This window comes from Nuphar pumila, chromosome 13 (genome assembly GCF_984573655.1).
Source record: "Nuphar pumila chromosome 13, dmNupPumi1.hap1.1, whole genome shotgun sequence".
NCBI lineage: Eukaryota > Viridiplantae > Streptophyta > Magnoliopsida > Nymphaeales > Nymphaeaceae > Nuphar > Nuphar pumila.
The window spans coordinates 95,579,461-95,723,639 of record NC_143261.1 but is presented as its reverse complement, the minus strand read 5'-3'; the positions used below and the strand labels follow the sequence as shown (position 1 = coordinate 95,723,639).

At 40.6% G+C, this 144,179-nt stretch overlaps 5 protein-coding genes across 10 annotated transcripts; 1 reads left to right on the top strand and 4 right to left on the bottom strand.

Annotated features, from left to right (window-relative positions):
• Positions 1-1,230: 1,230 nt before the first annotated feature.
• On the bottom strand, positions 1,231-3,024 carry LOC149819305 (9-cis-epoxycarotenoid dioxygenase NCED4, chloroplastic-like). The gene has a single exon (XM_089986376.1). The coding sequence runs from the start codon at positions 3,022-3,024 to the stop codon at positions 1,231-1,233; it is 1,794 nt and encodes a 597-aa protein (XP_089842502.1).
• Positions 3,025-37,217: 34,193 nt separating this feature from the next.
• Positions 37,218-39,320, bottom strand: LOC149819304 (auxin-responsive protein IAA13-like). Its single transcript, XM_089983956.1, has 4 exons — positions 38,473-39,320; positions 37,839-37,980; positions 37,595-37,656; positions 37,218-37,344 (listed from the first exon to the last, which is right to left on the bottom strand). The coding sequence occupies exons 1-4, from the start codon at positions 38,708-38,710 to the stop codon at positions 37,313-37,315; spliced, it is 474 nt and encodes a 157-aa protein (XP_089840082.1). The 5' UTR covers positions 38,711-39,320; the 3' UTR covers positions 37,218-37,312.
• Positions 39,321-43,934: 4,614 nt separating this feature from the next.
• On the bottom strand, positions 43,935-49,442 carry LOC149819303 (uncharacterized). Its single transcript, XM_089983955.1, has 2 exons — positions 48,980-49,442; positions 43,935-44,032 (listed from the first exon to the last, which is right to left on the bottom strand). Exons 1-2 carry the CDS (start codon positions 49,414-49,416, stop codon positions 44,029-44,031), a joined length of 441 nt encoding a protein of 146 aa, XP_089840081.1. The 5' UTR covers positions 49,417-49,442; the 3' UTR covers positions 43,935-44,028.
• A 26,466-nt stretch (positions 49,443-75,908) lies between these two features.
• LOC149819302 (3-ketoacyl-CoA thiolase 2, peroxisomal-like) lies at positions 75,909-83,536 on the bottom strand. The gene is made up of 14 exons (XM_089985843.1): positions 83,356-83,536; positions 82,122-82,198; positions 81,536-81,620; positions 81,186-81,312; positions 80,998-81,096; positions 80,853-80,920; positions 80,578-80,685; positions 80,414-80,491; positions 80,191-80,323; positions 80,001-80,097; positions 79,372-79,495; positions 79,191-79,299; positions 76,285-76,368; positions 75,909-76,193 (listed from the first exon to the last, which is right to left on the bottom strand). The coding sequence occupies exons 1-14, from the start codon at positions 83,437-83,439 to the stop codon at positions 76,084-76,086; spliced, it is 1,383 nt and encodes a 460-aa protein (XP_089841969.1). The 5' UTR covers positions 83,440-83,536; the 3' UTR covers positions 75,909-76,083.
• Positions 83,537-87,241: 3,705 nt separating this feature from the next.
• On the top strand, positions 87,242-143,855 carry LOC149819301 (actin-related protein 2/3 complex subunit 1A-like). 6 transcript variants are annotated; one of them, XM_089985842.1, is made up of 16 exons: positions 87,242-87,298; positions 87,605-87,676; positions 88,516-88,601; positions 97,969-98,045; positions 98,159-98,253; positions 105,167-105,236; positions 122,805-122,874; positions 133,551-133,624; positions 133,741-133,783; positions 138,841-138,922; positions 139,864-139,952; positions 140,076-140,161; positions 140,313-140,376; positions 142,208-142,338; positions 142,452-142,510; positions 142,918-143,855. In XM_089985842.1, the coding sequence occupies exons 2-16, from the start codon at positions 87,607-87,609 to the stop codon at positions 142,971-142,973; spliced, it is 1,152 nt and encodes a 383-aa protein (XP_089841968.1). In that variant the 5' UTR covers positions 87,242-87,298; positions 87,605-87,606; the 3' UTR covers positions 142,974-143,855. The 6 variants fall into 6 exon arrangements, 4 of the variants coding, with proteins under 4 accessions (XP_089841968.1, XP_089841965.1, XP_089841966.1 ...); XR_016427414.1 differs by lacking the exon at positions 87,242-87,298 and having other exon boundaries at positions 87,439-87,676; positions 139,864-139,956; positions 142,232-142,338; XM_089985839.1 differs by lacking the exon at positions 87,242-87,298 and having other exon boundaries at positions 87,452-87,676.
• The last annotated feature ends 324 nt before the right edge of the window (positions 143,856-144,179 follow it).

The window sequence follows — 144,179 nt, the reverse complement described above, 5'->3', positions numbered from 1 at the left end:
TTCAATATAATCATTGTTAAGTGGAATGTAACTCACCCAAGGTTTTGAACCCTATTTTGAAATGCTTTCGCTGTCGAATTCAAATGATAAAAAAAAAATTTAATTTTTATGTAATTTTAAAAATGATTAAAATTTTGAGGCATTACAACTTAGGTCTGGTTCATGTAGTTCTTCTTGGATCCATGTATGATTTTTCTTATTATGAATCCAATTAAACCCGAGTTCAAACTCGATACCATACCCGAAAATCGAGGCCAAGTCTGGTTTCACCTAGGTCCCAAACTGATTTTTCTTATAATGAATCAAATTAAACTTGAGTTTGAACCCGATACCATACCCGAAAATCAGGACCAAGTCGGGTTTCACTAGGTCCCAAACCCAACCCATTGACACCCCTACTTATATGCCAATGTTTCTCGTATAAATAATGTTTAGATCTTTGAAAGTGATGTTGATTTGATTAATTCACCCAAACAAATCCTTATTTGAGTCTTACTCTAAAGAAAGTATGGATCTAGGTCCAAGTTGTCCAATCAAACCGATACATCCCACCCCCTTGTTTTTTCATCCTTGGTAACAAACTTATTAGCCATTTGCTAAAACTGACAAGCTCCGGTTGTTACATTCAAAAGCTTGTTTTTTTACCTGTCTGATATAAATTACCTTCTTTGTGAGTATCAAGCACAGTTTGTGAGTAGTCATTTGAGTGGTTTGAAGACCAAGCTTGCCATTGAAACGATTGGGGAAAGATGCAGCCAACTGTAATAAAGAAAAATTTTAGGAGGTTTCTGCAAGTATCTCCCAACTTAGCGAGCTTTTGCAAAAGACTAAGATTCGCCCCCATATGTTGTTTAATTGTTTTTTTAAGCCAAAAAAAAAAAGAAATTTTGAAGCCCCCCATATGTTTAATTCAATTGTATGATATTGGAAGAATTTATGTAAATAGAACTATTCATACAATAATAGCGTTAAGCTCTTCTAATGTATGCCTCACCATAAGTGAACTGAAGAATTTAGGTTACCAATTTATCCCATTTTTTCTACATAAGTGAGTGCAACAAACACCATAGTAATGGAAATTTTCCAAATATTGAGATACCGAATCGGAAATCGTCGACTCGGCAAAGTCTTGTTCATTCTAACATCTGATACGATACATCATGTACCGAGTCTGAAATCTTCTTGCCATCATCATTCATCTCTTATTATCTACCCTAATATGTAAATATCTCATCTGAATTTTTGTCCGTGAAGCCTCTCGTAATTTATAAAGGTGCCATGAAATCCATACGGCACCCGAGACGGCAGCGTCACGGCCGCTTCCTTCTGCAGACTCGCGGCGTTCATGATGAGCAACTCGGACCGCCCGGTCCCTTCGTCGTGCACGTACGTCAATAGGTGGCCATCGTCCTCCCGATCTGACTCGACCGAGTCTGTTACGAAACACGGTTCTCCACCGAACCGCTGTCTCCCGTACATGAACTTCTCGAGACGTCCCGTCTCGAGGTCGACCTTGGCGATTCCGGAACATCTCGGCCACGGTTCGACGATCGCCAGGTAGGCGTACCTCGTCTTCCTTCCGAGACGCCTCCGGTTCACCTGGCCCGCTTCGAGATTGAGTCCAGGTACGATACACCTCCTTTTCGACACTCCCGTCTCAGCATTGAGCCGAATCTCCGTCAACTCGGTCCTCAGCGTCTCGCTGCACCCGGAGAAAACCGCGTCAGGTGGCGACATGCACGAGCCGATCACGACCACCTCGCCCGAGCCCACCTCTTCCCACGCGTTCAATATGTGGAAGCAGAAGCAGCCCGGTACGTCCACCCACCGGAGACGTTTCGTATCGGATTCGTACCTCCGCATGAGCCCAAACCTCGCCACCTTCCGTTTATCGAACACGACGGGCGATCCGCCCCGGAGCATCTCTCCGAGTCGGAACACCATCTGTTGATCCGGGACGACAACCAACCTCTCAGTGATGGCGAAATCGTGAATCATCGTCGGCTGTGCGAGACGTATCGGAACGTTCAAGACTTCCCGACCCACCGAGTCGAAGACGAAGTAACGGAGGTACGGCCTCCTGACGACGTCGTAGCCGAGGGCAAAGAGCTCGCCGGTGGCCGGGTCGACCTTCGGGTGGGCGATCATGGGGTTGCGGAGCTGGCCGGAGAAGTCGAACCGGCCGGCCGTCTCGAGCTCTCCGTCTCGGCCGATACGAACGTGGTAGGGGAGGTCGTCCTCCGAGAGCGCGAGCAGCCGGCCGTCGAAGAAGACGAGCCCTGCATTCGAGAGGCCGACGCCGCACCCGGCGTCGACGACGCCGGTTGCCGCCCTGGCATAGTAGAGGAGTAGCCGGGCGACGCCGGAGTGGCCGTGGAGATCGCCGATGGCCTTCGGGAAGAGCGGCCGCCCCGCCGCCCGCTCCTGCACGAACCGGCTCGTCCTGGTGAACCGGCAGCAGTAGCTCGCCTCACCGCCGGGTTGCATCGTCACAGCGTGGATCATTCCGTCCCCATCGAAGAGGTGGTGGCCTCCCCTAGGCTCGAACGCCGGGTTGGAGCCGTTCCGGACATAAATTCCGGCGAGATACGCCGGTATACGGCCGTCAACCGCCAACCCGTGTTGCACCGGACACTCGACCACCGGAGCGAAGTTCCCGGCGAGCTGGACCACTGGGTCGACGCTCTCCGGGAGCGCAGCCCGGCGCTCGAGCGGCTCGATAATTCCCGACTCGACCGCGTCCAACGCCGACGAGGCCAACCTCTGCAACGGGTTCAGTCTCAACGACGAAGGTCGCGTGGCGGGGATGGCGGTGGGTTTGGTTTCTACGGGAACAGAAGTTGACGCAAAGACCGAGTATCTCACCGAATTCCGGCAGCTCGACACCGGAAAAAGGGTTTCTGATTGCTGGAATATGCATGCAGACGGCAAATGGTGATCGTTGAGCCGAGCTATAGAGTAATAAGAAGAAGAAGAAGCAACAGCCATGAGGACGAGGGAAGGTGGTAAGGCGAGTTTAATCATGAACACGCCTCTCACTTATATACACTAGCAACGGTGAGCTCGCACGTGATAAGGGCGGGGGGATACGTTACGTTCTCACGTGTGATACGAAAAGCGTGGTGACACGAGGGAAGGAGCGAGACACGTGGGTGCGCGCGTGGGGTCGGCGTGGTCCGGAGGGCGAAGCGGTTTGACCAGAGACGGCGTGTCCACGTGACAGGCACCGACTCGGTCTCGTAGAACACGATACGTGGCTCTTCATTTTGCTTGTCTCTTTTCACAGGTGTCCACGAGATACGTGCCAAAGAGACTCGAAACCGAGACGTGTCAACCTTGGTGCCGGTGATCCATGGTTCCCCGATTTTTTATGACCTTTGTGTCCTTAGGTAGTCCGAATCCACGCATCCCCAAAGTCGTCCTTGTCTTCTTACTCCTATTTGGAATTTCATTGATATATAAGTTCCGATCAAATCGGCCTCCATAGATGTTATCTACATTCTCCATTTAGTGAAGATCAACGGCTGAATCTCTGTGAATTGAATATGTTTGCCTGATTTTTTTGGCTATTCAAAAATCAACGGCTGAGAAAAATTTTGTAATTTAAAAAATCATATTTTTTGGTAAAAAAAAACTACAATTCCACGGCCGATTGCTATGTATTAACTCAACCTGCATCGATAGGATTCAAAGGGGTACGAAGATGGGGGATGACATAGAGGTGGTAAGGTGAGTTTAATCACTGATGATTTTCTGCGTGGTGTGTAGTGAATTGGAAGTGCAATAGAGTTGGTATCTCACGATGCAAATTACTTTGACTCGGCTTAAATCTGGTAGATATATTTTAGTCGGAATCAATCTTTGGATCTCACTTCATGTTTCATGAACGATACAATATAGAGAAATTATAGTCCTTTAAGAACTTTAGTCATCATCTTTACCAAAATTTCATTTTTTCTTTCTCTTCATCATCCTTCTTCTTCTTCTTCTTCACCTTTAGTTCTTCGTCATGCTTCCTTTGCTCTTCAGCCTCAATATCTGATGAATAATTCTTTGCATAATACAATTCTAACGCTTTGTCCCTTTCTTTATCATTCTCAATCTTCATTATATTTTGGTACCCTTCATAACGCTCATATAGATGAGAATGACGGATCATTTCATTAAGTCTCATGAAATCGAACATCAGAGAATTTCTTGTCTGACGAGCTTTAGACATTGCTAACCTGCATAACACATAAATTTAATTAGCCGCATCATTATATGTTACAACCGCCTCCCCAAGTATATAATATTATAAATTATCTCATTCATTAAATAATCACCAACATTACAAATCATCGCAATATTTAGCTTCATAAGTAAACATCATCGTAATATTTAGCAAACTTAAGTACAAATAGAGGTAACTTCATAAATACAATGCTTTAAATGTATAAATCGTTGTTGCTTCAAACTTACAAATCGTTGTACAAATCACAACCTTCATAAGTAAGTACATATCATTGTAATGTTTGGGCCTCATAAGTAAACAATGTTGTACGATTTATCAAACTTAAGAACAAATCGTGATAATTTCATTAAATCGTTAGTGCTTCAAACATATAAATTGTTGTTGCTTTATAAGAACAAATCGTGCTAACTGTTTTTCGATGCCCAGAAGGTGGATAGGTACAAATCAATTTATTTCAGTATGAAAATAGGTGTTATTAAGAATGAATAATAAAACCAGTTGTAAGATTTAGCATTCAGATTTACAAATCGATTTGTTTGTATAACGAAACCTTTCAAAACTCAGTGAAACGATACGAGTTTTGGTAATCCAACAGTAGAGGAGAAACACCCAGAAGGTAGACGCAGTCGATGGTGGCAACGATGCTGCCACTACGAAATCGGTCTCAAGGATGCTCCGGCGACAGCAGACGATGACAAAGGGTGCTCTGGCGGCAGTAAAGGTTGCTCCGAATGTATCAGACAACGGCAAAAGGTGCTCCGACGACAGTAGACGATGGCAAGGGTGATCCGGTGGAAGCAGACGATGACAAAGAAGGGTTCAATGACAGTAGACGATGGCAAAGGGTGCGTCATCAAAGAGAGATCCTGTTACAACAGATGGTGCAAAAGTTTACTACTTTGAACGAAAATGGAACATTTGGACTTTGAAGAGTTAACATCATTCTCGAACCGATATTTCACTTTTCTAGATAGAGGATCTTGAACCGTCGTTTCACTTTTCTAGATGGAGGACATTTTTGTCCTTTTCTCAAACCATCATTTTTTGGCAAAAATGGCAGAAAATAGTACTTAAGTCTTTGCAACTTTACCGGACTCTGATGCTAAGTGATGCCGACATACATCAGGATACGAGCCCCATGAGCATATATATGTGACGTTCATTCGGACCCCGAACACGCACTATAGCAAATTGTGCATCTTTGGGGGGGGGGGGGACATATAACCTGCTTCGCTGCCTATATGATGCAAGGCTTTTATGGCCTTACCAACTTTCAAGTATGACTTAAATGTCACTATCATTGGGTGGTTTCATCTAGTGACCATGATTAATGTATGTAGGGGTGTCAATAGGTCGGGTTTGGCCAAGACCCAACCCTTATCAAACCCTATAGGTAGGCGGTGATAAACAAGAATGTCTGATTAGAATCTGGGTTAAACCTTAAGGGTTTGATTAATATATGGAGTCGGGCATGGTTTATGAAATTTCATACCAGACCGAGGACCGAACCTAGTTTTGACTAAGATCTGCAATTTTTTAATGTAAAAAGGATAAAAAAATATTACTTTACCGGGTCTGGTTCATGTAATTCTTATAGGATCTGAGTATGGTTTTTCTTGTGGTGGGTCCAATTGAACCCGAGTTTTGACCTGGTACCAACATCTCAAATCAGGTATGGTTTGGTTTTTACCTAGGTTCGAAATAAACCCGACCCATTGATACCCCGAAATGTATGGTTAATCAGCTTCACAAAGTCAGGTTATGTGGAGGTGGTGTAATATGCAGCTTGCAGACCATTTATCTCTCATATCATTCCAGACCTCTTTAAAAAAACACATGTAAGCCTTTTGCTTAGTTCATTCTTATAGATGCATTAATTATCATTGCTTATTTACTAAAACTATGCTTCAGATCGAATCAATTTAACAAGAATTCTTTATTTTTTTTTAGTTAATCAAGTTTTTCATACAATAACATCCAAACATCGAAAAATCTTAAACTAATACATGTTTTCTACCGAATAAAGTATAGGGATCAAAATGTATATATTTAGATTAAACAAAAAACACAAGCAAGTATGCTTTTTAAAGTGATCCAGAAGATAAATAGTATGGAAGGTACACATCACTCTGTGAGTAAAAAGAGGAAAATAGAGGGAAAGGGATGATTTGGAAAAGAAAAAGGACCAATAGTTGAATAGTGGTAGGGAGTGAATTCCCATGTTTGGAATTGAGAATCAAGGACAGGGGGGGGGGGGGGGGGGGGGGGGGGAATGCTATTGTGGTTTAAAAGGAAAAATACATGGCTAAGTCAAACATTACGCATCAGAACAGACATATAGGAGATTTCTTTTACTATGAACCGATGAATCAGCACCTGACCTTCTTTGCATGACCACCATTACAGCAGCATAAAAGCTCACGATCTTGGTATTCTTTGAAGGGTATGCATTAAATATTATATAAACAATGAAACTTGTGTCCACTGAACTTTTCAAGGTGACTCTAGACTCATTGGTGGCACCTTTTTGAGATTTCATAACTCTCCAAGATTGTCAGAGTCCATGTTAAGACTTGAGATTGGTGAGAGATCCAATTGTCCAAAAAAGAGATGTGATGCATGAAATCCTGGAGTTCTTCCTGCAGGATAATTAATTGCAATCTTTGTGCTTTCCTGGAAATAAGCAGTTTCCGGAAATAGCTAGAGGATCCCTAGGGCAAGCAAACCAACAAAACTAGAAGTTTTATCAAAAAACAACAAAACAAACAAGAACTTTGGTGGTTCGTTATCTTTGGATGTCAAAGTTGTGGCGCTAAACTAGGGGTGGGGCCGGCCCATTTAGAGCTCGACCCATCGTGTTTTAATTGTGGCTCGCCCCAAAGATAGCCCGACCCATTTATTAATGGACCAGGTTTTGGCCCAGTTCTTAGTGGGCTCAGGTTTGAAGAGCAGCCCATGACCCATTGTTCAATCTGGCCCAAACCCATTTGTTGGTTATTTTTTAATGAAGTTCATAAATTAATTCTTATAATATCAAAAGTAATAAATTAAATAAAAAAGTAAGGAACTCATTTAATTGTCATTTTATTTCTCATATAATTAACACAACTAATTAAGTAAATAGAAATAGTTATCAAGTTACTATGCAACCGGCTACTAGCTCAGGGTCATTGGGCTGGCCCGGGCTGTGGGCTGACACAAGCCTGGCCCATGTATATAATGGGCTAGGCTCCATCCCTGTAGCTGACGAGTCAGGGCCTAAAACCTTAACTCAAATCCAACCCATGGTGGGCCAGGTCGCGTGGCTTGGCCTACCAGGCTGCCCGGCCCATTGCCCACAGAAACTAAACGAGCAGCAGGTCAGCACCATCCAAATTTAATATGAGAGTGCAATAGTCTCTCTCTCTCTCTCTCTCTCTCTCTCTCTATATATATATATATATATATATATATATATATATATGAAAGTGCAATAGTAAGATTTTATTAAAAAATTATACAGATGATGTAATGTGCACAATTGTGTGTGTATATATATATATATATGAAAGTGCAATAGTAAGATTTTATTAAAAAATTATACAGATGATGTAATGTGCACAATTGTGTGTGTATATATATATATATATATATGAAAGTGCAATAGTAAAATTTTATTAAAAAATTATACAGATGATGTAATGTGCACAATTGTGTGATCCCAAACGAGGGAGAACAGCAAAAAAAAGTAGGAGAAAAAGATGTCACCATTCCGTTTTCAAATAGGAATTCATTTGGCAATAAAAGAATAGGCAAAAATCTCAAGAGATCCACGGGGACACACGGACCAAAGCATGGTGTGGGCTCCATACCTTGATTTGAGGCTCTTTTCTTTTTGTTAATGAGGAGGAATCTTTGCAGAGAATCGAGACACTTTAATGGGTCCGCCCACATAAACCTCAGGGTGTGGTCATCGACACCCAAGCCCTTACAAAGCTCACCAATTAAAAGCACTGGCACACCCAGTAGGAGTCGAACCTGGGAACGGTTATACAACATACCAGTGGGTTTTGAACTTGCAATGTCCCAAACACAAGATGACTTGCACTAACATTGTTTTCACAGGTTGCAAATGCTACCACATTCTCAGGATTTTGGCCAATCTTTTTATGCACTTTTTGTATAATATCAACAAGATTAAGGTGAAATACCAAAGGGGGCTCCGGTCGTCTGGTAGGATCAGTGAGTGCACGTCATCTTGTATTGGGACCAATGTTGTCAGTATCAGCAGAAAATCTATAAGCTTCACTCCTGAAACAATTATTTTTAATAAATTTAAAAAATACTTAACATTATTTTTAAATATTATTTTAATGGCTTTAACACGTATCACATTCTGATTGACATGTAATATTTTTTATTATTTTTTGCCTATTCATAACTATTCACTTGAGTATCGGCATCTGTCAATTCACACGATACAGGGCCATACCGATACTGACAACATTGATTGGGACGTTGCAAGTTCAAATTTCAATGGTATGGTTGTATATCTAGTAGGGATCTGCCTAACCCCAGCTTGACTATCTAAAAAAAAGATTAACTTGAATTGGTTGTAAGATATCCTCACTAGAGTCACATCATCAATCCAAGGGACTTCCTTGATAAGAAAAGGCATTATATAGAAAATAATCTGCTATCATTGTATTGATAATAGGCTTCCTACTTAATATATGAGTTTTTTTTTTATTTATAACCAGAAGAAACCGCACCCAACAGGAAGACCTGATCGCGCTGGCTCAGCCTGTCATACCTACGGTCATCATGCCAATAGGGTAAAACTCCGAGGCTAGGACCCCTGCACCTGTGGCTTATGTTAGGCGTTGACTTGCTTAGAGTGGTGAGGCCCATGAGAGTAAAACCCCGTTTAGCAGCTAAGGCCCCCACCCCACTGTGCCAACCCCCCTTGGGACTGAGTTAAGATATGAGTTGAAAAAGCTTTGTAGTGTTATTGGCTAACTCTTGTCATCTTAAAAAAGAATGCTGGAGTAAACATTTGTTTCTTTCTTGTTCAGTGGCAGAGAATGTATTGAGGTATACTATACAAACCTTGAGAACCACAAAACTCTAAGGAACTTCAACACTCGTGAACTTGGTGCTTTAGTGCCAAACATTGATAGAGTTGGCTATAGAAAATGTTAGAACCTGGCTTACCATATCATGATTATGGAACTATGGATCATTAGCGAAGCCGGTTTTCGGGAAATTCGCTTTGGAAGCTTCATACTGTTTACTTCTTAAACTTGATGAAAATCTCGATTCTCCCATGCTTTTTACATGCTTCATCTATTTTTATATGTTTTCTCACTCTACTTTTCATGTTTTTATGTGTTTCCTCACACGCTTCTCACTCGCTTTCATGTGATTTCTCTAAATTGGCATTCATCATTTTTAGATTTTGTTAAAAAATTAATTTTTACAATAAAAAATTATAAAATTTAAGAATAGTCATTTTTTATTTTAGTTTTTATTTGTGTTTCATTTTGATTCTCATTCAATTCTTATATTTTTTTTTTCTCGCTCTCGGCTTCCTATACATTTTAAAATGCATTGCTTCTCGCTTATGCTTCCAGTATTGTTTTTCGCTTTCGCTTCCTAGTTTGGCAACCTTGGTCATAAGGAATAAATTGTATCAAAAAAGTTGCTGCTTTTGAATAAAGAGAATCAAGCATGACTATAGGCTTCATGTTAAGAAATTTTCTTGTATTTCTTTCATGAAAAACTCTGTTGCGATGAGCAGACTTTTCTGGCTAGAAAATGGAGTCTGACCAGAAGATTGGATGCCACTAAATGATATTCGTTTGGATATCCAATTGGTGTTTAACAATGGGGTTGGTCTTGTTGTTTAAATTGTAGTTGGACCTTAGAGCTGGTAAACAAGCCGAACTTGAAGTGTTCAAGCTTGGCTCACTCAGCTCATTCTTGTCACGAGAGCGGAGCTGTGTTCGAGCTCATAATGATCCTGAGCTAAACAAGTTTAACTTGAGCTAACCAGTTTACATAAAGAAGACATTGTTTCAGAGTTGGAAGCAATAGGATTGCCAAAAAAATATGTTGTTTCAGAGATAGAATTAATAATATTTTAACTCTAAACCTATTGCTTGCAAAGAAAACAATTGAATCATTTGTGATATACTATATTACATAATGTATAAATATACCTAAAGTATATTTATTATTACTTAACAAGCTCATATGAGCCAAGCTGAGTTGAGCACATATTTTTCATGTTTGCCAAGTTGAGCGTATTTTTCAAGTTTTTTTTTTTTGAAAGGCAAGCTCGGACCCCAACCAAAACAACAGCCACCCCATGCGACAGAGGGATTCGATCATGCACCTTCAGCTTGACACAGGATCCCACTTACCACATGAGATACCACCTCGGTGGTTTATTTTTCAAGTTTGAACTATAGATGAGCCTAACATGAGCCAAGCCACTAGTGGCTCAGCTTGTTCATGCATTTAGAAGCCATTTGGTGAAGCTCTTGTAGCTACAGTTAGCATACCTTTAGGTGTGGTTGTGATCTGGCAGTCAAAGAGTGATTGTGAATTTGGAAAAGCGGAAGCCGTGGATTCCTGGAATTGATAGTTACCATCTATAGTAAGTGAGAGTTATCAAGTCCTATTTCGATGCAAATACAAGCTGGATGGTTAAGTTGCACTTTCATAATCAGGAGGTCTCGAGTTCAAATCTCATAGAGTTTATCACCCAACTTGCTTAACAAAAAAAAAGAAAAAATCCAAAACAAGGCATTATTTACCAGGTTGCTTACAAAAAAAACAAAAGTAAAATCACCCCTGATTTTGTGCAACTGGCAAAATGTCTTTAAAATATCATTTCTTCATTCATCTCGGATCCGTCCTAAATGCCTTTGATTTTCTCCTACGTATGTTATATGCAATCCCCTCTTGTTCCTTCTAGTGTTGTCACATACAACTCATTCAATATATTTCTTTTCTTTTTTTTGTAGGCAAGCTAGGGTTAGGCTGACCCCACCAGTTATACATCATACCATTGTAATCCTATATATTCTAATTGAACTTATAAAGCAATATACAAGAAATTTTTTCTTTTCATCTACGCTCTCTTAAAGTTCACATGGTATCAGAACCTGAAGAGCTCTGATCTTTTGGTCAAAGTGTGTGTGAGTTAGGACCGAGATTGAGTTTGATCACTGCTTCAACTTCATATTTCTTGCCGAGTTGTTGTTCATGTTTGTTGCCCACCTCTGACCTGATCACAGCAAGATCTCTGCATCAAAGCCTCCTTATCATCGGCATCCACAGTCGTGAATCGTTGTTGGTGTCTAAATCTGTTGTTCAACAGCAACCAAACCTACAGCTCATCAGCAGCCTTCGGATCCTTCGGATCCTTCGGATATTCAGAGACATCATATTAAGCTCACAGATAAGTGGCTATTTGCCTTGTCTTTTGTTGAGAATCGATTGGTCACATGGCTGAAGTAGCATCTAACACACCTGACGAATCTGCAAGCCCACACTTCTTGCATCATTCGGACAGTCTAGGGATTGTCCTCGTGTCTCAGCTTTTTGATGCGGATAACTATGCTACATGGAGCAGAGCCATGAATATGGCTCTAACTGCCAAAAATAAGATTTGCTTTATATATAGATCTATTGTAAAACCAGAGAATGAATCCTCAGATTATCTTAAATAGGTCTGATGTAACAGCATGATTCTATCGTGACTGTTAAACTCGATTTCTTGATATTTGGTCAACAGTATCATTTATGCCACCACAACTCACAAAGTCTAGGCAAATTTACATGAGTGATTCCCACAACGTATTGCACCCAAGATTTATCAAATCTAATGTGTAATAGTTCACCTTCAGCAAACTCTATGTCGATAGCCACATACTTCTCTATACTCAAAGGATTTTGGGACGAATTGTCTTCGTACAATCCATTACCCACGTGTATATGTGGTGTTGTCAAACAATTGAAAGAACAACAGAAATGTGAAAGAGATTTTTAGTTTCTTATGGGTCTTAATGACTTTTACGATACAGTTAGGGGACAAATTCTCCTTAAGGACTCATTGTCGTCAATTGCCAAAATATATGCTTTAGTGATTCAAGATGAACGAAATAGGTAAGCTCGAGTTAATCTTACAACTGCAATGAATAAATTGGCCTTCTACTTGAGTTCTTCTCATGATGACCATTAGGAGCCATCAGTTAATGTCATCTAATTTAGCTCAAACGATTGAACCAAGGATGCAAGATATGGTCGGCTTACTTGTTCACATTGTGGTGTTGCTAGACATGTTAAGAAAAAATGCTTTAAACTGCATGGATATCCTCTCATACATAGATTTCAAAAACCAAGCTTGAGCAAATCAGCCCCTGCATCGTCAGTTAATGCATTGGTACCACATGAAAGTGAGGCGAAAGGAAGTACATATGAGATTGTTGTGCTCACCCTGAGTGAGTACAACCAGCTCATGACCTTCATCAAAAGCAAGTCATCTATAGCCAATTTCATAGGTTTGTCATTTCATTCTTCTTCAAATACATCTTGGATCATTAACTCAGGAACCAATGATCATATTGTCTCTTCTTTTGAGCTTTTTTGATAAATATGAAAAATCAATTATTCATGTCAAACATCCAAATGGGTCATCCATAGGTTCATCATATTAAAGTTTGGTGAAAAATTCAAATTTAATCTCCTTGCATAATACCCTATGTATTCCTTCGTTTAAATTCAATCATCACTCAACTTTTTCTAGTCAGGATCAAGGTTGTTAAATGCAATGAGGTGAAGCGAGGCATAAGCCTCGAAGCGTTGAAGCGTAAGCTTCATTATCAAAATAATAAAATATATAATATTAATAAAATAATGAAAATTTTAAATAAGAACTACTAATAAATGACAGTATAAAATAAATACTACTTTCCTATAATTAACTCGTATTATACATTTTTTTATATGCATGCACATATAAACCACAATTAAGTTAGACTCATAGTGCAAGATAAAAAAAAAGTTATATCTACAATCATGAAATTATATTGAATACATGTGGGGCCATCTCCAAATCGACCTATTCTAGAAATACCTTCTATGCGCAAAAAATTTTTTGTAATAATAGAGTTCAAATGCACAATTAATATAAAATAAGTTAATTCCTTCACTATTGTACAAAACTAACATTCACAGAATCAAAAATGAACAATACAAGACTATTCTTAAGTTTTTTAAAATTTCATAAGAGTATTCTTAAAACATACTCTTATAAGGCAGTGGATTTCATTCAAACATTCGATGCACTAGTACTTGTCTGCCATCAATAGAGAGGCGGAATAGAGAATCAGGCAAAGGCACCGCCCCTGCTTGTCGGCCAGAAAAGAGAGGCGGCAGGGGCGTGCCCCTGCCAGTAGAAATCAGAGAGGCGACAGGGGCGTGCCCCTTGCCTGCAGAAATCAGAGAGGCGGCAGGGTCATCTCTTGCCTGATCAGAAACAAAAGGGTGGCAGGAGCATCACCCCTGCCTGTCGGAAACAAAGAGGCGACAGGGGGTGAGTCCCTGCCTACCATCAATAGAGAGGCAGCAGGGGCGTCCCCTGCCTGCCCAGAAACCAAAAAGGTGGCAGGGGCATCGCCCCTGCCTGTCAGAAGCAGAGAGGCGGCAGGGGGCAAGTCCTTGCCTGCCATCAATAGAGAGGCGGCAATGGCGACCCCTGCCTGCCCAGAAATAAAAGGGTGGCAGGGGCATCACCTCTGCCTGTCGAAAACAAAGAGGCGGCAGGGGGTGAGTCCCTGCCTGCCATCAATAGAGAGGCGGCAGGGGGCGAGTCCCTGTCTGCCATCAATAGAGAGGTGGTAGGGGTGTCCCCTGTCTACCCAGAAATAAAAGGGTGGTAGGAGCATTGCCCCTACCTATCGGAAACAGTACATACCAGTAGACGCCATGGATGAAAGGATGTGCTAATTAGAAGCTTTATTATAGATCTTGGTATAGTAGACTCTATTGAGAGGTCATTAAATATCTTATGTAATAATGAAGTTGTTGTGTCCTTCATGAATAACAATAAGAGCTCAACATTGTGTCAACACATGAAGTTAAAGTATTTTGTTGTTAAAGAAATGACTGAGAATCATTTAGTATGTATTGATACAATCGATATGAATGAAATGAATGCAGTTTCTCTTACTAAAGGGCTAGCATCGGGATTATATTCTCAACGTGTAAAAGAAATTGTCTATTTGATTTCTTCTTATATATGACAATACATTATGATTATATGAAAATAAAATATTAATAGGATACTAATCATAATAATTGAACATACAACAATAAATAAATTATATGTTTTTCAAAACTTATTGATAAAAAAAAAGTCAACCAATGTGAAAGCATGGCATGAATGCACAAAAGCTTATACATATTCACATCCAAGAAGCAACAGTCAAAAGAAATGGTGAACTTTTCATCAGAAAACTAGATTATTGTTTAACATCAATAAAGAGCAACAGTTTTAGGGATGGCAGTGTGTGTGTGTGTGTGTGTGTGGGGGGGGGGGGGGGGGGGGGGGGGGCGGAACTGGGGCCCACCTTGCCTCTCCAGGGATGGAGGAACAAGGATGGAGGCGGGGATAGAGGTTAAAATCAAAGCCCGTGCAGGAATGGAGGCGGGGATGGACTTACGATTTCACATTCTGGTTCTGTTTTAAGGAACGCCAACAAGATTACCTTACACCAACTTTCAAGGACCATTTTCCCTCAGACTTCATGAAGTTACCATCAACCATATAGAAATGTAGCTCCTTACCTGTTTCCTATGGCATATTGAACCAGGTAAACTAAAATCTACTTTCTCCATGACTAAAGTCAAAAATGTTTTGGTGCCCAAGTTCCAAATCACAAACACGGAAGCAACAAAATAAACCTGAAAATAAACCATGATGTCTTTCTTGCTTAAAGCTACACAAAAAAAATAACAAAATATATTCAATTAAAGCAAAAAAAATAACAAAAAAAAAAAACACAAACTGGGTCAAGTGGATTTAGTGAAAAAGTCCACAAACTACGTTCGTCCGCGATTGTGCTTGTGTGTGTTACATGCCTATAAAATGCAAATATATGACATGGGTCAGCTTAAGGCTTTCAAAGAATGTCGTGAGTTTTTCACCCAAGGTGTGCATCCCTTGCCTCAAAGCTGGAACAACAGGCTCTGTAGGCAAAGGGAGTGGCCAAGTGATTTTAACCACTTACAGTGGGTCATAAGTAGGGATGGCAGTGGACTGGAAGAAAATGAAGCCCCGCCCCGCCCCGCCTTGCTCCGTTTGGAATGGGGGATGGAGGACATGAAACGGGGATGGAGGCGGAGATGGAGACGAGGATGGAGGTTAAAATCAAAACCCGGGTGGGGATAGACTTACGTTTTTACCTGCCCCGCCCCATCCCCGATCCTTCTTTAAGGATGGCAGTGGACCGAGGGGAAACGGGCCGGGGTCTCGCCCCGCCTCACCCCGTTTGGACCGGGGATAGAGAACATGAAACAGAGATGGAGGCAGCGATGGAAGTTAAAATCAAGACCTGTGTTGGGATAGAGGTGGGGATGGAGGGCAGAATTTTGAGGTTGCCCCCCGCCCCGGTCTACTGCCATCCCTAGTCATAAAGTAAAGCATCTGTGTCTCTTAGACCCACCTGAACCAGGGTTTTCTTTTGATAATATCCAAAAATATATATATATAGGGTTATTTCCTTATACAAACCCATCTTTTGCCTGAAATTTCATATCAGCGCGCTGGTACCACCATTTCCGAAACTCCTTACACATACCAAGAATTTTCTAACAATGGTCAATTAAAAACCTCGTGTTGTGTTAACCTCTGTGTAGGGGCGGCCATTGGGCCTGTCCAATCAGGGCTGACCCACATTTTGGCCCGAGCCCGGCCTGAGTCAGTTATAATCAGGCTTGGGCCAGGCCCTTTAATTAGCCCTGACCTTGTTAACGGACCAGGCATGTCGGGCACCATGTATTTTATACATGGGCCAGGCCGAATTGGAACCGATTATTTAATCGGTCTGGGCCTGGGCAGCATTTCACAGCCAGATCCCGACCTGTTTCAGGTAAGGATGCAGATGGGTCGAAACCAGGATAAAAGTTTTGCAATTTTTGACTGTTGGGAATCTGATTCTGATATGAATCTCTATGTATTTAGCTGTTCTGGATCCAAACCGTTTGCATCCCTAGTTAGGGATCAGGTACCTACTGCCACCCCTACCTCTGTGAGCAGAAAGCCTTATTAAAGTTTTCTGAAGTCTCTATTTTACCCTTATTCACTTAAAATACGTGATTGGCCCTCTAAAACAAATAGAAGTACCCACCTCATATATTTTGCGAATTTACAGTTACCGGCCCACAATTATTTTTATATTTACACAGAGAAACCTCCCCCAGGAGAAAACCTAGACGTCTTGGCTCTGCATGCCGTATGTGACAGCGTAAAACTCCATGGGGCTTCAGCTTGTGCAAAAGGTGACACCCATGGGATTTGATCCTACATTGCCCGGCCTAGGCCCCCATACAACTACGTCAAACCCTTTGGGGCTACCCGCCCACCATTTGATGTCAAGAAATTATGAGCTGCAGATGATTGAAACGTCTGATATAGCTGAAATGAATCAATGTTCTGACCGGAATTAAAAAAGATTTTACCCATATTTTTAGTTTTGAGTAACATATATCCAAGTTTGGCTCAGATCCAAGATAAATATATCTAGGTTTATTCGGGTTTCATTGGAATCAAATCAGCAGTATAGTTGGTTTGGTTCAGGATAAGCTGAAGGCCCAGGATCAAATCCCTCCAGCGCATGGAGGCTGTCGTTTTTCACTATGGTAATGCACATATAGAGTTATGGTAACAGCTCGTTTGAAGATTTGGACATCATCCAACACACAGGAATTTACTAATAAAACACGGGTGTAACTGTGCATGGACGATAGGCAGTGGTTAAAGAAGATGATACGTGGTTCGGCAATGCCTAGATCCATGGGGAAAAGAGAGACGACTTCTTCATTCATAGTTCTTGATCTTGTTACAGATGAGAGAAGAGATATATAAAAGGGAACGATAAGGATTAAAAATGATAGGGAGTTACCGAGAGAATGGATAACTCCGATCTTATACAGATGATGGGAGTTACCGTGAGATTAGGTAACTCCGATCCTATCCAACCTGTGAGATCCCGTGAAGGCCGTGGATAGGAGATAACACGCAACACCCCCCCCCCCCCCCCCCCTCAAGTTGGTGCGCTTGTTGATAATGTACTGAAGTTTGTCTCTGCATAAGGCCTTTGTGAAGATGTCCGCGAGCTATTCATTAGTGCTGCCATGGGGAGTATGTATGACCTTAGATATGACCTTTTGCTTGATGAAATGGGAGTCGACCTCTATGTGTTTTGTCTTCTTGTGAAATATGGGGTTGGCTCCAATGTATATGGCAGCTTGGTTGTTGCACTTTAGCTTCATGGGTCCATTATGGCCGAATCTCATGTCATTGAGGACCGTGTTTATCCAGACCAATTCGCAGGTGGTGGATGCCATTGCGTGGTATTCTGCTTCTGTGGTGGAGCATGCAACAACCGTTTGCTTTTTGCTTCTCCATGTAACGAGATAGACTCCTACGAAATTAAGTACAGTAGTCAGATGTGGATCTTCTGTCATTGGGGTCCTCTACCCAATCAGCGTCGGTGTAGCCGAGTACATGACAATTATCATTGCATCTTAGGACCATCTCCTTTCCAGGTTTACCATTTAAATATCGTAGTATCTGATGGGCTAGGTCCTGATGTGGTTGTCTTGGATTATGCGTGAACTGAGGAGGTTGATCGCATATGTAATGTCGGCCAAGTGATGGTTAGATATATTATCCGTTCGATGAGTCGTTGAAAACTCACCACTTCTCATGTTTCTTTCATCATTTTTGTGTTCATTTCGATGGGGGTGTCAGTAGATTTGGCCCCTAACATCCCATTATCAAAAACATATTTTCTTTGACATACCAAAATACTTTGGTCTGAGTGGACGACTTCCATGTCTTTGAATAAGGTCTTTGATTTTGAATTTTTGACGAAGAAACTTTTTCAAATCTTGAATGAGTTCAGTGTTGTATCCCACCATGATGATGTCATCAAAATATACAAGGACGATAACTGTGCCTAGGTTGCTTCCTGAAAGCCGAAGGACATTAGAGTCTCAGTCAATTTGGCAAACCATGCTCTTGAAGATTGCTTTAGGTTGTAGCAGGGGCGTAGCTAGGATTCATGTGAGGGGGGAGCAAACAGGGGTGTAGCAAAAAAATTTGTATTTGTGTGATAGTCCGGGGTTCGGGGGCAGCGCCCCCGATTTTTTTTTTTTGAGATAAAATAAAAATGGCTACAATTATTAATAAAAATCTATTTCATATGGACAAATCAAACTATTTGCTGCAGTCAGGGCTGGGCTAAAAAATGGATAAAAATCTATTTCATATGGAATCAGGGCTGTCACGGGCCTATTTCCTTCAATGGGCCAGCGCGGCGCGACGGTCCTTCCTTACCGCCGCAAGCCTACTCGTCAGCTCGCTTGCCGGTCGCGGAAGCTTATGATCAGAGTGCAAGAGAGCAAGAGAGAATAGAGGGAGAGAAGTTGCAATCACAAGAAGCAATCACAACGAGGGTGAACAAAAGAAAGCTCAACGCATTTAATTCATTCACAATTTTGCCCGCAGGCTATTACAGTTCAAGTATACGGGCTGCCCCTTCGGGGTATTAATTCACCTGAACCGGGCAGCTTACATCAGACTCAACAAAAGCAAAACAGACTCTAGCGCAACTGTACACTGTAAGTCACAAGGGAACATGCTCCCCCCTTCAAATCATGCGCCGTCCTCGGCTCCATCTGTTTCGTGGTAAGCCCTGACTTCAGCCGGGTAGCGGCTGTTCATTCGAAATGCAGGCTCCCACGTTGGTTCCGCTGTTTCCTCCCACTGCACCAAGTATTTCTTCGCTTGTCCCAAGTAGTTGACCTTGTGGCGAAGGATCTGACTGAGGTGCTTCTCGACCCGTTGTGCTGCCGGGGCCCTCTGCATGATGGGAGCGCGTTGCGGCACATTGCGTTCCGGTTCTCCATCATCTGGATGGAACTGCTTGAGGTTGCACACGTGGAACACCGGGTGCACCTTGAAGTCTGGGGGCAACTCCAGCTTATATGCCAGCTTGCCCACCTTCTTTGTGATGGTGAAGGGTCCCTCATACTTTCTGAGTAGTCCGCGGTGCCGCCCGCGGAAGATGCCTGTGCGACCAGGATATAACTTCACCAACACTTGGTCCCCAACTTGGAACCCTGCGGGCCGACGGTGTTTGTCCGCCCACTTCTTCATTCTCTTCGCCGCTTTGTGTAAGAATGCCTTCGCCAACTCATTCTGCTCGTGCCAGTCGCGAACAAACTGATAGGCGAAGGATGGCCTTCCTTTTTCTTGTGCGGCAAGAGTGTGCGGGGTCAGTGGCTGCTGCCCCGTGGCTATCTCAAACGGGCTGTGGCCTGAAGATTCGCTCTTCTGCAGATTATAACAAAACTGTGCCACATCAAGGAGCTTCACCCAATTTTTCTGATTGGCACTAACAAAGTGCCTAAGGTACTGCTCCAGTATCCCGTTGATGCGCTCTGTCTGCCCATCTGTCTGCGGATGGAAGCTTATTGAAAATAGCAAATCAGAGCCAAGTAACCGAAATACTTCACGCCAGAACTTGCCCGTGAAGCGAGCATCGCGATCGCTCACAATGCTCTTTGGTATGCCCCAGTGCTTCACCACATGCTTTACGAACAACTCTGCAGTCTTCTCTGCAGGGCACTCCTTGGAAGCTGAGATGAAGGTGGCATACTTTGAGAAATGATCCACCACGACTAAAATAGAACTGAGGCCCTCTACCTTTGGCAGACTAACGATGAAGTCCATAGAGATGCTTTCCCAAGGACGTTCTGGAATTGGTAGAGGCTCAAGGAGACTGGCAGCCTTCTGGTTTGTCCCCTTATCTTGCTGGCAGATGAGGCATGTCCACACATACCCCTCAACATTGTCTCTCATCTGCGGCCAATAGTAGCCGCGCTCAAGGAGTGCTAAGGTCCGCTCCTGACCAGGATGGCCGGCCCATAGTGTATCATGGCACTCCTTGAGTAGCTCTCGGCGAAGGCTTCCCCACCGTGGTACAAAGATGCGTCCCCCTTTTGTTACCAGGATGCCATCCTGTAGCCAAAATCATCGAGTCTTCCCTGCCTGCGCCAGAGAAACAAGGTGTTGTGCGGTCGGATCCTGCTGTGTACCCTCGCGGATGCGAATCAGCAATGCACCCTCCAAATGCACTTCAGAAGGCTCTGCGCGCGCAGCAGCTAATTCAGCCCTACGACTCAAAGCATCCGCCACAACATTGGTTTTTCCAACCTTGTACTCTAAGGCAAAGTCGAACTCAGCCAAAAACATCTGCCATCGAGCTTGCTTGGGCGTCAACTTCTTTTGCGTCTGAAAATAGCTCGTGGCCACATTGTCCGTCTTGACGACGAACTCGGCACCCAAAAGGTAGTGCCGCCAGGTCCTGAGGCAATACACAATGGCGGTCATCTCATGTTCGTGCACTGTGTACCGCCTCTCTGCATCCTTCAGCTTACGACTCTTATATGCGATCGGATGCCCGTCTTGCATAATAACCCCGCCAATGGCAAAGTCTGAGGCATCAGTGTGGACTTCGAAGGGTCTCGAATGATCAGGCAGTCGCAGCACTGGCTCTCTCACTAAGGCTTTCTTCAAGCCCTCGAAGGCATCTTGGCACGCTCCTGTCCAGAGCCATACCCGATTCTTCTTCAACAAATCTGTGAGGGGCGCAGCAATGAGGGAATAACCTTCGATGAAACGCCGATAATAATTTGCCAAGCCGAGGAATGACCGCAATTCTGGCACTTTGCTTGGCGGAACCCATTCCTGGATGGCCCTTATCTTCTGCCCATCCATACGCAGCACACCACGCCCCACAACGTGGCCAAGGAAGCTGATCTCCTCCTGCCCGAAGAGACACTTCTCTCGTTTAACACAGAGGTCATTCTCCTTCAGCACCTGAAACACTGTTCGCAAGTGCCCGACATGTTCCTCCATGTTACTGCTGTAGATCACGATATCATCCAGATAGACTACCACAAACTTGTCTAAGTAAGGGTAGAAAATCTGGTTCATTAAAGTCGTGAACGTGGCTGGAGCATTTGTCAACCCGAATGGCATTACTAGAAATTCGTAAGCACCATAGCGGGTGACACAAGTTGTTTTCGGCTCATCACCTTCGGCAATCCTCACCTGCCAGTAACCCGATCGCAGATCTAGCTTGGAAAAGATACGGGCACTGCCTAGCTGATCGAACAAGTCTGCTATCAATGGCAATGGGTACTTGTTCTTCACAGTGACCTTGTTCAAGGCCCGGTAATCCACACATAACCGTTTAGAGCCATCATGTTTCATCTGAAAAAGGACCGGGGCACCAAATGGGGCTTTTGATGGACGAATAATGCCTGCGTCCAACATCTCGTCTAGCTGCCTGCGCAGCTCCTTCAACTCTGCTGGCTCCATACGGTATGAAACCATTGCGGGAGGCTTTGCTCCCGGGGTCAACTCAATCTTGTGGTCGACCTCGCGTCTTGGCGGAAGACGCTTTGGCAATTCCGGAGGCATCACCCCCCGAAACTCCTCCAATAGAGGGGCTAGGGTCGGCGGCACTGCTGCTTCTACCTTCCCTTCATCTGCACGCACTGCAACTAAGAATGTCTGCTCCCCATGCTTGACACCCTTCTTCAGTTGCATTGCTGATAACACTGAAGACTTGCCTTTCTGTGTAAGGCACTGCACTGTGTGGGACAGGTTCGATCCCATGATCGTCAACGTGTTAAACTTTGGCAGCATCATCACATTCTGGCTTCGCAGAAACTCCATACCCAGAATCACCTTGAAATCGTCCAGGGGCACCACAGAGAAGTTGGCTTTGCCGACCCAACTCCCCACTTGAGTAGCCACATCTCTTGCTTCACCAAGAATGGGCTTGGCCTCAGAGTTTACTGTTTTGATAGTCCTCTGCTTTGGCCCTGTTTTCAAGCCCAACCGCTCTGCCTCTTCCCGCGAGACAAAGTTGTGTGTGGCCCCGGAGTCTACCATTGCCGAAGTAGACTTTCCATTCATAATGACTTCTACGTACATAAGTTCCTTACTGACCTGCATGTTCTTAGCTGCGCAACTTCTAGCTGCGTTAATCGATCGCATGGCGCCCATCCTCGGTTGCATGGTCTCAGTGTCACTGCCTTCAGTATCGCTGCATTCTTCCTGTGCAGCATTGGCTTGCCCGTCGTCCTTTACAAGGCACTTTGGGCATTGCCGGGCGATATGTCTATCACCACAGAACCAACATGTCACAACCGCACCCTTGTTGCTGTTGTTATGCTTTGTGTAGTTCTGTTTCTTTTCGGATTGATGGCGTGTCGACGCCTCACCTTTATCGTTGCGCTGCTCATCCTTCTTGCCTCCGTGGTCAGGCTTCTTCCCAACTTTGGTTGATGGGGTGAAAGGTTTGCGCTGAGTATCAACTAAGCGCTCAGCCGCCACGTATGCATCTTCCAAAATACGGGGGTTGCTCCTTTCCACTTCGGACTGTGCCCATGGTTGAAGTCCCACAATGAACCAGTTGAGCATGTCGTCTTCTGGCATGTTAGGTATCTCCAGCATAAGCTTCTGGAACGTTCGGACATAGTCCTGCAACGAACCAGTATGTTTGAGTTCACGAACCATTCGGTAAGCCTGTCTCTGCGCATTTCTTGGCATGAAGTAGTTGCGCAACTCTACTTTGAAGTCGTCGAAGGTGTCTATCACACATTGACCCCTCTCCATGTCATTGCGCTTCCGCCTCCACCAAGCGATAGCATCACCATCAAGTAAGGCCGCTGCAGCCTTGATCCTCAGATCTTCAAGGGTCACATTTTGGATATCCAAGTAGTCTTCTACTTGGAACAAGAAGTTCTCAATGGCCTTGCTGTCGCGAGAACCATTGAATTTTGCGGGTCTAGGTACATCAATCCTTGATGGTCTCTCACCATTTCCGCCATTCAGGGTCACCGTCCGCTGCAACGTATGGTTCCTCAACTCAAGATCGGTCACTGTAGTCGTCAACAAAGTGACCTGCCCCATTAGTAAGTTCACCTGCTCTTGCAGGCTCGCCACCACATCATTCAATCCATTGAATGATTCACATGCGCGTGAAATCGCTTCATCATGCGAAGTCACATCTTCCACCAACTTGTTAACAGTTGCAGCCAACTCTTCTTGGCCCCGAGGTGAACCCATCTCCTCAGCTTCGGCAACTGCCTTGCCTCTGGTGTTGCGCAAGTGTTGATAAGGCGCCACGATGTCTTGCTCACAAATCGCAGCCTGTCGGCGTGTCTGTCGACACCGACTCCGGAGTCCCTTCCCCAGCACGAGAACGGGCTCTGGTACCACTTGTCACGGGCCTATTTCCTTCAATGGGCCAGCGCGGCGCGACGGTCCTTCCTTACAACCGCAAGCCTACTCGTCAGCTCGCTTGCCGGTCGCGGAAGCTTATGATCAGAGTGCAAGAGAGCAAGAGAGAATAGAGGGAGAGAAGTTGCAATCACAAGAAGCAATCACAACGAGGGTGAACAAAAGAAAGCTCAACGCATTTAATTCATTCACAATTTTGCCCGCAGGCTATTACAGTTCAAGTATACGGGCTGCCCCTTCGGGGTATTAATTCACCTGAACCGGGCAGCTTACATCAGACTCAACAAAAGAAAAACAGACTCTAGCGCAACTGTACACTGTAAGTCGCAAGGGAACAAGGGCAGGGCTTTTAAAAAAAAAAAATTAACTGTTTGGGGAGGCAGGACTGGGCTACAGCCCAGTCCTGCCCCCCCCTAGCTACGCCCCTGGGTTGTAGATGGCTTTCTTGAGTTTGCACACCGTATTTTTGCCTAGGTTGTTGTTCTGCCTTGGTGGGAGGTGCATGTAATAACTCCTCTTTCAAATTGCCGTAGAGGAATGCTTTTTTTACGTCGAGTTGGAAGGTAGGCCATCTTCTGTTGGCGGCAATGGATAGCAAGATGCGGATTGAGTTCATCATTGCCACAGGGCAAAGGACTTGTGTTAGTCAATCCCTTCAACTTGGTTGTATCCCTTGGTTACGAGTCTGGCATTGTATCTTTCGATACTGTCATCGCTACAATATTTGATTTTTATGTCCACCTGCAACTAACGGGTTTCTTCCTTAAGAGAAGTATGACCACCTCTCAAGTTCAATTCTTTTGTAGGGCGCATAATTCTTCTGCCATGGCTTTTCTCCATTCGGATTGCGAATTGTTTTCCTTAAATAAGGTTGGTTCGGATGTGGAGTACACATTGCATAGGTAAGAGGAATAGGCCTGGGAGAAGTTGTTGAACGAGATCTCTTTTTCAATTAGATATGTCGTAGATCCGGTAGCCATGTAAGAGTAGAAATCGTTGAAGCTAGCAGGTGGTCTACTGGTTCTGGTGGACCTTCGAAGACCTTCCACCATGGGTCTTGATGTTGGTTCCCTACTTGAATGGCTTACAGGGACTTTTGAAGTCGATACACAGACCGTCGGTGTGTTTGTTATTTCCTTAGGGCCAACTGAGTCCAAGATGTCTAAGGTCGGCAACACTGGCTCCAAACGCCACTCATCATATTCAACATGAGGCGAGTCAAAAATTAGGGAATCTTGTTGAGCAAAATATGGTTCATTTTGGAAGAATTTTACATCTCGAGTGGACAATTTTTCACTTTCTAAATCGTGACATTTGTAACCCTTTTTGGTGGATGAGTACCCCAAAAAAATGCAATTGACTGCCCTTTTTTCTAACTTATCACGGTGTTTTTTTTTTGTATATGATTAAAGCATTAGGATTCGAAAACCCGAAGATGATTGAGGGATGTTCCTCTTTTCCTAATCAATTCCATGGGGATTTGATTACTGATGGCTTGGCTAGGTATGCGGTTTATTACATGACATGTTGCCACCACGGCATGGGACCAGCAGGTCTTGGGGACTTTCATCTAAAACATGAAGGCTCTAACAACATTTAGAAGGTGCCGGATATTTTGCAGGTGGTTTGTGGGATAATGCCCTGGCTAGCAGGTAACTTTTAAGGTCATTGCTTGTGTATTCTCCTCCATTGTCAGACAGATGAGTTTTAATTTTTTACTCCAAATTGGTTTTGTATCATACAGTGAAATTCTTTGAAGGTCTCAAGTACATCGCTTTTGCGTTCCAAGAAATAAACCCAGGTAACATGAGAATAATCATCAATGATAGTAACGTAATATTTATACCCAGAGTATGAATCCACAGGCGTCGGGCCCCAAACATCAGAGTGAATCAAATTGAAAGCATCTACACTTTTACCATCAAAGTTTTTAAAAGTTAATCTAGATTATTTTTCATATTGACATGCATCACACGATTCAGAACAATTATCAAGTTCGGGAAAGAGAGATTTCAGAATATTATCAGATGGGTGACTGAGCTTGTGATGCCAATGTTGATATAGATCGATGTTTCCTTGAGTCAGAAAGGTGCAGTTCTTGATTTCCAAGAAATATAGGCTAGCAAATTCATGTTCGCTACCAATTGTTTTCTTTGTTTTCATATCCTGAAAGATCACATGGTCAGGAAAAAAAGTGACAACAATTTGACGCCTTAGTTACCTTGCTGATGGATAACAAATTCATAGGGAAGTAAGAAATATAGAGAGCTCATGTGGTGTTGTTTCTACTTGAAAGGGAGACGTCACTTATTCCTTGAATGGGGACTACAGAACTATCGGCAATGAGCATAGGTTTTTTGTTGACTTCTCTCTTATTTTTCAGCAACTCACGATATCATGTCATGTGGTCGGTAGCCCCAGTGCAACAAAGGATAAGTGATTGCCTGTGGTGTCTGCACTAGTGTATTCAGATCAATTTATGATGGCGAGGTTTGACCTGCTCAAAAGTTGGAAGAGATTTGCAAGATGTTCAATGGTGGTGATTTGTTTGCCTCCTTTGTCAAACCTTTGATTTTTGTCTCTATTGGGTCTACTATGAATCTCCCACATTTTTCTATCACATAACCCAATTTTTTGCAATGGGTAGACCTAGGTCTTGGTCGATACTTGTTATGATACAGTTCAGCTTCCTCTTTGGATTCGGCCATCATTGATGTTCTTGGTTCACCTCCAGCGTCTTTTGAAGGACGTCGCTTTTTCATGGGATCGATGTTGGGTTTTGTCATTACCGGTTTGGGATTCGGGTTCATCACTTTGCGGCAAGTTTTCTCGCATTGGATGGCAGCACAAACGACATTGAAAGAGGGCAGTGGAGTCATTAGCAGTTGGTCTCTTAAAGTGTCGTAATCTTGTCACAACCAAGAGCTTGAACACCTTGTCTTTATCAAGGCGTCTCTTGATAGTTGCCACGTCAATGGTGATCGACCGATACTGGGAGAGTTCATCCCATGTAGGGTGCTGAGATATTGGTTGAAGGATCGATCATCCTTCTTGAGTTGAGCAACTTTCTGCTGCAGTTGGTATACCTAGACCAGATTGTTTTTCTCGCCATAGACCTCTTTGAAGGTGTCCAAGATCTCCTTTGGTGTCTCCAAGAACATGAAACCTTCAGCAACATTTAGTTTCATGGAGTTCAAGAGCCATGACATGACTAGGTGGTTGCCTGATTCTCATTTTTTATATTTGGGAGCATTCTCTGTTGGTGGAACATTTTTTCTACTCACAAATCCAAGGTTTGACTTGTCGCTGAGGAATAACGTCACAGCTTTTGACCACGATAGATAGTTGGATCCGTCCATAAGAATGGTCATGATCTTGAGCATGGGATTAGACTCGTGTACCCACCATCTTGGTGGTGTAGTTGGTCCTTCATGATCTGCCATTGCCGTAGGGATAGATGAGGCTGGAATGTCGATGATGGGTCCTTACCTGCCCAGACTAAGATCATGATGACGTCGATGATGCGGAGTTGGAGTCCGCTCTTGTACCATATTAAAACACGGGTGCATGGACGACGGCAGTGGTTAAAGAACGATAAACAAATAAGACAAAGTATTTCACGTGGTTCGGGTCGGTATTGCCTACATCCACCAGGAAAAGAGAGAGACGTCATCTTCATTCATGGTTCTTGATCTTGTTACAGAAGAGGAGATATATATAGAGGGGAATAAGGATAAAAAATGACAGGGAGTAAACAAGAGAATGGGTAACTCCGAATATCTATTTGATCAGACTCAGTTCTCAGTTTCTTTTTTATAACAAGGAACCCTAGCTACCAACCGGGGCTCAGCTTGTCTGGTAGGAGCAGCTAGTGCAATTCACCTAGTGTTGGGACGTTGCAGGTTCAAAACCCAATGGTATCGTTGTATCTGGTAGGGTCTGCCTAACCCCAGCTTGCCTTTCAAAAAAAAAAAACAAAGAACCCCCGCTGACTGACAACCGGGTAACTTAATGAACCCACTCCTGCAAGGCCAATGCCGGCGACCACCCTGCCTTACATGGCCCACCTTCAAAAAACTCTGATCTCAGTTTCCCGTGCAACACCAAAAGGGACAGGCCATGCACTAACTGGCTATATCATCCATAGACTACTAAAAAATTGAGAAGCAATAGGACTGAGATAAGTCCCGAGGACAGATCAGATTATTTGACAAAACACAATTTTTTTGTGTTCTGAAATCACCACCCATTCATTGAGCAAGTAGTGGGATCCACCAAAAGTGCTGATGTAATCATTTCACAATGGATGATGGTGACTGAAGTGATGGACGGTTGTGATTTCGAAACGCAAAAAATCAGTGTTTTGTCAAATCACTTGATCAGTTCTCAGTTGATCAGGTGCATGAGGGTCACATAATTTGATCTACTTTTGTTTCCTAACAACAGGACACCATATATATGATTATCGCGTGAGAATCATTTGAGTCATCACCAACTCCCAACAGCAAATGTTGGTTGACAGGCACCATAGAGGACATTTTTTTATTTAATTATTTATTTATTACACGGAGAAATCTAAGCCCTGGTAGCAGGTAGATCTCACATAGACCCTCCAGAAGTTAAAACTCAGTAGCAGCCACAGGACATATGTTAATCACAGCGAATTTAACTGTATCAGGACTGTTCCAAGAAGCCCCAGCAGGGGCACTCACCTGGCTGCCTGGAAGGTGCATTGGAGCGTTGATACCCCACGTCAACAGTTCGAGCCCTGGGGCTGCATTTCCGGTTCTGCACGGCAAAACTGCTACTGGACCACTGAGGTTTTATCAACCGAGGCTTGCACCAGGACCAGCTAGGTTTAGGATCATGGCAGACGAGGCCAATGACTTCCGAGTTTTCTCCAGGCCTAGTCAACAGAAAAGGACTCTCAAGCAAACCACCGGTGAAAGCAGGCAGAGGTTGTAAACCCAGCTGCTTATAGATGCATGGTCTTTTCACATTTTCGGCATCCATTGCTTACGGCATGTTTGGAGCAAGGTATCTTAATCAATTTATCTATCCCATTCAATTCTAGGTAATTGCTTGGGCACTGATTTAGAATTAGGCATGTCAATCTAAGACAAAAACAGAAGTTTACACTTTGAGGGTGTAGGTTCGTTGGCCTTAGACCGGACCAAAATATAGAACAAGAGGGATGCCCGACCTTAATCAACCTGACAGAAGAATCAGTTCTGATCGCCTAATATCAAGCCACGCACATCCCTGGATCTTGCAGCTTATGCTGGTAAGAGGCAGCCTCTGCTCATCTGGTAGGGGCGACTTGTGAATGTCACCAAGTTGACCAGACATCGCAAGTTAGAAACCCACGGGTGACATCCTGGTGCAGGGCAGGACCCGATTGGGCCCATCGTGCCACTCGATCCACCACACAGGGCAGATGAAGGACCCCGTGAATGACTCACTTGCAGGGACGGAGCCACGACGCAGGGAGGTACCCCTGCGCACCTACGTCAGGCGTGGTGGAGCTCGCACGCCCCAGAACCAGCTGCAAAGAGATATTGACCCGGGTCGTGGGTCGGATTCAAACCTGGACCCACGACCCGGTCCAGCAAACAGTCTTTAAGAAGCCCTGTCTAGGGTTGCGTGAAGGCAGAGAATATTGAAATTGCAGCCGTCTTCTACATTTTGCAATTTTCCAGCCTATTGCTTTTCTTTCTTTTTCATTCTTTAATTGTTATTGAATTTCCTTCTGTTATTGAAATCCTTGTTGAGTTTAATAAAGAGTTCAGCCACTATTTCACGGTGGCCATTGTTTCACACCTTCTCCAATACAGCTGCATCAAAGTGGTATCAGAGTCGCCCCTTCTTCATCAGTGAGATGGCTCTTGAAGCAGGGAACGATCCGGTGCGAGGCGAGGAACGTGAAGAGGCCGGCAACGAAGACCCACTATTGCGAGTCATGGATGTGTTGACGAAAATCCAAGAAAACATGCTGCGAATGAGTAGGGATATCGCCGGCCTGTCAAAGAGGATGGACGGGTTTGAAGATCGCGTGACAGCGCTCGAGAAACCCCAACAGTCGTGCGCAACATTGTGCACAGGCCTCGGCGAGGGCGCAGCAGCAGGTTCACTCCCCTGTTTTACCGCAACCCTGCCGATGACGCAACACCAGCAGGGTCGAAGCCCCGCGTGCCTGCCGGCGACAACCCTCACCTCTGATCTGAGTCATGCGCATCAACCCCAGGGAGCCCCGATGAGCAGCAACCCCCTGGTAATAGCCCCACCATCGAAAACGTGCCTCCCTGCGTTGGGATCGCAGGTAGGACTGAACCAGCAGGACCTCAGCCGTGTGCAGGAGACGCCTGTTGGTACCAGCGAGTGGTCGCGCGTACCTGGGGCTACGCTGCAGGTCAACCCAAGCCTGCAGGGTCCCAGCTTTGCGTTGGGCCCACCTGCAGGTCCGACCCCGTGGCAGGGCACCACGCGCGATGCGCAGCAATGGGACCTGGGTCGGCACGGCCCCAGCGTCACGCTGGGTCCATTTATGGACCCAGGTTCGTCTGTCCGACCCAGAGGAGAACCATCTCTCCCTCCCGATCCTGCACGGAGAGGCTCCGAAATGATACCTCTACGAGCAGGAGCGGGCCAGACCCATTTGGAGGGACCTGATATCAGAGGGTCCAACTCGGCTTTTGTTCCAGCAGGGCACAGGCCCGTTTCGTTGGGACCAACCCTTGGGTCCCAGGGAGCGGGTTTGGGTCTAGACCACCCTTACCCAGCCTACCTAGTTGGTTCAGGTGCGCGGGCAACCCCGAACCAGAACCAACCCAGTAATTTTGACCTACAAAGTAGATCTCATGCCGACCCTATCCCATATCGGACCCGGACGGAGCTCCAGTTTGGATTTGAGCCGGGTCAAAACCAGACCCATAATCTCTTGGATCGGGGATCGAGTTCAGACCAAGCCTATTATCCCCAAAACTCGAACCTCGATCCTTCCCATCCATATCTGGGTCCGACGAGTAGTGTAGGAGTGGGTCCGATCCACATCTCATCGGGCGAGTCAACCCATCCATATACCCATCAAGCCCCATACCCATACCCAAACCCAAACCAACCTGTTTGCCCAAACCTGACCCAAAACCCAACCCAATATCTGGCCCAACACCTTACTCCTAACCCACAACCATATTATACCCATTCTACCCATCCGGAACCAGAACCTCAACCGAACCCTCCCCCGAACCTTGGACTTACCGTCATTCCAGTACCACAATACCGGCCGCAGATGGTGCCCGCCCACGGGCAAACCCGACCGAGGCAATGTCAGCAGGAACCGGCGCGCCCCGACCGCCGACCCCCCATCGGGAGAGTTCGACAGCACCAGCATCCCGGCGAACAATACCGCCATAAGGGCAATGAAGCAGCATGGGACGACGACATTTTCTGGAACGAGCATCCTGCAGGAATAGTGGAGCCACGACAGCAGAGACCACTAGACCACTCCTCCACCTATGGCGTGAAATTGGATCTTCCGGAGTTTGCGGGGCGATTCGACGCGGAGCGGTTTTTCGACTGGTCTTATGCAGTGCAGTTCTTCTTCGACTATCACACAGTTGTGGAACATCGTCGTGTCTCGTTAGCTTCTACACGATTGAGAGGCCTAGCACAGACATGATGGGTGGAGCTACAACGATCAAGGGAGCGGCAGGGATTAGAGCGCGTACAATCGTGGGAGGAAATGCAAAGACTGATGCAGTCAAAGTTCGTGCCTTCGGATCACGCCGAGCGAGCCTACAAGGAATACCTGACCCTGCGCCAAGGTTCCCGAACTGTAGCCGAGTACACCGCGAAGTTCCATCGTCTTTCCCTGCGAGTGCAGATCGAGGAAACAGCTCGTCAGCAGGTCACGAGGTACATTTCGGGTCTCCGCCCTGTTATCTCTGATGATTTTAGTTGTGTCACAGTCGAAACATTAGATCAAGCCAGCAGTTATGCCATGAACATCGAGGACAAGCTGAAGCGGAGGCAGGAATATCGGACGACCCGTAATGAGCCCTCCAGTCGACCCAAGCCTAGTGTCCCAACCAGGGGAGAAGCTCCCCTAGTGATTCAAAACCTAGGACAGACCTTAGCAAACCTGACCAGTCAGGTCCAGCTTTTCACACCCGGTCCAAAGCCAAACCTACTGAGTCGACCCTTCGTTGTTTTAGGTGTCAAGAGTTAGGACATGTCGCGTCCAAGTGTCCGACCATGAGCAAGAACACCCATCTGGTTGAAGGGATTGTCGAGTCTGCAAGTGAGAGTGATAGTGATGACAATTCACTAGTTGAGGTTGAGGATGAGAGGGGAGTTATAGAGTTCGACGGCAACATCGAAAGTTTGTTGTCCATCCGTCATGTGTTGACCACACCCTGAGAATCGGCCCCATCGAAATGGCTACGGAATAACATTTTTAAGACCCGGTGCAACTGTGAAGGGCACGCATGTGACATCATCATTGATACCGGAGCTTGTGAGAACATGGTGTCTGAGAGTGTGGTGTCTACCTTGAAACTTAACACAGAAAAGTTGTCCCAACCCTACAAGATGGCCTGGTTCAAGAAAGGAAATGAGGTTCCCATCACTCAGCGATGCCTAGTCCGGTTTTCCATGGGGGAACACTACCACGATGAGGTGTGGTGTGATGTAGCCCCTATGCACGCGTGTCACATTCTCTTGGGACGTCCCTGGCAGTTCGATCGCCAGACAACTCACGATGGCCGCAAGAACACCTACTCCTTTGTCTTTAATGGCCATAGAATAGTCCTTCTATCTATCAAGGAGACTGGTTTCCCCACTGTAGACAAACCTGAGCGAGTTCCCCGAATCGCAGGACTCTCGTACCGGCTCTTCCTGGACCACTGCCAAGAAGATGGCTATTGTTATGCCCTGGTGGCTAAGCCAGTGATGAGTTCGTCTGTGTCCATTCCCGCGGACGTTGCCCCTCTTCTCGAGGAATTTCGCGATGTTATGCCGGATGACCTTCCTAATGGATTACCTTCAACAAGGGTGGTTCAGCATTCCATTGATTTTGTGCCCGGGTCGAGTCTACCCAACCTTCCCGCTTATCGCATGAACCCCTCCGAGCACACTGAGTTGTTAAGACAGGTTCAGGACTTATTGCAAAAAGGTTTTATTCGTGAGAGTGTTAGTCATTGTGTCGTGCCTGCCTTACTCACTCCTAAGAAAGATGGGTCCATGCGCATGTGTATCGATAGTCGTGCGATCAATCGCATCACAGTCAAATACCGTTTTCCCATTCCTCGTTTAGATGATATGTTTGATATGTTATCCGGTGCCTCCATTTTCTCTAAAATTGATTTAAAAAGCGGATATCATCAGATTCGTATACGCGAAGGAGACGAGTGGAAAACGGCATTTAAGACACGTGATGGATTGTACGAGTGGTTAGTCATGCCGTTTGGGTTGTCTAATGCCCCCAGTACCTTCATGAACATGATGACCCAAGTCTTGCGTCCGTGTCTTGGGAAGTTTGTTGTCGTCTACTTTGACGACATCTTAGTCTATAGTTCTTCATTGTCTGATCATTTGAGTCACCTGCGTCAAGTCTTAGATATTTTGAGAAAGGAAAAATTGTATGCTAATGCCAAGAAGTGTGAGTTTATGACATCCAGTGTCGTGTTCTTAGGGTTTATTGTGTCTTCCGATGGCGTCAAGGCAGACCCTGCTAAAGTCCGAGCGATTGTCGATTGGCCTACCGAGAAATCCGTAGTTTCCACGGGTTAGCCACCTTTTACCGACGTTTCGTGAGAAATTTTAGTACCCTTATGGCCCCCATCACGGAGTGCCTAAAAGGTACTAGCTTTCATTGGACGCCAACGGCTAGCAACGCCTTTACGATCATCAAGGACAAAATGACCAGTGCTCCTGTCTTAGCCCTCCCAGATTTTAGTGCAGTCTTTGAGGTTGAATGTGATGCCTCTAAAGTGGGGATTGGCGTCGTCTTGAGTCAGAATCGTAGGCCTGTCGCCTTCTTTAGCGAGAAGCTGACTCAGGCCAGGTGCCAATACTCTACTTACGATGTCGAGTTCTATGTCGTTGTACAAGCCCTTCGTTATTGGAGGCATTATCTCATTTATAAAGAATTTGTCTTGTACACGGACCATGAGGCATTAAAGTACCTTAACAGTCAGAAAAAGTTGAGTGCTCGTCATGCCAAGTGGGTCAGCTTCTTGCAGGAGTACACCTTTTCGCTTCGGCATCAATCGGGTACCCTGAACAAGGTGGCTAACGCTCTTAGTAGGAAGAACAGTCTTCTTATGACTATGTCGGTGCAGGTCATTGGTTTTGAGCAATGCAAAGAGTTGTACCCTACGGACCCTGATTTTCACAAAGTCTGAGAAGGGTGCACCTCTTCAGATCGCAACCTCGACCCCCGTTTTTGTATTCATAATGGTTACCTCTTCCATTGTAACCAATTATGTGTACCCAATTTCTCCCTTAGACTTCAGTTGATTTCTGAATTACATGAAGGAGGGTTAGCCGGGCATTTCGGGCATGATAAGACATTCGCTCTATTAGATGAACGATACTTTTGGCCCAAAATGCGCAAAGATGCTAAGTTTATCCAAGGCTGTCATGTGTGTCAAGTGTCCAAGGGTCATCGTCAGAATAGTGGTCTGTACACCCCATTACCCATTCCTGAACGACCGTGGGAGCATGTATTCATGGATTTTATCGTGGGCCTTCCCCGCACACCACGTCGCTTTGATTCCATTTTAGTAGTTGTTGACCGGTTCTCCAAAATGGCTATCTTTGTTCCGTGCAAACGCACCACCGATGTCTCTTTAGTCGCCTCATATTATTTCAAGGATGTTGCCCGTTTCCACGGTCTACCTCATACAATCACTTCCGATCGCAACACGCGTTTTATGAGCCACTTTTGGAAATCGTTATGGGCCCTGTTGAAAACTAAGCTTCAGTTCAGTAGTGCATATCATCCCCATCCCCAGACTGATGGCCAAACCGAAGTCGTGAACCGCACCTTAGGAAATTTGTTACGGAGTCTAGTGGGCGAAAATGTCAAAACTTGGGATCTCGTATTGCCCCAAGCCGAGTTCGCCTATAACAATTCCATTAACCGTTCTACTGGTAAATCTCCGTTCCAAGTAGTGTATGGTCGGTCTCCCACCCATGTCGTTGACCTAGCCCCTGTATCAGATCTCTCAGCTCCAGCTCCAGATGCCTTTGATGCCGTTGAGTATATGCGTGACGTTCACAGACAAGTTCGGGCCAAACTTGTTGAAAGTTATGAGACCTACAAAGCTTTCGTAGATCAGTCCTCGTGATGTCCAGTTCGAGGTCGGTCAACTCGTCTGGGTATATCTGCGTCCAGAGCGTTTTCCTGTAGGCACCTATAGCAAATTAAGTCCTAAGAAGTATGGCCCTTTAGGATCCTTCAGCGATTGGGTTCGAATGCTTACCTCCTTGAGCTGCCCGATGATTGGCATATTTCCCCTATTTTCAACGTGGCTGATCTATATGCTTACTGTGGCGACAACAAGTCGACAGAGTCGACTTCTTCCCAACCAGGGGAGAATGATGCAGGGCAGGACCCGATTGGGCCCATCGTGCCACTCGATCCACCACAGGGCAGATGAAGGACCCCGTGAATATGACTCACTTGCAGGGACGGATCCACAACGCAGGGAGGTACCCCTGCGCACCTACGTCAGGCATGGTGGAGCTCGCACGCCCCTGCAAAGAGATATTGACTCGGGTCATGGGTCGGATCCAAACCTGGACCCATGACCCAGTCCAGCAAACAGTCTTTAAGAAGCCCTGTCTAGGGTTGCGTGAAGGCAGAGAATATTGAAACTGCAGCCGTCTTCTACCTTCTGCAATTTTGCCTATTGCTTTTCTTTCTGCCTATTGCTTTTCTTTCTTTTTCATTCTTTAATTGTTATTGAATTTCCTTCTGTTATTGAAATCCTTGTTGAGTTTAATAAAGAGTTCAGCTTCACGGTGGCCATTGTTTCACGCCTTCTCCAATTCAGCTGCATCACATCCCTTGCCACAAGGTCAAAGCTGGGTGAAATACCAGGGGTAGGCAGGGGAGGCCAGCCATGGTGTTCTTAGGGCTGGTAAACAAGCCTAATGAGCCAAAAGCTTGAAGTGTTGAATCCAGTATTTTTAAAATCACTTCAATAGGTGAATCGATTTCTGAAAAAACTCTGAATTGAATCAGTACTTTTTCACCATTGGATAACACATCATAAAAAAAATATTTTGAATGTTTAAGAAAATTAAACCATAAAGCTTTTTTTGAATCGCCTCTTGTAAGCTTCTTTTGAATAGCCTTTGGCTCGATTCAATCTGAACCGGCCAATTCAGATCAATTCTGACAACATTGGTTCAAATCTCGGCTCATGCTTCTGGCAAGGGCAAGCCATGTCAAGCTTGAACCAAACAAGCCTAGCTCGAGTGGCTTGGTTTCAAATAAAAAAAAAAGACATTCTTTAGAAGCTGAAAATAACGGGATGTGAGCTTTGAAACTACTGATTATATTTTGAGCAAGCTGGTTAAAATAAAAAGGCATATTGTTTCTAAGTTAGAAGCGATAAAACTTGAATTCTAAGAAATTGGTTGCAAGTTAAACAACTACCTCTTCTAGAATATATTATGTAATATAAAATATAAAATATATTTGTTACTACAACAAGCCTATACAAGCCAAACAAGCCAAACACCTGCTGTTCGTGTTCAGTTTGCCGAGTCTTTTACACACCCCAGGATCAGAGATCTAACCGTGCTGACTCTGCCTGACGTACTTGCGATCACTGATGAGTCAAACCACAAGCCAAACACCTGCTGTTCGTCTCATTTCTCAGCAGCCCCGACTTGGTGCAACATCGATTAAAACAAGAGACCAGGTAGAACACATTTTTATACTGGATAGGCAACCTTCTCTCTCTCTCTCTCTCTCTAAAGAGAAATTGTGAAAAAATACTCTAAAAAAATAGAGAAAATGAGAAAACATTCACACCAATAAGCATTAGTAAGCATCTTGTAAATTTTTTAATGAAAAAGAAAAGCGGGCAAGAATATGCACTCTTTTGACTTCCAAGTTCTACGTGTAAGAAACATCTACATTACTAAATACATATTTTCATTAGTCACAAGATATATGCAACACAGAATAATAACAAACCAGAGGGGAAAAGTGTAAAGACAATGCCATCACAACAAGGCAAAAGAAAGCTGAGATGCGTGTCTGCTGTGCAGAAACCAAAAAAGATGGAATTTTCCAGTAGGAAAAAAAACAAGGGGCGATTAGAGGAAAAAAAAAAGACACCAAACAAATTGACAGGAGTTATGAACATTAAATGTGGCAAAAAGTAATGTTATTCCACTTCTTCCACCTTTCTTTTTCTGTGTTATCCTCCATTGGAAATGGACTACTCACAATATGACTTACTTCTTTACCTGTTAACCCTGTCCTGAAATCTTGTACCTGCAATAAAAACAAGAGGAAAGCTATTTATATTTGCATGAAGGCGACGACACAAGTTACAAAGATCTCAAAATCCAGAGCATTTAGGATTACAATGAGGCCACCGTTAATGGTAATATTTGCAATGTTGTCAGAATTGGGTTTTGAATCAAAATCGAACCCTAAGCTAATAATTTTGAATCAGTCTATTAAAAACACAAGCTTTAAAATATCAACAAAAAATAGAAAAATTCAAGATATACCTACTTACCTAGTCCATTGACTTCAGCAGTTCTCATGATTCTAAGCCTCCTTACAGTGCTCAAGAACATGCTGTGGAGAAAAGAGGAAAGATAAGATCATTAAATGGTAATTAAGAAAGCAAGGGTCATCTTTGTAATGATAATACAAATAAATGGAAATTAAGAAAGGTTTATAATACATGGGTCAACTTTGTGGTGGTTTTTTTTTTTTGCCCTCTTTATTTTGGATCGTGAAGGAGTTATTGCACTCACCCCCATGGAACATCTCCTACAAGCATCCAGTCTCCCTCTTTGTCCTCGTAAGTAAGGACAAATTCAGAGCTACCATCAAGGAGCTTTGAAGATTTGCCTTCATTCATCACTCCATTCTCCTTCTCCAAAGCAAAAACTGGACCTAATAACAGATACCAAGAAAAATAAACGGGCTTTAAAATTAGACACCAACAACCAGTAAACCAAGACATGCACCACAAGAGATAAAACAAACTCTGAAACAGAGAGAGAGATCACCACAGTTCATGTGCAAACTACAGGAAGATATTTCATGATCTACAGTAAATTGCACACCAATTTTTCATGTCTACAGTAAACAGGGTATCTTTCATTACCTACAACAGGTAAAAGCATTACCAGCAACCCCAAGTTTACACACCAAAAAGAAATGAAAAAGAGAGAAAATCAGAATGAAAATGTTTTCCCGAAAGAACACAACTGATTCAAAAATACTTCAAATTAATTACTGGAAAAGGTAAAATGAAAAAACTGGAAACTCCTGAAGCAAGCCTCAGAAGCAAAAGAAAACCAGTTCAGTACAAGGAATTCACAGCTGTGAGCAGATCAATTGCGCATAAGGCGCGTAAAGAAGAAAACACAGGCAGAAACTCACTGATTCCATTGGCAGTAGGTCTTTTGAACATCTCCTCCAACGCATGAGCTAGGGTTTCATAGGAGGCATGAGTGTCCAAATCAACCTTCCTACCAATGGGAACTCCATCCATGTTAACTTTAACAAACATAGACTTTGCATGCCCTTGCGTGGCTTTCTCCTGCCTGCTCTTAGTTTTACCCATCTCACCAACATCTTCCTCAGCTGGAACTCTGCTTTGGTTTACCAGACTGTTCATTCTGTAGGCTCTGATAGGAGGCCACCCCACAACCTGATTTTTGCTAAATTTTTCAGAAAAAATAAAAGGTCAGTAGTACAGGAAACAAATGAAAAAACTTACGATACCAGCATCCTACGACCTGTAGTTAGAAAAAGAAGAGAAATATTCAATTTGGATGACAAAACAAAACAAACTATTGTAGTAAAAGGGCAAAAGGGATTTAAGAAAAAAAAAACCAAGTTGCTCATGAAAGCTTAGCTACCAATGTAACGGCCCAAAATTTCAAACTTGTAAACCTTTTTTTTAAATACTTAGAAAACCTTCCATTTTTAGAGTTTTTATCAGCAGAAACGATTTTTTTCGAAAAGCAAATCAAGTTGACAACTTTGGGCACGTTACCGTAAAAATCCATCAAAACCTCATTATCAATACATTTTAACAAGAGAATTAGTGAGCCGAATATTCATTATAAAAAAAAAACTATCAGTTATACAAAAGTTCAGGTTTCCTCTTTTACAAAACTCAAAATCGAAACAGGTAACCAAGACTCAAAACTGCGAGCAAGAGAGTGAAATCTCAAGTCAAACCGCATCCTGCCATCAGCTTGTCTGATGGACCCGCTCATCACCTGCGCTCATAAAATGGGTCAGTTTTATAAAAAAAACTGACAGGTACGCAAACAAAAAATTAAAGCAAAGCATACTATGCTAGCATGATAAGCAGTTTAATTCAGAAAATAAACTATACTAGCATGAGCATTTAACTACGCAAGAAGTAATCTATCTCCAGCAAGAGTATTTAATTTACACAAGCACATTAACAGCTAATTATCACAAGATAAGCAATTCATAGTCGCAAGCTATAAGCAAATAATTAACACAAGATACAAACATAAGCAATAAACAGTTCATAAATCTCGAAATGCACAACCAATCAATATTGTGAACAAGATAATCTTTGTTTCGATATTAGCTAGTCTTGCGGGTACGCACAAAGCACGACACGTAGAAATAGCCGAGACTAAGCTGGGAGTTGATTATGACACGTATTTTAGATACCCCGAGTAGCTAGCTGAGTCCGCTCCTAAGAGGAGGGCCAATGACCGAAAGAGAATTCCCCAAAAAGGTCACTCGTTCAAAAGATGCATCCAACTTCTGCAGATGTCCACAGGAGAAACCACCTAGGATAATTTTCGGTAATCCCTTTCCCCTAACTCCGATGACAAGGAAAGATGAGTCATTTGCTCGTGAGGTGGTTGTTAACAACTTGTCCATCGAAGTTTTTGTATCGTCTACCATCTCTTTTGATGAATCGTTAGTTAACTATCGCCCCATTCTATGTGCTCTGGTCTTGTAGACCCACTCGAGCATCTTGCCTGTGAAGGTGTACCATCATCATTATGTGATTTCAACAATATACCATTGCACGTTTCGAGGTTACCACTAACCTCTCATCTTACTCATCGTCGCACGCAACATACTTGTCTAAAAGTACAACTACGATGAAAGGAGTCAACTTGTGAGGGTAAAAACATCATTATGTGATTTCAATCGCGTGCCATTGCACGTTCAAAGTAATCATAGACCTTATATCTTACTCATCGTAGTACGCAATGTACCTTTTAAAAGTACAACCACAATGAGAGGGGTATGGGTTTCTCGAAGACATCTCAGCACAGAGTTTTGCAACAACATAATGTACATCAGGTAAGTCTGACATGCTAAAACTTTACGAAACAGATAACATCATACATGTTCTACGATTGCCACAGATCCGACATATCTCTCATAAGTGCATTGACTTAGGGTGCTCAACTGCACTCGAGAAGTAGAAGTCCTGTACGGAGAAGTCTCTTCTCGTGACGAAAGCACCCGTACGCAACTTCGCTTCTTTCTTGCAAAGAGCAAAGTTGATAAGTGGGGGCTTGCATTGGACGAACACAAGAAGCAAAACCTTGCACCAGGTGTGGCAACTCAGAATAAAAGCAATGAACGACAAAAAAGGCGATAGCAAAGCCTGTGCGCATAAAGCGCAACGACAACATAAAAGTAAATGCAAAAAAAGTAAAGGCAAAAGTAAAATGAAGAAAAATAAGCTTGTGCACATCAAGCGCGGCGACAGAAAATAAAAGCAAAATTGTAAAAACGAAAAGTAGGTGAAGAAAAGCAAATATAGAAAGTAAGCATGGGCACATAAAGCGTGGCGGCAACAGAAAGTAAATACAAAAAAGTAAATAGGACAAGGACCGCGAAACTGCATCCTTAAGTTAAAAGTGTACGTGTGTGTGTATATATATAGTCCCTAATCATTTCTTTTCCATTTTTAGTCTTTACTTTTAATTGCTCTAATTTTTAATTCGTCCATTGTCCTTTGTGCAACTTTCTCCTACCTTGGGGGATCACGGTTCTGAGTACGCTTGCGAGCGTGAGAATGGGCTCGTGCCACTAGGCGCAAGCATGCTTCGTTGCGCAATCTACGAAGGTACGATCATGTTAGTATGTTAAAAATAAAACAACAAAGAAAGAAAGAGCAGCGACAGGGGATAGGCCACGGGAGAACGAAGAGGGGCAGGGGAAGAAGCCCCCTCCCCTTGCCGAAAATCCAAAGGTAGCAGGGGCCTCAGGGGCCATGGGTCGGGAGGTGGCAGGGGCAAAAACCCCTACCAGAAAAAGAGGACAAGGAGGCAGGGTGACGAAGGTAACAAGGGAGGCAGAAGCTCCGCCCCTGCCTGCCGGAAGAGCAAAGAGGGAGGGGCAAAGCCCCTACCTGATATAAGTGAAGAGAAAGGAAAGGGGGCTTCGCCCCTGCCTACTAGGAAGGCACAAAGGGAGCAGGGAGGGGGCTCGACCCCTGCCCTGCATATAGAGGAAACAAGCAGAGGGCTCAGCCCCTGCCCTGCACACAGAGGAAACAAGGAGGGGGCTCGGCCCCTCCCCTGCACATAGAGGGAGGGAGTAGGAAGGGGGCTCGACCCCTGCCCTACACACAGAGGGAGCAGGGAATGGACTCGACCCCCCTCCCTACCGACCCAACAAGAGAGATAGCGAGGGGGAGGACACCCTCCCACCTGTCGCACAGAGAGGGCGAAAGAAGAAGACAACAAAGAGGGGGAAGAGATCACCTGAGCGGGATATACGCGGAGTGGGGGTCGCCGGCGTTGGGTGGACGAAATACGACGAGCGGAAGAGAGGGCTCACCCGAGGGAAAGGGGGCGACAGAGAGGAAACGAGCGAGGGAGGAGAAAGGGAAGTGGTCGACGAGTCCTGCATCGCCAACGAAGGCTCCGACGAGCTGCAAGCCAGGCAAGCGGAGGCTCCGACAAACTGTAGGGGACAGAGGGGGGGCGTCGAGCGACAAAAGCGAGTGGCAACAAAGGGGGGAGGGTTTTGCGTTTGCAAAACCCTTCCCCTACATGCCTTTAAAAGGGGGGGGGGGGGTCTCTAGAGTACCCGAGTTCGTGTCAGGGTTGCATCCGACCGGAGCCTATTTTTTTTTTCAAAAATCTTGGGCTTTACACCCTACCTTAAAAGAATTTTGTCCTCGAAATTTCCTGTGAAGGTTATGTGTAGAGATCATAATCTTACTTGGTCGGTATTGATGAGGATGCACCACATGTGTGTGATCCCAGATATATAAGCGTTTAGAGTGATCAAGACTACTCATAGAGTTTCTTAAAAAAGTTTTGAGCAAAAAAATCAATCTCAACAAAGATTCATATATGATTTCATCGGTAAACTTTGGCAAAATTCATACTGAAATACAAAAAGTCTTAAAACTATTAAAGTTTCCATTCACTAATTTCTTCTTGTTCTATCATTGTGGCATAGACACGGCCAAACACTTCTCTTTGTAGTTGTTGCTAAGGTTGTTATTGTTGTTGCTGCCCTTCGCTTGCGGTTCGTCTATGCCAGCCTGCCGCCTTCTTACGACAAATTCGAACATAATGCCCCATCTTTCCACAATACAAACAGCCACCAGGGGGCATGGCCGTCCAGGATGGACATAGTTGAACTTAGGACATATCTGTTTTGGTTGTTGCTGCGGCTCGATTCCTTTATCTTGATTTTGCTTCTTGAATGGGGGTATCTTTGTTTTGCCATCAGTATGTTGTCGCTTGTTGCTTCCACCATTCTCAACAGACTTTCTGTTCCGCTCACGCTTGACTCGTTCCCAATCATCGTTCAAAACGGTGACAACCGCAACTGCAGTAGAGAAAGTAGAGGGCATACTGGTCAAGACCCAATAACGAAGTCCTCCCTTAAGTCCTCTAATAAATTTTCTGGCCCGTTCGCGATCGTCCTCGAACAGGTTGGGACAAAAACGCTCAAGCCTCTGAAACTTGGCGATGTACTCACTCAAACTCACTCAAACTCAAGTTGCCCAGGCAAAGCTCCAAGAACTCCAATTTCTTCTTCTCCCTCGCATGAGAGAAGAACTCCACTTTCTTCTCCCTTGCATGAGGGAAAAAGTAGTTTCCTAAAAAAGCCCTCTTGAAAGCTTCCCATGGAATCATTGAAGCCCCCGAAAACTGCATGTCCCGGGTCGTGTCCCACCAGTCGCGAGCGTCGTCCTTGAGTTGAAAAGCCCCGAATAGTGTCTTCTTGTCATCCGGGACCGACAAAACCTGAAACACCCGTTCCACCTCCTTGACCCAATTATCTGCCATGTTTGGGTCCACCTTCCCCGTGAAGGTCGGAGGATCAAGCTTTAAAAACTTCTCAAAAGTAATAGTAGACTCTGAGGGGGGAGCCTGATCCCACAGCGATCGAACCAAGTTTATGATTGCCTCGGCCAAAGTGTTGAAAGAATCCATTACGAATTCCCTCTGCTCGAACCACTCATCAATCGAATCCTCGTTCGAGGACCTCATCATCCTTATAAATAAAAGGAGGCACGTCAATTCAATCTAAACATGAAGTGAAAACTAAAAGCAAAAGGGTGTACTTACAACGCGATGTAGCTGTTCGATAGTCGAAACTCACTGCCTGATACCAAGTTGTAATGCCCCAAAATTTCAAACTTGTAAAGTTTTTTTAAAAATACTTTACCCTTCATTTTTCGGAGTTTTTATCAACGATAACGATTTTTTTTTAAAAGCAAAACAAGTTGACAATTTTGGGTACATTACCGTAAAAATCCATCAAAACCTCAATTATCAAAACATTTCGACAAGAGAATTAGTGAGTTGAATATTCACTATAAAAAATTATACAAAAGTTTGAGTTTCCCCTTATACAAAACTCAAAACCGAAATAGGTAACTAGGACTCAAAACTGCGAGCAGGAGTGAAATCTCAAGCCATCTTGCATCCTGCCATCAGCTGTCAGATAGATTCATCACCTGCGCCCATAAAATAGGTCAGTTTCACGAAAGAACTGATCAGTATGCAAATAAGACCATGAAACCAAAAATTAAAGCAAAGCACATTGCACTAGCATGATAAGCAGTTTCATTCATAAATTAAACTATACTAGCATGAGTATTTACCTACGCAAGAAGTAATGTATCTCCAGCAAGAATATTTAATTCACAAGCACATTAGCAGTTAAATATCATAAGATAAGCAATTCATAGTCACAAGCTATAAGCAGTTAATTAACACAAGATGCAAGCATAAGCAATAAACAGTTCATAAATCTCAAAATGCACAACAAATTAATATTGAGAACAAGATAATCTTTGTTTCGATATTAACTGATCTTGCGGGTACGCACAAAATACAACGCGTAAAAACAACCGAAACTAATCTGAAGGTTTATTATGCCACTTATTTTAGTTACCCCTACTAAGGGGACGGCCAATGACCAAGAGAATTTCTCAAAGGCCTGGGTTCAAAGGATGCATCCAATTTTTACAGATGTCCAATGGAGAAACCATCTAGGATAATGTTCGGTAATCTCTTTCCCCTAACTCTGATGACTAGAGAAGCGGAGTCATTTGCTCATGAAGTGGTTGTTAACTTGTCCATCAAACTTTTTGTACCATCCATCCTCTCTCTTGATGAACCGCAAGAGGCAAATGGACGCGACAAGTGTTACTTAACTCCCATGCTTTGGTCCTGTAGACCCACTCGAGCATCTTGCTTATGAAAACGTAACATCATTATGTGATTTCAACAATTTTTCATTGCACGTTTCAAAATTACCACCGCCCTCTCATCCTACTCATCGCAGCACACAACGTACATGTATAAAAGTACAACCACGATGAGAAAGGTCAACTTACTTGTGAGGATAAAAACATCACCATTATATGATTTCAATCGCATGACATTGCACGTTCGAGGTAATCATAGACCTCACATCCTATTTATCGTAGTACGCAACGTCATTGTCTAAAAGTATAACCACAATGAGAGGGATATGGGTTTCTCGAGGACATATCAACACAGAGTTTGGAAACAACATAATGTACAACAGATAAGTCTAACATGCTAAAACTTTGTGAAACAGATATCATACATGTTCTAAGATTGCCAAAGATCTGACATATCTCTCCTAAGTGCATCGACTCAGGGTGGGGGCCAAATGCTAGAATGCTTCAGCACTGCTGCACAACTGCGCTCGAGAAGTCAAAGTCCCATACGAAGAACTCTCTTCTCGTGACGAAAGCACCTATATCATCTTTCTTGAAAAGAGCAAAGTTGATAGGTGGGGCTTGCATTGGACGAACATAAGCAAAACCTCGCACCAGGTATGGCAACACAGAAAAGGCGATAACAAAGCATGCGCGCATAAAGCGCGACAACAGAAAAGTAAATGCAAAAAAAGTAAGGGCAGAAGAAAAATGAAGAAAAATAAGCTTGTGCACATCAAGCGCAGCGGCGGTAGAAAATAAAAACATAAATGTAAAAACTGAAAAGTGCAATAAATATAATAAATATAGAAAGTAAGAGCACATAAAACGCGACAGCAACAGAACGTAAATACAAAACACATAAAACGTGATGACAAAAATACAGAATTCTGAAACCGCATTCTTGATATATATATATAGTCCTTGGCCATTTCTTTTTTATTTTAGTCTTTAATTTTAATTGCTTTAATTTTTAATTCATCCATTATCCTTTGCGCAACTTTCTCCTATCTTGAAGGGTTACGGTTCTGCATATGCTTGCGAGCAAAGGTAGAGTCTCGGGCCACAAGTCACAAGCAAGGTACAATCATGTTAATATGTTAAAAATAAAAAGATAGCAAAAAGGGGCAGCAACGGGGGATAGCCAAAAATCAGAGTGGGCAAGGGCCCTGCCTGACAAAATGAAAAGAGGCAGCCCCTGCCTTTCCACGGGTCAAGAGGAAAGAGCTAAAACCCCTGCCAGAAAAAAAGGACAAAGGCAAAGGCTAAGCTCCCGTCTGACGAAGGTAACCAGGGAGGCAAAGGCGAAGCCCCTACCTGACAAAAGCGAAGAGGGAGGCAAGGAGGCTTCACCCCTGCCTACCACAGAGGGAGCGGGGAGGGACCTACACACATAGGAAACAGGGAGGGGTTCAGCCCCTCCACTGCACACAAGGGGGCCCCTCCCCTGCACACAAGGGGGACTCGACCTGCTGACCCAACAAGAGAGAGCAAGGGGGAGGGCCGAGGCACCCTTCCACTTTCCGCGCACAAAGGGCAAAATAAGACAATGGAGAGAGCCGACCGTGAAGTGGGGGTTGTTGGAGTGGGTTGTCGAATTACGGCGAGCGAGAGAGAGGGCTCACAAAGGGAGAGGGAAAATGAACAATAGAGGAGAAAGAGAGGATAGAGGAGAAAGAGAGGTGGACGACAAGGTCGACATCACCGACAAGGGCCCAAACGAGCGCCAAGCCAGAGCTCGAAGGTCGAAGAAGGCTCCGACGAACTGCATGGACGGAGGGGGTTCGTCGGGCAAAAGCGAGAGGCAACAAGTGGGGAAGGGTTTTGCATTGGGAAGTCTTTTTGTGTGCCTTGCCACGCAAAAGCCATGCCCTGCATGCCTTTAAATAGGCACGGGTCTCTAGGGTACCCGGGTTCGGGTTGGATCCCAGGTCCATTTTTTTTTTTCAAAAAATCTTGGGCTTTACAACCAAAATGTTACAACAAAAATAAGGGAGAACAAATTAAACAGCAAAACCAAATATTAAATCGTTTGCCACTGAAAATGCTCAGTAGGGACAAACCCAATTGAGGCAGTAAAAACAAGGGAAAAAATCAAACCAGATTTACCAAAACATAAAAGAAAAAGATAAAAACAAACACAAGAGAAAAAACAAAACAGCTAAAAAGGACAAACTTGCTAAGGGAAGAAGAGCAAGAAAAATCGAGAAGAAATCACCCAAAATGTGCAACAAACAAACAACATAGAGTATCATGTGACCATGCAGAAGACAGTTTCAAGAACCCAGTACCTAAATTAAAGACTCACAAATGCAAATATTGATTAAAAACATTAAAAAAAAAACAATTGACCGATATAATCAGTGTTAAGACTCCAAGATCATGAATTCTCACAATCATTCACTCAAAACAACTCAGAAGACAATCAATTAAAATCTACAAACAAGTATGGAAAATAAGTATACATAGAAACAAATCACCCTAAAGGACGATTGGATGACACTATATTAGAATTACTAATTGTTGTTAGAAAAGTTTTAAAATTGGTGATTTTGTTCCTACCAAAAGTGCTTTAAGTTTAGTCTCATATCTAAGAAAAATAAGTTTTTCGAGTGGTTTAAATAGAGAGTTTGTTCTTTATTCTTTACTTTGATAATCCAAGTGTCTTGGAGTGGCTTGTGGACCTTGTTGCGCATCGTGCAGAAACGAACGCACCGTTCGCGCACATGCAAGCACGTGCGTGTGTGCGCAGGATGGCGCACTTTGCACTTCGCACGCTCGCAGCGGTGCAAGGTGCATATGAGGTGCAAAGGTCCATTTTGACCTTTCAGTTTTCGAATTGCCTGGCCTTTTAAAAGGTTTTAATATATTTTTTATGATGCATGGTGACTGTTGAACGGTTTTAAAGGCCTTTGAACATAGTCAAAGGTGGGTGACCGTTTAGGACCTTATTCGCCCTTATTTCAAACCGTCGGATTTATGGCCATTAATCTCATTTATCGTAAAACGTTTTGATCTTTCTAAAAAATTCTATAAATCTCTTCCTTCTTCTGTCCTTTGAAAATACGAATTTCTGACTCTCCAATTTTCTATCTCTTCCCCATTTTGGCTTGCAGAGTTCTGGTGTGAGAGAGGTCATCTGCTTCCGATGACTATCTTAAGGTTCAAGCCTAGTTGTATCCTGGAAACTCAGTCGAAACCAACCCCTTTTTCGCATCTTTGGAATTCTCGGAATGGGGCGATTGAAGTTCTAAAGATAGTGATCTTAATACCGTGCCTCTGGGCTTGAGATCTCTTTTCTTAAATCCATTTTATCACAAGGTTGGAACAACAAAATTGTTTATATGAAAAATCCAAAAAATCAGAATTCACGAATGCAAACATTTATGACATGCCATAACATGCAAGGGTAACAATAACAAGATAAAATTTCACCAGAATAAAATGGCAACCGATAAAATTACGTAAGAAAATTCAGAAACAAAAATAACATGAAACGGGAAAAGAAGAGTGCTGGGATGAAGTAAACGTATAATATTACAAAATCATCGGTACCCACATAGACATCAGAACAGAAAAAACATCAAACAAAACAACTTCAAGCCACTAAACATAAGCGCGAAGAATAGGTAATGTAGGACAGAGATCATTGAAGACAAAGAAAGGAAGAAACCATACTGGATAGTTCTTCCTACAAAGCAATGAAATAAAACGAGACCAAGAATGAAATAAGGCAAACACCAAGATAGAAAACTCCAAAATCAATAATACCCCAACAAATAGGCCAGCAAAAACAACTAAAACTAGTAACGAAAAGAAAACTAAGAAAAACAAGGAAAATGTACGAGCACATAAATTAGCACCGACTCAAATTTTTTATCCACTAAAACCCATAATAAATATAAGAAAAGAGTGCGAAGGAGAATCCCCGTCATTCTCTTCCATCCCCATGCTCCAAACCAAAAAATATATGAACACACAATAAACAAAACCAACAAAAGTAATTACAAGAAATAAAACCAACACACCAAGACTTTCTTTTCGTTCATATAAGAAAAAAGAAAAGGCTAAAAAACCACAAGAAACAAAGGAAAAGAAAGATATCGCCTAAGACTTGCTTTTCAGTCATACAAAAGGAAGGGGAAAACAAGGCTAAACCACAAGAAACAAAAGAAAAAAATAAAGATATTGCCTTCTCTCTTGCTCTTTTACCTTGGAACAGAGGTCACCCCCTGAACCGAATCAGCATCAGCAGATTCACTGCGAGCCCTCCCAGTCTTTCTGAAAACCATTGATGGGTTCATGTTTGTGAGGTCCTTTGCAGTCAGTATCCTCCCGACCCTATTGCTGTTGCTGTTGTTCCTCCTGTACTTGTCACCATTCTCATCAATCTGCCTCCCACTCAAACTGTTCAAGCTGAGCCCAAGATTGAGGTCCGTGTCCTTCAACTCCATGCCACCCTCCTGGCTCTGGTTCACCAAACCAGCACAGGGGTATGAAGAGACCTCAGAGAGGCCAATGTAATCCTGCTCTGTGTGGCCACCGCCGTTGTCAATCTTAGACACTGTTGATATTGAACCGTTGGCAGAGCTTCCTGTACATGATCCACCGCCGCAAACACCTCCCCTTCCTCTTATAGCCTGCTGCATGTTCTTCTCTTTGTGTCGCTTTTTGTTCTTTCTTCTTCCCCACCAAGGAAAGAAAAGTTGAAAACAGAAAGCAGGATAATGGTTGGATTCCCAAGAGAGAGAGAGAGAAAGGAACAGGTGAAAACGGTAATGAGAAAGGATTTGTATAGGTACATTATATATACTTATGTTTTTTGTTTCGCTGACCCGAGTACCTGACTAAATGAGTGTCCTGCTAATGACAAATGTGTCCCCGGGGAGTGTAACTGTGTACCTTTGAATCACAAATTTGCCCTTGTTGGGGATCAGATAATATGATTTGTTATTTGCTATGATCATGTGTTCAAATTCAAACCATTTCATAAGAAGTGGTCTGTTTTTTATGTGCCTATGTCATGAAATGGATAGAGGGGAAGAGGAAAAATCTTCTTTCATATCTATTTGGATGGAAGTTGAAACAAGTGAAACGTGAAAAATGGAGGGGGAAGAAAGAAAAAAAAAAACTTTTTCATCTCTCCACGTAACAGTGAAAGGCCTCAATCAAGTTGTTAATTGGTAGACTCGTTCCCATGTTTATAAACATGACCAACTTTGTGAATTCTATTTTTTAATACTTCAAGACAGCAAAAAAAATTTTAAATTATATGGTAGGTATGTAGAGAGAGAAATGTAATAGTCATGATTTGTTTTTGTTAAGCCCTTACAGAAATCATGATTGAAGTGTTTTTGCAGAATCTATTCTCATTATGACCATGTATGTTTTTCAGAAAAGTAAAAAATCAATGACTCATAATACTCAAGTTCTTTCATTGAATTCATTCAACCTAAAGCATGTTCTTCCGTATAAACCCTTTTAACATTCTGTATGGACACGCCATTTTTGCAGCGTGTCTCTGATGACACGTGCAGTCTGTCACTAACACGTATCAACAAATTTTTTTATTGTTTTAAAGTTTGTTTGAATAAAAAAGTATTCTTATTACTAAAATATCAAAAATAGTTTTTTGTTGATTAAAAAATTTTAAAAATTCATGCCCTAGAGACAACGACGAGTGAGGGACAAGCCATCGAGGCTCAAATGGAGAGAGAGAGAAGTCAGGTGGCGTGGAGCGAACAACCCTGACAGGATATTGGATCCCACTGCCACGTGGACAACAAGTCGTGTGGGACTCCGCCAGAATATCCAATTGGTGGTTGCCATCTACGCCGACCGAATCCGTAACAGAGACCGGCAATCTCATCTGGCGTGTCAACGCCCATCACCGTCTGATGGAATCGCCTGCGATCTCCGTAAGACTCGGGTGAGAAAATCGGGACGGGCATCGGATTGAATCGGATCTGGTATGAAACCGAACCGATAACCCGCTTTCTGGGTTATATATATTTAGGCGTGTCAACGGGTCGGGTTTGGTTCAGACCTATGTGGAATCAGACTTGGACCAGATTTTTGGATATGGTATTGGGTCTGGACCTGGGTCAAATCGGGTTCAATATAAAAATCCAAACCCAGAACCGATAAAAACTACATGAACCAAACTCAGACTATTTTCGGTAAAACCATATTTTTTATCATTTTTGCATTAGAAATTTGTGAGTCTTAATAGAAACTTGGGTCAGGTCCGGGTCTAGTATAAAATTTCACAAACTATATCAGGGTCCATGTATTAATCAAAACTTTGGGTCTTGACTCGGGTCTCAATCAGGTCTTCTTATTTATCACCGTACCCGACCCTATAGGGTTTGATTCGGATCAGTTCTGGGTAAACCAAGCCCGTTGACACCCTTAGTTATATGGGATAAAATAAAACCATAAATAGAAATTAACTACCCACCAGTTTACGCAAATAAAAGGAACCTTGATAAGGGAGTGGCTGTGGTTGGTACATACAAATAGAAAAGTATCAAAATACACTAAAAATGCAATGATTACAAAATTAGGTGAAACATTTGTATCACTTTGATGTTATGACAAAAAATGCGAAAATATCAAACAATAATATCGAGATAAATTCTCGATCTTTTCAAAATATCGTTAGCTGCCGTACTGCCCCCATATAACCGGTTAGCCAGGGAACTGGATTAGCTTTATATATATATATATATATATATATATATATATATATATATATATATATATATATATATATATATATATATATATATATATATATATATATATATATATATCCACTCGACGAGGAATCGGACGAGACGGAGCCGCGAGCGGGAAGGGTGAGACCGCGGCTCGGCGGGCCGCGGGAGCCAACCGACATTCAAATCCCGTTTTGGATCACCGTGGAATCCGGAACCCACGTGGCCGCGTCGTTCTCAAGCCGTGCGATCCTGTCTGGCTTCACGCCGACAGATCGCCGCTGTGTGGTCCCCACAACGCGATTAAAAAAAAAAAGGGAAATTTTTCCCTCATAATAACTCGTCTGAAATTTAGATCCTCAAGTAATTATTATTTACGGCGCATGCCGCTTCATAATTTACTGAAAGCTCCCTCACACATGAAATGACTTCAACACCCTCACTCCTCTCTGTCACATATATTTGTACGTAAAGAAAATTACCCTCACTCTTTCTCTCTCTCTCTCTATTATAATTGCACAGTTACGAAAACACCCTTGAATAGCTAGTTTTGAGCTTTTGAAAACTCTCGTCAAGTAGGGTTATTTGAGTTAATTCGATAAGAGTTGTATTTTCGATGGTTTATGACATTTTATGGCTTTTTTGTTGATTATGATTTAATAAATTTTTTATTTATTGTCAAGATTCATGAGTGTGATTTCGCCTTTTTTATGTTGTTTCAATATAATTTTTTAATTGGAGATAGGAATTTTTTTTTGTTGGTAGGAACGAGGCACCCAACCAAAACCTTGTCGCTAGTCCACTCAACAAGGAGACACGTGTCCCGAGGAGAAATTTTCAATATATTAATGGGTACAATAATCACGATAATTAATGTGGATTTTGTCCTAGTCTTGAAAATGCGATATGATTGCACGTAGGGGTGTCGGGGTGACAAAATCTGACACGACCCGCCAACCCGCTTTTTTAGCCCGGTTCGGGTTTGGCTTAAACGGGTTAGACGAGCGGGTCAACCCGTTTACCCGAACCCGACCCGACAACCCTCCCGTCAACCCGTTTACCCGACCCGACACGTTTATTAAATGGGTTAACCGTGTCGTGTCGGGTTACTGGTTTAATAAATGAGTCGGTGGTTCGTGTTTGCCACAACCGACCCATTTAATAAACGGGTAGGGTTCGTGTTGAGGTATGCTGACCCGCCAACCCACCGACCTGACCCGCCAACCTGACCCGAATGCCACAACTGCCACTGTAAGACCCGCAATTTTTCAGAAAATATCTGAATAAAATTCATGAGGCATTTACCGGTAAAAATAGCATTTTTTCTCAGAATACGAAACGAATCAATTCCTGCGAGCCAGTTATACTTAGGGTATTCGTCGAATTGCGAATATATGCTCAAATACTCGGGAAGCCATAACTTCCTAACTAAACGAAATCAATAGATTCGTACGAGCCAACTTTCTTAGTTACGTCAATACGAAGAAATTGGCGTACTCAGAATTTTTCGGAAAAAAATCGCCGAAAACCCGAAATTCTTGCGGGACCCACGGAAATATTGGTGGGACCCACAGAAATATTCCTCAGAAAATATCTGGTGGGACCCACAAAAATATCCCATGGAATATCCAAGTGGGCCCCACACCAAGGAACCTCTTGGAATTAAAAAGAAGCCAAGGGGGTAGTTTGGGCATGGAGAAACCCAAGAGGAGGTGGGTTTGGGCTATAAATAGCCCTCCCCACTCTCTCTCTTCTCATAATTTCGACCCCCCCTCTCTCTCTTGCCTTCTCTCTCTCTCCTAAACCTCCCCTACCTAGCCTAGCCCACCTGAGCCCACCTGACCTGGTCTGAGCCTGCCTGACTTAGCCTGAGCCTGCCTGACCTGGTCCTAACCCATCTGACCTGGGTCTGAACCCACTTGACCTGGTCCAAACCCAGTTGACTTGACTTGAACCTAGTTGGGTTTAAAGTCAAAGTCAAAGTCCTTTTTGGTCCAGATTCCGGTTTGGATTTCTGAACCCAGACTTAGCCTACTTGAGCTGAGTTCGAACCTGCTGAACCCAGTTGACTTGGATTGAACCCTGTTAGGTTCAAACCACTTAGGTTGAGTAGCTTGACCTGCTCTACCTCTTTCTCAACTAAGTCAGCTTCATCTGACTTAGTCTGACCTCTCGAAGGAAGGCTCGAAGCCAAAGAAGCAACCCGGAGCCGTTTCTTCCACGATTTGAAGTAAGTTCGCTTCGTTGATCCATCTCTCTCAAGTATTTGACTGTTTGTATATAGAATATACTTTCTGAAGTAGTATCTTGCTTTAGTTCTTGGTTGAGCCCTCTAGGACACTTCGGTGTTCACGCGCTCGCCTCGTAACTATCGTCGGATATATATGTTCGAATACGCAGTATATGCGTTCTTCAAAATAGTATCTCACCCTAGTTCTTGGTTGAGCCCTCTAGGACACTTCGGTGTTCACTCGCTCGCCTCGTAACTATCGTTGGATACAGATCTAGGTGTATATCTGCTGATACTGCCGACGCGTCTTATATCGCACAGGCCATGTAATTTACCTTTGCCGTCGCGTCGTATGATGCCAAGGCTCCCTGCTTTCTGTACTTCCGATTACTGCACTTCCGATTATGCATTTACTTACGCCGTCGCGTCGAACGATGCCAAGGCTCCTACTTTCTGCAATGTCTTTACTTACGCCGTCGCGTCGAACGATGCCAAGGCTTCTGCTTTGTTATATATGTAGAATATTTCGTTCAGTTACACACCCTGAACAATAGTATATGCATTTCTTTACGCCGCCGCTGTATAAAGCACAGGCTTCTACTTATATTACATATATGGCGCGTAAGTGAGCGTTCAAAAGGAGATCAACTCCAAAATTGCCCATGCGATTCCCTTACCGCTCCTCGTACAAGATTCTGCTTGACGAATGAAGCCCCTATTGGAAAGGCTTCGCCTTTTGGCAAAATGCTCTTTACGTAAAGACTAAATCAATTACGTATGGCCTAGCTATGGCCCAAGGTTCCTGCAACCTTGATGGATGCAAAGTACGCACAACGGTGCGCATCCATTTCCCGAGTTAAGCGTAGCGATTTCCCACCAAAGAGGGGAGATGCCGCTGAAATGGATAAAAGAAACGCACGCTTTCTCCGTAAAAGAGAGGAAGTGCTGCTGAAATTCCTGAAGGAGCTAAGAATGGCTCAGAAAGAACGTAGCAGAAGTGCTACCCAGTTATGAAACGCCTTCTACAATGTAGAAAGGTTCGTCGCACCACTGCCGGTAGAGCAGAGAAGGTGTTGACAGAATGGTTGGCAGAAGAGCTGCCAAAACCAGTTAAGTGGCACAATGATGTCCTTTGTTGGAACGATGTCAGAATGACTCGTCTCCCTGACACCTGCAAGGGCATCATACTTGTAAGAGCCGTTGCGCCAAAGTAGTGGTAGCGCCTTGACGAGGTCCTGAGCTCGTTGCGTAAAAATACGCCGAGTAGCCGATCCGTAGAGATCGAGTCATGTGCATGCTCATTGAGAATTATCAGACAACCAGACTCGTAAGGGCCGCTGAGCCGGAGTGTGTTGTTTCCACCGAAAGAGGTGAAGTGCTCGTCAAGGCCGAAGTGCCGAGAGCAGAGTTAAGCATGCATATGAATAAAACCTTTGTTCCACGGTGAAAACCGTGTGGTTGATTGGGGTCGGGTACATACTTCTCAAAGGCTGCCCTATAGGCATGCAATGTTCGTCAAGTAATTGTAAGACCGGCAGGCCCCTTTCAGAATTTCTCACCGAGGAAGACGGTGATGGCGCAGCCTTGAGTGACATATATTTTACCCGAACCTGATAGAGTTCATTGATGGCCTTCGTCACTCAGAGGTATGGAGGTCGTGGTTATCCTTAAATATCTAAGGATTGAACCCAACTACTGCAGTAGCAGAATGCATTCGGATACCTAGTAAGGATCTCTTCCGGTATGCTGTACCGTCCTACTAGGGGGATGGGGTCAACAGGCCTCTGGGGTATCTAAAATACATAGAATAATCAACCCCCAGATCGTCGCGTTGTCGCCCAGATATGAGTCCCCTAAGCCCAGGGGGAGGTGCAATTATCGAAACAAAGCATTAGCTTAGGTACAGCGCTACTTTGAATGTATGAGTGGATGACGTTGTTGAGTCAGTCCTGCATAACCTTTGTGAAGGTGTCATGGTCGGTATACTACTGGACCGATTGGGAAATAACCCCATTGATATCCGTACGACTAAGTGAAGCTCGGAGAGCTGTCCTTAGATTCGTAGGATACGGATGTGCCAAGCATAAAGGCTTGAGCTAGACATCCATTCGTGACTCTGAGGAAGTCAAGGCTAAGTCGTAGAGACTTGAGAGGTTATTCTAACTCACAGCCCTGAAGAGGCTTATGCGAAGTCATGACGACTTGCGTGGATGTTCAACTCATAGCCCTGATGAGGCTTGTGCGATATACGCTAAGTCATGGAGGCTTGAGCGTCGTATTACGAACTGCGACCCTGAGTGGTCTATGCATTTACTTGAGTTGAATAGATAGGTGTTTGCCTACTTACCAGACCATCAGTGGTTCTGACCCCGTTTAATGGGGATTTCAGGTGTTGAACCTGCGTGGCGATATGCGGAGCAAGGCGGCATCAAGTTCTAGGGTTTCTCTAGACAGAGTTGTACTGCTTCCTTTTTATTGAACCTACACTGCTTTCCTAAGCAGTAGTGTTGTAATAAACATATGTTTTCGATAAAATGGAACACTTTGGTGGTCAATGAGCTGCTTGGCCACATACCTGCAACGTGCTCGGAGTTTTCTAAAACCGACGACTCATTATCGTCTTATTCCGCTGCTAAAAGCTTTTCTAAGTTCCGCTGCGAAGAAAAAAAAAGAAATCCATGAAAATTTTAACTTAGCTTTGTTTTGGAAATCCGGGGCGTTACAGAATTGGTATCAGAGCATGAGTCTGAGAAACCTGGTTCAAGATCCGTCATGGTACCGATATCGCACTGTAAGTATATGTTTTTATACTTTTGTTCTGATCTGGGTGCATCTTTGTATAGATGGCAACTCATGACTCGCGTGGATATTGCTATCGCTGCAAGGTCATGCACGATGAGTGGATATGCCCGTATGAAGTCCAAGACTGCCAATATTGTGGCGAAGATGGGCATTCCGCCAACGAATGCCAAAGGAAATATACCGCCGATATGGGTCGGCGGGCTTCAAAGGGTCTCAGGGATGAGACTTCGCGTGTCAGTGGACCGCATCACTCTAGTGTTGGGAGCAACCATACCCCAACATCTTTTGATGAATTACCAAGGCTGAGGGATTTTGATTTGAACTTCCCTGCAGAAGTCTATCACTCGCCAAGCTACCATCCGGCATCACATATGCCGAGCTTAAATGACAGGAACAAAAGAAGAGATTCTTTCTGTTCGCCAATCATTATTCCAGACTCCCAGAGTCTTGATATTGCTGACTGGGAAAGTGGACTGGAGTCTCTCATATATCCCCAGTATTCGCTTGCTAGTGCGGAAGTGCCGCCCAAGCCGAAGCTAGTAGTGCCTGCACCAAGGCTATGTGGCAATAGATGGACCTTTTGGAGTTCGTCTTCATCAAAGAAATTCAAGTCTTAAAGAGACTGGTGATGTTTTGGAGTCAGTAGACTCATGTATATAGTTTCTCATTGCCTAAAGTCTGCCAGTGCGGCATGACGTTTTGTTTAAGGCAATGCTTGTGTAAATGTGATGTATATTAAGTAAATAAAGCTTTTACTTCCTCATATACATCGAGAAACTAAAAACAAGTGCTTGTGTGTGCATAGATAAATGGCTCCTACGACGAGGAGAACCATACTAAGCGAGGAGTCCCATACGCAAGGATTCCTGTTGGAGACACTCAACAACCTGGTTACCGCCATCCGTGAAACGAGGCCAGAACCAGTCGCACCACAAAACGAGCACCTGGGAGGAGTGACTTATGAGAAGTTCCTCAAGCTTGACCCGCCAGTTTTCATTGGCAGAGCCGATCCTGAGCTCGCAGAAAGTTGGGTCGAAGAAACCGAACGTGCCTTCCTGGTGCTGGGAGTACCAGAAGAAAAGAAGACCAACTTTGGCACGTACAGGCTGAAAGACAACGCACGGAAGTGGTGGGATACCACTAAGATTATCCAGTTCTCGGAAGTTGAAGTCATTCCTTGGACTGACTTCCGGAGAGCTTTCATGGATAATTACTTTCCATTACACTCCAGAAACAAGAAGAAGATGGAGTTTCTGGAATTGGAGCAGGGTGGCATGAATCTGATTGACTATACCACCAAATTTCAAAATCTTGAACGGTACTGCTCCCGGTTATTTGAGACCGACCAAGAAAGGGCCGACAAGTACATCAATGGACTGCGAGAAGGGCTAAGGTCACGGGTTATCACCAGCATGCCCCAAACGTTTCAAACGGCTGTGGCAGCAGCTTCAAAAATACAAGTGGATTGGGAGCGATCAAAAGTGATCATAGCAAAAAGGCCCATAGTTGATGGTGGGAACAAGAAGAGAATGTTTCCAAGTGGCCAGGGTTCACGACAACCCTTTCAGAAGAAAAGGTTCCAAGGTGGGAACAACACTCAACAAGTTGTAAGGCCAAGGCAGAACATGGCTCCAAACAACCTGCAGTCCAACCCAAACTGCCCAAAATGCCATGTTAATCACGCAAGAGGACCATGTCCACGTGACACAGGTGGATGCTTCTACTGTGGCAAAGTGGGCCACGTTGCAAGACAATGCAGGAAGAAGCTTATTGATGAGCAGAGGAGGAATGCCGGATCTGCCGGACCCTCTCAACAAGTACCACAACGAACACTAGTCCAACGACCCCCACCTAGAGTAGAACAAAGGCCTGCTGCAGGTCGTGTATACGCTGTAACGACTGAACAAGTCGAAACCGGTGACCTCATTGAAGGCACCGTACCTGTTAATGGACATGCAGCTTACGTCTTGTTTGATTGTGGTGCTACTCATACGTTTATCTCTGACGATTTCACCGAACAACTCCACGCTTCGGTGCAACCGATTGATAAAATGATCGAAGTATATAACCCGTTGGGTTCACGCACCAAATGTATCCGGTGTGTGAAAAATTTGGATATTGAGATAGCAGGGCAACACTTGCCTACTGATGCCATCCTGATCGATATGATACAGTACGATGTCATTCTGGGAATGAATTGGTTGGCTCAGAATAATGCCAAGATTCTGTGCCGCGAGGGCAGAGTGATTCTATCTCGACCCGGATTACCTAAGATGGAATACCGGTTATCCAAACCAGTTCCACAGAAAAGGCTCATATCAGCACTTAAGGTACAAAAATACCTTAGGAAGGGTTGTGTGGCCTTCCTGTTGAGTCTCTCGGTGGAAAAATCCAACGACCAACCCCTTGAGAGTTTGGAAGTAGTGCGGGAGTTTCCCGATGTGTTTCCTGAGGAATTGCCAGGACTTCCGCCACTTCGTGAGGTTGAATTTGGAATTCAATCCTTACCTGGAACAGCGCCGATATCCAAAGCCCCGTATCGAATGGCGCCAGCTGAACTCAGTGAGTTGAAGTATCAGTTGGAAGAACTGATGGAACAAGGGTTCATCCGACCAAGTATGTCACCATGGGGAGCCCCGGTACTATTTGTAAAGAAGAAGGATGGATCCCTTCGGTTATGCATCGATTATCGGATGCTTAACCAGGCAACCATTAAAAATAAGTACCCATTGCCTCGGATTGAGGACTTATTCGATCAGCTCAGAAAAGCGAGAGTGTTCTCCAAGATCGACCTCAGGTCTGGGTACCATCAACTCAGAGTAAAGGAAGAGGATATACCCAAGACAGCCTTCAGAACGAGATACGGCCATTATGAGTTCGTAGTAATGCCCTTCGGACTCACTAATGCGCCTGCTGCCTTTATGGATCTAATGAACAGGATATTCAGACCATATTTGGATAGCTTTGTCATCGTTTTTATTGATGACATTCTCGTATATTCTGAGAACAAGGAACAACACGTGGAGCACTTGAAAATTGTCTTGAAAACCCTTCAAGATAACCAACTCTATGCTAAGTTTTCAAAATGTGAATTCTGGCTAGACAAAGTAATGTTCCTTGGCCATGTGATCTCAAAAGATGGAATCGCAGTAGATCCTGCGAAGGTCGAAGCTGTGATAGACTGGAAGCAGCCAGAAAATATCACTGAGGTCCGCAGCTTCCTTGGACTTGCCGGATATTATCGGAAGTTCATACAAGACTTCTCCCGAATCGCCGTACCGATGACGAAATTACTTAAAAAGGGAGTCAAGTTTGAATGGACTGACCAGTGTAAGGAATGCTTTGAGGTTCTCAAACAGAGGCTTACCACTGCCCCTGTCCTTACCTTACCTTCTGGTCAGGGAGGCTTCATTGCTTATACCGATGCCTCGGAAACGGGTCTGGGTTGTGTATTGATGCAGCATGGCAAAGTAATCGCCTATGCATCCCGTCAGTTAAGAATTCATGAGAAAAACTATCCAACCCACGATCTGGAGCTTGCCGCGGTAGTGTTCGCGCTTAAAATCTGGCGACACTACCTGTATGGAGAGAAATTTGAGGTCATGTCGGACCATAAAAGCCTAAAATACCTCTTTTCTCAAAAAGAACTCAATATGCGGCAACGGCGATGGCTGGAATTCCTCAAAGACTATGAATTCACGCTTTCCTATCACCCTGGAAAGGCGAATGTTGTAGCAGATGCCCTTAGTCGCAAGACTGTTGGCACTCTGGCCAGCCTAACCGGACAATGGAAGTTGATGGAGGATTTCGTCAAGTGGAAGCCATTTTTGGCTGATTCAGGTAGAATCAAAATGTCATGTTTGACGATCCACATTGAGTTCCTCGATCGCATCATAGCCGAACAGTTCAAGGATCCCCAGTACTTGGAATTGAAAGCTCGTGCTGAAAAAGATAACACTTTCTTCCATTTGAAAGAAGATGGAGGAATATGGATGGAAGAAAGGATTTGGGTTCCAAATAACCCTGAGCTAAGACAGGAAGTACTCCAGGAGGCTCATAACAGCAAATACACCATTCACCCTGGAGGTACGAAAATGTTTCGGGACTTACAGAGAAAGTACTGGTGGAGGGGTATGAAACGGGATGTGGCTACATTTGTCTCAAGGTGTTTAATCTGCCAGCAAGTAAAAATTGAGCATCAACGACCTGGTGGAAAAATGCAACGGATCGAGATTCCAGAATGGAAATGGGAGGGCATTACGATGGATTTCATCGTTGGATTGCCTCGGTCCAAGAGACAACATGACTCAATATGGGTGATCGTTGACAGACTCACCAAGTCTGCTCACTTCCTGCCAATCAACACTCGATACTCAACTGAACGATTGGCGGAGATCTACATTCGGGAAATCGTTAGACTCCATGGAGTGCCGATTTCGATCATATCTGATCGTGACCCGAAGTTCACCTCTCACTTTTGGGAGCAACTTCAGAAAGCCCTGGGGACGAAACTCAAGTTCAGTACAGCATTCCATCCCCAAACAGATGGGCAATCAGAACGAACCATACAGACTCTTGAAGATATGCTAAGAGCCTGTATGCTGGAATGGAAAGGTGATTGGGATTCCCACCTAGCGTTGGCTGAATTTGCTTATAATAATAGCCACCACGCTAGCATTGGGATGGCACCGTATGAAGCCTTGTACGGGCGACCCTGTAGATCACCAATCCATTGGGGTGAAGTGGGTGAGCGAACCTTGGACTCGCCCATTGTGTTGCAGCATTACACTGAGCAGGTCCACATGATCAGAAAGAAGCTACTGACTGCTCAGAGTCGACAGAAGAGCTACGCCGATCAGCGGCGTAGGGAACTCACTTTTGCGGTTGGAGATAAGGTTTTTATCAAGGTCTCTCCAACCAAGAGTGTGTTTCGTTTTGGAAAGAAGGGGAAGCTCAGCCCTAGATTCGTTGGTCCCTTCGAAGTTTTGAGCCGAATCGGAGAGACTGCCTACCAAGTAGCATTGCCACCACAATACGCGCAAATACATGATGTATTTCACGTATCAATGCTTCGAAAGTACGTTCATGATCCTTCTCATGTCATTCAACATGAGGACATTGACATCCGAGAAGATATGACGGTAGAAGAAAGGCCAGTGGAGATCATGGACCGACGGGAGCAAGTGCTAAGAACGAAGGTCATCCCACTTGTTAAAGTGAGATGGCAACATCACGGAGTCGATGATTGCACTTGGGAGCCCGAATCGGATATGCGGGATAAATATCCTGAACTCTTCACCTTGTACTCTTAGCTGAATTTCGCGGACGAAATTCCTTTAAGGGGGTAATGATGTAAGACCCGCAATTTTTCAGAAAATATCTGAATAAAATTCATGAGGCATTTACCGGTAAAAATAGCATTTCTTCTCAGAATACGAAACGAATCAATTCCTGCGAGCCAGTTATACTTAGGGTATTCGTCGAATTGCGAATATATGCTCAAATACTCGGGAAGCCATAACTTCCTAACTAAACGAAATCAATAGATTCGTACGAGCCAACTTTCTTAGTTACGTCAATACGAAGAAATTGGCGTACTCAGAATTTTTCGAAAAAAATCGCCGAAAATCCGAAATTCTTGCGGGACCCACGGAAATATTGGTGGGACCCACAGAAATATTCCTCAGAAAATATCTGGTGGGACCCACAAAAATATCCCATGGAATATCCAAGTGGGCCCCACACCAAGGAACCTCTTGGAATTAAAAAGAAGCCAAGGGGGTAGTTTGGGCATGGAGAAACCCAAGAGGAGGTGGGTTTGGGCTATAAATAGCCCTCCCCACTCTCTCTCTTCTCATAATTTCGACCCCCCCTCTCTCTCTTGCCTTCTCTCTCTCTCCTAAACCTCCCCTACCTAGCCTAGCCCACCTGAGCCCACCTGACCTGGTCTGAGCCTGCCTGACTTAGCCTGAGCCTGCCTGACCTGGTCCTAACCCACCTGACCTGGGTCTGAACCCACTTGACCTGGTCCAAACCCAGTTGACTTGACTTGAACCTAGTTGGGTTTAAAGTCAAAGTCAAAGTCCTTTTTGGTCCAGATTCCGGTTTGGATTTCTGAACCCAGACTTAGCCTACTTGAGCTGAGTTCGAACCTGCTGAACCCAGTTGACTTGGATTGAACCCTGTTAGGTTCAAACCACTTAGGTTGAGTAGCTTGACCTGCTCTACCTCTTTCTCAACTAAGTCAGCTTCATCTGACTTAGTCTGACCTCTCGAAGGAAGGCTCGAAGCCAAAGAAGCAACCCGGAGCCGTTTCTTCCACGATTTGAAGTAAGTTCGCTTCGTTGATCCATCTCTCTCAAGTATTTGACTGTTTGTATATAGAATATACTTTCTGAAGTAGTATCTTGCTTTAGTTCTTGGTTGAGCCCTCTAGGACACTTCGGTGTTCACGCGCTCGCCTCGTAACTATCGTCGGATATATATGTTCGAATACGCAGTATATGCGTTCTTCAAAATAGTATCTCACCCTAGTTCTTGGTTGAGCCCTCTAGGACACTTCGGTGTTCACTCGCTCGCCTCGTAACTATCGTTGGATACAGATCTAGGTGTATATCTGCTGATACTGCCGACGCGTCTTATATCGCACAGGCCATGTAATTTACCTTTGCCGTCGCGTCGTATGATGCCAAGGCTCCCTGCTTTCTGTACTTCCGATTACTGCACTTCCGATTATGCATTTACTTACGCCGTCGCGTCGAACGATGCCAAGGCTCCTGCTTTCTGCAATGTCTTTACTTACGCCGTCGCGTCGAACGATGCCAAGGCTTCTGCTTTGTTATATATGTAGAATATTTCGTTCAGTTACACACCCTGAACAATAGTATATGCATTTCTTTACGCCGCCGCTGTATAAAGCACAGGCTTCTGCTTATATTACATATATGGCGCGTAAGTGAGCGTTCAAACGGAGATCAACTCCAAAATTGCCCATGCGATTCCCTTACCGCTCCTCGTACAAGATTCTGCTTGACGAATGAAGCCCCTATTGGAAAGGCTTCGCCTTTTGGCAAAATGCTCTTTACGTAAAGACTAAATCAATTACGTATGGCCTAGCTATGGCCCAAGGTTCCTGCAACCTTGATGGATGCAAAGTACGCACAACGGTGCGCATCCATTTCCCGAGTTAAGCGTAGCGATTTCCCACCAAAGAGGGGAGATGCCGCTGAAATGGATAAAAGAAACGCACGCTTTCTCCGTAAAAGAGAGGAAGTGCTGCTGAAATTCCTGAAGGAGCTAAGAATGGCTCAGAAAGAACGTAGCAGAAGTGCTACCCAGTTATGAAACGCCTTCTACAATGTAGAAAGGTTCGTCGCACCACTGCCGGTAGAGCAGAGAAGGTGTTGACAGAATGGTTGGCAGAAGAGCTGCCAAAACCAGTTAAGTGGCACAATGATGTCCTTTGTTGGAACGATGTCAGAATGACTCGTCTCCCTGACACCTGCAAGGGCATCATACTTGTAAGAGCCGTTGCGCCAAAGTAGTGGTAGCGCCTTGACGAGGTCCTGAGCTCGTTGCGTAAAAATACGCCGAGTAGCCGATCCGTAGAGATCGAGTCATGTGCATGCTCATTGAGAATTATCAGACAACCAGACTCGTAAGGGCCGCTGAGCCGGAGTGTGTTGTTTCCACCGAAAGAGGTGAAGTGCTCGTCAAGGCCGAAGTGCCGAGAGCAGAGTTAAGCATGCATATGAATAAAACCTTTGTTCCACGGTGAAAACCGTGTGGTTGATTGGGGTCGGGTACATACTTCTCAAAGGCTGCCCTATAGGCATGCAATGTTCGTCAAGTAATTGTAAGACCGGCAGGCCCCTTTCAGAATTTCTCACCGAGGAAGACGGTGATGGCGCAGCCTTGAGTGACATATATTTTACCCGAACCTGATAGAGTTCATTGATGGCCTTCGTCACTCAGAGGTATGGAGGTCGTGGTTATCCTTAAATATCTAAGGATTGAACCCAACTACTGCAGTAGCAGAATGCATTCGGATACCTAGTAAGGATCTCTTCCGGTATGCTGTACCGTCCTACTAGGGGGATGGGGTCAACAGGCCTCTGGGGTATCTAAAATACATAGAATAATCAACCCCCAGATCGTCGCGTTGTCGCCCAGATATGAGTCCCCTAAGCCCAGGGGGAGGTGCAATTATCGAAACAAAGCATTAGCTTAGGTACAGCGCTACTTTGAATGTATGAGTGGATGACGTTGTTGAGTCAGTCCTGCATAACCTTTGTGAAGGTGTCATGGTCGGTATACTACTGGACCGATTGGGAAATAACCCCATTGATATCCGTACGACTAAGTGAAGCTCGGAGAGCTGTCCTTAGATTCGTAGGATACGGATGTGCCAAGCATAAAGGCTTGAGCTAGACATCCATTCGTGACTCTGAGGAAGTCAAGGCTAAGTCGTAGAGACTTGAGAGGTTATTCTAACTCACAGCCCTGAAGAGGCTTATGCGAAGTCATGACGACTTGCGTGGATGTTCAACTCATAGCCCTGATGAGGCTTGTGCGATATACGCTAAGTCATGGAGGCTTGAGCGTCGTATTACGAACTGCGACCCTGAGTGGTCTATGCATTTACTTGAGTTGAATAGATAGGTGTTTGCCTACTTACCAGACCATCAGTGGTTCTGACCCCGTTTAATGGGGATTTCAGGTGTTGAACCTGCGTGGCGATATGCGGAGCAAGGCGGCATCAAGTTCCAGGGTTTCTCTAGACAGAGTTGTACTGCTTCCTTTTTATTGAACCTACACTGCTTTCCTAAGCAGTAGTGTTGTAATAAACATATGTTTTCGATAAAATGGAACACTTTGGTGGTCAATGAGCTGCTTGGCCACATACCTGCAACGTGCTCGGAGTTTTCTAAAACCGACGACTCATTATCGTCTTATTCCGCTGCTAAAAGCTTTTCTAAGTTCCGCTGCGAAGAAAAAAAAAGAAATCCATGAAAATTTTAACTTAGCTTTGTTTTGGAAATCCGGGGCGTTACAGCCACAATGGGTCGGGTTTGGTTCGGACCCAGGTAGAATTTGATCAGATTTTTTGGTATGGTATCGGGTTTGGATTTAGATTTAATCAGGTCTATTATTAAAAAACCATACTGGGACCCGATAAGAACTACATTAACCAAACCCAGACCATACCCGGCAAAACCACATTTTTATCATATAAAGATATTGACTTTTTGAATCATGAAATTTTAGTGCATTATAAGCCATTAATTTTTGAAGCCCTTGAAAAACTTGCATGGATATAAGAATTTCACGACCCAAAAATGTGGTTGGTTAACCATGTGGTTAGCAGGGTCTTGTGTTAAGCTGAAGGCCTAGGATCGAATCTCAGTAACGCATGAGGCTGTCGTTGCTTTATCACTGTTGGGGGGCACGTAAGGTTGGGCGGTCGTGTTCTCAACTTGGAGTTTTACCTTAAAGAGAGGCGGACCTACCAAGTGACCCGGAGATCGAGGGTCTGTATCATGGTTTATTCCAATACAGTTGAGGTTTGTGATCATGTAATTATATTGGAATTGGAAATTTACAAAAAGCTGAACAATATTGCGTAAATAAAAGTATCGTGATATTTACTTTTACATCTGCCATATCTCGAATGGGGGAAGTTTTAATTTATTTTTTATTTTCTTCCTTTTATTATTGTGGGTTTGCCAATATTTTGCTGATAGAACATGAGAAAACTAATCATATTCATATTTTCTCATGGGAATTTGGATATTGTTATGCTGCCCATTTGAACTTTTTGTAACTATGTCCTAAACTCATATAAAGCAATCCAATGAATCTAATAACTGAACATTGCCATAAGAGTGGGCCTAACTCTTTGAAGCATTTTTTGTATGAATTACTATTACTCTTATTTAATGGGTCCAGGACCCATATTGAGATACTGCAATATAATGGTAGTATTTTTAATGAAAATTTTCAAAAAAAACGCACATAAAGTTTGGGCCTTAATCATAAACACACCTACGTTTTGAAGTTTTTTAAAAAAGACACCTAAATTTAATCAAAACAAACTTTATTTCATTTAACCTAGGTTATCACTAACCCAAGATGAGTTATGCATGTTAATTTACTAGTTAACCCTTCAAAGACTCCTCTAGGTGCATTTTTTAAAATATGACATTGAGGTTTCAATGGTAATTTCACATCACATTTAATGGCAAACTCCATGGTAGTAAACTCCTGGGGCCTTTTTTAATTAACCATGGTATATTTTAAGGTGGCTTTTCAAATTTTCCAAAGCTTACGTACTTTTTTTTATTAACCTACAAATTTAGGTGATTTTTTTTCAAATTTTTTTATTTTCAAACTATATTTTCTTCTAATCTTTAGTCTATCGCCGAAGTTGTCAACCTTGCTCGGGTCATATGTAAGTTAAAGTATTTTACAGCCTACCGACCTGACCGAGTCACGAATTGAACATGACTTGGGCAGTACCAGCTTGTGCTTAACAACTTGATTCCATTCAAACTCTCTTGTTTGTATAGGCTTGGCTCGTGGTAGGATTCCTGCCCATATGGACACATCTGGGTCCAAGAGCCAAGCAAAAGTCGAGCCTAAGCTAGGATTTTGTGAGGTCCAAACAGGGTCCCACAGGATTGGTTCCAGGTGTTAAGGTTGTGCCTGTGGTTAACCACTTGTGGGGTGGGTCTAGTGATGCCTGATATATGTTGAATCGTTTTTTAGCAGTTTAATTTGGGTAGGAGTGTAGGTGGACTAAGTATGTTTTAGGGCATCTTTTGTCAAAAAGGATGTGGAGTTAGGGGTACCAATGGATCAGATTTGGATCCAATATTTGACTGAATCTCAATATGTTTAGTCAGTATGCATAAATGGATTGGATTTATCCATTACCGAGTCTGACTTAATCGGATCTGAAATAATCAAAGTCGGAGTCCGATGAGATCAAATAAAGCCAAATGTAGGTCCGACTTGCTTAAAGTCCTATATTTACACATAGTCAGATTCGGACTCGGACTTGGATGCAAAACTCGATACTAAAACTGAAACTGACTAATCAGATTCAGACTTGGGTTGGATGTAGGATTAAGTCCAACCCGTTGGCATCCCTAGTATCCAGTCTTAAGCAATGTTATCAACCATCCAATCAAACGTGCTCCCTTTGGATTCAATGCAGCGGCAGGTGCAGACCTCCAATGACATTAGCCTAGTCAAGCCCAATTTGGCCTGAATAGGGTCTGCAATTTATATATATATATATATATATATATATATATATATATATATATATATATATATATATATATATATATATATATATATATATATATATAAAGAGAGAGAGAGATTGGTAGCTGTGAAATGCTTACGTACTAAATCGGTGGTCAATCACGCTGGCTGTCCATCATGCGCGTTGATGGACGGTCATGCGCAAAAAAATGGCGTTAAAATGACAAGTTTTCCCACCAAAGGGGCATTAGTCCACTAAAGGTTATTAGCGGCGATTTTTGTTGCTGCTAGTGCTCATTTTTTTGTCCAGAGCATTAGCGGCAACAATTATGTCTCTGAATGCCCCTTTGGCTGAAAAAACTTGCCAAAATGCTATTTTTTGTTTTGTTATGCCCTGGCCGTCCAACACGTGTGATGGACGGTCAGCGCGTTCGACCACACATTTAGTACCTATGGATTTCACAGCTACCAACCACTCTATCTATCTATCTATATATATATATATATATATATATATATATTGATTTTTTTTCTAAAATGCATTCTTAGTAGGCTGATTCAGACCTACTCGACTTGACAGGATTCATACAATTTGAACTTTTCTTCAGAAAATCAGTTCGATTTGAAAACCAATTTCTTACAACATTGTTCTTAAGCTCAAATCTGAATCCAAATGCATATAAAATGTATCCAGTTAGCTAGTAAGATCCAAATTCAGTGCCACTTATTTTCATATTTAACTCTAAATATGATTAAGCAATGCCAATTATGTCAAATTCGGTAATGACTACGTAAGAGCCGAATCCGACCTCTTTATATCCATACTTGGGATCGGTGAATTTGATGCCCATGTCACATCATACTGCAAGATGTTTCAACTCATAAAACTTTTGGGCCACGTTTGGAAGTGGTAAAAGTTTTCATAGGAAAAATCAGTATTTCATATCATATGGAAGCCGTGAGGCCATTTCTCCATCATTTTAAATGGCGAAACATATCATATGTATGGATACAAAAAATAAAAAACTTTTAGGTGGGAAAAAATTTCCATGTGCATTTATGTGAAAATCGTGCAAAAAATATGAAAATTTTGTGTGGATGTAGAAATGCAAAAATGCATGCAAACACTTCTCATATAGTCATTTAGAATAGTATGAGAAGATTGTATTTTTCATATTTTGCACAAACATTTCCATCTCTTTTTCCCAATTTTCAAACGTGGGAGTGAGATTATTATTCTTAAGAATGGGGAAAATTTTCAATTAAATGCACGGTTTCATTCCCCTAGGCCTCTTGGTTTGAGCACCCTTGAGAATGATCTATCATTCATATTCGTATTGGTGTAAAGAGAAGAAAAGAAGAGAAAAGTGAACCACAGCAATCCTGCCAAGGACCACATACAAGCATATCTTTCTAGTTGACTCCTCCCACTTGCCCACTGTTCAAGTACTTGTCTTCTGCTGATAACAATAGGTAATACTCTTAAGAGAATAGTATCCAAAGAATGCTTTTGAAAAAAAGTATAAAACATTCTTCCTAGGTAAAACACTTCTCATGAAAACTAGAGAGTGTATTGTTTCACGTTGGCTATGGTCACCTTGCGAAAAGGGGCGTACACTCCGAACATAAAACTCAGCGACGTCCTTCAACTTGAACACCTTAAACCAATCCACCTAGCCAGGTGAGTGAAGCTCTTGTGGGCATTAGAAAGAATTAATGAAGGTAAGAAACTTATGAGCAAAAAATCACTCTTTTCTTACAACAACAACTACGCCTTCATCCCAAAACAATTGGGGTCGGCCATATGAACCAAAAAAGAAAATCACTCTTTTCTTAAAAAAAAAAATTATTTAATTTTTTTGTAGATCACGGGTGTAATCTACATGGTTTGTTTAGTAGAAAACTTGTTTCAAATCATGTGATTACAGCAAGTAATTAGGTTTTTAAAAGGGTCCAAAAATCAACGGCCTAGAATGTGCCAAAATTTCATAACTCAAAAAATCATATTTTTACATCAAAAAAGCAAAATCTGATCCTTAGCCAAGAAGCGGTACTGAATACATATATGTGGTTAGATTGAGTCGATACAACTTGCCCCTATGATTTCCAGGTCATTAGTTTCTTATTTTCGTTAATAGCAAATAATTTTTCTATCATAAATTACTACATTTATATATTAAACTTTTTCTTCTTATGCATTCTTAATTTTGTAAACAAAGCATTAAGTCAATGCAATTGTTTATCCAGCACACAGCACAGTGACCAGTCTATTCTCCCGAGAAAAAGAATGGATCAATGCACTCTATGGTCCACATCAACCAATGAATTGGGATTAATAGCATTAAACAGTGAAACTTTTTGTATTTTGTTTTTTGGCTTTTAGATTTTCCTTTTTCCAACCGTTGGTTTAGAACTGAGAGCTAGACAAACAAAAGGTGTCGAGACAACAGCACACTATGCTTAAAGTAGGCACAGGGCATATTAAAGTTGCTTTGCTGCTTCATTTGGGTGTAAAATAGGGTTTGGTGCATGGGGCATGAAGCCAACAAGATCATGCTTGGAATTGCAAAGGGATCCCTTCAAAACTGTGCATGTCCCTTGGGTCTTAGGGGGCAGTTACTTTTTTTGATATAGGAAAGGGAAAACCACCCCTGAGGGTAGTAAACTCGGGTGCACCCCTTGACCCCTGGGCGCCATCGGCTTTGGCTTATGCAAGGAGAATAACGCCCGTAGGAATCGAACCTCGACTGCCCGTCTAACAGTGGAGGCACGCCACCCCCCATCTTTGGGTTACTTGGAAAATATGAACAAAAGTATATTAGGGTTTAAAAGGCTTATACCTATGTGGGTGGTGTAGGAAACATATGAAATAGAGTAAAGAAAACCCATTTTGCCTTGCAGGGTTCATGTGAGCATATGAACACAAAGTTAATGCCTTTGTGTCACCTCTCTATCCCCATTCCAACCTGGGTCGGTTCAGCCCGGCTTGACTCAGCTACACTCGGGCACAGGCTGGACCCAGTTAACGGGTAGTGCTTGTTGGGCCCTGTGCATTTTACATAGTAACCCAGCCTGTGTTTTATCAAGCTGCGTCTGCATTTTGCTGCTCGAGACCCACCCTATAATTTGGGCCGGGCACCCAACTGCAGTTCTCATTTCTTCTCCCCCCTTCTCTCTCTTTATATATATATATATATATATATATATATATATGTGTGTGTGTGTGTGTGTGTGTGTGTGTGTGTGTGTGTGTTGGGGGGAGAATGTTTTGTAAACTTGAGTGTATATGAATGGTGATGCATCGTATTTTCTGATCTCATTACACCATGAGATTGGCTGCAACTGTCAGGGTCACACCATCCAGCATGAACTATGCTACCCTGATGGTTTTCGGCCAATTTGATGCCGGAAAGATGCAAGTCCAGGAGTGAATTGTTTTAGGTCAACTTGAGTCCAAAACTATCTCAACTATAGTAGTAAAGGGCATTCATGAGGCTAAACATTTTATAGCCAATTCAGAGCTGTTATAAGAGCAGATATGGGTAGAGGGCCTATACACATGAGTTTACACACACACACACACACATATATATATATATATATATATATATATATATATATATATAGTGTATATATATATATAGTGTATATATATATAGTGTGTGTGTGTATGATTTATAAAAATTCGATAAGAAAGCGAGAAATTTGACCAATTTCAAATTCTTTCTTATAAATCTACTTTTAATCTTGTTTTAATTTGTAAATTTTTCAATAAAAAAGTGGGATAGATGAACGTTTTCAATTTCTTTCTTATAAATATCCTTTTATTTTTTTTATTTGATTTTTTTTATAAAAAAAGAGCAATATATATGAAAATTTTCATTTTCTCACGAGAATTTCAATTTGGCTGTTGTTTTAAACGTTTAATTGTCATTATGGTGGTGTCTCCCTCGACAGTACCCCAAGTTTTATGGTCTCTTGGCATGATAAATGATCGCACATTTAAATATTCGCTGAACAGCAAGAAAAGAAAAATTAGGGTTTCCTTAGGTTATGCCATAATATCTTAACATAATTCCAACAAAATAGAATATGATATGGTATAGTGCATGGAAAAGTCCTCCCTATGTACATTTTGAATAGGGCCCATGTCCCTACATTATATGGATCTAGCCAAATCTATCCCTAAAAGTTAGATTCATCGAGAATAGTGATGAGATTGCCGTTTTTAACAACAACAACAACTACGCCTTCATCCCAAAACAATTGGGGTCAGCGATATGAACCAAAAAAGAAATTCATTTTGGGTCTTCCACATGAGATTGCCGTTTTTAAAAAAATAAAAAAATAAAATTTCAGCCATCATAGTTCTATCTCAAAATGTACCAACCTTTTACTAAAGCTGAGTGGTGTTAGGTTTACAAGCAATGCATTTACTGGTAAGCAATTTAGTTGTGAAAATTAAGCAATCATGGCCACTTAGTGTTTTTTTTTAATGCACATGTCCACAAAGTGTACCCTCATTAAAAAAAAATTCTTTTATTTTTTTTGGTAAAAACAGTTTAAGAAAAATGTAAAACTGTCCACCGACCTTAAAATAAAGGTAACTTCCTTTAATGGAAAGCCTATTTTCTTTTAATGGGAAGTGTACTTCCCAATAAAAAAGGGTACCCGCATTTTTGCACTTTCCCCAACCTATTGACGCTTTGGGTAACCCTGGTATAAACTACAAACTGAAACATAGAGAAGTCGATCCACCCTAGATCCAACAATCTTAAATTCAAAGCACTCCGGGATAATCGCAATGTAGACTAATAAACTCAAGCCATATTTAGGTAAATATAAATCATCTTAATCCAAGGAAAAACGATTTAACTAAGGCTCACTTGTATCCAGTGGTTATAAGCTCACAACTATAGCATAACATACATTTTTTAACTTTTGAATCAATAAAAAACTATTTTTTGACATTTTAATGTTAAAAATGCATTTTTATTAAAATAAAACCTTAAAATAATAAAAAATAATATTACAATAATTCAACTACGTGTTAACAATATATGTGTCCTCTTGTGTCATTGTGTGTGCCTGTGACATAGCCGATAAAAGGTAATATTATGACTGAATTCAGCCCTCTCATGAAAAATAGCAGATAAAAAGGTACATATTGTGATAAATATGTGATATTTACGTTTTAATGAAAATATCGTTGGGCACCACATAGGTAGGGGTATCAATGGGTCGGGTTTGGTTTGGACCCAGGTGGAACCAGATTTTCGGGTACGGTGTTGGTTCCAGTATAAGAAAAATCTACCAGAATGTGACTATATAGATGTGTTGTACATGCTTGATTTTATTGGAAATGACTCTTAAGGGATGTTTGGTTGCGTATCATATGATTTGGAATCACATGAGATGGAATCAAGGGTATGTTTGGCTGCATTTTTTTGAAATGAAATGAAATCACATGAGAATTGAAATCATGTGATTTGGAATCTCATGTGATTTCAATTCTCATGTTTGTTTAACGTGGGAAATGGTATCTCAAAAAAAACATAAAACAGGATAAAAACAATAAAACAGAAAAAAAAATCAGGGGCTCTCTAGTACGACTCTCTCTTCAGCAGCCATGTTACCTCCCTGGGCTCCTCCACCTCTGCCCCCTCAGCAGCTCTCCGGACTCGATTCCAGCGAGTTATCCCCCACCCCCATTCAGCAGCCAGGAAAAGGGAAAAAAATAATTCTTGTTTTTTTGGTGACCTTTCCCTTCCTTCGACGATGTTAGGGTTCCGACGAAGAAGATTGCTCTTGCCTTTCCCCCCTTGTTCTTCTTCTTCATATAAGAGAGAGGAGAAGACGAGGGAGGGAGAATAGGAGAGAGGAGAAGACAACTAAGGGAAACGCTGCAAAAAAGCAAGGTAAACATTGGGTTCACACATGTTGACGTGATTTCGATCAATGTGATTCGAAATCACGTGAGCCCAAGTCCCATATTTGGTTGAGCATGAGATTTGGACCCATGTGAGAATCACTCTCTCATTTGAATGAGAGGGTGATTATCATCTAATCCAACCAAACATGCCCCAAATGTGATTTGAAGTCATATGATTTCAAATCACGTATTCCACCATGTGATTTGGAATCCCATAGTCACTTAAATGTGATTTCAAATCACATTCAGTTTCTTATTTGCAAGAGGTTCTAAATCACATGTTTGGTTATATATGCAAATGAGATTCACTCTCTTATTTGCATGAGATTTCAAATCACATGTTTGGTTAGCTCTGCAAATGAGATTCATTTCCTCCTGATATTCCAAATCACATTGCCCGATTCCAACACATTGGTGAGTTTTTATAAGGTTTGAAAATTGTCAGTCTAAAATTTTCACGAATATCAAACTTAAAAATTCATGTTTTCATCATAAAAAGCGATCTAAGTATTGTTTTCTAAAAAATAGACTATGCCAAATACATCTGCAGGGTCTGATTTACCAAAAAACATCTCGAAAACCCTTTGTTTGTTTGCGGTAAGTACCTACCTCCCACTCTCCCGAGATTTACCACTATAAAGTGGGCCAATTACGGTTCAATCTTGGTGGGGATTGCGTTGAGGGATTTGGGACCTGTGAGGTGAATGAACGAAAGGCTCACAAGCTACATAATTATCATCTTTCGAGTCCTTTCAGCAAACAGAATCGACCAGCCATAAGTGTCCTATAGAACTTTAGAATTCATGAAGCCCTGAAAAAGATTCTCTTGTTCTTTTTTGTTGTGGAAAAAGCAAGAAACAAACAGACAAAAGAACATGGAGGATGAAATTATGGTGATACCTGATTCAGGTACTTGATTGAATTCAGCCCTTGAATCTCAACCTGGAGGGCTTGGAGTAATTCTCATACTTGCCCATTGGTGATCATTTTAGAACAAAGGGAAAGGAAAAGCATAAGAAAAAGGGGGCACCCAAAACAACTTTGCCTTGGCTCTGATGCTTCAAAAGGTGCACCAACTTTATTCACAGATAAATATAACAGACTTTGCCTACATCCATTGTGGTCAGCAGTATTTTCAAGAGTAATCATCAATGAAGATCAAAGTATCCCTCCTTCCCATCATTTTTCCCCAAGATGGAGGGTGATCTGGGTGCTTAATGCACAAATATTTGTGCAATCATATTTCACCACATTGCCAAGATCTCTCTCTCAATTTTGAAATTGTGTCTTATCAATTGAGCCCTTCACTCGAGGGCTTAGCGTAGTTGGAACAGGCCTTGGCTGTCGGATAGGCAGTCGGGTTCGATTTCTAGGGACATTATCCCCCTTGCCTAAGTAGAAGCCAGTGGCTCCCAAGCGTCGAGGGGTGCACCCAGGTTTATAACCCCTTGGATGGTTTCCCATCATATGGGAAAAAAGATGGAACCCTCACGGTTCCTAATTGTGCCATTCACAACTAGGGATGTAAATGGATCATGACCCCATCTTGACCCTTAAGGGTCTGTCAGGATTTGGGTTTGATATGAATGAAGGAGGTATGTTTTAAGAAATTAGTTAGGATCGAAAACGGGGACGGGGCAAGGTGGAGGAAAGCGTAAATCCATCCCTGACTCCATCCCCGCAAGGGTTTTGATTTTAACCTCCATCCTTGTTTAATATCCTCTATCCATGGTTCAAATGGGGCGAGGCGAGGCAAGGCCCCGTTTCCCCATCCCCATCCCTACACCTTAGTTATGCCCTTTGACAAGCACTAATCTCTCTCTCTCTCTCTCTCGTCTCACATCAGCCCAATCAATTCCAAAGAATATCCACCGACTTAATAGAGGCTTTTCTCTCTCATGTAGGCCGACCAGGATTAACTAGGGGTGTCAAGTTGTCAACAGGTGGGGTTTGGTACGGACTCAGGTGAGACCAAAACCCAGATCTGATTTGAGATTCTGGTACCAGGTCCACTTGGACCGACGATAAGAGAAGAGAAACCATACACAGATCCTACAAGAATTACATACTGGACCATACCCGGTAAAATAATATTTATTTTCTCTTTTACATTGAATTGACACCCCTAGGGTTGAACCAGAATAAGGAAGAATGCAGTTGGATCTATAAAAGCAAAGAAACCAATCCTGCCATTAAGATAATGATAAGCCTTCAATGTTTGTGTTTCATAAGGAAAAACATGAGAGACAGTAAGCACGCTACAGTGGCCACCAATAACAAATTTATGTTCCAATAAAAGTCTCCTACTTATCTTCCTAATATTATTAGAACACGAATAGGTTTCTCCACAGTTGACTACAGTCTACAGAGCATCTTTAGAGAGTAAGTTATGGGCTTGAATCTTCCCGGCATTGCAAAGCTGATCGACAGAATCCCCCCTTTCAAAAACAGCTGCAGCCCCCATGCCTGTGCCTGTTGGACATTTTTATTCAGGAGTTCCTCATATCTTCAAAAGTTCAGTCTATAAAAAAGCAAATAGACAAATAAGGTATGATGTGCTCACCTATGCACATGGACACAACTCCAAATCTGCAGTCTTTGCCTCGACGCTTCATCTCGTGCAACAAAGTAGCCACACATCGAGCACCTAACAACTCAAAAAGAGTAATTAGCATTGGTGCATGATGCAACCTTTTGCAATACCACATATTGAAATGTACACATCACACGAGCAACTAAACAATATGAAAACACATGGTCCAGAAAGCAGCTATAAACGATTGAACTAGGATGGCAGCCCTTATGGGTAGGGTGTTGTGTGTGTGAATTAACCTTGAACGCTTTCAAAACAGGGCTGCCAAAGAATAGGAGGAAAGTAAGCCCAAATTCAACTACAGAGTCCTCTTGCCAGACCTGTGAAAGTTCTCTGTGGTACAACCCAGGCAAATCTATGATGTTCTAACCTAACGAGTAAAACCTTTTTTCATCTTTTTCTCTTCACACGGGGTAGGCATATGTATGCATACGTATGCATGTGTGTGCCCTCACACAAACACATAGTGGCAGCTCTGCACAAACTCATGTGGATATGAACCTGAACTTAAATTGCCAAGACTGCATCCAAGTTTAAGTGGACTGCAGTTACTGCCAAAATCAAACTAGTAAGCTGATTAAGACCCAATCGAAGAGACCATGTATAGATCTCACATCACAATCAAGTCGGAGTATGTTCTCATATTTCAAGACAAACTCCAAATCTTTCTTTCATCAAAATACATGTTCATCATATAGATAAAGACTTCGACACAGCCAACTATGACAGAGAGAGAGAAAGAGAGATTACAGGACACAGAAGGTAATGCGAGATCCAATTTGAATTTAGTCTGCTATTATAGGAAGAAAGGTTGTGCGTCAGAGGCATTCTTAGTGGCAGCATCTGACGCCAGCCAATAGGTAGTAGACCATTTCCTTGCCAAACCCTTGCAGGGAAGGAAACAGGACACAGACACTAACAACCTTCCATAAAGGCTGAGATATGAAACATATAAGAGTAGCTTTGTTTAAAAAATAAAAAAATATATCATATATGTAAATGTGCGTGGGACTGTGTATTTGTATAGGATATATATTTGATATTCCCTTTCTTATCTACAAGCTACTTTGCTAGTGATCTGTAATCATAGATTTGCTAGTATTGCTGGATGGTTAGGTGGCTCTATCATAACCAAGGGGTCTCAGCTTCAAATTCCATGGGGTTATCCCGAAGCTTTCCTCTCAGTAAAAAAAAAAAGGCACTAAACCATAATCATTGACAGCATACTTGGAGAGATGAGATCCTAAGAAAGACACAAACCAATAGGATCAGTAGTACAACCCAAAAATGTTTCAGAAAGTAATTTAAAGGACAAAAACAGCTGTGATTTGTATTATTTATTTGAACATTCTCAGTTCACCAAACTGATGTTGCTACATCATGACTATGAATTGTTGATTAAATAGTCCTTCATTGGGTCGGTCTTAGAACTCTTTTTCAACATAAAGAGCATATTCCATTGCAAACTTTCAAAAATCAAATTGGAAACAAAAAGAGATTAAAAAGAAAAGTAAAAGAAGAACAAACTAAGGAAACAGAGCTTAAAATTCTACTAAAATAGAATATGAACAAAAAAATAAACGAGAAACCTCCAAAAGAAAGGCCTCAAAATATCTCGTCTCACCTCTTATATTTTAACTTGTAAGGCAAACCACCTTGAACATGTACCATTGAGAAGAAGAGGGTGAAAAAAAAGACTACCATGGTCCCCAACTGGAGAGCCCCAAAAGTAGAGAACTAGAAAATCCTGAAAAAAAGGTTCATTTTTTGACCCTCGGGTATGCAAAAAGGATCTGTACTAAAGAATAAATTATGATTCAATAATATGAACTCCCATTTTATATGATAAGAGAACTAGAAAATCCTTAAAAAGTTCATTTTTTACCCTCAGGTATGCAAAAAGGTTTGATCTTAAGGATTAAATTTAATATGAACAAATCCATTTAGTTCACAAGGATAACCAAGTTTTGCCAAACAGTGGAGCAAGTCTAGCTTTAAAACTTTGGAACAAACGAGGCAGCTCTATGGTTACCCAACCAACCCCATCTGCAACACTTGAGGCTTAGCTGAGATAAATGGCTAATGCCCATGAATGATGCCCTCTTATATGTGATATCCCAACTTATAAGTTATAACACTGGCAAGCAACACATATGTTAAAAATATATATACATATGTATATATACATACGTGTGTGTGTATATATATATATATACATAAAAATTATGTAATTCATTTGTAATACCCTATAGGGGTATTTTTGTCTTTTTACATAGTTGTTTATAAAAACAACTATTTATTAATTAGGTGATTTTATTCTTTTATTTTTTTGCAATTTTTCATTTGTTAATCCCCTTTTTGAACATGCATTGGGGGTCCCACATGGAGTTGTTGGGGGCTCCCAACGTCTCTATGGGGAGCCCCCAATGGCTCTCCCTTTTGCTTTATTTTGTTGTATAAATAGGGGTCATTCCCCCTTGTATTAGCATGCCTTTCAAGGCTCAATCCAATAAATATTTTATTATTTTTTATGCTTGTATAGCCTTTTTAGGCTTTCATATTGTCCCTTTGTGAACTTCTTGTTTGAATGCCGTAGTGTTTGTCCATTATTGGACTTTGTGAATGCTTTGCATTTTTGGGTTACATTTCTGCCTATTTTCTTACAACAACTGCCACTAACTAGCAACAAATGCATTGCCTCTTCTTATATGTGACACCCCAACTTATGACACTGGCAAGCATAACAACTGCCACTATCTAGCAAAAAATGCATCCGCATGCTCTTTACAGATCATAAAAACATTAGCCCACAAAAACAATATAATTTAGACATAAATAAAAAAAAATACTAAGATGTGCTTGAGTTTTTAAAGTACCTGTGGCGCCCAAAGGATGCCCCAGAGCAATAGCACCTCCATTGACGTTCACTTTCTCTGGATCTAGCTCCAATTTCTTACAGCAATACACATATTGAGATGCAAATGCCTACGACACAAAAACAGTCAACTATCTTCCAACTTCAAGAGATTTGATAAACATATTTCACATCAATACTACCTCATTTATTTCAAAAAGATCAACATCATTAACTTCAAGACCAGCAGCCTTAACTGCTGCAGGAATTGCAACCATGGGGCCAATCCCCATGACAGCAGGATCAACTCCAACAGCAACAAAACTCCTAGGTTTGTGCATCCAGAAATAAAATGTTAAACCAAAATATCCAGAATTACATATTAAATACTCTGTCAGTAGGAAAAGGTATATAATGACAGGATCCCAGGATGAAGGAAAGTAACCACTTCCACGTGTACATTTATCAAGATCCAAAAAGTATCACGGCACAACTGATATTTTAAGCAGCAAATGAATGAATTTTCTTGCAATGTCAGTACAACAATATTGTTCACTCCATGGAAAGTCAAATTCCCAATGGACAAGAACACACACACACAGCTGGAAAAAGACACACAAATAGGCAACTGAAGCAACGGACCCATCGACAGGAAGTATGTCTCAATAAATACTCTAACCAGTACAACATCACTGACTTGTTCAGTAACCACTGTGATGCCATTGGCATCTACCATCAATTCAAACTAAAAGAAAAAGCATCAGAAGAGTAGAACAGTTCCAAAGAAAAGGTACAAAAAGCAGACATGAACAGATGTTTCAGAAGGAAAAACCTTAATACACCAAGAATAGGAAGTCCTTTCTTCACTGCCAAAGATCTTTTCATAAGCAAGACTGCTCCAGCACCATCACACACTTGGCTTGAGTTTCCTATCAATGTGAAGATCAATGAATGAGCTTATAGTAATCAGCAACAGACAATACAGGGAGCAGAAGGAGAAGATGTAGTTTATCGGCATGTACCGGCAGTCGTAGTCCCATCCTTCTTAAAAGCAGGTTTCAGCTTTGCTAGGACTGAGAGTGAAGTGTTTGGTCGAATGCCATCATCTACAGAAATGGTAACACTCTTTTCTTCACCTGTTTTTGGATCTACAACCTTTTTGAATAAAGTATTCATCAATTAAGAAGCTATGAAAATTCAATTGGCCAATTAAAGAAATATTTCTCAAATCTGGCAAAACTCCACCTTTGTGTGCACAGGAACGATTTCGTCTTTGAATTTTCCTGAAGCAGTTGCTGCAGCTGCTCGCCTATGAGATTCAACCTATAAATGCATTATGTATTAAATTATTAGACTTAACCTAGAGTAATGGGCACTGTAGCACACAATAGCCGTAGATGATAACTCACTGAAGCCTGATCCTGCTCCAGACGTGTCACACCATAGCGGTGAGCAACATTTTCTGATGTAATGCCCATTGGAAGAAGGCAGTCATGAGCTTGTACATGGGCCTTTGCCTAGTGAATTAAAGAATAAAACAATCATAAACATCACCGACAGCAGCTGGAAAAATTAGCTGGCTAAAAGTAAAATTTTAATAGATTCAAACGAAACTCAAGCAATAAAAAGTTTACTGTTGTTTAACAAAATTGTAAAACCATGATAGAACTTTGAGGATACGTACTCTGGGATTAACTGGGTCTGACCAAACCATGGTGTTTGTGGTCATAGACTCTAACCCACATCCAATGCCTAATGGAATATGTTAAGGAAGCCGGTGAGATAACTAATCCCAATGTTCACATCAAGAAGTAAAATTGCATACTTACCAATGTCATAGAAGCCAGCTTTTATGGCAGCAGCAACATCAGCAACAGCCTGTAAGCCAGAAGAGCACTGCCTGTTGACGGTTCTTATAGGTACTGTTTCTGTATGACAAAACAAATCGTTAAAGGGAAGCTAGAAACAAGAAAAAGACAAGGAATTATCACAATGTTACTGAACCACACTACTGTACCAGGAAACCCAGCATAAAAGGCTGCCATCCTGCATTCACTTGCTCTCTGAGTACCTGGTGCCAACACAGTACCAACAACAATATCCCCAACTTCATTTGGGTTTAGACCAGTTGTGTCTAGCAGTGCCTACATTGGACAATCGAAACTTAAGTAAAACAACTAATCAACAGGGCAACAAAAGACTAGGAAGTGCTGTCCCAATTCTGTTTACACATGAGATAGTCTATCCACTCAAAGTACAACTCCTGAAGAAACGAAAAAGAAACTACTGAGAAAGAAAGATACAGAGAATGGGACACAAAAATTGCATCACCTAGTAGGCTAGTAGTGTGTAGTAAGTTCAGCTAACCTTAAGTACAGGCGCAAGTAAGTCATCAGGATACGTGTCCTTGAATCCCCCACGCTTGGACTTGCAAATTGAAGTGCGGTATGCACTATAAAGAATGAAAAACACCGAAATAAGAAACTGAGCAGTGAAGTAAGTACCGTTAAAAAGCACTTCCACTAATAGGGCTGGCATCAGTCCAGGCAGCGTGGCCCATGTGGACCGCATTTAGGCCTCCATTTTGAGTTCCAGCCTGCCCAATCAAGGCTTAAGCCCTGCACACCAAAAGGCTGGGCAGAGCTTGACGTGCTCATAGCCTGTCAGCGAGCAGGTCAGGCACCAAAAAGATCTGGGCCAGCCCGTTGCCCATCAGTTCAGTTAGGTCAGGCAACCCAGCCCCAGAACCAGGTATTAGCTTGGCGTGGCCCTTTGACGGGCCCAGGCCACAGCCTGCTGACAAGCCAATGGACCCATCGGAAAGAGGAGAGAAGACAGCCCATTACCCACCGACCCCTATTCTCTCTAGTATATCAAATCCATGCAAACAAATGCCTGCAAATCCTTCAAGAGCTATGCATGATTCACAATTTGTGATCTGTTTTGAACTTACGCCACAATCACAATATCATCGCCAAAAGCAGCAGTTCTATGATATGGTGCACTATCCCCAGCCAAACAAACTGATGCCTGTATCACAGATTAAATCAGTAACGAATAACTTGGATCAGGGAAACAGAAAAAAAAACTTGGACGAAAACAAGAGGCCATGCAATTGAACCCTTCCATGATCTCTTGGGCAAAGACCTCCAAGTTTTTGTTGCTGACATAACATCAGTTGTACCAGCTACCGAGTTTCTAAACGGAACAGTTAGCAAAAAGGAAAAGAAATATGAACAAATTTCAAGAAAAGCAAATGATGCTAGTTGATATGGTCCCCGTGCTGAAAATACAGTTTTTTTTTAAATTTCAGAACAAACTCCGATTGGTCGACTGCCCTCATTGCATTTGAAAACTGGGTACACGCCAAAGTTCAAAATAATAACAAGATAAGGGAGGAAATTTAACATTTTGTGTGTGTGCGATAATGAGAAAAGGAAAATGGGAAAAAATTTCAAAGTATTTAGAAAACAGCCAAAAAAAGTTAATAGATCTATATAACAATGTAACTGAAATGTCTGAACACCAACATACCCTAAATCTACTGAAAACCTACATCAAATTAACATAAATGCTTCCAGGAAAAAAAAACACTCGAAGCATCAAAGTAGCAATTCATAGGGCTTAACTTGCTAGATCATCTGTCAATCTTCTACATGATACACTCAACAAAGCGAATTTCACCAACACATAGTTAGATTATTTGCAGCACAAACACCACTAAGTTTTAGTGGAGGTTTCAGCAAGAACCAGTACCTATCTGAACCCTGGAAGTATTGAAATCTCTGAATTCCCATCCCCACCATGAATTCCAACAAATCAAAAAGAGAATCAGACCATCTCTGTAAAGAATATCATCTACCAAACCACCAATAGATGATTTCTCCAAACACGTTAACGAAAAAAATACTCAACCCGAACTTTATCATCAGACTTCCCAAAATCAATTCCAAAATTGTCCAAGGATCCAAACTCCCAAAAACAATATAGAAAAGGAAAAATGAAAGAATATCAATGGCTTCAAACAACAACCAGAACATATCCATAGAAAACTCCGACACCCTGTTCTTTCCCCAGAAAAAAAACAAGAAAAAAGAATTATATAAAAATCATTACGCTCGCAGATTAAACAAACTCTGTAAAAAAAATTGACAAAAAAGAAAGAAAATAAACGGGGAGAAAATTACTTGGACGGTTGGATCGTCGAGGCCCGGGGAGATTGGCCTGAGATGACCCAACAAAACCTTCTGCCTGATCGCTGCCTTCTCCATCCTTCCTTCCTTCCTTCCCTCAGTCAACAGAGAGAGAGAGAGAGAGAGAGAGATGGTCGTGAGATCTGAAGGCTTTTTTCCACCTTTTTGTAGGACGAGGCGGCTAATTTCACGACGAGAGAGCCGTGCGAAACGGGGTAAACGTCGACTTCACTAACGTTTTAAGTATGAGAAGTACGTCGAGAGCAAATCAGGTGGTCCGGCAAATCATTTTGAGAGCGTGATTTGAAATCTTGACCGTCCATTACGTGATCTTTTATGCAATTTGTGGACGGTGAGGATGCCATATCACTTTCCTTAAAATGATTAGGTAGATCACCTGATCTGCTCTCCAGTACGTACGCGCCAGGGCGGGGACCCCGCCCGGGCTGTGTCCCGTGTTTGAAACGCACGGATAACGCGAGCTGCGCAGGATGCAGCACGTCTTGTGTTGCTGTGCAGTGGTATTTGGCGAGGTGCGACTGGTGCGTCCAGGACAAGCGTTGTGTATTAAACGCACCCTGAGGGCGTGATTTGAGGCCACGCCCATCCAAACAAACTATGAACGTGGCGAACACACGGAACACGTTTGAATAGGCGATTTGAGTCGATCTGCAAAACAAATGGGCCCTTTGAATATCGATCTTGAGAGTCCATTCACAAAAATTACTGCAACTATGAGTATGACTTGATTTAGTTTCATTTCTAGTGTCTGCGCAATGGAATTCTGATAAAATTTTAGTGTGCACTTGGGCTCTGTTAGAGAGCGTTTGATTCGCGGTCCGCAGGATGCACAAAGCATCGGCCCCACATGTCCCCTCGCTCACGCAAACGCAGGACGCATGAAGGCATTAATGGTATGCTTTAAAAATCATATTATTTGCCCCCCTTTAGGACAAAACATGTTGTGTAACCTTCCTCGAGTAACGTCACTTGTGAAGTGTTCAGATCGTGCATCAGCAATGATGTCAGCAATATCGCTAAGATTAATCACGTGGCAGCATTACACTGGTTTCAACCGGCCTGGCACCGGAAGCAAACCCTACAGGGTTCGGGTATGATGATAGACCCAAGTATGGACTGGAAGGTCCCATTAATACATGAACCCAGGTATAATTTGTGAAATTTTATACCAAACCCCAACCCGACCTGAGTTTCGATTAAGACCCGTAATTTTTTAATGTAAAGATGACAGAAAATATGGTTTTACCAGGTATGGTCTGAGTTTGGTTCATGCAGTTCTTATCGGGTCCAGATATGGTGTTTTCTTAAAATGGACCCAATTACACTCGGGTTTGAACTCGATACCATACCTAAAAATTTGATCCAAGTCTGGTTCCACCTGGGTTTGAACCAAACCTGACCGTTGACACCCCTAACTAAAATCAAATTCATGTGGTTAGGGGTGGATATTGGGCCGGTCCAACCCGCTAATGAATCGGGCTAGCCCGGTCAACGGCTCAGCCCATTTACTAAAGAAACGGGTTTAGGCACGGTTCATAACAAGTTCGAGTTTGAAGAGAAGCCCATGGCCCAACAGGCCAATGTGAAGCAGGCCAGGTGCGGTCTGGCCCTGCCCGACCTAACCCAATGCTTGACTGAATTATAGGTTAACAAGAGGATAGCAAGTTTCCATGCAACTATTTTTTAATCAGTACAACTAATTAGGTAAATAATAATAATTAACAAGTTTCAATGCAACTAATCAGATAAATAATAATAGTTATTCAAGTTATTAATAGTTAATTTTAAAACAAATTATATTATTACAAAATTTAATAAATAACTCAAGCCCATTGAGCCGAACCAGTAGCCTGTAGGCCGGTCCGAACCCAGCCCACGTACGTGTCAAGTTACTACTCGCTACCTAACAAGCTCGGGCCTAAAATCATGGCTCAAACCCGGCCCATGGCGAATTGAGTCGGCTTGACCCATCGGGCTGCTGGGCCAGTTGCCCACCCCTGCATGTGGTTGGTGCTATGAGTTTACCTATGAGATTGTTCATATTAAATCGAGTGCGTAATCCAACGAGTTACCATCAGATGTCACCCTGATGCCGTTCAGCATCCAAAACATCGTGGTTGGCTGGGCTCAACATTTCATTGATGAGTCCCACATTCTTTTAAAGTCGTTGATGCTTTAGATGAACGGCATCTACAGTTTGCAAAATGAACGGCTGAAAATACAGAGTCCAACCATGTGTTTTGTAAGTCGTTCATAGCAATGATATAAATGAACGACAACAGAGCTCAGCCTGCCATACCTACGATAGTTGTGCCGGCAGCATAAAACTCTGAGCTAAGACCTGTGCCTCAAGACCTATGCTAAGCATTGGCTTGCTCAGAGGGGCAATGCCCATGAGAATCGAACCTTGACTGCCCGTCTAATAGCTATAGACCCACCCAACCCGCATTTGGAGTTTATTAGAATCCCTTCTACTTGGTTGTGAGACCGTGTTTGACTCGGGAAATAAACTCGTGCACGGACAAAGCGGTTCCCATGCGGGAAATTGTACCACGTTGGAAATGTACGGACGAAACTGCCTTCTCCCGGTTAGGGATGGCAGTGGACCGGGGGGAAAGCGGGGCCCCGCCCCGCCTCACCTCGTTTGGACCGGGGATGAAGGGTATGAAACGGGGATGGAGGCGGGAACGAAGGTTAAAATCCATCCCCGTCCGGGGGTGGAGGCGGGGATGGACGTGCACTTTTCCCCGCCCCGACCACTTTTCCCCGCAATATCCCCGCCCCGCCCCGCCTCATCTCCGTTTGAACCGGGGATGGAGGACATGGAACCGGGATGAAGGCGGGGACGGAGGATAAAATCCATTCCCCGCCGGGGATGGAGGCGGGGGTGGAGGATAAAATCTTGAGGTGGGGCGGGGGTGGAGACCTTGTCCCCCGCCCCACTGCCATCCCTACTCCCGGTGCCTTTTGTTTCTAAAAGGGCCGAATAGGAGTTTGTCCAGCAAATCAAACATACTCTTATATGGAACACAGTTAACGCTGTCCTATCTATGGAAGTGGGACAGCCGAGATAATAAATGGAAGAGAAGACGTGTGAAATAGCATACTCTTTTCAAAGCCTTTGTCATAGCCTCCTAACATATAAATGGCTAATATTGTTAAAAAATCAAAATATTTATTTTCAGAGATCCAACCATATACATGCTTGGTTTTATACTAATCAACTGTTGGGTTGTCTAATTCGGACACTCTGGTAGGTTTTTATAAGATTTTAAAATGAAAGGTCTACAAATTTAAAAAACATATAATGCTTAAAAAGTCCTGTTTCCAAGTGTCATTACTTACCAAATCGACAATGCCTAACACATCTACTGTGTCAGATTTGCAAAAACAATACTGGTGGTAGACAGGACAGCTACAACTTTTCTTTATTTTTATATATAGAAACCCTTTTCATATACGTTAATCAAACAATGAAATTTGCAAATGGTTCCGATTTGGATCCCAAAATACATTAAGGAATTGGATCGGTTCGATCAAGCACAAACAAAATTTGCACAATCCACTTCATGAGTCCAACCCGTATGTAACCTTATTGCATACCCAACTTTCCATCCAAGTTATAAAAACTCATTTTATTTCTAAGGGCAAATTTGTCTGCCACAGACCCAAGGGGTTTGGTGTAGTGGGATGGGCAGCCTAAGCTCAAAGACCCATCATCGGTTCATAACCCGACGGGCACAGTTTATCGACCCGAATTACCGGGTCCAAATCTAGGCAAAGGTCCGGTCCAACTACCAGCCGTTGGATCTTGAACATTCCTTGTTAAAAACATCAGTAACTCCTTTGGTCGTCTTAGGCGTTTCCGTTCCTTCCTCCGTCCCTATCTCTCCGGCGACTCCCCCTACCGTACCAGGTACAGATCTCCACCGTCGATCGAGATCTTTCGATCCCGCTAATATCTAGAATTTTCTCGGTTTTCCTTTGTTCCTCTTCTCCCAAATACTCGGTTTCCTGCTTAGGGTTTTGGATCGATTTATCCTCTTCTTGCAAGAGATTTCCCGTCTCAGATCGATGGAAACACATCTTTCGAGATCATCAAAGGAATTGAAGAAGTTATTTGGGTTGATGGCTGTGTCTGGGTTGTTGATTTCTTCTGGGGTTAGGGTTTTTTTGGTTGTTTCTTTTGGGTTGATTGAGTGTGCGGATGCTTTGCGTGCAGGCATGGCGGTCGTCTCAGTTCATCCGATGGCGTCGTGCATCACCTGCCATGCTTGGAGTCCCGATCATTCAAGTAATGTTTCGCATCGGATCGTTTTCTTTCTCTCCTTTTTTCTTTTTCTTTTTAATCTGGTTGGTTTGAGCTCTTCCTTGCATGATTCGAGCTTTTCTTTCGTTCGCGGCAGCCATTCGTAGACTTGCTTTCATAATTCGAAACGATTTGCTGTGGCGTAATTGGGATGATGATGTTGATCCTCCTCGTTTTCTTTTTGTTTTTCTCATGCCGTTGATGGGCTGTGTATCTGTTAGAGAATGTTGGATGATGGTGAATTTTGTTGTGTGATGTTCTCAACGATCTTGAACGCTATTTTTTATAATGGTTTGGTTGGTGTTCGTGAGAAATTTTCTTAGAATTCAACTGAAAATTCGATTGATGTTGCGGTAGTGTCGGCGTTTGAGTGTATTTGATTCCTGGGAACATTGGCGGAAAGTTGTTGATTCTTTTCCCCGAACCATGACATCCTACATTTAAAGTAAAATAGATGCAAAGAAAAAGCATGCATGGTAGGGACCTCTGTCCACCTTACTTTTTCAAAATTACGAGGTTGCATTTGCTGGATGGAACATTAAGATTTGGAGGCCTTTTTCTAAATGACCTTGAGCCTCATTTTCATGATGGAAGATTCATTTATTCCCATAGATTTTAAACTAATTTCTATGGTATTTGTCCCAGCCAAACGCTTCACACTCCTTCTCTCTTTCTCAATGCCTTTGACTGAATGATGAATATGTGAAACTGTTGATTGGTGTGTTTTGGTAAATTTAGTAAGTTTAAGCTTGGCTATCATCTCACCCGTTTCTTTTTTGTTTCCCTATGGCAATAATCTCTCTCTCTCTCTCTCTCTCTTGTAGTGATTGCATTTTGCCCGAACAATGATGAAGTTCATATATACAAAGTGTCGCCTGACAAGTGGGAGAAGCTACATGTATTACAGAAGGTATGTGATTTCATGTTCCGTGATTCACATGATTCATTGACATGGCTCATTAAACAGTGAACCTACATTTTACGAGAGATTTATTGATATGAAAAATGTTTTCTAGGGATTGATCACTTTGTTTATATTTTTTACTGGAAACATTGTACGTATTTTCTTAATCATGTCAGACAAGCATACTTGTAGAACATCTGTTCTCATGATAGGGAGTGGATTAGGTGCAATGTTGAGTCCTTCAATATCTTTTGGAGTGAAGTACTGATATCTTATTTTCATGAGATGAGGCATGCAGATTTTCTATGATGCATAACTGAATTGGCTGAATGTTTTATATACTTGTAGAATATATTAGTGAGTTTGTGAGAAATTCTCATACTTTTTACCACAACAATTTTAGTTGAATTTTTTCTAAGCTCCAACATTCCAAGTTTACCAAGAGATCTTAAAAAGCTAGTATATTAATGTCTTTGTGAGATTATCTCAAGATTAAATGAAATGGAAACTGGAAAATTGGATTTTCTTAACATTTTGTAAGACTTCTCATAAAAAAACATCTCAAATATTTTCAAGAATCATTATGGGACATAAACTTTTTCTGATAACACTCTGATGTCCCATTGTCTAGAAATTGGCGGGGTGGTATTGGACACTCTGGCTCATCCCACACTTCTAGTTTCTATTCAATCTGGGACCAAAACAGTGAGAATCAAAACAAGTAGTTGTAAAATCAAACCAGTTATTGGGTTGAAGGGCATTCATGCAAATAGGGTGCCACGTCAGATGACCGCATCGGGTGCCACACCCGCACCCGAGTCAAGTCGCATCGCATCGACACAGGTGAGGCACCCTGTTGGCCGAATCCCTATGACATAGGTCTTAACGGTGACTTAAAGATAAAGGGGATAGGATGAACCTGGTTCTCATGTATATATTATATATATGGGTTAATCTAACATTAAACTAGTTGTGTTTGACATTAGATGGATTCAATCTTATTAAAATGACTAAAAACCGTTAAAAATGGTATATTTTGAAAATACATGCTTACTTTTATGGGCATTATAGGTTTTTTGAACTTGGAGAGAATTGAAAAGTCTCACACCTTTTTCAAAAAAGTAACTTTATGTATCTATCAAAGTTACTTTTTTAACCTCAAAAAGTAATCATGCATTTTTAAAAATGCCTTCTTTTAAGGGTATTTTACTCATTTTAATAATGTTAAACACAAGTAGTTTAATGTTAGATTAATCTTATATATAGATAGTTGAAAAAACAGATTTTATAATATATATATATATATATATATATATATATATATATATATATATATATATATATGTGTGTGTGTGTGTGTGTGTGTGTGTGTGTGTGTGTGTGAAAAACACATGCATACATGTAAACAACAAAAATAAAAAGGAAGAAAAAAAAGAAAAAAGAAGAGAGTGGAGGGGCAAGATGAGGAAGAAAAAAATAAGAAGAAAAAAAAAGGAGAAAAAAGGAAGAAGAAAAAAAAAAGAACTCGGAGGGGTGAAAGGAGGAAGAAGAAAAAAGAGAAGAAAAAAACAAGGTAAAAAATAAAAGCAAAAGAAGAAAAAGAAAAGGAGAGAAAAAAAAGAAAGCTTTTGGGATGGGAGGAAGAAGAAAAATAAATAAATGAAGGAGACATTTTTTTTTAAAATGACAACCATGTCCTTGCGACATAGGCGAGAATAGCCTAGGTCGAAAAATAGGGCCCTACCGCCTAGGCCTATAAGCTCAGGTTATGACCATTCGCCTAGCTTGCCTAGGCGCAACTTTTGACAACTAAGAGCTATGTAGTCAAAAGCGTTAGGCGATGCTTAGTCGGTGAACCCCTAAAAAGCCTAGTTGAAGGGCAGGACTAGGCGGATTAGTCAGTACTTTAATTAAAAATACAAAAAATATGCAAATGAATTGTAACGACATCAAACTGACTCTCGAAAATTTTGCAGATTTTTTTAAACGAATAAATAATTTTAAAATATTGTGGAAAGATATCCTAGGGACCCGGGGCACATCACAGATTTAATATACACAACCCAACATGCATCCCAAACATAGAATAAATCAAACCATAAATTTAGTTTGAATTGAATTTAATAGAATAGTCCCCATTTAGGGTTCAACAAGTTCTTCAAGACAATAACTCCAAGAAACTATCGTAATCTGACCCACCAAAAACATAATCCTCGATCCCTCCAGCTCACTGAGCCTCAGTAGCTGAAAAAGTTTTTTTAAAAACGAAGTAAGAACCAAAGTTCTCGTACGGGACCCTTTCGAATTCCAACAGTAAAGAAATTAACATAAACCAAATTAAACATAAGTTTAAGAGGCTCTACAAACATCACATATTCAGAACATCCTTGCAATATAAGGAGTTCAATTAAAAACAATTAACAATCTCATGATAAATTAAACATTTAGGGATGCATGAACCAATGCAACATGCATGAATGACTTTTTAAGTTCAATTATCAAGTATTGTTTTTGCATGCATGTCCTACTTAATGCACATAATTAAGTTTTCACTTGTATAAAACCCGCAAATACTCAAAATAGGTTAAATTCCTGTGGTTCAAGGCAGTTCTCACTGGTATCTTAATACACAATTTGTATTTTATTAATTGAGTTCTACACATATTCCTCAACTGATGTCAGAAATCAACACGATCAATCAGAATATTATGAATCAACACTTAATCCCAGGACGACAAGAAAATCAACATCCATTGATGCCACTTTTTCAGTATATCAATAACTGCAGTTGAGTCTAACAACTCTACCCCCAGACAAAGTGGCAGGAGTTATCTACAACCGTGGTTGGGAATGCGAACCACTCATCGGGTTCTTAAAGAAAACAATGCACATGACCTTTAGTATCTTTACGGTCCGCCGTGACTGCTATCTAATGGTCTTACTTTTTCAGAGGGTAACCAAAGAATAACAAATTATTACAATGTTTGGTCTGTTTTACCATTCTTAATTCATTAAGGGTTCTTTACAAAAGAACAGTTATGCAAATCAACATGCATTACCAAATTTGGGCAATTTTCTGACAATTTCAATAGTGTAATTAATTTAAAAGCAATATAAAGCATTTTTTCAATGCATTTCAAACTTGTTATTTCAAGAACACATGCACCTGGCCTCCAAAGACCCATCAGTGGTTCATACATAACTACTACATAATTTAATGAAATTTAAATTGCATTTCAAATCTCGGTGAACCACAATCACACATAGATATACCAATTTGTATTCACAATACACAACATTAATGTATATTCATAGCAAATGAATGAATGCACATTTAAACGAGCAAATCAGTTTTACCCTGCCAACCAAAAATCCAAAACTTTGATAACCAGTCCAATTCAACATCTGTTAGATTTCGGTTTGACCAAATATCCAAGACAGATCAGATTTAATAATTTCTAAAAAAAAAAATCAGATTTGATTAGCCATATAAGACCCAAACTTTCTTTGGTTAAAGAAATCAGTTTTCTAATTTAAACTGAAATTTAGATTTGAATGAAAACTTAGATGACCGTCTCAACAAATTCTCAGCTGTAATGAATGTTGAAATTCATTTCATAGTGATAAATCCAAAGCACAGATAAACACAATAGATTTAATTGACATGCCTATACTAACTAACACCTATCGGACTGCTAACAGTTATAATGAAATCTCACAAAGAACACGATATACATGTATGTCTCTCAATAAGCAGCAACCTATCAGTAAATTTACAAAACATCTGAAACATAATTATAGGCATACAAATCTGTACACAAAATTCATGCATTAAATCAACCATCATTTCATGGAAAACGTTATCAGAGTATGTGAAACTCTGAGCATACAAAAATCTGAATATATGTTAATTCTGACCATGCAAACAGTTTGTCCATGTTTTGAACCGGGTCAAACTGATTCATTTTGATCAAAACCAAGAACACAGAATATTTTTCAGATTTTACACTATAGTCTGGTCTTGCTTGAATAGGATTGTAAAAAACATGACAGTAAAATAAATTTGTACAGAGTTAACTGATTCAACATAACCAAAGGAATAGTATATTTGTGCCTGCTGGAAACATTACATGCAGAAATTTCAAAACAAAATACACATCTAGGATTCAAACCAATGAGAAACGCAGGTTCAATCACAACACGGGCATCAATTCTGAATGTGTAATAAAAAAATTAGTTTTATAATCAGCAGTATCGATCCAATAGTAATCAAACCTAAATAAGAGATACATATATATTGTTAGGGCCTGACGTCACTTATAAGGATTGCCCATTCAGCCCAGACTTTAACAAATTAATCAAAAGTAAATCTAATCAACAACATACAAAATAAAAAATTTCAGTAGCATAAAACTAGTATCTTATATATATATAGGCTGGAAAAATTATCTCGATCATAACTGTAATGGGAACTGTCGTGAAACCCAAATCCAATACAGGCTGCGATCTTTCCCAAGCCTGATGAAACTGAAAACTCTATTAAGATAGGTCGGACTTTTCAGTTATTCGCTTTCTTAATCCCATGTGGTTCGACCTATGCTAACCCCTTGTCCCTCGGAATCAGAGAAGAACTCGTACCTTGTGCTATTCACGAAAAAAAAAGAAAGGAGATGCTGAAGATGAAGAGACGTTGCTGCAACCCTCTTCCTTGCTCTCTCTCTCAAAATTGATATTGAGAGAGAGGGCTCACACTTATCTTTATAACCCATATAGGACTCCTCAAAAAGGGACATCCATATCAGAAAAAGAAAGTCTTTCAAAACAACTCTTAAATGAAAAAAAAATATTATATATTATCTTATTAATATTATTATTTATTTCTTTTTAAAAGCTTATTCATCCTATTACAAATGGATCATGGATCTTGACCCAAAGGGTCCAAGATCCATATCGGGATCCAAGTTAACATCACCCTCTAATATATATTATATATACTGTAACTATATCAATCCAAATAGTGCAAATATATTTATTTAATAAAAAAACCATATTTATTAAATTTAAAATTAGGCACAATTCTACGAGATATTACATGAACTGCTAAAATTGGTAAAAAACATGTATGCAATATAAAATCAATCAACAATAAGCTATAGAGCAAACAAAAAAAAAACACGTCGAACATTGCAAAACCTGCCAAAATATTAAAAACAATTGCATAAGCAAAGCAAACAACTATCGACAAATGCCAAATCATTTTAAAATAATTTAAATTCTTAAAATATAGTGCTAAAACTAACATCAAACATGAATCCAACATAAAATTAATCAATAACAAATGCACGAATCTTAAGATATTGCTATCATCAATCTTAGTAAACATGTTATATTACAAAACCTGCCCAGACTAACAACAAAGATATATCCAACATAAAATTAATCAACAAATGCACAGAGTACAAAATACCACTATCGTGAAGCATAACTGCATAATAAACCTGTTATATTACAAAACCTGACAAAAAATTAAGACACATCTACATACATAAACGAACATATGTAACCCGATTCCTAGTTTTTCCTTTGACTAGCCCGACTAGGCGCCTACTAATCTAGTTGGTGCCTTTGACTACATAGACTAAGAGTGAGAGAGAAAGAGGGGAGAGGCCCTATATGGGTCAATGGGGGCTTTGACCCCCATTTGACCGAGGCGCGCCTCATATCCCCCGAGGTGTGCTGGTGCTAGCCGACAGCGAGTCGGTTCGCAGCCAAGACTCCGGTCCTATTAGTTCTATTGAGGAAGCGAGTAAATAAAAATGCAGAAACAGGACAAAGTCTGATAATACTGAAATTTGGTCCCGTAAATCACAAAATTTATAAAAATGCTAAACTGAGAAAATGTAGCCAATAAAATTATCTTTTCAATGCAATAAAAATCATAATTTTCTGATATCAGAGCGCGGATGTATGATCTGATGAACAAGACAAACTCGTGCACTTGGGACACAGTCACACTTCGGACAAACACTCTGTTCACGTCCGTTTTCAGAGACTATGGGCAGAATCTGCGAATGGTCAGAACACGAAAGTTGGTGGTATTTTAGATACCTCTCCAACGAATCCATGAACACTGAAAACCAATACTGGGTTGAAGAGATAACGCCCAACACACTGAGACTGTCTGACACACCAGGACACAATCACGTCAATGACAGAGTCCTTTGTTCAGGTCTGTTTTTGGAGACTATAGGAACAGTCTTCCAATGGGATGAACACGAAAGTTGTTGGGGATTCCGTCAGCTTTCCGACGAGTCCTAGAACCCATAAATCTGACCTATATCTATGGAGATACGACCAGTTTACCGCGACTGGGTCAGGTAGTCCAGAATACCGAAACAGAAATAGCAAACACCAACAATATATTTTATATACCGATTTTATCTTGAGGTGTTTAAAGTTCAACCTGCATAGAAAGATACTTCTAACAATGATTTTCCCAATTTGTAATATCCCTTCCTTTAAACCCCAACTCCGGTTAGACAATGCACAAATCAAATACGAAACAAAATCAAACATACAAGCTAAGAAGCAAACAATATCACAAACCAAATCCTTTCGAAAACACATTTCAGTTTCAGAAATGATAAAACATAGAATCAGAGTTTCAATAAGGTCTATCTTAGCAAAATATTAGAATCAGAGTTTCAATGAGGCCTATCTTAGCAAAATATTAAATCCAAGGTTTGTCAATCATCCACAGCACAAATTCAGCAGAAAAATAAACGAGTTTCTAGGCAAACCGAATTAGCGAATGCAGGTTGTTTCAACAGCATGAATCGTTGGTTCAATGACTCCAACAGCAATGTAAACCTCTAATGCGAATCACAATCATCCACAAATAGAATATCGATTCTTTTCGGAAATCCATATTCAACAACAACGATTTTCAAATGAGGCTCAATCGCAATCATAAGTTTAGCAACCCAAATAACAACAATGATGAAGGTTCAAAGGGAAAAGAAATTTCCAAACAGTCAGTTGATGCAGCAACTAGCGACGCGTCAGTCCACCACCACTTTAAGTCAACTATGTCTTGAACCACTACTACCTTTAACGTGGACAACGATAGCCCTTCTCCTGGTTCACGACCAACAGAGAAAGAACAAGGTGCGCGACTACCAGCAGCACCCTTCTCACGTCAACACTAATAGGTCGACCTCCCGGTTTTCACACAGCCATCCTCTTGGACCAAGGTGGATGATTCCCAAAATGATGCCCAACATGGGTGCAACAACACAATGTCAACAATGGAGGAGGCCCACATGTCGGCTATGACCTAACACTCAATCTGGCAATACGGGGTTCACGATTTAGCCAAACAGTCACAAAACTTATCACCTTTCTCCCAGCTCACGTTTTCTTTCTTCCAAACTTGGACAACTCCAAGTAAGATTCAAAACCCTCCTCAAGGCTCAGGTTTTCCCATCCTTCATTTTCTTTTCATATTTTTCTTCATGTCCTCCTTTCCAGATTTTTTTTCAAGTTAGACAATAGTAGCAGCTCCCCTTGATTCACGCTTTTGGAGAGTTTTAAAGGGGGCAATAATGATGGTTGAATCTCATTGGCCTTCTTGTGGGGTAGTCATCAAGCAACCAAATTTTTTGTCCTTTTTCTCTTCCCACGTGGCCAATGAGGAACCACTAAATTTGTTAAGAGTGGATCTCTTGGGCGGCACCTCCATTCTAGCCAATACAAACCAATGTGAGTTGGCTTGGCTAGGATCGGCCCTTCAAAAGGCCACCTCCCTAAAGGCCCAACCGAATTCAGCCATTTGTTTAAGTAGGGTTTCTCCTCTCAAAATTGGATTCAGATCCAGATCTAAAAATAAAAAAACTACCCAATTACTCCAATACACCCTTTAGTGCCCTAAAACAAATCCTACAGGGCACCAAAACTAGCTGGATCCTACGGATCCGGCTCCTACTCAAAATAATAAATAAAAAAACATAAAAATTACACAAATTTTTATGGGTGATTCCAAAAATCACAAAAATGGAATCACGTATCAAAATGTATTTTCTGAGATGGATGAAACAAAAATTTCAGAAAATTATTTCATTTGAAATGACAAAACTACCCTTAGACACTGTTTGGACCCAAAATGGGTATTTTTGGCTTGAAGGTCATGGGTACGGCAATCTGAACTGGGTCCCGCTCTTCGCATACATCCGGATTGGTCTAGATGTGCTGCATCACGTGCACCTCATGGCGCAAAGTGCCTCGCCATAAGGCGAGGCACGCCTTTTTCACCTTGAGGTGCGTTTTTAATAACATTGATCCATACAAGTCATCCAGATATTAGATCCATTAAAGCAGGAATCGTTGTGTATGGTTTTATTGTAATTCTGGACAAGATATGAAGGCTGTGTGTGTGTGTAGGTTAAGCGAATCTGCCAACTGGCAGAACATGGACATGTAGCACCTAAGGCAACTAATTGTCTTTCATATGTCTAGCATTGGAAGATAAAAAACAATTCAACAGGAAGAGGGGAAAACTTCATGATGTCATTGTTTCCCTTTTCTCATTAATAACTGAAAATGTCACATGTTTTAATACTTATGTTTTAGTGAAAAGGACTAAACAAGATTGAGAATTAGCACAGGCTTTTCAAGATGTTTCATCTAGTGGATCAATTCATTCACATCGATTTTCAGATACAATGAATTCAAATAAAGTGTGCATATGATGCAGCAAAGAAACTATGCCTTTTGCTTGGATACTTAGTTGCCTCTTCATGCATGGTTTCTTTTTCTTCTAAATTGTGTAACAAGCCTGAAAGATTTTTAGGAGCAACACAGAAGCCAGTGAGTCTCGTTTTCCCTGTAAATTCATGGTAAACATCTTACAAATGGAACATGCAGGTTTGTAATCCATGAGGTGCACAGGTGTATCTATACTGCTGAACTGTGATTTATATGCCTAATATTCCCTTAGCAGTTGGTGATTTAGCTGAACTAATGCTTCTGCAAGTACACCGTATTCAGAGTGCCTATGGTTTTTCAGAACACTTGTTCTCTGTGTATAATTATTTTCTGCAAGTTTTATTAGATTGTGGCATTGCATAGTGTGAAGTTTGTGAAATAGTTGTCTTAGACTACTAAATAAATATTGCTTATCTAAAAGTTATTCACTTTTTTCCACTATTAGATATTGCACATGATCTTCTGCGTTTCTTTACTATGACACTTTTCTTTACCATGACACTCTACATATTTTATTAAGGATATAACTACTTTGGATGGAGTTTTGCTTACATTGAGTGTCAGTATTCAAGTTTGCATTGCTTAGTAACTCTTCTTAATTGGCTTACAGCATGATCAAATTATTTCTGGCATTGATTGGGGTGTCCTTTCAAATAAGATCGTTACAGTTTCACATGATCGAAATTCGTGAGTATCGGAAGTGGCTGTTATTATTGTTGTTCATCCTATACTGATATATGAACCTTTTGAGTAATGAAATTAGCCCATCAATTGATTCTGTGCCTTCTGTTTTTCTGCAGATATGTTTGGAACCAAGATGAACATGAATGGGTGCCTACGCTTGTTATTCTTAGGCTTAATCGTGCTGCTCTTTGTGTTCAGTGGAGCCCTAAAGGTAATGTTTTGATTAAGATTTTCAATTTTATGTCACTTGGTTAGTTACCTTGTTTCTTGGTTTTCACATTTTAGCAGGTTTGTTACTATGAAATAATCTTAAAATTTCCCTAGTCACCCATTTTAGCTGCTCGTGTACCTACTCCCATATAGGTTACTGAATATTATAGCCTTAATCTTTTAGGTTCTTGACTGATGTGTGATGTTATATTTGCAAAGATACATACTTAAGGAGACCTCCTTCTATTATTCAGACTATACAATGGACAGTACAATTATTAGAGTAGAATAGGAACGGAATCACCTTCTTTTCCTCAGCATGGTATCATTCTAAATATATTGTTAAATGAGCCAACATTCCCTCAAACCTAAGAGAAAAAAAAGTAAAGGATGACATATTGCATAATGATGTATATTGCTACCTAATATATCTCTGTCACTATGTAAAGTATCAACAGTATCATTGAATAATGTAGTATTGTGAGCTAAACCTGATGGCAATCCAACAATGTAGTATCCTATATGATATTATTGTGATGTTTTATGTATAATGTTTCACTCTGCAAAAAGAGAAAAGAACTTGTGTCAACCATGAGCGTGATAGTAATTCTATTCTAAGGTGTTTTCAACTTCTAAGGTTTCAGAGCAATGTACTTTTGGATAGTATCTGGTGATTGTTATAGTATTTTTTGGTCAGTAGTTGGCTCCCATTTTTATATAAAATTAAACCTGCACTGCATAAGTGAACGGTTGATTAGTCCCTGCAGAAGAATGGAAAAGTTAAAAAATGAATTCTGCTGTAGTAACCCTGAAATGTAATAGGGTGTTGGCAGGTTATTTTGCTGATAGGGAGAGTAAGGTTTAGCTTGTTAGAAAATAATAGATATATGTATATACTTGAATATATATATATATATACACACACATATTGTTCGTAATACAAGAGTATGTATATGTATATAAATACATATTTAAAGTATATACATATATTCTTGTAATTTTTATTTTTATTTTTTATCTTCTGTAATTTTCATTTTATTTATTTTTTATTTTTGTACTTTTTCTGTACACAGTACAACAGTCAGCCACTGACTGTTGTACAGTGACTCTGGACATAAAAGAGACGTTGGCGCTGTTTCCCAAGAGCTGTTGGGAACAGCCCAACGTCTCTTTCTTTTAGCTACTCTCTATAAATAAGGGTGATTAAACCCATTGTAATACAGAAATTGTAGAAGGGGTTTATCCCCTCATATCTATCAATAGAGTGCATTTGAAGCACTTTTCTACTTTTGTGGTGTGAAGCATTTGAATGCTAGTTTGTGCTAGCATATGTTTTGAGTGATTGAAGTATCAAGTAATTTGAAAACTTGATTGTTTGTAAGGCTTATTTACATGGTATCAGAGCTTGTTGTATGGTGTATAATCAATCGTGCATTGGTGGGCTGCCTCGAAAAGCGTGCTTATTCTTCTTCGTGGTGGTGATATTTTTTTCTAATTCACCATGGGTGAAATTTTCCCGCACAATACAAGCAACTTCAACTTTATTCCGCCATTCAAACTTGAAGGAAGCAACTACTACATTTGGGTGGGACACTTGGAGACATTCATCAAGGGTCAAGGCTTGTGGGGGATTCATAAGAGGTATTATTCTTGAACCTACTCCCAAAATTACATTAGGTGAAAATGGGATTGAGACTAGTCTTGACGAAAGCGACAAAGTCATAGAAGAATACTACAAGAAATTGGATGAATGGGAAATGAAAAACGCAAAAAATCTTTCATGGATGCTAAGTGGAGTTTAGAAAAAAATTGCCTCAAACCTATTATGCTACAAAAAGGCAAATGAAGCATGAGAATATCTTAGAGGTATGTTTACCGAAAAAGATATGGTTCACAAGTATTATCTTCAAGAAAAGGTTAGAAATATCAAACAAGGAGATAAAAATATAAGAGATTATTTTATAGAGTTATCTTCCATATGGACTCAACTTGCCCAATTTGAACCCAAATGGAAAGGCAAGTGTATAGAAATGTGAAGAGTTCAAGTTGAGGAAGATAGACTCTTCGCTTTTCTCTATGGTTTGAGACCCGAGTTTGAACAAACAAGGGCATCCTTACTATCATCTTCATCACCTCCTTCTATTCATGAGATTCTCTCTTAAGCTTAGTGGAGAAGAAACTAGGCTAAATATGAGTAAAAATGTTAATGTGCTTGCTACTTCTAGCAATGGCACAAACGAAAATTGCGCACTTGCCGCTTCTAAACCAGGACATTACATCAAGCCATACAAACCTCTTCATTTTAGTAAGAATAGAGGAGAATCAAAGATCATTTGTCATAACTGTAGTGAACATGGTCATATTAGGCCTCAATGTCCTAGATACAAATACAGGCCTCAAGAAAAACGTGTTGTTGCACCATCAAAACAAGATGAGGATACTCTGAATCTCAAAGACTTCACCAAATCATTATCTCAATTGACGGATGCATTGCAACCATTACTCAAAGGATCTACCTTAGGAGCGACCATTATCTCATCTTCTACTCCTGGTATGTGCTCTTGGCTTCTTGATTCAGGTGCTTCTTTTCATATGACCCCACATAAGTCAATATTATTTGAATGTCAACCTAATTCGAATGCATCTTTTGTTTCCACTGCCTTGGAAATAGAGGGTATTGGAATTTTTAAAAATGATTTGACAAAACATAACAAATTTTACATTCCAAAAATAAGACTTATACCAAAACTTCATCTTAACTTGCTTTCAGTTTCTCAAATCTCGGATCATAGATATGATGTCATTTTCTCATCAAGTAAATGTTGGGTGCAGGACGCCAGTTCTGGAAATTGATTGGGGAAGGTTCTAAGCAAGGAGATCTCTATTATATGGATTTTCTTTGTATTCCAAACGAATCTTTTTGTAACACTGCCCAAACAAAAGATATACGAACTTGGCATCATAGACTTGGGCATCCAAATATACGAAAATTAAATTTTGTACCTGTTACCAAGAATCTTTGTAAATATCATTTTGAATATTAAGAATGTTTACTTGGTAAAATGACAGTCTTGCCTTATGGTCAAAGAACTTTTTATTCTTCGATGCCTTTTGAATTAATTTATTCGGATGTGTGGGGTCCTGCTCCGGTTGCCTCTAAAGGAGGATTCTCTTACTACGTTGTGTTTATCGATGATTTCACTAGATATTGTTGGATTTACTTAAGTTTAAATCCGATGTATTCGCAATCTTCAAAACATTTCATAATATGATTAAAAGTCAATTTGAAAGTAAACTCAAAATCCTCAGAACTGACTTTGGAGGAGAATATTTGTCAAATGAGTTTAAAGAATTTTTAGAAAATGAAGGAATCTTACATCAAAGATCGTGTCCTAGAACTCCACAACAAAACGAAATTTCAGAAAGAAAACATAGACACATTATGAAAACTACAAGGACTTTTCTTATTGCTAAAAATGTTCCAAAAAATCTTTGGGCTGAAGCTGCATTGACGTCAGTATATCTTATAAATAGGATGCCTTCAAAAACATTGTCCAATGAAATTTTCTTTGAAAAATTATTCAAATACCAACCTGACTATCACAGACTCAGAATTTTTGGTTGTAAATGTTATGTTTTAAATGATAAAGGAGATAAAGTATCTTCTAAGGCTATCCCCTATGCGTTCATTGGTTACATTGAAACACAAAAAGGATTTAAATGCTACGATTTCAAAAATGATAAACTTCTTTTCTCAAGAAATGTTAATTTTGTTGAACATGAAAGTGGATTTGAAAGAAACATGTCACAAGACATAAATTTTGATTATTCTTTCTTGTTTAAACTATTGTCTAATGATGAAAATAGTTATATAGAATCTCCTATTGATGATAGAATAACAGTTGAACCAATAGTATACACTAGAAGAAATCAACATGCAACCAATGAAAGTGTAAATCAAAGTAACCATAAAGTATTAAAAACCAGGGTTACCGGAAGCGCCTAGCTAAAAGGGGAAGCGCGCTTCGGAAGCGCGAAACGTCGCGCTTCCGAAGCGTGGGGGGAAGCGTCCCCCTTTTTTGGGAAGTGCACTTCCCTTTAATGGGGGACACGTTTTCCTTTAATGGGGGACGCGCTTCCCTTTAATGGGAAGCGCGCTTCCCATCACGCTTCCCCTGTTTTTTTCAATTTTTTTGTATTTTTTATTTTTATTTTTTTCGCTTCCCCCTCGCTTCCGAAACGCTTCTTAGGTCGCTTCCGAGACACTTCCCGAATCGCTCCTAAGTGGTCCCACGCTTCCCCGCTTCCTAAAATTTTGAAAGTGCCTCGCTTCCCGCTCCTGCTTCCCGTATCGCTTCCCGCTCCCGCTTCCTCAACTGACAACCATGTTAAAAACTCCTTCAGAACAAACCACCATTCGTAGATCTGAACGAACCTCAAGAATTCCAAATAAATTTGTGTCTGACTCATTCTCTCCTAAACATAGAGCATGTCTTATAGATATTCATTCATATTTTGAACCCTCATGTTACAATGAAGCAAAAAATTTACCTGAATGGATAAAAGCTATGCATATAGAATTAGATGCTCTTAAAGAAGCTAACACTTGGGAAATTCTAAATTTACCCATTGGAAAGAAAACCATTGAATGTAGATGGGTTTTTAAAGTAAAAACCAAAAGTGATAGATCATTGGAAAGACATAAAGCCAGGCTATTGCCAAAGGATATTTTCAAGAATACGGAGTGGATTACGAAGAAACTTTTGCTCCTGTTGTTAGGATGACTACTGTTTGAATGCTTGTAGCTATTCCAGCTATTAAAAACTGGAATATCAAATGGATGTTAAAAATGTTTTTTTAAATGAAAATCTTAATGAGGAAGTATACATGGATGTTCCACCTGGATTGATAATTCCTTCAGGTAAAGTGCTTAAATTAAAAAAGGCGTTGTATGGCCTCAAACAAGCACCTAAAGCTTGGTTTGATACTTTTAACAATGTTATTACAAAATATGGTTTTAAACCATACTATACTAATACAATTTTATTTATCAAGAATTCTTCTGCAGGCATTATAATTTTGCTTTTATATCTGGATTACAGGTAGTGACAAAGAAGGAATCAAGAAAGTCAAACAGTTTTTGAAAAATTCTTTTGAAATGACAGATCTTGGGTTCCTAACATACTTTCTTGGTATAGAAGTATCCTACTCTAACAGAGGGTACATATTGTCACAAACCAAGTTTGCTTCAGATATTATTGACAGGTCAGGTGTATCCGATGATAAAGTTGTTGACACCCCAGAGACTCTTGGAATGAAGATACGAGCCAATGATGGAGTTCCTTTGGACAATCCAACTCCCTTCAGAAAGCTCGTTTAAGTATTACAAGATCAGACATAGCTCATGTTGTACGTATAGCCAGTCAATTTCAACACGCTCCAACATCAACTCATATGAGTGTAGTCATGAGAATTATCAAATACATTAGAGGTACAATAAATAAGGTAGTTGTTCTATCCTCTTCTTCCTCCTTAGATCTTATTGCATACTCTGATGCTGATTGGGGAGGGGATCCAAATAATATGCACTCAACAATTGGTTTTTGTGTGTTTCTAGGTAAATCTTTGATTTCATGGAGGTGCAAGAAACAACAAAAGGTGTCACTATCATCTACAAAAGCTGAATATAGAGCAATGATGACTACCACCATAGAGATCGTGTGGCTCAAACAACTAATTTCAGATATGGGAATTCATCTTTAGAATCCTACAAGATTATGCTCTGACAACAAGTGCTTCATATACATTGCTCAAAATCATACGTTTCATGAAAGAACTAAGCATATAGAGATGGATTGTCATTTTGTTCGTGAAGAATATTTAAATAAGACTATTGATATTCCCTATCTGACATCAGAATATCAACTTGCGGATTTCTTCACCAAGGCACTGTGCTCACCAAGATTCAACTTTTTACTTGACAAACTTTCGGTGATTTCACCATAAGTTTGAGGGAGACTACTAGAAAACAATACATATATGTATATACTTGAATATACATATACATATACATACACTTCGTAATACAAGAGTATGTATATATATAAGTATATGTATATAAATACATATTTAAAGTATATACATATATTCTTGTAATTTTTATTTTTATTTTTTATATTTTGTAATTTTCATTTTATTTATTTTTTGTTTTTGTACTTTTTTCTGTACAGTGTACAACAATCAACAGTGACTTTGGACATAAAAGAGACGTTGGGGCTGTTTCCCAACAGCTCTAATAAGAGTTGTTGGGAACAGCCCAATGTCTCTTTCTTTTAGCTACTCTCTATAAATAAGGGTGATTAAACCCATTGTAATACAAAAATTGTAGAAGGGGTTTATCCCCTCATATCTATCAATACAGTGCATTTGAAGCACTTTTCTACTTTTGTGGTGTGAAGCATTTGAATGCTAGTTTGTGCTAGCATATCTTTTGAGTGATTGAAGTATCAAGTAATTTGAAAACTTGATTATTTGTAAGGCTTATTTACATAGCTTAGATTTGTTATCAGACAAAAGGAAGGTTTAGCTTAGATTAATTTAAGACACTTATCCATCGTGATATTGATACACACACATGTCCATGTTAAACACAACAAAACAAACAAAAGTTCCTACTTTTATGACATGTTCCATTCCTTTAGTAACATCCTCTTTGTACTTCCAATGTGAGTATCCAAGTCAATCAACATCCATTTGAAATATCATGGTGGTGATTTCTCTTAAGAATTTCAAGTGTTATCCGCTGCTTAATATAAATCTCCACATTCCTTGCAGTATTTAGTTTCTAGTCTTGGTGTTGCGTAGAACTCTTTTTAAATGATTTCCTTTGACAATTTATTTCATACATTCTCTAGAGAACAAATTTGCTGTTGGAAGTGGGGCTAAAGTTGTTTGTGTATGCTACTACGAGCAAGAGAACAACTGGTAACTGTTTCTTCCTTTTGTCTAATTTTGGCTTTACTAAGAAAGTGCAGAATATGTGTGAAGATTTCCTTCAAGCTTTGCATTAGATTTCTTGATTACACGGTAATGAATCAAGGATGCACAAATATAAAGTCAAAAAACTTGTGTAAACACACGAATCGTAGTCTCTAATGGATCAATTATAATCTCATAAGATATGAAATACAAACACAGCAATAAGGCATAAAAGCCTATTGAAAAACAAAAGAAAGCTTTATAATATCACAGCAAATTCTTTATAGAAAGCATACTTACAAGGTAGAAGTGAGGCTCTATTTATAGAGCCTCGCCTTAATGAATGGGAGGCAGTCCAACAGACATTGGACCGCCTTCCAACGGTCATATTTATGACTGTTGGGAGGCAGTCCAACGTCTAGTTCTAGTTGGACTGTCTCCCAACAGTCAAAAATACTGACAGGAAAACATAAAAAGACAAAACAGAAAATAAAAAAAACAAAAATAAAAATAAAAGTTTACATTTCTATTCTAAATATAAAATACAAAAATACCCTTGTCAGGTATTGATATACATTTAATTTTAACACTCTCCCTCAAACTTACGGTGAAATCACTGAAAGTTTGCTAAGAAACAAAAATCTAGGCAAAGAGCTTTGGTGAAGAAGTCTGCGATCTGAAATTCAGACTGAACATATGGCAACGTAATAATCCCCTTCAAATATTCTTCGCGAACATAGTGACAATCCATCTCAATCTGTTTTGTTCGCTCATGAAATGTATGATTGCTGGCAATGTATGTGGCACTTTTGTTGTCGCAACATAATTTTGTAGGCTCTGAATATCAACTCCCATATTTGAAAGTAATGCTTGCATCCACACAACTTCGGTGGTTGTAGTAGTCATTGCCCTATACTCAGCTTCAGTGGTGGAGGATAAGGACACCTTTTGTTGTTTCTTGCATCACCAAGAAATGAGAGAATCACCTAAAAAGACACAAAACCAATAGTTGAGTGACGATTATTGGGATCTCCTTCCCTGTCAGAATCAATATAAGCAATAAGATTTAAAGATGAGGAAGATGATAAGAATAACCCTTTAGAAATAGTTTCCTGGATGTATCGAACTATTCTCAACACGGCACTCACGTGAACTGATGTGGGCACATATTGAAACTGGCTGACATTGTGTACAACGTGCGCAATATCAGGTCTAGAAATAGAAAGGTACATTAGTGATCCGATAAGTTGATTATAAGGTGTTGAATCATCTAATAGTACTCCATCTTTAGCCCTCATTTTTGCATTTATCATCTCAAGTGTGTTCGGACACTTTGTGTTAGTGATTCTCGAATGTGCAACAATATCTGCTGCAAACTTGATTTGAGATAAAATGTATCCCCACTTCAATGCCTATAAAATATCTCAAAAAACGAAGATCAGTCATAACAAAAGATTTTTTAAGCATAACTTTAGTTTCTTCAATTTTCTTTTGATCATTGTCGGTGATGATCATGTCATCAACATACAAGATAATAATAATAATAGAGGTACCTCTATATCTTATAGACAAAGCAGTGTTAGTGAAACAGGATTTAAAACCAAATTTCAATATGGTATTATTAAACCGATCATACCATGCTTTAGGGGCTTGCTTAAGCCCATACAAAGCCTTTTGAAGTCGAAGAACCATACCATTTTCAATAGTCAAACCGGGAGGAGGATCCATGTACACTTCTTCGTTTAAATTTTCATTTAGAAATGTGTTTTTAACATCTAGTTGATAAATAGACAATTTTCTAATGGATGCTACTGCAACTAAAGTCCTAACTGTGGTCATACGGGCTACTGGGGCAAATGTTTCCTCATAATCTATTCCATATTCCTGAGAGTATCATTTTGCAACTAATCGTACTTTTTGAAATTTCTCCTGACTTGAAAAGACTAAGGGTATTTGGATGTAAATGTTTTGTGCTTCTTGAAAAATATAACAAACTCTCTCTCAAAGCCATAAAATGTATCTTTCTTGGATATGCCGATAATAAAAAAGGCTATCGATGTTACGATCAAACAAATGACAAACTTTATGTTTCTAGAAATGTTACTTTTCTTGAAAAAGAAAACGAATTTGATTTTAAAAAACCAAAGGAAGAAACCGAGTATGCTTTTTTATTTGATTTATTACCTAAATCAAATAATGAAATTGTTAATGACATTGAAAATTTTGAGTCTATTAACGACTCTAGTGAAGAAAGAGAACCATCCCCAAATCTCTTACAGTATTCCAGACGAGATGTTGGGAATCATCCATGTGCCTTTGAAAGATATAATCAATCAACAAATATTGAGGAAACTAGAGTTAGGAGATCTGAACGAATTCATAGACCTCCAATTAGATTTGTGTCATATGAATCTTTTACTTCAAATTATAGGGTTTGCCTTCTAGCTATTCATTCATATCATGAACCATCTAACTACAATGAAGCTAAAAACATAGATGAGTGGGTAAAAGACATGAAGATAGAATTAGATGGATTGCATAAAGCTCATACTTGGACAATTCAACCTCTTCCCAAGGGAAAGAAGACTATAGGGTGCTGATGGGCCTTTAAAGTCAAAACAAAAAGTGATGAAAGTTTTTCAATTGAAGATTTGTTTTCCAAGACTTGAGAAGACATTTTATTTATTAGATACACTGCGGTAAGTATAGCTTCGACCCAAAAAAATTTTGGAACATTCTTTGAGATAAGAAGGGTTTTAGCAGTCTCAATAATGTGACGATGTTTTTTTTCGGAAATACCATTTTGTTGAGGAGTCCTTAGACAAGATCGTTGTTGTAAAATTTCATGAGTTTTTAGATATGACTTAAATTCATTTGAGAGAAACTCTCCCCCTGAGTCGGAGCGGAAGACTTTAATATTTGTTTTAAATTGGTTTACAACAAGGTTATGAAAAAATTTAAAACACGAAAAAACATCTGATTTAAGCTTAAGGAAGAAAATTCAAGTGCTTACTGAAATCATCTATGAATATAACATAATATGAATATCCTCTATTAGACATAACAGGAGTGAGACCCCATACATCCGAGTGCACAAATTCAAAGATTTCACTAGATGAGGAAGTTCTTGATCCAAAATGTATCATTTGCATTTTTTCAAGTATACAATCTTCACATTCAAAATCTTTATTTTTACAAAATTTTTCCAAAAATGAAAAATGAGATAATTTGGATATACTTGGATGTCCTACTCTTTTATGCCAAAGATCTAAATCCATGTCTTTGACATGATTACAAAAAGAGTTTTTGGGTAGACATAAAGAGTCCATATAATAGAGATCTCCTCTTCTATGGCCTTGCCCAATCAGCTTCTCTGACTTGAGATCCTGTACCCAACATGCCTTAGATTAGAAGAAGACCTTACACTTATTATCAGAAATTTAAGAAACTGAAAAAATGTTTAAATCTAATTTTCGAATAACCCTTACGTTTGGAACAAAAAATTTCTTTGAAGTGTCTTTAAGATTTTCTATACTTTTGACTTTTAAGTATATGCCATCGGCGGTTGATACACATGAAAAGTATGAATTGGTGCAATCGGATAGTAGGGATTCATTATATGTCATATGAAAAGACGCTCCCGAATCCAAAATCCAAGTGGACTTACCTGAAGAATAAGAGGAAAAGATGGCGGCACCTGATGTAGAAGGAGTAGCCTTAAGGATATGTGAAGCGACCTTCGCTATTTGGGCAATTGTCAAATCATTAAAATTGCCTTCTTTCTTGATATTTTGAGACTCTTCACTCAGAGCGGCTACCTTCTTGAATTTGGGACAATCCGGTCTTATGTGTCCCAATTCCTTACAATGGTGACAAATGATTTTGCCCTTGTATCCACCCATTGTATCCTCCATGATGTCCTTTCCCATTGTTTTTTTTTCAAAATGAGGAGGTTTATAGGTTTTCACAAAGTTTTCAGGCCTTGCCATGGCAAGAACCTCATCATTTGACTTGTGCATGCCAAGTCTTGTTTCCTCTTGGCAAATTTGCGCAAGAGCATCACTTGTAGAAGGAATTGAGGTCCTATAAAGTAAAGAGGATCTAACTTGTTCAAATTCCGGCCGGAGGCCATAAAGGAGATTTTCTCTTTCTATTTGAGCTTTTCTCATTTCAATAGCCGAACCTTTCCATTTAGGTTCTAACATGGTTAATTAATCCCAAATAGGAGACAAAACCCCATAGAATTCTCTCACACTTTTGTCTCCTTGTTTAACATTACGGACCTTGTCTTGGAGGTAATATAGTCTAGCCATATCCTTTTGAATGAAGGAATTCTTTAAGAAGATCCATGCATCACATGCCTTCTTGAACTTGATGATGTTGGTGGCAATCTTAAATTTCATGGTATTTATAAACCATGAGAGAATTTGAGCATTGTTTGCTTCTCAACCTTTCAACTTATCATGGTATTCTTGTAAAGCCTTTTATTTTTCTTCTTCGGACAACACTTTGACTTGATCTCCTTCTCTTCTAGTCAATTTGAGTTGGAGTTCGTTAGTAGAACCACTAACAAAACCCCATAGCTTTTTGCCTTTGATGTGATTCTCCATTGCCGTCACCCACATTAAATAGTTGTTCTCATTTAGCTTGTATGTGATGACGGAGGTGGAATCTCTTTATCCCGTAGTGACTTAGTGACTTGCGAAGATTTGAATAAAGGAATGACTAACACGAGCATGAAGAGCACTACCACAAGAAGATCACTAAAGAAGCTTTTTCAAATGACCTTCGCTCTGATACCATGTAATGAATCAAGGATGCACAAATATAAAGTCAAAAGACTTGTGCAAACACACTAATCATAGTCTCTAATGGACCGATTATAATCTCATAAGAGATGAAATACAAACACAACAATAAGGCATAAAAGCCTATTAAAAAACAAAAGAAGGCTTTATAATATCACAGCAAATGCTTTATAAATAAGGTAGAAGTTTATAGAGCCTCTCCAACGCTCATATTTATGACTGTTGGGAGGTGGTCCAATGTCTAGTTGGACTGTCTCCCAACTGACAGGAAAACAAAAAAAGACAGAAAACAGAAAATAAAAAAAATAAAAATAAAAATAAAAAGTTACATTTCAGTCCCTAGTGGACTGTTCTAAATATAAAAGACAAAAATACCCTTTTCAGGTATTGGTATACATTTAATTTTAACATACACATTATGCAGGTTTTACATTAGCAAAAATGTATGTACAATGAAATCTCTGTGCATTCATGTGTTGTATCATTTTTCTATAAAATCATACTGCATGTTGGATGAAGTTACACATGGGCATCCAATCACACGTGACATCGATCAGGTTTTATTGGTATTTCTTTTATTTGCTAACGGACAAAATAATCCTTGATATTCATTTTCCTATTGAACTAAATTTTCAATCATCAAGTCGTCTTAGACAGAAGTCCCAGACTGTCCATAAGGAGAACATTTGTAGCCATGTTACATTATTGGGTATATAGAAATTATTCAGGTCTGGTTTCTGGCTCAAACGATCTATTGTTGCTGACATCTGAACTTGGATGCATCTAAGGCTGTGTTTGGGAGGAGGGTGTCTGAGGAGATGAGATGGTGTCGGAGACAATTATCTGAGTTGGACTACTACAAAAAAAAATTGGAGGATGTTTGGGAGAAGGAAATGGAGGCGTGAAGTTCGGCTAAGAATCCGCCAAACCCAAATCCCATAAAACTTCAATTTCGGCTCCCTCTATGGGGAGGAGGTATTTACGATTCCCTGAATAAGGTGGAGTCTGGTGGGTGCCTGATTTGTTGGTTTACGTAAAACTGAATAACTGTTTTGTCACGTTTTGCACTTTGTTTTTTTAAATGTCCATATTACCCTATCTAACTAAATGTGATTGTGCAAGTGAAGGTATTGCACATGAAATGTAGCAATATTTTTCAGAATATCATCATTTTAAACTACCAAAAATATTGTGTATTATCATGATATTTTGACTCTCTTTTTTCCAACACCTTGATGAGTTTTATCTCTTGTTTAAATAGGTGGTCACACATCATTGGTAGTCTTTCATTAACTTCTATATATTCTTATTTTTTTGGTTGATTATTTTAGGATGCTTAATTTTGATATTTCAATGGATTTAATTAAATTTTCAATTCAACTTTTAATTGCACTTATGCATTTAGTGTAATACTCGCAATTTTTATCAAATAAATAAACTTGAAATTTATGTCCTTAAGCTGGTACCAAGATATTTTTATTGTTTTATGTGTTTAATACGTATTTGCATCTTGGATATCTTGTTTGGATCTTCAATGTCAAAACCCTAATATGTTATTCGAATCGTAAATATTGGATCACAAACCTATTATGTGGATACCTAGTAGTAAATTTCAATCTCTTGTTTCGGATCTCTGATATTGGATCCTCAATATCAGGGTCTTATTGGATACTGGATCTAGGAAGAACTCAGTGGATCCGCGAAGTTTAAATTAAACGTTAATGAAAAAATTTCTATGTCAGACCTATAACATTTTAGAGGGATCCGTAATAGCATATGCAATGGTTGGGTCCACATTACTCCATTTGGATCCTGGACATTGGGGGGGGGGGTAAATAGGGTAGGGATTCAATTAAATTTTATTTGGATCCACTGTAAGTTACTTGAAATCCATATAAAATAAGGTGGATTCTTAATTGAAATTTTATTAATAATACCTAATATATATATATATATATATATTTATATATATAAATATATCCGGACCCACTGATGGATCCGAGACAAGTTCCAAAGGAGGACCCGAAAAGAGATATGGGTCGCGGGTCAAGGTCGACCCAAATGCGCACATGCATGTGCGTTAAATGGAAAAAAATAAAATAAAATTGAATAAACGTAAACCCTAAGTAGGGTTTACTTCTCTTCTTTTTATAAAGTGAAGGGGGCGGCAGTTGTGTGAAGGGGTAACCAACCCCTCTTTCCCCCTCACGATCTCTCACGATTCCCTCTCCTCTTTAAACCCTCATCCACCTCTTCGTCTCGTTATCTATCTTTCTCTCTCTCTCTCTCTCTTCTTCTACCCTCTGTCTCTCGCTCCTCTCTCGATTTCTCGCTCGACGGTGGAGCAATCGACCCCGACGACCTCCCCAACCACTACCGTCTCTCCTCCTCTTTGCCGGAACAGGTAGGATCTTTGTATTTTTTCTTTTGGGTATTGAGGGTGTTCGAGCATGTTGGGGTGGGTTGCAGGGAAGCCCTAACTTGAGCGACTAGGGTCCTTCTGGTTTTCGGTTGTTATGGAACCCTGGCTCATGGTTGTGGGAAACCCCAAATCGGCGAGTTGGGGGTTTCGACAGCTGCGAAACCCAAGCGTTGGAAATTTGGGAATCCGAAATCCCAAACCTCTGATTTGGGGGATTTTAAAAGGTATTTGGTTTTGGATGTGTAGGTTTACTGTTTTATTCTGCGGGTGTACCGCATGTCGAGCATGAGTGGTGGGGTGTTGGGAATCCCCAAAATCACTGGAAGTGCTTTTCTTTTGGCTGCCTTAAAAACCCAAATCGGAAATTTTAGGGGTTTCGGCTGCTATGAACCCAAATATATATATATATATATATATATATATATATATATATATATATATATATATATATATATATATATATATAACAATGAGATGTAGGTTTTTCTGTATGATTCTGTGATTTGCGATGTGCCTTGTGTCAAGCATGTAAGGTGTTGCTGTATACACCCCCAAATAAAATAAGAAAAAAAAATTATATATATATATATATATATATTAAAGGTTTAATTTTCTGTCTTGCGTGTTTGGGTTTGGGAAAACAATTTCTGTAACATGTTCCAGAGATGTATAGGTGCATCATGAATTTGTTCTAATAGCCAATGGGGATTGGGGCTTTGTTTGCTAGATGTCGATTCAGATCCATTTTGTGATTTTATTAGTCGAGCAAGATGCATCATACCATCTTGGTAATAATATTATGCGTACCTGTTTCAATTCAGCATGCTTAGTGTAATGTGTTGAAGTGCAGCAGAATGGGTTATGGTGGGATACTTGATTTATTAGTTAGGATAAGAAAATTTTCTATTTATAAAATTTGATAATCTCTATTATGAATCAACCTTCATTTATGTTGTCGAATCTTGATTAGGGTCTTGATCACCAATTGTCATATCCTTTTGCTTGTATTTCTGATTTGTCATTCCTGTTAGTAATGTCTGATTACTCCTTTTATAAGCCAGCCTTCATTTACATTTGTCGAACTCTGGCATGAGTTATTGTTTGTCACTTGCAACTGTAGGTCGTACTAATTTCCCGTTTCTCAACCTCTTGTGATGTTTTGAGGAATCACTGATATGAGAAAACAAATGAAATCAATGCCATGTTTGATCATAGCCTGGCCTGCCATATTGATGTATATGCGCATTGGTTCTTGCTCATGTTATTTAAGTGAAGTTAGATATGCAAACTTGATACCTGCTGTGGTTAAACAATGTTTGTTTGATTGTTCTTCGGTCTATATTTTTTTCAGCTGCTGACGTAAATTTCAGAATGTTTAATTGTAAGTTTCATATAAAAGAATGCTTCCGATGCTGAAAGGAATTTGACTATTAGTTAAAACTGCATTACCATAAAACTTTATGAAGTTGTTATTAAATCTAGACAAAAGATTAGATATCACAGCAGGTCATTCAAAACAAACCCCAAATCCTGTGTACTGAGATGTTTGAATGTTCAGATTTATGTGTTGGAGCATATTCAGTATTGAAAAAAAACATTTGGTGAATTAGTAAGATGTTCTGGTTGTGATAACTGACCACGCACACCTTTGCTGAACGTACACAGAAGCCTGTATATGCTTGGGGTTGTTACATTGAGCTATCCATGATTCATGCAAAAAAAGGGTCATAATCAAACTTGTAATGAGAAGTGGAGCATGTTGGTGGCTCGAGTACAAGGGTTATGCTCTTATTATGAAGTACTACAACTGAAAATCATGATGTAGCTAGTTAGTCATCTAAAAGGTAGCGAATTTTCATTTGATCTTGTCGTATTGACAATCATGTAGGCTCATATTATTTTTCTTGACTGATTGTGTTAGCCGGTGTCATGGGGATGCAATAAATCATGCAAAATATGTTGTCATGCAAATGCTATAAGGTTAATGTTTCATTGAAACATGAATATGCATATTGGACGGGTTTGTTCACATGCACACACACTCAAGGGAGTATGTTTGGCACGAATACATGTGCGACTATGCAGGATCTCACTTAGCAAAGATGCATATACCTTTAGAAAGCACATGCTTATGAATAGTCTATTTGCATATTGATAAGGCATTGCATGTGTGTATGTGCATATGAAATATGTGATTCTTTGTTATTGCTTTAGCTTTGGCGTGGGATGCATCGATGACCTAAATGGACCATCACCGGCCTGAAGAGCCGTGAGCTGGGTTGCTTTTCATATATGTTTAATTGCATCACCTAAACCACACAGGTTGATACTGTACACTACTACATTGTTCTTGTTGTCCTCACGGGCTGGAGTCCCGTAAGAGTTCTTGCAGGGGTAGATGCGAGCTTTTACATTTACTTTTGCATATGGTTTTGCAAAGCTTAAAGAATTTATTTTTTTTACAACAAAGGATAATAATTAAGAACAGTGTAATATACATTCTGGGATCTCCCATCTGGATAATGGGGATCTTAGAGATCCGGTCTTGGGGAGACTGTGATGATACAAAAATTCCGTGGGCTTTATTTTGTTCCCTGAACCCGATATTGAGGTTCTTTCTCCTGACCACGGTTTAAGGGAGAGTCCGTCACTTGACCTGAGGGTGATATGTTCGATACAACTGTTGTTTTGGTATATCAAGGAAGTGACACTTGTGGGGGTGGGGTGTCCCCGACATTAGATGTGGAGGTCTAATGTTCCGATGGATGATGTTGTTTCCTGATATCGATCGAGGGCTATGTTTGGAACCCAGTAAATAAATTACAACTTGTGTGGTAAGCTACCCTGAGAACCTAACTTGACCTCGGGGACTGTACCCGTTTGGTGTATCTGCGGGTAATGGTAATTAAAAAGAGGAACTAAAAGTTGTGTGCATTTAATAGGGCATGCATCTGGAAAATGGAACTTAAATGAAAGGTAATAAATAGTTCATTCATTGCGCATAAATCATATGTAACTCTGTTATGCATTAGATCATGCATATTCTAATTGTTCCTTCAATCATTACATGATGGTGAGTGTATGATGTTTACTTCTTAATGCCTGTTAAAGGTTTGTTACTTGCTTCTGCTTTAATGTTTCTGCATGCATAACACTTATAACTGTTGCATGAAAAATTTCTTAAATGTTATAAATTGTCATATTTATATTTCCCTCAAAATAATGCATGAACCTCGAAATTTTAATGTGAATTCATATGAAAATTAGAATATATAAATATTTTTGCCTTATTGATTTAAAGGCACTGTGGCTTGTGTGCTTGACTGGTTTAAAGGTACCGGATCACTCTGAGTGGGTTGTGCAATTAGTATGAAACGATTGGGATATGATAAGATAAACATTAATTAGAACATTTTAGGTATCACACTGAGTAGAATTACCAGATTTGCAGTTTCATAGTTAAACAGTTCTTTCAGAATGTATCTTTTTACTTTTAACATGCTTTAGAAATTGTAGCGGTTAGATTTAGATCATGTTGATGTTGAAATGGTCGGCTAAGTTTTATACATGTTATTATTGTTGTGTAGCTTCTTTTACTTGTTTCTGTATATGCTAAAAATCATACACAACACTTACATCACATACTTGAGACATGATATACCTGCGAAAAAATTTACAGTATTTTCTACTTAGACAGTTGTAGTCTAATTCTTATAAATTTACCATTTTTCAGGTCATGAGTAGAGTTTATGAGCGATTGCGGGATGAGGCTTCAATCGAGATTTTGGATTTACTGTTCTCGGATAGTTTGAGTTCATTTTTAGAACATGTCATTAAAACTCTGATGTTATTATTCATTGATAATGAAATGAAATAAATGTGTTGGCTTACTCTCCACTGTAATGTTCCAGAGTGTTTAACCTTATAGTATTACTTGTTTCTGTTGTTATATATAAAAAAAAATCTCAAAATTTGGGTTGAAATTTTGGGGCGTTACATTTAGTATTAGTTTTTTGGGCATTTTATTTTTTATTGAAGGTGAATGCTTCAATAAAACCTCTGATTTTGATTAAATATAAATTTTTCTATGCATTAAATTTGATGGAACTCTAATCAAATCCCATTTTACATTAAATTGCTCTCCAAACATGCTAAGGAATTAGGAGTTAAAAGCCTGAATCCTTCGAGGATTTACTAGTGTTTCCAAACAGTAGAAGTAGTTTAAAACTCCCTTGAAAGCCATTTCCATTGAAATCCAATATTTGTACTTTTTTCAACTATTTGCAAATCTCTCCAAGTGCTTTCTCCCAAACAGAGCCTAAAGGTAGTCCAACCAGATTTTGGTTGACCCCAATCTGGACTAACTTATCAAGTTGTCCGCCCTAATCTTACGTATCAAAGGGGGCTTACAAGTTGACTCTGAGCCAAGGGGACATGCTGATCTCCAGTCCTATTTGATAGCTTCATAAAGTTATTTTTTTGGAAAAGATGTTTGACTTTTCAATTCCCTCCAAGTTCATGACATATAATGCCCAAAAAAGTAATCATGCATTTTAAAAAATACCATTCTTTCAAGGGTATTTTAGTCATTCAATAAGGTTGAATCCATCTAATGTTAAACACAACTAGTTTAATGCTAGATTAACCCATATATATATATATATATATATATATATATATATATATATATATATATATATATATATATATATATTACCTAAGCCTTGGTTGGCAGAAGAGGCAATTCGAGGCTGAGTATGCCCGAAGACAACGTGTAATTGAGAAGTGGGGAGCCAAGCCCATCCTCAATATCATCTAAATGAGATGAGCTCGTAGATGTGTTCAACATGCTTGAATTAGTGGGAAACAACCCTTGGATCTTGTTTTTTCAATGAAAAACATGTTTTTTTTAGTAAGAAAGAATTTGTGCATTTACAACCGTTGATTTTTGCATTGCCGGAACAACCTGTACACTGGTCGAATTCTGGCGATTCAAAATCTGGTCCCCACTAAAAATTATATGTAGAACACATTCATGGGGTCACTTGGACCAAAAAATTAAAAAAAAAACGAAAAAATGGAAGTTGCTAAGTCGTTTTCACATACAAACGATTGTAGCAACTAGTGTTGTGAAAAGCGTTGAGGCGTAGCGATGCGCTCCACCAAAATCTAAGGCGAGGCGTAAAGCGTAAGCCTCAAAAAAAAATTTGAAAACTAAAAAAACCATAAAAAAAATATCTAGAATTATAAATAAATAAAAAATGCTTTATTGATGAAGGAATTTTGCTTTATACCTATACAAGAATAGCCAAAAAATAATAAACAGAGCATGTTTGGGCTTGGCTCATTTACCAAGGGACCGAGCTAGTGACTCGTCTTCTTCTTGGAAGGACATAGGACATTTAGGAAGATGGTTTCTTGAGGGAACTATCCTTACAGGTTGCTGGTGTGTGGTGTTGGTTCAAGTCTATCATCTTTCCATTGAATGAAAAAATAATAAATTCTTTTTTCTATTCAATAACCATGTTATGTTGACATCTGCAGAGTTTGCTAATTTCATAATATTAGTTATTTGCATTGATCACCTAAAGTTTCCCTCTCTTTGCCTCAATGAAAGGCAAACCAGAGAAACATAAGCCTCAAGCTCCTCTTTAGGACCGAAACCAAAAGCAATTCTATGAGCAATACAAGTTCAGGTATCCAGCTTCCAAGAGGACATTTACAAGTCATAGTGGAAAGCTACATTGTAGAAAATCTGAAACCGTACACATGAGCATTCAACATACCAATCACCTTTAAGGCTATAAAAGAACTTGTCAACCTGAAGCTGAAAAGTTTCATAAACTCGGACAAAAAGCTACTCATAAATGTTCAAGTGGATTAGATATATAGTCAATGGACAAAACAGAAAGAATGAGTGGAGTGGTTCCAGAATCATGTAGATACATCATAGATCAAGGGAGGAAATAGGCATAACCCCAAATAACTAAAAACCATACATCATACACAAGAACTGGTATACGTGAAAGACAAACATAACAACAGTATGAGTGGATTAGATATATAGTCAACAGAGAATGAGTGGAGTGGTTTCAGAATCATGTAGATACATCATAGATCAAGGGAGAAAATAGGCATAACCCCAAATAACTAAAAACCATACATCATACACAAAGAACTGGTATATGTGAAAGACAAACATAACAACAGTATGAGGATAAATTGAAATGAGGTGATAAATGTTCTTTTTAGGGAGTACAACTCTCATGCAGCAGCGAGATCAACCTTGAAAGACCAACTTTCGAAAGCTCGAGAGAGGTGGGAGAGACCGAGACGAGAGGTGGGAGAGAACAGAAAGACCAGTGAGAGACGAGCGAGAGCAGACGAGTGAGAGAATGAGGGCCCTAAATTTTGGTCAAATGGGGACTTTGACCCCCATTTGACCAAAAAAATGAAGCGCATATGCCTCACCTCGAGGCGCACCTCGCCTCGAGGCGTATGAGGCGTACGTCTCGGGGTCTTTATGCTTATTACCTGCGCCTCAAGGCACAAAGGCCCTTGCCTTGAGGCGAGGCGCTTTTTTCCGCCTTGAGGCGCATTTTTAATAACACTGGTAGCAACTAATAACTATATATATATAGTGCTTCTATGGAGGTATTGTACACACTTGATTTACATAGATCTAAGCTCCAAAAGCAAAATCTAACCATTGGATCATGTTTAGCATGCTCTACCTATTATTTTCATGTGTTAAAATTGACTCGAAAATGATGTTTTATATCATTTTTAAACCACCCTTATTTTCATGAAATGTGAGCCATTGATTTTCACTATCTTAAAAATGAATCTTATAGTGTATTAGACATGATAAAACTTTTTAATTTAGTAAATGTTACATGTTAAATACATCTATGCAGTTAGATTTAACATTTGGTGGCTAGATCCATACAAACAAGAGTGTGTTCCACCGTATGGTATCATGATACAGAACCACCATATATTTTTCCTATATAGGATAATATTGGCTATATTCATGGGTTCTGACCCGCTAGCTGAAACTCATAGAGGCAGGTCATCTTGACCAAATTTGACCCCATATATGTGTTTAGCATGGTAAAAAATGGGTCTACTTTTCTGACATAAAAATACAAAATTTTGAAGGATGAAAATCGTCATATTGTAAGATGTTGAATTTTCAACCCTTGAAAAGTCCATCTACACCTGAAAAACATGATCCAAGGGCCAGTTTCTACCAAACCAAACATGTAGATCACTATCTGGATGGTCAGATTTGTAAAAAAATTAAAAAAATAGCGCTTCTCACTTGCAGGTTCGTGACCAATGAGTGTAGCCAATATCATTCCTTTATATATATATATATATATATATATATATATATATATAGAGAGAGAGAGAGAGAGAGAGAGAGAGAGAGAGTAGCTGCCTACACTGATCCGTGCCTACCGCTGCCTGTGGGGCTTTTGAAGGGTTCTTTTCCATGTTTTCTCTAATCTGACTGTACAAATGTGTTATGTGTTTGACTTTATAAGGATGAACTTTTGCATCATTCAATTCCAATGCACAGTTAGGTTTTTATAAGGTTTGAAAATAGTTGGTGTAAATTTTTTATAAATATCATAAATATTTAAGGCTTCAAAAACCATGTTTTTTTTAACAAAAAGCCATGATCCAAATGTTGTTTCCTAGCAATCCAACCATGCTTAACGCATCTGCGTGGTCAGATTTGGGGAAACCAACTCGGAAACTCCCCCTTCACTCGCAGTAGGCTGCCTTAGGTAGAAAAAATTTATAAGGCCAAAACACCCCTTCAAAATGGTTTTCTTGTAATTTTCAAGTTGGGCTTTTCGTCCTTTTCTACACAGATTATTTAATGCTTGAAATCAGACATGCCCTTGTTCACCGGTTACTAACGCATCCATCTCCCACTCAAAATCCGACTAGAAATCAGGCATGCCGTTGAAACCCCATGATAGTCTCTCTCTCTCTCTCTCTCTCTCTCCATTGCACACGAGGGGCTTGTCGACATCCACCTCAATGCTTTTAGGCATCCCTGTGGTCTTGGCCCTCCTCCAAGAGAAGGAGGACATGAAAAAAGAGAGAAAAAGCATATGCATATGCCACAAATCGATGAACATTTTTAGAGTTGATCATTTGACTTGCCAAGAAAGAAAAAAAGAGGAGAAAAAAATAAACATAAAGGATCAATGACCAAAAAGGATTATGAAATCACCCAGAATCTGGATGGACACAAGAATGTGGAAGTGGGTCTTCTTGTTTCATTGGTGAATGAAGAAGAATGGTAGGGTGGTGCAAGGTTGTCTGTATCGTACTGTATCATACGATACGGTACGATACATATCATTACTATGGGGTGCTCCGATAGATACACGCCCATATCTCGGTATAGGTGTGTATCGTATGATACACCCCCGTATCTTACGATTCACCTCTGTATCTTAGGATACACTACGATATGGGGCGTATCTTAAGATACGCTATAAAAGCAGTTTAAATTCATTTATTTAAAAAAAAATTGAAAACATATAAGGGCCCTTGTGGCTAGTTCATATTCATCCCTGAAGAGCTTAAGAGTGATTTAGAGAGATTTTTTTTCAAAAAGAAAAGAAGATGATGTTGATGATACTCAATGATTGACGTTATCTAATTCATTTTTGTTTGAAATTTAAAAAAACAGTTATGTAAAAATTTTAAGCATTAAAAAAACAATGTGTTTTTTTTGTTTATATAAACACACATTATTATGAATCTTGTTACTTATTAGCTTAGATTCGTTATTTAATATGCATATTATTTCATAGTTTGCATTTTTCTTGTGGGATTGCCCTTTATAGCATATTATCTTTGATTATTTAAGGTTCTTATGCATGTCACCAAGACATAAATTCTTCATATGTGATTTTATGTCTGTATTTGTGAAATTCATCATTGTTTCATGTGTTATGATTCTTTACAATTTTTGCTATTTTTTCTGATTTTTCTTGATGTTTTGGAAAATTTTATTACAAATTTACCATACGATACGGTGTAACTATGGGCCCGACCAATACGGGTTGCGATATGATACATACAACCTTGGGGTGGTGGACTAGTAATGAGCAGCACAGATAGACAACAACCCTCATTAGAGAGAGAGATTATATTGTTGGAGCCTATGTCACCTAGGTATGGGTGCGGGTACAGGTATGGAAGGTACAACACGGCAATTCCAAAAAATGTGGGTACGGGGATATGGCTAAATATATACTATATATCTAAAATATATACTGAAAATATATATTATATATCTAAAATATATATTATATATTGAAAATATAATATATAATATAATATAATGTGGACACGCAAAATGGTGTGTCCGTTACCTGTACCTGTGTCAACACAGGTACGACACCCAAAGTGTCGTGTCGCGTGATCTTAGGTTGGAGCTCTACAATGCCTATCATGGGGGTTTGGAAGTGCCTGAATTGATTACTAGTAGAAGCAAATTTCGGTCAGTTTTTCAGTCATTAGTAAAGAGATTGGCGAGAGGGGAAGAGAGCAAGGAAGTTGTGCAGCTTTTAGGAATTAATTAATGGAATTTGATAAAGGACCAAAAACCCAACTTAAAAATGATGAGAAGACCATTTTGAAGGGCAAAAAATGTTCATTGATCTTTTGTGCATGATATTGCAATGCAAAAATGGTTGTGCATTGTAACACTATATATATATATATACATAGATAGATATAGATATCCTTAAATCTGACCGGACAAATGTGTTCTAAATGCTTGATTTTATAGGAATCGATTCTTGGATCATCCGGTTCTGATACACAGATAGGTTTTTATAAGGTTTAAAAATTGATGGTTAAGGATTTTCATAGATATTCAAGGCTTAAAAAATCATGTCATGTTTTTTATCGAAAAAACATGATCCAAGTGTCGTTTCATAGTAAATTGACTATGTTGAACGCATCTTGTACAGTCAGATTTAAGTGACACATGGCAAAAACCCCTTCAAACGCCCAGTTAGCTGACGGCCATCTAGACAAGTGGTTAGCATCTACCACCTATATATATATATATATATATATATATATATAAAGGAGTGATGAGGGGCATTAGATAGCCAAAAGTTAGTTGTATTGCTACATTTTAAAAATGACAAGGAGAGTGGTTTGACTGAACATAAGTTACTGAATTGTTTATCTTTTTGTTTGTATAGTACCCCCATCACACAAGATTTTGTTAAATCACAAGGGTGTGTTAAGATTAATTATTGTCATTTGCTAACTTTGATCTGACTCATGAATATGTCACAGGTGGGTGAGCAAAATGATACGCAAAAAACACAATTCATCAGTTACAGGTGTAGCATGGCATCCAAATAACGTGAGTTTCTTTTATGCTTTGTTAGTTTTGTTTCCAATGCATGTGACCTATACGATAGATGGCTATGAGGACTATGGATCATTGTATTCTTTTTATTTCATATACAATAGTTGTATGACATGGATACTGATTAAGGACTTTCAGCTCCCATTTAAGAAGTGAAAACAGTTTATTGGATGACTGTTATCAGCGGGGATATAACAAGAAATTTAGTAAAGCCATTATTAAGTTTAAGCTTATAGGGTGCACCTTTGATCATACTCTCTTCATAAGCAAGGGGTCTCATGTTACTCTTATTGTTTATGTGGACGATATAGTTATCGATGATGATGATGAGGTAATTGCGAGATTAAAGATCCATATAAAGGAGGCCTTCAATATCAAGGGCTTAGGCCTATTAAGGTACTTTCTTAAAATGGAAGTCCCTTGGTCATCTAAAGGCATTCTACTCACTCAACGGAAGTATGGGCTAGATATATTGAAGGAGACTAGGAGAGAATGTACACCTATTGATACTCCCATGGATTGTAATCATAAAGTTCTTCAAAAAGATGGAAAACCTTTTGAGGACATAGCTAGATATCAAAGACTAGTTGGGAAATGGAAATCTAATCTACCTTACCATCAGATGACATGATATCTCATATGTTGTGGGAGTTTTAAGTAGGTATATGCATTCCCCAACTAGTAACCATATGTAAGTTGTTTCTAGAGTGCTAAGCGTAGTCATCTGTATCATCTAAAGGCAATTTCTCACCGAGGTTTTTTCTCGGAGTTTTTTTTCAATAAATGTGGTTTTCTTGAGAAATCTTGAGTTTAAAATTTTAAAAATATAAATAATGATAAAAAGAGAAAAAAAATAAGTTTTGCATAATTTTTCTAGCAAAAATATAAAGAAACAAGTTGTTAGAGGCTTTAAAATATAAAAGAAACAAAAAATAGAAAAAATAAGCTTAAAATATAAAAATAATATGTTCCCAATAAATTAGAAAAAATATCATATCATGATATTCTGAAAATATTGCAATATATTGTTGATCATTTCGGCTTACCCTAAAATAACAATATTATATTTTCAAAATATTGGCGATATTGGTAATTATGGTGCTAAGATACCTAAAGAAGAACAAAGGCTTATTATAGTTCAATCATAATCATTTCGATGCGCATATTTATACCACTATCACCGATATTTTGAAAATATCTCAATATTATCGGCTATTTCAAGGTAGTCGATAATATTGAGAATATATTGCGATATTTTGAAAATATCGCTAGAAACAAAATATCATGATATTTTTTGAGAAAAAAATCTTTTTTTTTTTAATTTTAAGTTTACATTTCCTATTTTTTTGTTTCTTTTATATTTTAGAACCTTTAAAACATGTTTCTTTATATTTTTGAAAGAAAAATAGTGCTAAACTTATTATTTTCTTAGTTTTTCATTGTTATTTATATTTTTTAAACTCCCGAGATATTCTCGAGATTTATCAACTTTTGAAAATCTCTTCGAGAAATACCCTTGCCAAGAAATTACCTTTAACCATACAGGTGACTATGATTTCAAGAAATTACCTTTAACTATACAGGTGACTATGATTTATGCATATCCAGATTAGGCAGGTTCTTTAGTTGATACAAAGGAGTAGCTAGGGGGAGGCAGGACTGGGCTATTTCAAGAAATTACCTTTAACTATACAGGTGACTATGATTTATGCATATCCAGATTAGGCAGGTTCTTTAGTTGATACAAAGGAGTAGCTAGGGGGGGGCAGGACTGGGCTGTAGCCCAGTCCTGCCTCCCGAAACAGTTAAAAAAAAATTAAAAGCCCAGTCCTAGCCCAGCCCTGATTCCATATGAAATAGATTTTTATCCATTTTTGTAGCCCAGCCCAGCCCTGACTGCAGCAAATAGTTCGATTTGTCCATATGAAATAGATTTTTATTAATAATTGTAGCCATTTTTTATTTTATCTCAAAAAAAAAACGTGGGCAGCGCCCCCGAACCCCCGACTATCACACAAATAAATTTTTTTTGCTTCACCCCTGTTTGCCCCCCCCCCCCCCCTCACATGAACCCTAGCTACGCCACTGAGTTGATAGAAGATCAACTTCTGGTTTTTGCATATTTTTAGGAGGCAACCTTATTTCTTGGAGAAGCAAAAGGCAAGAGGTGGTGTCTTGATCGAGTGTTGAGTCTGAGTATTGGGCACTTGGGGCTTGCGAAGCTTTTTGGCTTATCACTATTCTTTGTGTATTGGAGCTTGAGGCAACTCTTCCAATGATCCTCATAAGTGATTACAAGTCAACCATCTATATTGCCAGCAATCCAGTACTTCATGAATGTACCAAACACATTGATACAGATTGCAACTTCATTTGAAAAAAAATTGAGAAGAAACTTTTCTAGGTGGAATATGTACATATCCCAAACCAACTAGCGGATGTGCTTACAAAGGCATTGTGCAAAGCAAACATAAGCATCTTTGTAAACAAGTTGGGAATGATACACGTCTTTCATCCCAACTTGAGGGGGAGGTAAATATTGTTGTCAATTAGTTAAGTTGACTTTAGTTGCCAAAACCGCTAGTTGGAGCCTAGGTGGAAGACCCCTAAAAGGACTAGCCGGTCTAGGCAAGACAAAAAAAAATAAAACATCGAGAAAAGAAGAAATTTTACACTAACTAGTTAAATTTAGTAACAAACATATGATTGTAACTATGAATGTAACACCCGTGAAAAAAAAATCGCGTCCGACTCGTGTCAGACACGTGCCTGCACGTGTCGTGGGGTATGGGCCGCTTTGTCGGGCCCGGATCCGGGTCCATACCGGACCCGAGCTCAACCCGGACCCGGGTTCTCGAATCCTCGAGAACCTGCATCTTTTAAAAGACGCAGGCGTCTCGGGCGAGGGTTCAAAACCCTCGCCCCTTCTCTCTCATCTGCTCTGTCTCCCTCGCTGCTGCCGCCGGCGACTGGAGACGCCGGCGAGCAACTCCGTCCGACAGACCTATCGACGACATTCGAGCCGACGCCGGCAACTCGCTGTCGACCCTCCGCCGGCGATTGAAGTCCTCGGCATCTCTTCAGCCATCGACGATCTTCGGTTGCCGGCGATCGACCGCAGGCGGGCACCACCTCTTTGCTTCCTCCCCTTCCGCCGCTAGCTAGCGCCGCCACTGTGAGGCATTGTCTCCCCTTCAGCCGCCGGCAATCGTTGCCACTCTTCGCCTCTCACCCTTCGAGCATCGCTCTTGTCTGTTGTCGACTGCGTCGGAGCCCCCCAACGTTGAAGTTGTTATCCCACTGCCGACCTTCCCATCGCCGGTAGTCACCGCCGACGGCCTCCAAGCTGGCATCGGTGGGTGTTGCCACCAGGCGACAACGCCACCACCATCGTCATTGTCCCCTCTCTGCAGTGGGTGTCGTGGTTCCTGACGATCGCCATCTCTTCTCCCCCACCACCCACCACCCCCGGGAGCCTTTTCTCTTGTCTCTGTCCAGTGGCGGCAGGGTGCCGACAGCGATAGTCGCCGGCCACCACTGTCTCCTCTCAGCTTCTCGCCCTGTTCTCGGCTCCCCTTCGTTAGAGGCTGCGCCAGGGACCCCGAGCGCCGACGACTCGCCGTCAGCCTCTGCTTCCGTCCGAGGTGCTGCAACCGCTGCCATTCGTCGCCTTCGACCGCCTTTCTCTCCCCTCATTGCGGTCTTTCGAGGTATAAACCTCTTCTCCCCACTTCTTCTCTTCTGTGTTGGGTTGGTCGACAGGGGGGTTGAGCCCCCCGTCGTCACCTCTTGTCGGCAGGGGGTTAACCCCCCTACCTTCCTTTTTGGGGTTGATCGACAGGGGGGCTGAGCCCCCTGTCGTCACTTGTTGTCGGCAGGGGGTTAAACCCCCTGCCTTCTTTTTGGGAGTCAGTCGGCAGGGGGCTCTGTCTCCCTGTCTTTGTGCTTGCCTTTGTTTCGTTCTCAGTAGGAGGCTTTGCCCCTGCTTTTGCTTTGTTTTTGGCAGGGGGGCGCCCCTGCCTTCAGTTGTTATCCCGGCAGGGGGTGCCCCCCCCTGCTCGCCTGTTGCTCCTCTGCAGGGGGTTATGTCCCCCTGCCTCCTGCGTTTTGCCGGCAGGGGGCGAAGCCCCCTGCTTTCCTGTTTTCGAGCAGGGGCTTTGCCCCCTTGCCTTGTTCTTGCTGCCGGCAGGGGGTTGCGCCCCTGTCTCGTGTTCTGGCAGGGGGTGTTTCCCCCTGCCTTGTTGCGGCAGGCGTGGCAGGGAGCCTCTGCTCCCTCCCCTGCCTTTCTTTGTGCAGGCAGACAGGGAGCTCCTGCTCCCTGCCTCTGCTGTTGTTGCCAGACAGGGCTGAGGCCCCTGCCTCTGGCACTGCAGCCTGCGAGAGACCTTGCTGCCTCTGTTGTTTCTCATTTATATTACGGCATATACTAACGTTCTAAGCTCTCCAGGTTGAACGGTGGATCTAGCTCGCCCTCTGTGGCTCGAGCTCTTGTTTGCATACGCTGCATGCGTACGAGGACCCGCAACCCCTTAAGGTAGGGGATTCTTGCGTGAAAGGACAATGAACTGATAAATGCTAAAATAAGAAAGACAACTAAAAGACGATGATATATGTATATGTATAATATATATACGTATGTCTTTACCTTCAAGGACGCGATTTCGCGATCCTTGTCCTCTTTACTTTCTCGCACTTTCATTTCTGTCGCCGCCGCGCTATATGTGTCTAGGCTTTTCATTCATGTCTTTACATTCCATGTCTTTTAACTCAAGGACGCGGTTTCGCGATCCTTGTCCTCTTTATTTTCCCGCATTTTACTTTCTTGTTGCCCCGCGCTTTGTGCCCTAGCATTTACTTGCTTATGTCTGCCTTGTTCTCCAGGATGCAAATCCTGGTCCTCCTTTACGTTCTTGCACTTTACTTTCTGCATTTACTTGTTGCCCCGCGCTTTATGTGTCATGGCCTTGCTTCTGCTTTACTTTTCGTACTTTACTTTCCTATGTTGTCGTGCTTGCTCTTGCACTTACCTTTTGCATGTGTTCGTCCTTACCTTGTTGTTGCCCTTCGTGCATGTATTCTTATCTTTGTCGTATGCTTCTTTACTTGCTTACGCTTATCGATCTATTGAGGTGCAACCCCATGCCTTGTGAGTCATCCTCTACACTTACGCAGTCAGTATAGGATCTCTTACCTCGTGAGTTACGTGCGTAGTTGCCTGCTTGTGTGTTTCGATGATCGATGTATGACCTCATACCTCGTGTGTAGTTCTAGCGTTCTACCATCGCGGTGCAGCTTCGCCCATCGAGTCTTGCCTCTCGATTTGCCATTGTATTGGTATATGCACGGGTTTGCCCTTTGTCCGCTTGCACTTCCTGAGTGTAGCTTCGAGTGTATAGTGTATATCGTTTCACTTGTCTTAAAGGTCACGACACACACTTATGCACTTCGGTTCTCCAAAGATGATGGTCTTAGGTACGAACCTACTTTCAAGGATGTATAGCTTTGTAAAGCAGAGATAGCAGCTGAATCTCTCAAACCGATGTATTTGGGATAGGTGTGTTACAACCTTAGTTCAACTATCCGATACGACTCAATTAGCCTTGTTTAGAAGCCTGTGCACGAGTAGGGCGGGGATCCTAGCGAGGTATTTGCGCCATCGCTAGATCGGCGTTACCTCGCCTCTGATGCGAGACCTAGTTTCTTGGCTTTCTAGTTCAACCAAGATAGTAGCGCCTTCCTTCCTTCGTGAAGGTATTGTTGGGTCTCTTACAAGGGATCCATGTTCCTCCTCTTGTAGTTGTACCCTTAGTCACGTACGATATATTTGGACTACGAAGAGCAGGACGAAGGGTCTGTAGTAACCTCTAAGCGTGAATTGACACATTAAGCTAATCTTGTTATGTTGTTTTCGCCTTATAGGCAGAATGCTTGCGATTGTCTAAAGGACCTGAGCACGATCAGTTGGAACTGAAATGAGCTCACCGTAGGCTTCTGTAAAGCAGAAGTGTTGGGATTTCCTGTGAGAGATCCGTACCCCTCTCATCGTGGTTGTACTTTTGAACAGGTACGTTTCGTACTACGATGAGTAGGATAAGAGGTCTATGTCTGCCTCGAACATGCAATGGCATGTGTTTGAGATCACAAGAGTGATGTTTCTACCCTCACTATGGATTGACCCTTTTCATCGTAATTGTACATTTGAATTGGTACGATGCGTACTGCGGTGAGTAGGATGAGAATTGTGTGGTTGCCTCGAACGCGCAATGGCACGTATAACTCACCTAAATAATAATCATGCGCCTTCACAGGCAAGATGCTCGATTGGGTTGAAAGACCAGAGCATGTAGAATGGGACGACGGTTAAGAAACCCTCCGTCGTGCTCATTCGGGACGGTTCATCAAGAGAGAGGATGGATGATACACAACTCTGATGGACAGCCATTAATGGCAATCTCGGGCAAAGATTCGACCTTCCCCAGTCATCGGAGGTTAGGGGAAATCCTTCAGGCCACTTCTGCAGAAGTTCGGATGCGCATCCATTGGGCCTTTGTTTGCCTTTGGGGATTTACTCTCTTAGTCACTGGCCGTCTCCTTAGGAAGCGGACTCAGTCAGTCATTCGGTGTATGATAAAATACATAGCATAATGGACCCCCGAATCGATCTCGGTTGTTTCTACGTTTTGCTTTGTGCGTACCCACAACGGCCTGCTCAATAATGAGACAAGATGTAACTTATACACATGATCATGAGATATGCATGTTGTGTCGTGCATTGCTTGCTTGCTTGTTAGCTCGGTAGTTCGGTACACTACTCGTTGAGCTAGGTACGCCTGTCGAGGTGTTACCCTTGTTGGTTAAACTGATTACTCTGTTCCTTGCTTAGTAATAACTAGCTTCTCATACTAGTTGATTGCTTATCCTGTGTAGCTTAAGAATTGCTTGTGATGCAATAGCTTTTGCTTTACTAGAGCCTTGCTCACTTCACAGTACTTTTTTTTGATCTGCTAGTCTTGTTTTTCCTGCTTGATCTAGCGTTTATCTTACTTATTGCAGCTTTTGTTTTTTCTTGTCCTTTATACTCCTACTAGTCTGTTGTGAGACTGACCCATTTTATGGGCAGGTGGTGAACAGGAGATACGGCTTGCGATGGCACGATGACGCGATGCATTCAAGGCAATGCCCTTTTCTGACGTTGCGCTCTTGGGGAATACTTTTGATAGATGTTGTTTAAAGTTTCTTTGAAAGCATCTCTTCTGATTAGAACTCTGGATTTCTAAAACTGTATTACCAAAACTTAGTTCTTCATTTCATTTCAATCGAATATATATATATATATATATATATATGTTTTTTTTTTAATTGCAAATCGGTTTGTAAGGAGTAGTCTGCTTTTGTGTTGTAATGCGCCCAAGGTCTAGGGACTTGCTGTTTTGAACCTAATCTTCCGCTGAACTTCTTTTTTAAACTCTGATAAATGATTGATTTCAAAGCTTTCAACATTGAATAGTTCTAGCCACCAAATGGTAAATCTAACCCTACAGATGTGTTTTAGCATGGTTTATTTACTATGTTCAAAGGTTTAATCATATCTAATACACTATAAGAATCTAGTTTTGAGAAGGTGCAAATCAATGGCTCATAATTCATGAAAATAAAGGTGGTTTAAAAATAATAAAAAACATCATATTTAAATCAATTTTAACACATGAAAATAATAAATAAACCATGCTAAACATGATCCAACGGTTAAATTTTGCTTTTGGAGCTTAGATCTATGTAATTCAAGTGTGTACCACCATAGAAGTGCCCTATATATATGAACTGAAAAAACAGCTTATATACATGTGGAAAACGCAGGCATATCTAAAGAACAAAAATAAAAATGAAGGAAAAAGAAAAAAATTGAAAAAGGAAGAAAAAGAAGAAGAGAAATAAAAAAAGAAGGGAGTGGAGGGGCGAGAGGAGAAAAGGGAAATAGGAAGAGGAAGAGGAAGAAAAAGATAAGAAGATGGAGGGGCGGAAGGCGGAGGAAAAAGAAAAAAGTAAAAAAAAAAGGAGAAAAAAAAGGAAGCGTTTGAGGTTGGAGGAAGAAGAAAAAGAAAGGAGAGAAGAAAGAGAAAAAAAATAACAACCATGTCCCTACAGCCTAAGTGGTGATTAGGCAATTAAACCATGGTTTTAAAACTCGCCGAGTCAACTCGTTGACTCGGCTCGGCTCGGCTCGGCCCTCCAATGAGTCAACCCGGCAAGGCAAACTCGGCTTGCCAAGACTCGGGCGTGACTCGGGTCTGACTCGGGTGAGTTATGGGATGTTTGAAATTTGATTTTTTATTTGAGTTGAAACAAACATGGGACGAAGTACGGTTGTTACAGACAGAACATATGTTTTGTCTGTTATGTTCTAAGGGTCTGTCCAATCTTGGACAAGCAATCAGACAGACCCTTAGAGTCTCTTGTGAGTGTGTCCTTAGTGGTCCTTGTGTTGGCTGATTTGGTGGACTGATGTGCTCATTGGATTTGTGGTATGTGTTTTCTTTTATCTTCCCTGTGTGTGTGTTAACTTCGTAACAGGTACTAGGTATCACTATCATAGCATAATCAACTATAATATTCATCATGTATTATCAGAAGCATAAAATTAAGGAACTAAGTATATGTTGGAAACTGGTAATTGGCCTTGTGGTAGCCAGTAGCTAGAAGTCACTCAAGAGAGGATTCGTAACGTTTCCATAAATTTCTACCAATAAGACAAATGTCAACAAAGCTTCATATAAGTTCTTGATTGCTTGACAATGCACAGAACCATCAAAATACAAAAATCCCGCTAATTCATAAGAAACAACATTAGGAGCCAGTGTTCATAGAGAAAAGAGTTTTTGCTCTGTTTGGGAGTGAACAACCAGGATTTTATATGCTGCATCTCTTTTGAGAATTTTTGTCATGCCACTTAATTTCATATTTTTCAACTTACACCATAGTTATTCTTCAACTTACTCCATAGTCCTTTGTCTAAAAAAGAAATTTGAAGGCTATTTAGCAGGCTATCCTAGAGTTTTTGCTACAGCATTAGTTGTTTTTAATGACCTTTGTTCATTTGTCAAGGATGTACATTTATATATGGTCACATGGACAACAAAAAGGACACATGGCATGCATTAAGAATACTGTATAAGGGGCATGACACAAGGGTAACTGGTAAGTTGGGAATATTCCTATGAGATAGTATGACTGAGATCAGCCTATGCATTTTTCAATGCTACTGCTCTCTATGAATGGTTTAACTAGAAATTGACAAACCCAGGAAGTAATACAAGCAAAAACCAAGCTAATTTAGTTGATGCCAATTGTTATCAGTTCAAAAGCAACCTAAGAAAGAGTCACATCTCTCTCCCAGTTTCAGTGATTACATGCCTTAACACAACCCAAGGATCTCTTGTTTACTGAAACACATGGTTTGAGACAAATTATAAATTGTTTTTCTTTTAAAATCAAAAGTTAACAAAACCCGGTCCGAGTCACCGAGTTGAGCCGCCGAGTCACGAGTCGAGTCCCCAGTCACGGGTTTTAAAACCTTGAGTTAAACAAGTCCCTACCGCCTAGACCCATAAGCCTAGGTAGTGGCTCTGCACTTAGCCCGCCTAGGCGTCACTTTTGACAACTAAGGAGTTAATCACAACTTTGTGCTTTTTGTACCTTTATATAGTCAATGTTATAATATCCAGGGGTATTTTTATGACAGTTCTGTTACACTAATGAAATAAAAAAAGGGCTATAAGAGTCGAGAGGGTGGATCGTTTCTCCCTCTTCTATTCATTCTTTCTTCCTCTTTTACTCTCTATTTCTTCTCTACACTGTTTGTCCTTGCTGGCACATCAACCACAATGTAGTTACCAGTAGAACAAGCCTTATAATAAAATACAGTAAAATACATATTATATTTGCATCCCATCAGGGAACGGTGACAATAATAACCTTCTAATCTTCATGTTAGGACTAACAACTCGGTTTCGTTTTGCACAATCTGTACTTCCTTCCCTTACTTTGCTTGTGACCACCTGTTTAAGGTTGAATTTCTCATACTTTGCATGTGTCAGTCTTTCCACATTTTATACCAAAGGCATGTGTGTGGGTCCAATACAACAGCATCATTGACAAACTGTAGACTGATGGAGCTTTCTGTCTTTGTGCTATCACTTACGGGGTCACAGTGGCCAAACAAACATCGAGTTCCCTTTCCAGGAGGAAAGGAATCCCAAAATCAACACTGGACCCCCCTTTTCAGTGGAAATGGTTCCCGTTGGGGGGGGGGGGGGGGGGTCCGATTCCTTTTCAGCGGAAGGAGAGTCTGCAGAAGAGGTGCCGCGGTACCCTCTTCCGTGACAATCTAACACCCCCTTAGGAAATCTGTGGAAACATGTCAGAAGGATAGATTAAGTATGCCTTTAATGGTATATTCTATGATGCTGATGTTTTAATAATTCGAACATGTTTTGTCTCCTGGTTGGATATGGTTATTTGGTTCCTGCTAATAACTTTACTATGTGAACAGCTGATAAACTAATTTCCTTCATGGATGAAGCTACAAATAGAAATTGATTTGCAGGGCTGTTGCAATAGTTCAGAGTGACTTTTTCATCATTAATGATCTCTGGTTTTAATATTTGTTGCAGGATCTTCTTGCAACAACATCATCTGATGGGAAGTGTCGAATATTCTCTGCTTTCATCAAAGGTGTTGATTCAAGGTATGCAAAATTTTTCTTGAGATAGTTTTAAGTTGTTTTCTTGTCATCATTGTTTATACTTGTTTTATATTCTCACTTGAAAAGTCTAAAATTTTGCATATTGACCTTCATTTTAGGGATTTAGGAGCAAGCCCATCCACTGAATCAAAATTCGGAGAGGTATTTCATTTTGCAATGGCATAAAAATTGCCCTTTTTGCCATCTGTTCGTTTTCCACAGTTCGGGCTTTTAAAAATAAGGGCCCAGCTATTTTTCTTGAAGCTTCTTGGAATTTTCACCTGGGATTCTATATTGATGGGTCCATTAACAACGATGTGGTTGGTTGCAGATTGACCCACTGCATCATGTATGAAGTAGCTGGCATATGTACTGTTTAAAGCAACTTTAGTTTGTGTGTGTATTTGTTGTCATGGTCTGGCAGAAGCCACCAGGTTTCTGCAGCACATAAATGCAACCTAAACGGGTAATATTTGCAAGTACTTTCCATCATGTTCTTGATCAGTAATGAATGTCAAGGACATGCTTCTCTATGTTACACTGCATGGAGAACATTTATGGACCATAGAAAACGTATAATATGGACCTGCTACCTAGTTTTGCTCAAGATAAAAGAATGTCAATTTAAAACAACATTTTTATGGGTTAAAAGATGCATCTGGAGAGCTCATTTTTAACTGCTTGTATTTCTTCAATAGTGTTACTGGCCCCTCATATGCATTCGCGTAGTTGTACCTTCCATGACCATCAAAATTCTTGATGTTGTGAATGTCCACTAAAGTATCTTTAGTGGGTTTGCAATGACACTGTTTTGATCAAATCACAATTAGTTATTTATTTCAAAACACCAACATGGTGAGTTGCAAAACTTTTTGAACTCCAATGGCTATTGTTAAAAAGTAATATTTAAAAGTTTGGGTAGTCATATGTAATTGAGTTAAATTTTGTGTGACTCTTTTTGTGAATCTTTCTTTGACTAATCCCTATTTAAAGGGATTAGAGATCAATGAATGAAACTCTCTCTCTCTCTCTTTCTCCTTTTGGGTTTATCGATTGGATGTTGCTGGCCTCAAAATTGGGCGTCTGCTTCAACATGGTATCATAGCTGAGATGAAATTTCTCATGTGCCCCCCAAGCCTTGCCTCTGTAACAAACTTAGAAATAGGGTGTAATGTGCACTATCTTGTACCTTTCCAGATAGCAATCGGCCTGTCATCATCCATAGCAGAAAGCTCAATATTTTCAGGAGATCTTACCTCAGAGGAAGGAGGTGGTGTAGGTTCTGTTTCAGGAGGTAATCTATGAGTGTACACTAAAGGAGGATCACGATACTGAGCCGTTGTGGAAGACTGAGAAGCAAGAATACTCTGAGAAATCAACTCTAAGAGAAAAGGAGGTATAGGTAGAGGCATGACATCTCCTTGATTAACATGTAGTCTGGATGCAGTGCTTGAGAAATAAGGGACAGATTCAAAGAAAGATACATCTGCACTAACATACTCTCGATGGGCAATGGGATCATAACACCGGTATCCCTTTCCCTTTTGGGTTTTTAGGATATCTAATGAAAACACACTTGGTAGCTTGTGCAGAAAGTTTATCACGATTGGGTCCCAGTTTATGAACAAAGCAGAGACATCCAAACACTTTGGGAGAAATTGGGAAAAGAGGAGCATTGGGGTATAGAATTTGCAAAGGAAATTGTTCTCCGAACGATGATGAGGGCATACGGTTAATAAGGTGGCAGGCAGTGAGAACCCCATATGTTTGTATGTACCAATTAGATGTGAAGAATGCCTTCTTGTATGGTGATTTGTCTGAGACAGTGTACATGCAGCTACCTCTAGGGTTTGAGGTTCAGGGAGAGTGTGAAAAGGTGTGCAAATTAAAGAAAACTATATATGGTCTAAAACAAAGTTCACGTGCATGGTTTCAGAAGTTATTTGAAATTATATCTGCATTTGGCTTCCACAGGTCGGCATCAGATCACTCAATGTTTATTAAGAAGACCTCTGCTGGTATTGTGGTTATGGTTGTGTATGTGGACGACATTATACTCATAGGAAACAGTGTCAGGGATATCTCAGATACCAAAGTTCATCTTCAGAAGCACTTTGTCACAAAAGATCTTGGTCCTCTTAAATATTTCTTGGGCATAGAGGTGGCTCGAAGCAGTGAGGGGATAGTTCTATCACAGAGAAAGTATGTGCTTGACTTATTGCAAGAAATAGGAATGTTAGGGGCCAAACCAGCCAACATCCCAATGGATCTGAAACTTCATATGGATGATGAACAAGCAGAACCGGTTGACCGGTTCACAGTAGAAGTGTTAGTTCCTTGGTTGGTAAACTTATATATGTTACTGTGACAAGACCAAATATTTCCTTAGCTGTGAGTAAGATAAGTCAATTCATGGACAAGCCAACTCAATTGCATTGGCGAGCTGCGATGATGATTCTCAGGTATTTAAAGTCCTCTCCTGGAAAGGGACTCCTATACAAACAAAGCTCCTCACTTGATATAGTTGCGTATTCAGATGTTGATTATGCAGGGGCCATTGATGATAGAAAGTCCACCACTGGGTTTTGTGTGTTTGTAAGAGGAAACTTAATTACTTGGAGAAGTAAAAATCAAACAATAGTAGCCCGATCGAGTGCTGAATCAGAATATAGAGCTATGGCTCAGACTGCTGCTGAAATGATGTGGGTTAGATCTATTCTCAGAGATTTACATGTAAAGATTCCTGTTCCAATGTTGATGATGTGTGATAATAGAGCAACCACCTATATAGCTAACAATCCTCTGTTTCACGAGAGGACAAAACATATTGAAGTTGATTGTCACTATATACGTGACTTAGTGTAGAGGGGACATATCACTACTAGTCATGTGACCTCGGAGGAACAAGTCGCAGATGTGTTTACAAAACCTCTTGCAAGTGCCAGTTTTTCCAGATGTTGTGACAAGCTGAGCATGATGGATATATATGCTCCAGCTTGAGGGGGAGTGTTAAAAAGTAATATTTATAAGTTTGGGTAGTCATACGTAATTAAGTTAAATTATGTGTGACTCTTTTTGTGAACCTTTATTTGACTAATCCCTATTTAAAGGGATTAGGGATCAATGAATGAAACGAACTCTCTCTCTCTCTCTGGGTTTATCGATTGGATGCTGTTGGCCTCAAAACTGGGCGTTTGCTTCAACAGCTATGTCACAGGGATTCGGCAAGCAGGGTGTCGCACCCGCATCGATGCGGGTGCGGCACCGGGTGTGGTCAACCCGACCCTGGGTGCGGTCAACACACCTAGGGTCATTTTGGTCCAATTTTTTGGACTTAAAAAAAATTGCCAAGAATTTTTTTTTTTAATGTCACAGGGATTCTCCAACTAGGTGCCGCACCCGCACCCTATGTGGTCAACCTGACCTTGGGTGCAGTCAACGCACCCAGGGTCATTTATGTCCAAATTTTAGACTTTATATATATATATATATATATATATTATATTATATTTTTGCCGCACCCCCGCACCCGCACCCATGTGACATAGTTTAATAGCTATTAATTCCTCTTTGATGGAATATGGGGGTTGCTACTCAGAATTTTTTTTTCCATCATGACTATAGGTTTAGTTCTCGACTTTAAGATCTGATGTAAAAGTAGTAGCAGTAGTAGTACTCATATTAGTCATTAGCATTTTTGTACTGGGGCAATTTTGTCTTGTTACCAACACATTATATATTTATATCTTTATTAGTTTATTTACATTTTTTATTTTTCCGGGGTGTTTCTGTCTAGTATCTACAAGTTTTTTTTATCTCATGTAATGTACTCAATAAATGAATGAGATGAAAATTGTTTTAATGTCCTAACTTCTTTCTCTCTTCCATTTCTCTTGCCATTTTCTCCTTTTTCACCCCTAACTTATTGAAATTTAGCTCCTAAGCTTATATGACCAAAATCATGTTTGTTGTAATCAAGCCTCTACAGTCACATATTCACAACAATATGGATGCAAGATGAAGTAAATTGTTTGATTACTGAATGCACTTTGAGTATGGCATATTGAGATCATTAAGTTGTGAACAATCGTTATTTGGTAGATGGTGGCATTATGTCAGCTTACTCCATCATTGAAGCTGAGTAGTGCTTTTGGCAGTTATAGTGGCTGATATCTATTAGATTTATTGCTTCATAGGTGGTTTAAGGTGTCAAGTTATTGCTTCTACATTACAATAATCTCTGATGCTATGGCACCTATAATGTCTACTATCTCTTGGTTTTTGTCCTCCTTTGTGGCTTGCAAGGCATTCCTTAATCTCTCTCATCTTGCAATTTCACCATCGTCATTTTTATAGGAAAAAACCGAAATAAAGATCTTTATGTTGCTCTTATCAGGATGAAGCACCACACATCTTTTTAATGCAAGTTGCCATGCTCATCTGCCATGTGCAGCTTGATGGAAGAAGTTTGCCCTTGATGACACTTTTTACCATATTACTATTTCTTACATGTAAATTCATATGATACCCATATATTGAGGGGAATTTTATGTTAGCACCAAGGGCATGTTTGCGTGCGTTTCCGCAGAAATGCACAGTGCCCATGCATTTCTGCGGGCCCCACAAAATCTTGTTGAGACATGGGAGTCTCTTTCCGTGAGGAAAGAGCCCTGTTTTTCAATGGGAGCCCCTTTTTTGGCACACAAACGTGCCCCAAAGTGGGCATTCTTCAGACCAGGATATATGGGACATTCTAGGCCCAGCTATTTGGGGGCCCACATCTCTCTCTCTCACGCACACATTAACACCACAAATCTGTGTCAGTATTCTATGCTGTGGGAACTGTTGGAAGTTAGCAGACGTTTCCTGTTGTATTCCTCTTTGTCTTCTTGTTTTATCCCAGACTCTTGTTGCTCGTGTAACATTGACTTTTTGGTTTCTAGTGTTTATCCTGATCAGTGTAGTGTTACTCTGATATGTATGAATGCCTACTTTCCTTAATAATATTTTTGTTTTTCTTTTGGTTGTGTATTGGTTTTACCTTTTCCCTCTTATATGGTTTTCTTGTCTGATTTCCATATATTTTCTAAGATTTTTTGTATGGCTGATTTTTTTCCTTGTGAATTTATTTTTATTACTGTTTGGTCATTTAAAGCAATGATTGGCAGTTGTCTGTTCTGGCCCTACGTTGTAACTGACTAAATATTTCTGGTGATCAGCAAATCTTGCAGCTAGATCTCTCTTTTAGTTGGGCATTTGGTGTCAAGTGGTCTCCTACTGGCAGTACGCTAGCTTATGTAGGTCAGTTACGTATTTCCTTTCCCTGTCAGATCATATAGTTTCATCTATGGGTCATCTTTCTGATTCTAGATGTGTTCTTGCTGATGTCTGACAAGCAATTTTAATGGCACCTGTTCTTGGAGAACAGTGAAAACAGTGCGTGTGGGTGCATTTGTTTGTTTAAATAAAATTTTCTTGTGTATGTCATGATGTTAAACCCAAAACAGTGGTTTTGTGTGTACGTTGTCTCCTTTCATTGTTATTTCTGAATCTATGATATTTGTATTCTTTAAACTTGTAGCCTGAAATTTAACTTTTACCTTTCTTTTCGTGGATCATTAATGGCAAATGTAGGTGTATCAAATACTGGAAAATTGGTGCACATGTTAGAAGCATGCTTTTATGAAGAACAATACATATTTATCTATTATGAAACATGCCAACACAAAGTTCGATGGGTTGGAGTGTATGTTCTATGTGTTTACCATCCATATGGAATGATTAATGAAATTCAAGAACATACATGTTTGTTTACTAATAGGGCCATTAGTTGTCTTCTTCTTTTGTTTTAACGCATCAGCTGTCATCTTGGAAAATATATTTATGGGCAAAAAAACACCATTTTATATTATTCTTTCTGCATTGATGCAATAATGTGATGTACATGTTCAACTGAAACTATGAACAGTATATTCATATATTGAATATTTCACATAACATCCTGTTCCCGAGTGTTGCTTAAAGTCGTCCACCATTAATCAGCATAATTTATAGGATGTACATGATCTGGAAAAGATATTCCCTTGGGAAAAAGAAAACTACTGCATTGTTTATCTTAGTTGGTACAACTGCACATTTTTCTTGTGTTTGTTTTTTTATGCAAGTAATACTTCATTCTGGTTGATTGGGAATTTGGATGATAATGATGATCTGATGACCAGTTATTTGCCGTCATATTTCAGGTCACAACTCCATGATTTATTTTATTGAAGAAGTTGGTCCAGCTGCATCTGCTCAAACCGTTTCTTTTCGTGATTTGCCTCTTCGTGATGTGGGTCAGCATCCTTCCTTTATGCTGTATATGTAATCTTTTTCAGATGCATATATTGACAACTCTCTTAATAAAAAACTCATTCATTTGATTATGTTTGCATTGTGCACTTCGTTATTCCAGGTCCTCTTTATTTCAGAGAGGATGGTGGTTGGTGTGGGATTTGATTGTAACCCCATGATTTTCACAGCAGATAAAAGAGGCATATGGTATGTTAGTAGTTTGTTTATTAATCCACCCAAAGTATATTTCTGTATGTTGCATAGGTTGAACAAGTCTGATTTCTTTTGAAAATGCTGTTGAATTCCATAAATTTATTCTTGATTTTTTTTACTTATTCTTTTCTATGCTATTTTTTAGGAGCTTTGTCAGATTTCTCGATCAGAGAAAGGTTTTACCATCGAGCTCAAGATATGGTTCACAGGTTTGTGTGGATTACATGCTTTACAAGTAACTCTTTGTTTCTGAATAGAGATAAGCGTGGCATGGAAACCCTTATTTCTTGGGGTGAGGGTTCCTTTCATTTTGTATGGGAAAAACAAGAACAAACATGTGAATCCATGGAATAACTGTTCCATTTTTGGGGGGTGTTTCCTATGAAACAGTTCTCCACCTTCTATCTTGGTACACAGGCCAAAATTTTTTCATGCCCTGTTCTCACATTCCGAGGACCATTTTATAATGGGGTATTTATTGGGCCATGTATTGAACTGGCAGTTCAAAATTGTAACTTTAATCAACTCATAAATCAATTTATCTTTGGTGACTTCAAATTGATACAGCTTGTTTTAGATTCACTACAAACTACTAAGATCAATTTAACATTTCATTTATTTTTTGTTTCTTATTTTATTGTAGTCTTTTTTTTGGCTTTTTCTTTTAAAAGTTTTATCATGATTTCCTAAAAGAAAACAACTTTCTAACTTATCCTGAGATTTCCATATTGAGTCAAGGGTTATTTGCAAACACGTATCCTTTTTCTTTAATTCAGATTCATACCTAAAATTCTTATAAACAAAAGTGTGACCAGATTTCCTATGGTTAACCAAAATAGTTGGGGTAAGTTCTGTTAAATAGTGTCTTCTCCTTTTCATGGAGGTTTCAGATCTGCCTTTGAAATTATTAAAATGACAAATTCACTATTCAAGTTAACAATCCAAAATGTTCTTCAGGGCTGTCATAAATCTTGCAAATTGATTGTACCCTTATTATTAGAACCTCATGAAAGCACTTAGACTGTAATTGCTGGAGGGGCTGGAGAAACCTTCTTTGTTGTGTATATTAAAAAAAAAAAGTTTGCCTCCTACTTTTTCAATGGTCCACAAAGTAAGCTGCAATCTCCTTATAAACCCCTCTTATCAACCCTCACCGTCTGAAGATTTTGGCAGACCTTTGAAAATGTTCACAGCCTTAGGTTCTTCACTTACTGATGTCTACTAACCATTCACCATCCCAACAACCGCGGAATTGATTTTTCTTTGAGCACCTAATTCTTACTGTAGGGTCCATAGTGACAGGCTCCGACAAGTACTGTATCAGGTGGTTTTCTGATTACGAGGGTAAAATTGGTAAAGAGAGAGGGAGACTTGATGAGGGTAATTAATTAATTATAAACTATGGCTAATGTTTTGATAGCTACAGTGGGTATGCATGTGGATAAGCTAACAAAGAACCAAGTTTTTAATTAAAGATTTCTTGAATATGAAATGAATTACTAAAGAAAACTAGGTAAGTCTTGCCAATAGCCCTTGAATCAATATGAAACCCTATAATAGCAAATCTTCAACTGGAAAAGGATAGTACAGTTACCACCTAGCTGACACAGTAAAGTGGTTCTTTTCTTCGTTATTTAATGGGCAGAAGCATGGATATACACCACTGGGTTGGACATAATGCAAATGCATCAGATCCTACATTCTTAAACTTGGTCTTTAATGGTTGCTAAGTGGAGAAACAAAAAATTGTTGAGATTGCTTCTGACTTTGTAGGCCACATACTTTAGCTTTTGCAGAAGTCTGACTCTGAAGTGTTGCTGAATAAATTCCAAAGTCTAAACCCTTCGATGATTTTTAATTACTCCAGTGTTTTCTTTTTCTTGGATTGACAATTATTATTCTACCTTGTTCTTCCTAGTAATTGGGTGTTGAGATGTGTGGCATCATAGCCAGGGAATCGTGGGTTTTGATTTCATGCTTGCTAGTGAAAGAAATTTTGCTGGTTGTATGGTTTTTCATAGTAACCAATTTTGCCCTCAGTATGGGCTTCATTCTGTTTCACAGTTTTCCGAGGCTTTTGGAAAATTCTATGGTCAATCAAAACACAGTGCAAGCAGCGATGCAGTTGAACCATCAAGACCTCGCGGTGGCGCTCATGAAAACTGCATCAAGTATGTCTTTTCACTATATGTTCTATTGCTAGCCTGCAATTGGTTCTTTATATTTGTCTGGAAAAACTTCTTTTCTTGATAAACTTCTGGTTTGACATTCTTTTCTTTTATAGCTGTATAGTGCCATTGCGAAAAGATGGGGAGAGCGCTGTGAAACGCTTCAGCACTTCAGGTATTGCAATAATTTGACATACAAAGTAGTCAAAGTCACCTGTTCTAAAAATTTGGATTGTATTCAGCTTGGACCCTTGCTTAGTCTCCGACTGATCAAGAACTCGATTCACCCAGCGGACTCACCCCAATGGGATTGATTCAGCTGTCACCTGAGCCAGTTTAGGTCCTGACTGACCTTTTTTGATTTGTTATGAACCAGACCTATGTCATACGGATATGGCTGTGGATATGGGGATACAGCTATTTTTATGAAGTTTTCAATATGACTAGTATACAAAGGGTTGCGATACGAGTGCCAAAATGGAGTATCCATGTGACAGAACCAGACCCTGGTCAGCAGGTCATATAGACTGATGATACATGTAATTTCCCTTTCAAGTGATCAAATTTGCCAATTTTTTACAGGATTGGATGGGAAAATAGTAATCTGGGAGTTGAAGGAAGGGGAAATCGTTGCTTGATGATGGCAGATGGTGATTATAGTGACTACGATAGGCTTGCAACTGTCAAACTGCGTATCGTTTGGCTGTGTTTCTATTGAAGAAAACCACTCATGTTGACAAGCCCCATTTTTCATTCCCCTTGGTATCATTGAGAATTTACACTTACGCAATCTGTTAGTGGGATTTTGATTTTTTTTTAATGGTATCTCTTGTAATTTTTGTTTCTGTTACTGCCGGTAATTTTATCTGTATGTAGTTTTGGCCCTTAGTAAGCCTTCTTTTGTACCTAATGCAATGGAGTAGCTTCTAGCATTGGCATTGGATGTGAAAGAGAGAGAAAGAGACTTCAGATTTGCACATATCTTTATCTGATGCTGGGGCTTTTTTGTATACTTTATTCTTCCATTTGCCAAAAAGAAGAAAAAAAACGTCTGTTTTAGCTTAGCTCAAGGGGAAACCCCCTCATCCTTGGGCCAAAGAAAAAAAATCACCGACCACATATTGGTTGGTAAAACCCATTGTTAGTATCGGAATCTGACCCGTATAGATTTTTCAAAAAAGCCTGAATCGGGACGTATTGTATTTGGACGTGTATCATTCGGAATTGGGTTAATTTAAAAACTATTTTTTTATTAAGAAAATCATAAAATGTAAAAGTGACTTTAAAAAAACAGCAAAATTTAGAAGAAATCTTTAAAATCAGAAAAAATCAGAATAAAATTTTAGAAACAAAATGGTTCAGAAAAATATAAAAAATAAATAGTTTTTGACATGTAAAGTAAACAATAAAAAAAATAGGGGAGGCTGGGTCTGGCTTCTGCTCACTGGTAGCACATTGCTACAGGTAAGACAGCCTCGCTAGCTGCCAGCAGTAGCCGGCACCTTAGAGAGTAGCCGCAAATGGAGAGAGAGAGAGGGTTACTGAAGGTGGCTCTGGTGGAGCGGCAGAGGAGGTGAAGGATGACCAACACTGGTGGAGGAGGTGAAGGGGGGAGCGGGATTGGGAGCCACAGGCAGCCTCAGAGGTGAAACTTGAAGGGATCGTCGTTTAGGAGGGTTAGGGATTTAGGAACTGAAAAATAAACAGGGCCATTCAATGCACCGGATCGAACCCACCTTGGCCGGAATATTTTTGAAAGGGGACGATTCAGGCCCTTTTGGCATATCAAAAATTTGCCGACATGTGATTTTTGAAAGGGGTGATTCAGGCTCCTATAGCATATC

Coding starts and splice junctions, on each gene's coding strand:
- LOC149819304 (XM_089983956.1), bottom strand. CDS start 38,710: ATGAACAGTCTGGTAAACCAAAGCAGAGTTCCAGCTGAGGAAGATGTT. Junction 37,657..37,838: donor GTAGGAGATGTTCCATGGGG/GTGAGTGCAATA, acceptor TTTTCTCCACAG/CATGTTCTTGAGCACTGTAA. Junction 37,345..37,594: donor TGCTGAAGTCAATGGACTAG/GTAAGTAGGTAT, acceptor TTTTTATTGCAG/GTACAAGATTTCAGGACAGG.
- LOC149819305 (XM_089986376.1), bottom strand. CDS start 3,024: ATGATTAAACTCGCCTTACCACCTTCCCTCGTCCTCATGGCTGTTGCT.
- LOC149819303 (XM_089983955.1), bottom strand. CDS start 49,416: ATGCAGCAGGCTATAAGAGGAAGGGGAGGTGTTTGCGGCGGTGGATCA.
- LOC149819301 (XM_089985839.1), top strand. CDS start 87,457: ATGGAAACACATCTTTCGAGATCATCAAAGGAATTGAAGAAGTTATTT. Junction 133,625..133,740: donor ATCAAAGGTGTTGATTCAAG/GTATGCAAAATT, acceptor CCTTCATTTTAG/GGATTTAGGAGCAAGCCCAT. Junction 140,377..142,207: donor GCTCAAGATATGGTTCACAG/GTTTGTGTGGAT, acceptor TTTTGCCCTCAG/TATGGGCTTCATTCTGTTTC.
- LOC149819302 (XM_089985843.1), bottom strand. CDS start 83,439: ATGGAGAAGGCAGCGATCAGGCAGAAGGTTTTGTTGGGTCATCTCAGG. Junction 81,313..81,535: donor TACTTGCGCCTGTACTTAAG/GTTAGCTGAACT, acceptor TGTCCAATGTAG/GCACTGCTAGACACAACTGG. Junction 80,492..80,577: donor TGGAGCAGGATCAGGCTTCA/GTGAGTTATCAT, acceptor ATGCATTTATAG/GTTGAATCTCATAGGCGAGC.